At 52.7% G+C, this 113,115-nt stretch overlaps 34 protein-coding genes across 34 annotated transcripts; 15 read left to right on the top strand and 19 right to left on the bottom strand.

Moving 5' to 3' along the window:
- Positions 1 to 647: 647 nt before the first annotated feature.
- On the top strand, positions 648 to 1,787 carry CORC01_11943 (oxidoreductase family protein; the record flags this gene model as incomplete). The annotated part of the gene is made up of 1 exon (XM_022623565.1): positions 648 to 1,787. The coding sequence occupies one exon, from the start codon at positions 648 to 650 to the stop codon at positions 1,785 to 1,787; it is 1,140 nt and encodes a 379-aa protein (XP_022469893.1).
- A 480-nt stretch (positions 1,788 to 2,267) lies between these two features.
- CORC01_11944 (RTA1 like protein) lies at positions 2,268 to 3,391 on the bottom strand (the record flags this gene model as incomplete). The annotated part of the gene is made up of 3 exons (XM_022623566.1): positions 2,268 to 2,578; positions 2,642 to 2,816; positions 2,897 to 3,391. 3 exons carry the CDS (start codon positions 3,389 to 3,391, stop codon positions 2,268 to 2,270), a joined length of 981 nt encoding a protein of 326 aa, XP_022469894.1.
- A 1,214-nt stretch (positions 3,392 to 4,605) lies between these two features.
- On the top strand, positions 4,606 to 14,309 carry CORC01_11945 (beta-ketoacyl synthase domain-containing protein; the record flags this gene model as incomplete). The annotated part of the gene is made up of 9 exons (XM_022623567.1): positions 4,606 to 5,003; positions 5,107 to 5,373; positions 5,439 to 5,734; positions 5,827 to 6,056; positions 6,118 to 11,400; positions 11,459 to 13,063; positions 13,131 to 13,361; positions 13,422 to 14,140; positions 14,207 to 14,309. The coding sequence occupies 9 exons, from the start codon at positions 4,606 to 4,608 to the stop codon at positions 14,307 to 14,309; spliced, it is 9,132 nt and encodes a 3,043-aa protein (XP_022469895.1).
- Positions 14,310 to 14,562: 253 nt separating this feature from the next.
- Positions 14,563 to 16,667, bottom strand: CORC01_11946 (major facilitator superfamily transporter; the record flags this gene model as incomplete). The annotated part of the gene is made up of 6 exons (XM_022623568.1): positions 14,563 to 15,382; positions 15,452 to 15,719; positions 15,778 to 15,788; positions 15,838 to 16,084; positions 16,162 to 16,323; positions 16,379 to 16,667. The coding sequence occupies 6 exons, from the start codon at positions 16,665 to 16,667 to the stop codon at positions 14,563 to 14,565; spliced, it is 1,797 nt and encodes a 598-aa protein (XP_022469896.1).
- Positions 16,668 to 17,390: 723 nt separating this feature from the next.
- Positions 17,391 to 19,210, top strand: CORC01_11947 (FAD binding domain-containing protein; the record flags this gene model as incomplete). Its single annotated transcript, XM_022623569.1, has 4 exons — positions 17,391 to 17,750; positions 17,834 to 18,277; positions 18,351 to 18,987; positions 19,080 to 19,210. 4 exons carry the CDS (start codon positions 17,391 to 17,393, stop codon positions 19,208 to 19,210), a joined length of 1,572 nt encoding a protein of 523 aa, XP_022469897.1.
- Positions 19,211 to 20,094: 884 nt separating this feature from the next.
- On the bottom strand, positions 20,095 to 21,543 carry CORC01_11948 (uncharacterized protein; the record flags this gene model as incomplete). Its single annotated transcript, XM_022623570.1, has 4 exons — positions 20,095 to 20,451; positions 20,501 to 20,591; positions 20,645 to 21,453; positions 21,508 to 21,543. 4 exons carry the CDS (start codon positions 21,541 to 21,543, stop codon positions 20,095 to 20,097), a joined length of 1,293 nt encoding a protein of 430 aa, XP_022469898.1.
- Positions 21,544 to 23,987: 2,444 nt separating this feature from the next.
- CORC01_11949 (aldehyde dehydrogenase) lies at positions 23,988 to 26,053 on the bottom strand (the record flags this gene model as incomplete). The annotated part of the gene is made up of 9 exons (XM_022623571.1): positions 23,988 to 24,274; positions 24,420 to 24,729; positions 24,808 to 24,840; positions 24,894 to 24,954; positions 25,042 to 25,257; positions 25,329 to 25,386; positions 25,446 to 25,460; positions 25,520 to 25,679; positions 25,748 to 26,053. 9 exons carry the CDS (start codon positions 26,051 to 26,053, stop codon positions 23,988 to 23,990), a joined length of 1,446 nt encoding a protein of 481 aa, XP_022469899.1.
- A 1,676-nt stretch (positions 26,054 to 27,729) lies between these two features.
- CORC01_11950 (alcohol dehydrogenase) lies at positions 27,730 to 29,264 on the top strand (the record flags this gene model as incomplete). Its single annotated transcript, XM_022623572.1, has 7 exons — positions 27,730 to 27,860; positions 27,928 to 28,007; positions 28,072 to 28,092; positions 28,183 to 28,281; positions 28,334 to 28,915; positions 29,018 to 29,124; positions 29,205 to 29,264. The coding sequence occupies 7 exons, from the start codon at positions 27,730 to 27,732 to the stop codon at positions 29,262 to 29,264; spliced, it is 1,080 nt and encodes a 359-aa protein (XP_022469900.1).
- A 1,344-nt stretch (positions 29,265 to 30,608) lies between these two features.
- On the top strand, positions 30,609 to 32,713 carry CORC01_11951 (cytochrome P450; the record flags this gene model as incomplete). The annotated part of the gene is made up of 6 exons (XM_022623573.1): positions 30,609 to 31,023; positions 31,088 to 31,270; positions 31,336 to 31,670; positions 31,727 to 31,851; positions 31,929 to 32,431; positions 32,508 to 32,713. 6 exons carry the CDS (start codon positions 30,609 to 30,611, stop codon positions 32,711 to 32,713), a joined length of 1,767 nt encoding a protein of 588 aa, XP_022469901.1.
- A 1,280-nt stretch (positions 32,714 to 33,993) lies between these two features.
- CORC01_11952 (uncharacterized protein) lies at positions 33,994 to 35,847 on the top strand (the record flags this gene model as incomplete). The annotated part of the gene is made up of 3 exons (XM_022623574.1): positions 33,994 to 35,090; positions 35,154 to 35,201; positions 35,265 to 35,847. The coding sequence occupies 3 exons, from the start codon at positions 33,994 to 33,996 to the stop codon at positions 35,845 to 35,847; spliced, it is 1,728 nt and encodes a 575-aa protein (XP_022469902.1).
- A 914-nt stretch (positions 35,848 to 36,761) lies between these two features.
- CORC01_11953 (uncharacterized protein) lies at positions 36,762 to 37,831 on the bottom strand (the record flags this gene model as incomplete). Its single annotated transcript, XM_022623575.1, has 3 exons — positions 36,762 to 37,186; positions 37,267 to 37,640; positions 37,803 to 37,831. The coding sequence occupies 3 exons, from the start codon at positions 37,829 to 37,831 to the stop codon at positions 36,762 to 36,764; spliced, it is 828 nt and encodes a 275-aa protein (XP_022469903.1).
- Positions 37,832 to 41,408: 3,577 nt separating this feature from the next.
- CORC01_11954 (cutinase) lies at positions 41,409 to 42,427 on the top strand (the record flags this gene model as incomplete). Its single annotated transcript, XM_022623576.1, has 3 exons — positions 41,409 to 41,950; positions 42,047 to 42,360; positions 42,423 to 42,427. 3 exons carry the CDS (start codon positions 41,409 to 41,411, stop codon positions 42,425 to 42,427), a joined length of 861 nt encoding a protein of 286 aa, XP_022469904.1.
- Positions 42,428 to 43,356: 929 nt separating this feature from the next.
- CORC01_11955 (amino acid permease) lies at positions 43,357 to 45,143 on the top strand (the record flags this gene model as incomplete). Its single annotated transcript, XM_022623577.1, has 3 exons — positions 43,357 to 43,872; positions 43,941 to 44,053; positions 44,129 to 45,143. The coding sequence occupies 3 exons, from the start codon at positions 43,357 to 43,359 to the stop codon at positions 45,141 to 45,143; spliced, it is 1,644 nt and encodes a 547-aa protein (XP_022469905.1).
- A 770-nt stretch (positions 45,144 to 45,913) lies between these two features.
- Positions 45,914 to 47,386, top strand: CORC01_11956 (uncharacterized protein; the record flags this gene model as incomplete). Its single annotated transcript, XM_022623578.1, has 4 exons — positions 45,914 to 46,933; positions 47,006 to 47,158; positions 47,211 to 47,231; positions 47,300 to 47,386. The coding sequence occupies 4 exons, from the start codon at positions 45,914 to 45,916 to the stop codon at positions 47,384 to 47,386; spliced, it is 1,281 nt and encodes a 426-aa protein (XP_022469906.1).
- Positions 47,387 to 48,195: 809 nt separating this feature from the next.
- CORC01_11957 (CFEM domain-containing protein) lies at positions 48,196 to 49,856 on the bottom strand (the record flags this gene model as incomplete). Its single annotated transcript, XM_022623579.1, has 4 exons — positions 48,196 to 48,631; positions 48,760 to 49,435; positions 49,501 to 49,636; positions 49,746 to 49,856. The coding sequence occupies 4 exons, from the start codon at positions 49,854 to 49,856 to the stop codon at positions 48,196 to 48,198; spliced, it is 1,359 nt and encodes a 452-aa protein (XP_022469907.1).
- A 1,409-nt stretch (positions 49,857 to 51,265) lies between these two features.
- On the top strand, positions 51,266 to 53,116 carry CORC01_11958 (FAD binding domain-containing protein; the record flags this gene model as incomplete). Its single annotated transcript, XM_022623580.1, has 3 exons — positions 51,266 to 51,519; positions 51,599 to 51,799; positions 51,868 to 53,116. The coding sequence occupies 3 exons, from the start codon at positions 51,266 to 51,268 to the stop codon at positions 53,114 to 53,116; spliced, it is 1,704 nt and encodes a 567-aa protein (XP_022469908.1).
- A 538-nt stretch (positions 53,117 to 53,654) lies between these two features.
- Positions 53,655 to 55,037, top strand: CORC01_11959 (uncharacterized protein; the record flags this gene model as incomplete). The annotated part of the gene is made up of 1 exon (XM_022623581.1): positions 53,655 to 55,037. The coding sequence occupies one exon, from the start codon at positions 53,655 to 53,657 to the stop codon at positions 55,035 to 55,037; it is 1,383 nt and encodes a 460-aa protein (XP_022469909.1).
- Positions 55,038 to 57,695: 2,658 nt separating this feature from the next.
- CORC01_11960 (ATP synthase F1) lies at positions 57,696 to 60,302 on the top strand (the record flags this gene model as incomplete). The annotated part of the gene is made up of 3 exons (XM_022623582.1): positions 57,696 to 57,885; positions 57,970 to 58,494; positions 58,558 to 60,302. 3 exons carry the CDS (start codon positions 57,696 to 57,698, stop codon positions 60,300 to 60,302), a joined length of 2,460 nt encoding a protein of 819 aa, XP_022469910.1.
- A 479-nt stretch (positions 60,303 to 60,781) lies between these two features.
- Positions 60,782 to 62,453, bottom strand: CORC01_11961 (phosphatase DCR2; the record flags this gene model as incomplete). The annotated part of the gene is made up of 2 exons (XM_022623583.1): positions 60,782 to 61,554; positions 61,637 to 62,453. 2 exons carry the CDS (start codon positions 62,451 to 62,453, stop codon positions 60,782 to 60,784), a joined length of 1,590 nt encoding a protein of 529 aa, XP_022469911.1.
- A 1,089-nt stretch (positions 62,454 to 63,542) lies between these two features.
- On the bottom strand, positions 63,543 to 64,637 carry CORC01_11962 (pectinesterase; the record flags this gene model as incomplete). Its single annotated transcript, XM_022623584.1, has 2 exons — positions 63,543 to 64,415; positions 64,515 to 64,637. The coding sequence occupies 2 exons, from the start codon at positions 64,635 to 64,637 to the stop codon at positions 63,543 to 63,545; spliced, it is 996 nt and encodes a 331-aa protein (XP_022469912.1).
- A 1,201-nt stretch (positions 64,638 to 65,838) lies between these two features.
- Positions 65,839 to 66,857, bottom strand: CORC01_11963 (pectate lyase Pel-34K; the record flags this gene model as incomplete). Its single annotated transcript, XM_022623585.1, has 2 exons — positions 65,839 to 66,482; positions 66,542 to 66,857. 2 exons carry the CDS (start codon positions 66,855 to 66,857, stop codon positions 65,839 to 65,841), a joined length of 960 nt encoding a protein of 319 aa, XP_022469913.1.
- A 936-nt stretch (positions 66,858 to 67,793) lies between these two features.
- On the bottom strand, positions 67,794 to 69,295 carry CORC01_11964 (major facilitator superfamily transporter; the record flags this gene model as incomplete). Its single annotated transcript, XM_022623586.1, has 4 exons — positions 67,794 to 67,940; positions 67,995 to 68,436; positions 68,488 to 68,735; positions 68,810 to 69,295. The coding sequence occupies 4 exons, from the start codon at positions 69,293 to 69,295 to the stop codon at positions 67,794 to 67,796; spliced, it is 1,323 nt and encodes a 440-aa protein (XP_022469914.1).
- Positions 69,296 to 69,806: 511 nt separating this feature from the next.
- Positions 69,807 to 71,222, top strand: CORC01_11965 (aminotransferase class-III; the record flags this gene model as incomplete). The annotated part of the gene is made up of 1 exon (XM_022623587.1): positions 69,807 to 71,222. The coding sequence occupies one exon, from the start codon at positions 69,807 to 69,809 to the stop codon at positions 71,220 to 71,222; it is 1,416 nt and encodes a 471-aa protein (XP_022469915.1).
- A 135-nt stretch (positions 71,223 to 71,357) lies between these two features.
- CORC01_11966 (fungal specific transcription factor domain-containing protein) lies at positions 71,358 to 75,090 on the bottom strand (the record flags this gene model as incomplete). Its single annotated transcript, XM_022623588.1, has 6 exons — positions 71,358 to 71,711; positions 71,769 to 72,135; positions 72,196 to 72,796; positions 72,848 to 73,482; positions 74,922 to 74,982; positions 75,042 to 75,090. 6 exons carry the CDS (start codon positions 75,088 to 75,090, stop codon positions 71,358 to 71,360), a joined length of 2,067 nt encoding a protein of 688 aa, XP_022469916.1.
- Positions 75,091 to 76,148: 1,058 nt separating this feature from the next.
- Positions 76,149 to 77,469, bottom strand: CORC01_11967 (pectate lyase; the record flags this gene model as incomplete). The annotated part of the gene is made up of 6 exons (XM_022623589.1): positions 76,149 to 76,244; positions 76,310 to 76,451; positions 76,546 to 76,668; positions 76,724 to 76,762; positions 76,877 to 77,006; positions 77,064 to 77,469. The coding sequence occupies 6 exons, from the start codon at positions 77,467 to 77,469 to the stop codon at positions 76,149 to 76,151; spliced, it is 936 nt and encodes a 311-aa protein (XP_022469917.1).
- Positions 77,470 to 79,626: 2,157 nt separating this feature from the next.
- On the bottom strand, positions 79,627 to 80,817 carry CORC01_11968 (uncharacterized protein; the record flags this gene model as incomplete). The annotated part of the gene is made up of 4 exons (XM_022623590.1): positions 79,627 to 80,132; positions 80,201 to 80,371; positions 80,424 to 80,696; positions 80,751 to 80,817. The coding sequence occupies 4 exons, from the start codon at positions 80,815 to 80,817 to the stop codon at positions 79,627 to 79,629; spliced, it is 1,017 nt and encodes a 338-aa protein (XP_022469918.1).
- Positions 80,818 to 85,514: 4,697 nt separating this feature from the next.
- CORC01_11969 (uncharacterized protein) lies at positions 85,515 to 86,729 on the bottom strand (the record flags this gene model as incomplete). The annotated part of the gene is made up of 1 exon (XM_022623591.1): positions 85,515 to 86,729. The coding sequence occupies one exon, from the start codon at positions 86,727 to 86,729 to the stop codon at positions 85,515 to 85,517; it is 1,215 nt and encodes a 404-aa protein (XP_022469919.1).
- Positions 86,730 to 89,065: 2,336 nt separating this feature from the next.
- CORC01_11970 (uncharacterized protein) lies at positions 89,066 to 90,595 on the bottom strand (the record flags this gene model as incomplete). The annotated part of the gene is made up of 1 exon (XM_022623592.1): positions 89,066 to 90,595. One exon carries the CDS (start codon positions 90,593 to 90,595, stop codon positions 89,066 to 89,068), a length of 1,530 nt encoding a protein of 509 aa, XP_022469920.1.
- Positions 90,596 to 91,950: 1,355 nt separating this feature from the next.
- CORC01_11971 (aspartyl-tRNA synthetase) lies at positions 91,951 to 93,770 on the bottom strand (the record flags this gene model as incomplete). Its single annotated transcript, XM_022623593.1, has 3 exons — positions 91,951 to 92,546; positions 92,629 to 92,995; positions 93,051 to 93,770. 3 exons carry the CDS (start codon positions 93,768 to 93,770, stop codon positions 91,951 to 91,953), a joined length of 1,683 nt encoding a protein of 560 aa, XP_022469921.1.
- A 1,069-nt stretch (positions 93,771 to 94,839) lies between these two features.
- Positions 94,840 to 95,507, bottom strand: CORC01_11972 (PUA domain-containing protein; the record flags this gene model as incomplete). Its single annotated transcript, XM_022623594.1, has 2 exons — positions 94,840 to 95,410; positions 95,494 to 95,507. The coding sequence occupies 2 exons, from the start codon at positions 95,505 to 95,507 to the stop codon at positions 94,840 to 94,842; spliced, it is 585 nt and encodes a 194-aa protein (XP_022469922.1).
- A 430-nt stretch (positions 95,508 to 95,937) lies between these two features.
- Positions 95,938 to 96,249, bottom strand: CORC01_11973 (uncharacterized protein; the record flags this gene model as incomplete). Its single annotated transcript, XM_022623595.1, has 2 exons — positions 95,938 to 96,075; positions 96,139 to 96,249. The coding sequence occupies 2 exons, from the start codon at positions 96,247 to 96,249 to the stop codon at positions 95,938 to 95,940; spliced, it is 249 nt and encodes an 82-aa protein (XP_022469923.1).
- Positions 96,250 to 99,442: 3,193 nt separating this feature from the next.
- On the top strand, positions 99,443 to 100,312 carry CORC01_11974 (uncharacterized protein; the record flags this gene model as incomplete). Its single annotated transcript, XM_022623596.1, has 1 exon — positions 99,443 to 100,312. One exon carries the CDS (start codon positions 99,443 to 99,445, stop codon positions 100,310 to 100,312), a length of 870 nt encoding a protein of 289 aa, XP_022469924.1.
- Positions 100,313 to 101,974: 1,662 nt separating this feature from the next.
- On the top strand, positions 101,975 to 104,346 carry CORC01_11975 (acetolactate synthase; the record flags this gene model as incomplete). Its single annotated transcript, XM_022623597.1, has 5 exons — positions 101,975 to 102,138; positions 102,230 to 102,334; positions 102,411 to 102,478; positions 102,542 to 104,233; positions 104,288 to 104,346. The coding sequence occupies 5 exons, from the start codon at positions 101,975 to 101,977 to the stop codon at positions 104,344 to 104,346; spliced, it is 2,088 nt and encodes a 695-aa protein (XP_022469925.1).
- Positions 104,347 to 107,111: 2,765 nt separating this feature from the next.
- CORC01_11976 (uncharacterized protein) lies at positions 107,112 to 109,031 on the bottom strand (the record flags this gene model as incomplete). Its single annotated transcript, XM_022623598.1, has 1 exon — positions 107,112 to 109,031. One exon carries the CDS (start codon positions 109,029 to 109,031, stop codon positions 107,112 to 107,114), a length of 1,920 nt encoding a protein of 639 aa, XP_022469926.1.
- Between the last annotated feature and the right edge of the window lie 4,084 nt (positions 109,032 to 113,115).

The raw sequence follows: 113,115 nt of genomic DNA on the forward strand, positions 1-113,115 counted from the left end.
GGGGGGGGGGAACCTGGAGCCTCGCCCTAAGTTCCCGAAGGATTGCGCGGCACAGCTACCATTATCCGAAGGATCAGGGTAAGATAGATCTACCTCAGGCCCCGGCCAAACGGACCGTCTTATGCAATCACATACATATCCTCAAAATATGCTCAATGCAGCGTGATAGACCAAAGATCTTTTCATTGTCTGCGCGCTGGAAGCTCTAAAGCTGCGTTATTGTGGCGCAGACAGCTTGATGGTAACTTACATGGAGTCTTTTGCACTCTTACAGAGCGGAAGTGTGGAACTTGACATCAGCTACAAACCTTAGAATATGCAGGAAGTCCATATCCGGGCAAATCTTACGAATAAGAGGCGCGCCACCATCTCGAACCAGGCGGGCCGTCGTCTCCGGCCCCTGAGCCCCGAGCGGTGGCGCTCGGAAACCGGGAAGGATTGCGAAGGGTAAATTCGAAGTCATCATCCTTCATGGACCCTGAAGAATACAGCCGGAAGGATCGGCGGGGCTTGAATTATACCTCGACTTTCCTTTTCCGCTGCCGACTGCGGCTCTCATGCTAGATGCTGGGTGGAGAGTGTCTCCTCTCCAAACACATCAATGTTGACAACCTATCCCCTCTCCGTCACCCATACTAATCTTTCAAATGTCTGAAACCAAAGACATGACTCAATCCTGGCGCATTTACCTGTACGGCGCTGGCTCTATTGCATGGCGACATGGTGTTGCAGCGGAGAGTCTAGGTCACGATGTCCAGCTCTTTGCGGCGGACCCTTCAAAAGAGGCTCGACAAGCATTGCTCGCCAAATTCCCCAAAGCTACCATCTATGAACATACCGAAGCCATGCTCGCCAGTTCTCCGGGGCAAGAGCGCGACATAGTCGTGATAGCTGTGCCCCCATTCTTGCACCATGCAGCAACACTCCGTGCGTTTCGATCCGGCCGTCACGTCCTCTGCGAAAAGCCCCTAGCAACATCCGAGACGGAGATGGACGAGATGCTAGCTGCAAGTGCTGCATCCGGTCGTATGTTTGGAGAGTGCAGCTTTCGGTATCTCGGAAACGAAGCGTTGGACCGCGCCCGCCATTTGATCGAGACGGGAGGGATAGGCTCTGTATATCACGCCCGCTTCATCAACCGGCAACCCAGGGCCCGCGCGGGGATCGAGTACCAACCGTCAAGCAGATGGTTTCTGGAAAAGGAGAAATCTGGTGGGGGCATTATCTTCGATTGGGGCGTCTACGACATCACCATGTTCTTCGACGTCCTCCGTCCTGTTGCTGCCACGGTCAATTATGCCTGGTCAGCCACGCCAAAGACCGGCGCGGACCCATCTGAGACGTCCATCTCTATCGAGACGCACGCTGGTGCGTCTCTGACATTGACGCTTGAAAATGGTGCCGTCATCCCCTTGTACTGGGAGCGAGCGAGCGGGTTTCACGGAGACGCCCAGGTTGCTCTGAACATAGACGGCACGGAAGGAGGTCTGACGTGGGAATGGGTCCCGACGTTTGACTACAAAGACCAAGTCGACGCGTTGGAGGAAGGCTTCAAGCTCGTGCACTATGTCGATGATAATGGCAAAGTCGATGCTAGGGAGGAGACGTTCCCTGCTTTCGGGTGGGAGGACGCAAACCAACGTCCCTTGCTCTCCTTTGTTGATTTGATCGAGGGAAGGGATAGTGAAGCTCTTTCTAGGAGCCGGCTGGAGTTCAATTTTAGTGTTATGTTGGCTATTTACAAGTGCGCCTCTGAAGGCAAGCCCGTTCATATTCAGCTGAAGTAGAATCATGTAATGAGAAACATGAACTTGATAATATTTCTACGATATTGAATATTTCAAGCGTATTTGGTTGATAGGCATCTGCAGGCAATATCGTCCTGTCTGAATCCGAAGCAGCAGGGCGAAAGATCTTGCAAAGCCTAGAATGTTTAGAAGACGCAAGTCGACGCCGCTGTCGGTTGACTCAATCAAAGCGATTTGGGGACATCAACTGGGACACCGAGTGGACGGTCGGGCTCGAATCGTGATGCGCAGCCGCGACGCAGAGAAGATATTATGCGCAAGAATCGTTTAGACTTTGTATAGAGGTACAGCTAGATCAATGGCCATAAGCCAGCAGAGGTATGGCTAGTGCTCGCACGCATCCCTTCCTCTGTATATTCCAAGTATCTGTCTCTTCCCAAATGGACTGATCAAAGCTCTTGACTAGTCTCTTTGCCCTTCCGCAATTTGAAAATGGTTATGATATTCCCAGTCCACAGCTCATAGCCTCTCCGCAGACATCTCCAGTGCCACCTTCTCACTACTACCGGGAGTAATGGTGTGAGAAGCTTCCTCCTGATTGACCTTTGCCTTGGAGGTACGGAATCGGAATTCAGCCTCATTCCACCTTTTACCAAAGCCATATTCTGGGTGCCAGATAGTCAGGCACAGGCATGCTAGTATAATCATGGTTCCGTCAAGAATCATGAACTCGACCTCTTGGTTGGCCAGCTTCCCCCCAAAACCCTCGCTGAGCTCGACAGAACGGAACACGGTCCGCACAAAGAGGAATGCGGTTGCGCCGAAGATTGCTGTGAGTCTTGTTAGCACAGCTTTTCAGGTCGGGTGATGTTGATCCAAGACAGAAAACATACCAAACAAGAACATTTTGAATCTTTTGCTGCTGACAAGGTCTGTGAATTCCGGGTTGCGCAGATCTGGGTTCTTTCTCACGCGCCAGAGGAATTCAAGACTGCAGGCCGAGAATGCAAACAGACAAGCAACCTGGATCGAGAGACCTGCGACGAGGATGTTTGTTCCCACCTTGATCTAAAGGCAACCGATTGTAAGCACCAAACTATAGAAGCAAGTAAGATCGCTATAACAAGGCTAATGGGTGGATGTAGTACCATGTGTGGATTATCCAATGGCGAAGATGCAGCAATGCCCCCGCCAACAGCCTGAACAACAAGACTGACGATATCGCATCCCAGGAACGCTGTCGTATACGACCGAGGCTTGATCCGGCTAATGGCCTCCCCGTGGACCACGACGATGCGTCCGAGAGTCAGGTAGATCGCGGCCGCGATGAAGACAGGACCAATCGTCAGCGTGATGAGGTACCACAAAAAATAGTCTCTGCTGAAGGGGTTCCCATTCAAGAGAACCCTGGCGATGTATCCGACGGTCTCCGTCAACAAGCCAAGGCAAATGGCTATCATGAAGCCCTTTGTTTTGTGCACTATGCCCAGATAGATCTGACCGCATGCGAGAACGGCCATAATAACTAGGAAGATAACATTTCCGGGAACACTCGGTCGATAGCGTACGAAGCCCCATTGTTCGACGGAGCAGGTGTCTAGAGTGCAGACGAATCCTGGAATGTAGCCTTCAGGGGCCGACATTGTGAACCGAGTTTTGTGGAGATGTCGGATCTTTGGGAACCTTGAAGAAGATCGGTTGCTTGAAAAGAAAGTGGAGGAACCCTTGATTTGGCGTATTTAAAGCTAGGGATGAGTTGAGGGCTTCAAGAACCTGCGGAAAGGATGATACCGGTGGACTGGTAAACGTTTCTTGGCCCAACCCCTTTGTTGGTTGATAATACTAAGTATGTTGCTGGCTACATGATTGGATAGAAGCCGAGACAGATGCAGCTGAGGCAAATGCGACGGCTGAACTTCCCTTAGTTCCGACCTCTCAAACGAGACTGTAGTAGGTGCATGTAAGTCGGCCCGAGACGCCCGGGGGATTTTGGCTAAATCAAAGCATCCCCATGGGGGCCCAGCCAAGGAGCCCACGGATCGTCGTGCCGAAAAGCTTGCCACCTTTATATATGCGCTGTGCTGTGCCGCCCGGCTGCGGCGTCGAGCCAGCCGAGCCGCACACAACTTGGCGGAGGCTTCACAGACGCCACATCGAGACTGATGTGTATATCCGTAGACGCAAGTCATACATCCGTCACCCCCATTGGGATCAGTATTCCTGCCGCTGTGGCCCAACACCGCGAGAAAGGCATGGAATGACTGACGTCGGAATTTTCGGGACCAAGAAGCCACGGCGGGAGGACTCGCTATCACATCGAAGGATCCCCTGAATCCTTCATAATATGCATCTTCTGCCAGGCAGCACTTCGGTATTCCTAACTTGGACTCATTCACTTTGCTTCAACGCTTGCCTCGAGAGGCACGGCGAGCCGTCCAAAGCTGCAATCCTAATTCGACCATAGGCTGTCAGCTACAACTCTCCCGGAAATCGATTTCTGTGATACTTGGGCCTTATCTTCAGGGCTATAGGATTCGTCATCGGATAGGAACTGTCGAATGTTGTTCCGACCAGCGCTCACGTCCCTATTGTCTTGCTTGTGAGATTTCAGCGTGGGAGGAGATGCCAAGGGCTCAGGTCTTCAGTTGCTGATAACACTTATAGGATCAAAAGATGAGCTAGTATCAGCTTAGTATTAAACAACAGGCTCCCGTTGAAAAAATGATTTGTACAATTCCCTGGAGCCCAAATTAATTGATTTCACGAACAATTCTTTTCGTGGCTCGCTGACGTCTTTACTGGTCGAAGTTCTTCCAAATAAAAATTTCTTGAGGCTGTCTTCGTTTTCGTTACAAACATGACTGAACCAAGCCCAAGTCCCATAGCCATCATTGGCATGGCATGCCGTCTGCCCGGTGGCTCAGACAACCCAGACAAGCTTTGGAACATGCTTTCCGAGGGACGAAGTGGCTGGCGTGAGATCCCCGAAGACCGCTGGAACAGGGATTCCTTCTACCATCCAGATCCCGAGGCAAAAGAGGCCGTCAACTTCAAGGGCCTTTACTTCTTGGACCAAGACATTACTGCTTTTGATGCACGCTTTTTCAACGTTCATCCGCACGAAGCCCACTGCCTCGATCCACAGCAACGCATCTTATTGGAGACAACATATGAGGCTCTGGAGAATGCTGGGCAAACTATTGCCGGTATCAAAGGCTCTGATACCTCGGTACATGTCGGAGCCTATGCTACTGAGTAAGTACTCTTTGATTCCTGCCACGAGCATATTGTCCGCTCAAAAAGCCATGGTACCCGCCCAAGGCTGTGATGCTCAATCGGTCTAACTCATGTCCTTAAGCTTCGAACGCATGGGTTACAAGGACACGGCAAGGACGCCAAAGGCCCACATGATTGGCACTGGAATCGCAATTCTCTCCAACAGGATCTCCTACGTCTTTGATCTCAATGGCCCATCCAGCACAGTCGACACTGGGTGTTCGGGAAGCATGGTGGCCTTGCATCAGGCATGCCATGGACTTCGAGCGAGGGAGTCAAAGATGGCCATCGTTGCCGGTACTCAACTAGTCCTCACCCCTGATCAGATCATTCCTATGAGCAGTGTCGGGTATGTACTAATTCCTCTCTATGTGTGGCCTGGTGAACATGCCCGTACTGAGGAAACGAATGTAGCATGACAAATCCAGATGGCAAATGCTACGTTTTTGATAGCCGCGGCACTGGCTACGCAAGAGGCGAAGGCGTCGTCACTCTGATTCTCAAGCGTCTTGATGATGCTGTCAAAGACGGCGACAAGGTCCATGCCCTTGTCAGGAACTCTGGCCTGAACCAGGACGGCAAGACAGTAGGCCTCACGCTCCCCAATCCCATCGCTCAGGCGAATCTTATGCGCCTCGTATACAAAAATGCTGGTCTGGATCCAGCAGATACTGTATATGTTGAAGCCCATGGAACTGGGACTCAGGCTGGTATGAAGCTTTTCACTCCGTTTGCCCTGTCCTTCTTATATGTCCTTTCCTTCCGCTTTATCCGCCAAGCGTAGACTCTAACAATGAAGCAGGTGACAGCGCAGAGATATCATCAATCGCGGAAGTCTTCTGCCCAGAAGGCCAACGCGAGGACGGCCTCTATGTTGGCTCAATCAAGTCAAACATTGGCCATCTAGAGGCTTCAAGTGGTGTTGCAGGATTGCTCAAGGCCATTTTAATCTTGAAGCACGGAGCGATTCCGCCCAACATTGACTTCGTCGAGCCCAAGCCTACACTCCATCTTGAGGAGCGCAGGGTCAAGGTATGAAACCCCTGAGAAAGATGTATCCTTAATTTGTACTGCTGCTGACTATTCCACCCAGGTTGCCACTGAAATGATTCCACTTCCTGACTCTACTGGTCACCGGCGCGTGTCTGTCAACTCTTTTGGCTACGGCGGAACAAATGCCCATGTCATCCTGGAATCTCTAGCCAGCTATGAGAAATTGAACGAAGTCTCAGCTCTGGCGAAACAAAATGGCACCAATGGCCATACTAATGGGCATACCACCAAAGCAAATGGCACCAACGGATATGCTGGAGTCAAGAGAACCGCTTCTGATGACCAAAAAGCCAACGGGCTGAATGAGAAAGACCATGGCGAGCACGCAGACACTGGCACGGTCAACGGGAAAACAGACGATATACACGGCCCTCAGCTCTTCGTCTTGTCAGCTCGGTCCGAAACCTCCTTGCAGACCATGGTGTCCAATGTGCAAGGATGGGTCTCTTCTCACAAGGATACTTCCTCACTCTCTAACCTAGCTTATACTCTGTCGAGACGCCGATCAGAGTTGCAGTTCCGATTCAGTGTCGCAGCGGCTACCCATGATGAGCTCATCACACTCCTCGGACAGAAGCCGCGCATCACCAAGGCAGTGTCCAATTTCCGCTCCGTGTTCCTCTTCACCGGACAGGGAGCCCAGTGGCACGCCATGGGCCGAGAGCTCACCAGGGACCAGCCGGTCTTCAAGGGATCGATGCTCCAGTCGGAGAAAATCCTTAGACAACTGGGGGCAGATTGGAGCCTGATTGAAGAGCTCTCTAGAGATGAGGAGAGCTCACGTGTTGCCCAGGCTGAGATCTCTCAGCCCTCTACCACGGCGATCCAAATCGCTTTGGTAGACCTACTCAAGAGCTTTAACATCTTTCCCAATCTCGTTCTCGGCCACAGCAGTGGTGAGATAGCCGCCGGCTATGCTGCCGAGGCTCTGGACCACGAAACAGCGCTAGAGATATCGTACAGGCGCGGGTTCATGTCACAAGCATGCGCACGCCTCATATCGAGTAAAGGCGCGATGATGGCTGTCGGCCTGGGCGAAGAAGATGTCGGAAAATACGTCGAACAGACCCGGACGGGGCTCGTCTGCGTTGCCTGTGTCAACTCACCCGTCAGCACAACCATCTCTGGAGACGACACTGCCATCGATGAGCTGAAGCAGATCCTGGATGAAGAGTCCATTTTCAACCGCAAGTTGAAGGTGGATACAGCCTATCACTCTCATCACATGAAGAAGGTCGCAGCCGAGTATTTCGAGTCTATCGCCCACATCCGGGTGCACGCTCCAAACCCCGCCATCAAATTCTACTCTTCTGTGGCCGTTGCACATAAGACATCTGGTTTCGATGCTCAGTATTGGGTCGATAATCTGGTGTCTCCAGTCCGCTTTGCCAACGCATTGGAGCTGCTCTGCCGCACAGAGCTCGTGGGTATAGAGCCGGCACCGCTCGCTTTGTTCACCGAGGTTGGCCCACACGGTGCCTTGGCGGGTCCTGTCAGACAGACTATCAAGGGGCTCGACTTGGCTGGCTTCAAGTCAAGCTACCTTTCCACCCTGTCTCGAGGCCGTGATGCTGCAATCACCCTCCTGGAGACAGCAGGCAAGCTATTCGAGTTTGGGTATCCGGTTTCGCTGCAAGAGACGCTAGGTGGAAACCAGTCTGCAACACTGGTGGATGATCTTGCACCGTATCCTTGGGATCATTCCACAAGCTTCCTCTACGAATCGAAACTCAGCAAGGAGCATCGCTTCCGTGCGCACCCACCTCATGATCTTCTCGGTCTACGGGTCCCGGGAACCACCAACCAAGAACCCACTTGGCGCAACCTGCTCGGCGTGGGAAGCCTTCCGTGGCTCAGTGATCATGTGGTTGATGGCTTTGCCATCTATCCAGCCTCTGGTTATCTTTCAATGGCCATAGAGGCAGTGCGCCAGATCAGCATCGACAGAAAAATTCAAGGTGTTATATCTCAGGTTCATCTGAAGAACATCTCCTTCTCGAAGTCAATCATGATCCCGGAACGACGCACAGACGGACTGACATCCGATGTCGAAGTCCTTCTCACGTTGAGGCCCACTAAGCATTTGACCGACCGGACATGGGAGACGTTCCGCATCATGGCCCTTTCCCCCGAAGATGTATGGCACGAGCACTGCTCTGGACACATCATGCTTGAGTGGGTGGCTAAGGAGGACGAAGTCGAGGGATTCCGTGAAGAGAGCATGACGACCTCGAGCCGCCTCAAGCACCTGCAGGACATCATAGCCGCGTGCGACACTCAGCTCAGCGGGGAAGATCTTTACAAGAACTTTACCGAGAACGGCAACGTCTATGGCCCTACGTTTGCCGGCATACAGTCAGCGCAGATCGGTTCTCATGGAGCCATCGCAGAGATCAAGATCCCGGATGTGGAGAGCATGATGCCCAGAAAGCACCAGCAGGAGCATGTCATCCACCCGGCTTCGCTTGATACTGTGTTCCAACTAGGCATTCCTCTGTACCGGAGAAACGTTGGCAACGGCCCAGTGATGCCTACAAGCATTGACGACCTGACCATAAACAGCGGACTCAGCAGTACCCCGGGGACTAGATGGGTCGTGTGCTCCACCGTGAGCGAGAAGGGCTTCCGGTTTGCTAGTATTAGGATCATGGTCTTCGAAGAGACGACCAGAGGTGCACCACTGGTACCCGTCGTGGACATCCGTGGCGGCGCGCTTCGTTGTATTGGTGAAGCTCCAGTTGATGAGAAGACACTTCCGTTCTGTCGGAAGATGAGCTATGCTCTCGAGTGGCAACCCGATGTCGACTTGGCTCCGCTACAGCATCAGCCGAATCAGCTGGTTGAGTATCTTCAGCTTCTGGCCTTCAAGCAACCACGTATGAAGATACTGGAACTGTGTGCCGGATCTGAAGCCGACGTAGCACTACCATTCCTCCAAGCAATCGATCGTCCAGAAGGTTTACTGCTCGACCGATATGCACACTGCTACGCCGACACCCAAATAAAGTCCTTGGATCAAGCCAAGGCATCTCTTCGTAAATGGATTGATCGTGTCGATTTCAAGACGCTAGATATTTCAAACGATCCTGCTCAACAAGGCTTTCAAGAAGGATCTTACGACCTTATCATTGCTTCGCAGACACATCAAGAACCTAGCTCCATTGATGAGTCTTTGAGCAACTGGCGAAAGCTTTTGAAGCCTCGCGGTAGGCTGGTTCTTGCTGCGTTACCGGTCCAAGATGGACAGAAAGATGCTGTTGTCCTGCCAGGGGTCGATTGGCACGCCCGCTTAGAGCATCACAGCTTCCAGAAAGTAGTGTCAGATCACGATGACCCTGCCACAGGATCTCGCATGATCGTCGCTATAGCCAATGAGGAGCATTCTTTGCCGAGAGGGGACTTGTCTTCGATTTGCATCATCTCACAGTCCCAGTCGGACGAACAGTTTGCATCTCTTACTGATTCTATCATGGCCCAAATGACAAAACAGGGGTTCCCCTGCTATTTGGGCGACTGGTCATCTGAGCCAGTCAACATTGATGCCATCCACATTGTCCTTGATAATGCAGCCGACCCTATCCTTGGTTCACCGAGTGCAGACAAATTCGCCCAAATTGTTTCCCTCGTCACGAGAGCGAAGAACGTACTGTGGCTCAGCTGTCAAGAGAGCGGCGCGGATACCCACAATCCAGCCAAGGGAATGATCAGCGGCCTCGCCAGAGTTGTGCGGCGAGAGAATTCGGCTATGCGATTCGTTACGCTCGATGTCCAAGACGACGTACTATCGAGCTCGGAAGTCTTGGTGTCTCGGATCTCAGATATCGTCAAAAGGTCCTTTGCCACTCCCATTAGCATGTCACGATCGGATGAGGATGAGTACACCTTCAGGAACGGCCAGCTTCTCATTCCCAGAGTCCATGCAGATGCCAAGTTCGACGACTGGGTCAAGAGAGCAATCTACGCGCAAGGTATAGAAGTTGGGCCTTTCCAAAGAGCGGAAAGGCCCCTCAAGCTCGAGGTTGAGACGCCGGGCCTTCTAAGCAGTCTTCGCTTCATCGACGATGAAACACCATCAAAGTCCCTACAGCCATTCGAGTTGGAGCTTGAGGCCAGGGCATACGGCGTCAACTTCAAGGATGTCTTTATCGCCATGGGCCAGATGATACCGGGTGTGACCATGGCTGGCGAGTGTGCCGGCGTTGTTCGCAAGGTGGGCTCTGCGATCGAGGACAAGTTTAGCGTCGGAGATCGCGTATGCGGTATCTTCGCAGAGCCCTTCTCTAGTCATCCACGGATCGACGGAAATTTCAGTTGTCACCTTCCAGAGAGCATGCCCTACTCCGTCGGCGCATCCATCCCTGTCATCTTTTGCACCGCATACCACTGCATCGTCGAGGTCGCTCGCCTTGAGCGTGGAGATACTATCCTCATCCACGCCGCTTCCGGTGGTGTTGGTCAAGCAGCTATCCAGCTTGCTCAAAAAATCGGAGCCGAGATCTTCTGTACGGTGGGCAGCAGCGCGAAGCGTCAACTGCTCATTGAAACATTCAATATCCCGCCGGACCACATCTTCTCGTCTAGGCTTCGGACGTTCAAGCAGGGCATCCTGCGGCTTACTGAGAACAAGGGTGTCAATTGCGTCCTGAATTCGTTGTCCGGCGAATCACTCCATGACTCATTTGCTGTCCTTGCACCGCTGGGAACCTTTGTAGAGATTGGAAAATCTGACATTTATCGGAAAAACGAAATCAGCATGGTTCCCTTCGACAATAGTGTCACCTTTGCTGCTGTGGATCTGACGGTCATAGCCCGGCTGAAGCCGACCAAGATGCGAGAAACACTCGAAAAAGTACTCTCCCTGTTCGCGGAGGGCATTTTAAAGCCTGTGGCTCCCATAACGGCCATGCCCATGACAGACATCGAGGACGCATTCCGTCTGATCCAGTCAAGGAAGCACACCGGCAAGGTCGTTCTCGTTTGCGATGATCAGACGCAGGTAAAGTCAACCGTTGCACGTCCTAAGCCTCTTAAGCTGGATAAGAATGGCACATATGTCATCTCTGGAGGCCTCGGAGACCTCGGGCGGAGGATTGCCAAGTTCCTCGCAGCTCACGGTGCGGGACATGTGGTAACACTATCTCGTCGCAAGCTCCTGGAGGAAGACCAGCTTGAGTTGGAGGAAGAATTGCAAGCCCTAGGAGCGGAGCTGCACATCATCCGCTGCGATATCACAGATCGAGAGTCAGTGCAATCGGCCGCTGCCGAATGTGCAGAGAAACTGCCCCGAGTGAGAGGAGTCGTCCATGCAGGAATGGTCCTGAGGGTAAGTCTCAACTTTGACTTCTAGTCTTCACGTACAGCACAGCTAACCTCGCCTCTAGGATCACCCTTTCGAGATCATGTCCCACGATGACTACATGACTTCGATCAAGCCCAAGGTCCAGGGAACTCAAAATCTCGACGATGCCTTCTGTGCTTTTGACTCCCTTGACTTCTTCATCATGCTATCGTCCATTACTGCAATCCTTGGAAAGTCAGGGCAGTCCAACTATGCCGTAGGCAACGCCTACCAGGATGCCTTTTCTCATAGCAAAAAGGGATCAAGCTGCAGATACATCGCCCTGAACCTAGGTGCAGTCGATGGATCGTTGGCAATCACGTCGCTCCCTCCTGCACAGCAAGACGCCATGCAACGGGGATCAGTCCTCATGTCGTTCGATGAGGTTTTTACAGTCTTGACCTACGCTATGAGCGCGCAGGCCAACGAGTATGATCTCCACCAGTTGATTCTTGGCTTTGACCGAAAGTCGATGGAGGCGGTGCATGATGAGATGGCCCTTGCGAATCCCATCTTTAGCCAGATTCCTTACCTGGAGAAGGAAGGAGAACCGGCCAAGGAAGCCGCTACGGATATTGGAAAGTTGCTCCAACAAGCGACCACGCCCGATGAGGTCAAGAACATTGTTGTTGGCGGTATTTGCCAACGATTCGCCATGTTCACTGCCACTCCCGTTGAAGACATCAGTCCGGACGACTCAATGGAGAGTTTCGGTCTCGACTCCCTCGTTGCCATAGAGTTGAAAAACTTCCTCTCTCGCACTTTTCAGGCGACACTGCAGACATCCGAGGTTCTTGATGCTGTCAACATTTTGAGTTTGGCCAAGATCATCATACTCAGGTCCAAGCTCGTCCCCAAAGACACAGAGGCGGCGGTGGTGGAGAAGGAAGACGTCGCCACGGCCGAGAAAGTCTCGGACCTTGTTATCGAAAGTGCAGCTCCCGGCGCGAACCACAACTTCCATTGCTGTCGAGCTTCCAATACCCTCCACAAGATGCCTCTCGTTGACTTTGATGTCATGTTCGAAGACTACCTGGAGAAGTCAAGGATGTTCTTTTCCGTCGAGGACTTCAAGACTCTCGAGAATGATGTGGCCGAATTCAGAAAGCCAGGCAGCATTGGTCGGAAGTTCTATAGTCGTCTGTATGAGCAGGCACACGACCCTGAAATTGAGAACTGGCAGGAAAAGTACTTCCTACAGAGTATGTACCTTCAGAGACGCATGCCGCTAGCACCTTTCAACAACTTCATGGCCTTTCACCCTCTCGGAGAGATGGGCCATACTCAAGCGGAACGGGCAGCCATGATTGCAAGCATCGCCTTCCAATGCAAGCAGGATCTCGAAGCAGATCGATGGGAGCCCATGGCATACATGTTCACGGCCAATTGCACCGATCTTTGGCAGTACATCTTCAATACGGCTCGGTTACCTGGTGTTCCGTTCGATCGAATGGCGAAATTTCCTAGCAACGACCACATGGCGGTGCTCTATCGTGGACACATCTACAAGGTTGAGCTCAGGGATCGAGACCAAAATGTTTCTGTTGAAACATTGACCAAGACTTTCAATTCTCTCTTGAATCAGCAAGATCTTGATGACAACTGGACAAGTATCCTTGGGACCGACGACCGCACTTCGTGGACGGAGGTAAGTTCAGTCCAGTCTATTGACGCATGCCGATAGGTTGCTCTAATGGCTAATCGATACTAAACAGAGCCGAAAAGCCCTGATTGAGCTTGATGAAACCAACAAAGAGACAGTAGACATGGTAGAGGCTGCTGCTTTTCTCGTCTGTCTCGACGACACAGAACCTGCACATGCAGAGGCAAGAATTAACAACATGATGATGCTCAATGGTTTCAACCGATGGGTTGACAAGTCCATCGCGTTCGTGGTGTGCAAGAACGCGACTTCTGGCACATATGTCGAGCACACGATGATTGATGTAAGTTTGATTGCTCTGTTCCATGACCCTTTTTGAAGCGAATAGCCTGACCTCTTGTAGGCAATGACTCTTTTCGCGATGCAAACTGCCATTGTCGAAGGTATTATGACCTACAAGCCCCAAAGAGAGGCCAATGGGCATATCAATAGCGTTGCCGCCACACCGAGAGAGTTCACACTCAGGACAACACCGGCATTGGACGCACGCATCCAACACGTGCGGCAGCGTTTTGAGGATGACATTTCGAAGTTTGGATACAGAGACATCGTGCTCTCCGACTTTGGGAAAGACATCCTGCTCAACCGCCACCTTCCCATCAAAGGCGTCTTCGACCTCATGGGCCTGCTCGCCAACTACTACTACTACGGCTACAACGCCCAGTCCTGGGAGGCCGTCTCCATGTCGCACTACCACAAGGGCCGGCCTGACATCGTGCAAGTCAACACGCCTATCACTGCGCAATTTTGCATCATTGCCGATGACCAGAGTGTACCGGCGGGCAAGCGGTTCGAGCTGATGGTTGAGGCCGCGAATGCCCGGAACCAAATCATCAAGGAAGCATTCACGGCGGGCCGTTGCTATCAGCGTACGCTCAGGGCCCTCGAGCTTTGCGCGGAAGAGGGCGAAGAATTGCCTAGTCTCTTCAAGAATCCGCTTTACGAGCAGACTGTTGAGCCCAACCAGATGTTTTCCAATACGGATGGGCTTTCTCCCGAGTCTTGTTTTATCATGCAGAACCCCAACAGGTTCTGGATGACGTACTACGTCACTGATGCAGGGTGAGTGGGATTACTGCTCAACTACCTACATTTCGCAGAGGAAGCTAATAGTTTGTTTCTCTTCAGAGCTCATTTCTCCGTGGTTACCGGGAAGGAAGAGGTCATTGCGTGGGCAGACTGTTTGCAACGTGCCTCCTCGGTGTTGAAGACGTTGATTGACTTGGTATGAAATGCGTAACGTTTTTTTTTGTTTTCTTACTACCTATGTTGGTCATAGTCCTGCTTGAATCTGGTAGTGAATTTGGCTTTCTGCGCATGTCGAATTTTCATGTATGTTGAGCCTTGAATGATAAACTCCTAGTAGATTTTTGAATAGGAAAAACTTTACGAAAACTTCTCAAGTCATAATTCAAAAAACATGATCTATCAACTCAGTAAACAAGATATCTTTCGCTGAAACGACAGATGACTAATGTATCCATCTACACAGATTTCTCATTTCTTCCCTGATCTGAGGATGCATTCGCAGCCGTGTCGCCAGTCACGGTTCCTTGGACCTCTGGAAATGGCTGCACCCGATCATCTGGAATCCATCGCCTCTGCATCCCAAAGCTCAATACCAAGGAGGTGCCAGCCACAACGATGGGTAGTATGAAGGCCCTGGAGATCGCAAAGCTGAAAGCCTTCTGCACGAACGGCAAAACAGCCTCCGGTATCGCCTTTGCCAGATCCGATGCACCCGCATCTTGTATCGCTTTGACGTCGACCCCTCCCGGCGCTCCCGCGAGCCGACGGTAGAGCTCCTGGGAGAAGAGGTTGGAGGCGATGCTGAGTCCAACCGCGCCGCCAAGTAAACGGAGGGAAACGACCATGGCACACGCGGCCGGCATGTCGCTGTCGGGGAGGACCACCTGCACCGCGATGAAGGGGACTTGCTCCGCGAGCCCGATGCCCACTCCGCTAATGATTTGAAAGCCGATCAACTGCCCCATCGACGAATCCCTATTCAGTCTCTGGAGCAGCACGCAGCCGGCGATGAAGATGCTGGACCCCAGCCACATAAAAGGGACGTAGTGGCCTTTTGAGCTAACGCACGCCCCCGTGATGATGATGGCGATGCTGCATGGGATTCCGTACGCGAGACAGCGCACGCCCGACGTGACAGCGTTGGTGCCCAGGACTGCTTGAAAGTAAAACGCCAGATAATACATGTGCGTGTTATGTGCCATGGACATCAGCATGTTGAAGGTGCAGCTGATGGCCACCGTCCGCTGCGAAAGGATCCGCATGGGGATCGTCGCCCTGTTTTTAAGATTTTATCCGGTCAGCTCCTCAAGAACGCATCTTCGAGATAATTCAAGGTTTGCTCACTCTTCTTTCTTGCTTGCCTGCAACAGCCCGAATGCTGTGATGAAGATTCCAAATATCACGAGGCATGCGTAAACCTTAGGGTCAGACCACGGATATTTGGTCCCACCCCATTGAAGGGCAAAAAACAGAGTGATTAAGCCGACGATAAGCAGAAAGCCTCCAAGTAAATCAAGCTTCTTCAACTTCTGGCGCAGAGAGAGCTTCCCATGTATTGGTGTCCTTGCTCTCAAGATTTTGTACGCGATTGCGAATGTCACTGCCCCAAACGCTACATGTAGAGAGGCGGTTAGAGGAATTATGTCGGAAGCTGATACTGCAATACTCACGCAAGTTAATCCTGTTAGGCGTTAGAAACTTGTCAAAGAAAACCACCAGGGATAACGTACCAGAAGCAGAAGCGCCAGGTGAGTCGAGGTGTATCTGTGATGAGTCCTCCAAGAGTCGGTCCTAACACTCCTGCCACGCCGTACATGCTCGTGACAAGAGCCATTCCGAATGGTCTAGCTCGCAGAGGAACTGACCTTCCGTACACCGATAGACTTCCGCAAAGAAGACCAGCAGCTCCAATACCGGAGATGACTCTTCCAGTGATCAATGCTGCAGAATTTGGCGATGCAGCGCATAGAATTGAGCCTGCCTCAACTTCATAGAAAGAAGGCAAGATATCAGTCAGTCAATTACAGCTCAATCGGTAGATTGATACAACTCACAAATGACGATGGACATCAAGTAGAGAATTCTGGCATTGAATAAAGTGTACAGGCGACCAAAAGTAGGCTGGAAAGCCATTTCTGTGAAGAGGTATGCGCTTCCGTACCACGGAACGTCATTGAGTCGATGGAAATCACTGGTTATCTTGGGGATGGCCGTTGCTGGAGATGATGAGCTTTGAGATCTCTCAAACACGGGTGGATTGCGAGAACTCACCAAGGATACTTCCATCTATGGCTATCATAAAGGTTGCAATAGTGAATACTGTCGACAGAAGAGCCAGTTCTCGTGGCGTCGCGTACTGATGAGTCTGCGACTCGTCAGAATCATCGCCAGTCGTGGTCTGAGTTACACCGGTGTCATGGCTTTCATGCACTAGAGACGTCACAGTCTTTTCCTTAGGATCGTGATGAACGGAATCATGGTGGTTGTCGCTCGTGTTTCTGTCCACACTGAGCTCAGGCCGTTCAGAAATCTCAAAGGTTTCTCTTCTATTGGGCTGCATATTGTTTGATGACCTCTCTCGAAACACCTAACTGGCTTAAAACCAAGAAAACTATGGTTTGAATCGAAATGCAGAAGTTTATGAATGGTCTTGGAGACCCTTCTGATTGACCGAAGTCCCTCGGCTCTGATGAATAGTGGTCGCTGCAACATGACTGATGCTCGATCTGGTCTGGTACCAGATGAGCCTCTTCATTTCAAAAAGGTATTTTTTTGCTACAGCCAGGCTCTTTTGCGGCTGACTATATTCAGCAATAAGATATACGTCACAACTAGCGCATGCAATCCTGCGGGACCCCAGATAAGGCTGCGGTGAGAATCCTGCAGGAGTAATCCTGCGGAAGCTACGGGAACGGCACCGTCGGTCCAGAAGGGATCACTGCTGCGCATAGCCTGAAATTTGCGCTTCGGCTCGCCTTCCCGTGGCGCCCAAAACGATCTTGATTAAGGGAAAGCATCGCTTATGAGTTGCACATTACGGATGTTAGTGATTGGATGATCAGCCAACAGGTCGTTCCGTGTGGCGTAGGTTCCCGCTTGGCAGACCGAAGGATCAAATGTGAACGACGCACGATCTCTGTCTTGGCGAGCTCGTCACAACTGACATTAGACTGAGTGGTATAAACGCGACTGACATAGATAAAACACGTAGAGAGAGAGGGCTTTTCATGTTAATTACCATGCTCCCAATGAATTGTGGTTGGCGGACTTCTTAGCACGCAGCATGATTTGCTCCAAGTTTCTCTTTGCGCTTTGCGCGTCTGCTCTGGTACGGGGAACACCCGTCGCACAAGACTGCAAGGCGTTCCCAGGCAGTGCATCATGGCCTTCAAGCAATGATTGGTCTCGTCTGAACAAGACGGTCGACGGACGCCTCTTCACGCCACTTCTTCCCGGCGGCGTCTGTCACCCAGGGCAGCCAAACTACAATGCAGACCAGTGTCCCAATCTTCTGGGGGCTTGGAGAACCTTTGAGTATCATGCCGAAGATCCAATTTCTGTCATGTGGGACAACTGGACCAACTACAGCTGTGTCCCTCTGGACGGATTCCCCTGCAGCGGAACAGGTTATCCGTCATACGTGGTAAATGTCACTACGGCAAAGCATGTCAAAGCCGCCGTCGACTTTGGCGAGTACATTACACAGAACGATAAATCGAACCTCAGCTAACAGATATATTCACAGCGCGGAAGAACCAAGTTCGTCTCATCGTCAAAAGCAGCGGACACGATTATCTCGGTCGCTCAATTGCACCAGGTTCTCTCTCCATCTGGACGCACCACCTAAACAAGATCAAATACCACGAGGGCCAGTTCAAGCTTGCTGGTTCAGGAAAGATCATACCCGGCGATGCCATCACCGCCGAAGCCGGAACGAAAATGGTCGATGTGTATACTACCGCAAGCCAACATAACCGCGCTGTCGTAGGCGGCGGAGGCAAGACTGTTTCGCAAGGCGGCTTTGTGACGGGAGGGGGCCACTCGATCCTGGCGCCGCACTATGGCCTTGCGGCAGACGGTGTACTAGAGATGGAAGTCGTCACACCTGATGGGAATATCATTACGGTCAATGAAGATCAACATTCAGACTTGTTCTGGGCGATGCGTGGTGTGAGTGTTATATCCCTTGACTACATGTAGTGGGAACCCGTGCTGCGCATCTGCTAACGCTGAGTAATTTCAGGGAGGAGGATCAACTTTCGGCGTTCTCACTTCTGTCACGGTCAAAACGCATCCCGAAAAGAAGCTCACCATGGTTCTTTTCATGGCGTTCACGGCTCCTGAAGCACCCTTTACCCTGGATCTCGCTACGTGGGGCGCTTCCCAGCTTCCTTACCTCTCGGATTCTGGCTTGTCAGGTTATCTAATGGCCACCGTGAACTCGACACCGCCGATTCCGATACCGGGTCTTCCTGAACGAGTCGCCGGGCTGATGGGAAAGACCATCATACTGGATACCCAGGATACGGTCAAGATTAACAAAATTTTTCAACCTCTCAACAAGACCATCCAGGAAAGATGGCCGGGGCAGGTCAACTTGTTCGTTCAGACTCAACCGTACGACTCATTCATGGACTGGTATGCCGAGAATTTTGATGATGGTCAAGCCGGCGGCTCCGTCTATCTCATTTCGCGACTCCTGGACAAGAAAACACTCACAAATGACTTGGACGCCCTGTCCGATGCACTGAAACCGATTCTCCTCAATGATGGCTGGTTGGGGACCTACCTGGTCGCTGGAAAGGGGGTCATCCAAGCGCAGCCCCGCGGCGGAGGGAATGCCGTTCATCCGGCCTGGCGAAAGGCGTACGTCCATGCACGTGAGTTCACCAGCAGCATACATTTAGTCTCGAGGTTGGGTCGTAGGTCAGGAATGAGAAAAGACACTGACGATTTGTAGTAACCTGGCAAGGGTGGGGTTACGATCCGTGGGACGCAGCAGCTGGAGAGAAAGCCAGGGAGATTTTGGATGCTAGATTCGAGCCCCTCCGCAAGCTCACACCCGATGGAGGATCTTATATGAATGAGGCAATTTTCCCTTAGCAACATTTAACTAAAGCTGGCAGATCAGAGCTTCTGCTAATCATTTTATCTAGGGATTCCCGTTTGAGAAGAACTGGCAGCAAGCGTTCTGGGGCGCGAACTACCCGCGACTCTTCAAAATCAAGCGCAACGTCGATCCGAAGGATGTTTTGTGGTGCAAACCTTGTGTAGGAAATGAAGGTTGGGAAGAGAAGAGCGACGGTCGCCTTTGCAGGATTCGGTAAACCGGCGAATCTACTTAAGCATCACTACGTCACCTTCTCTACACTTCATTATGTTGGCGAAGTTAGATCCCCAGAAACGTCATGACACCAGCCAGTCAATCATTCTGAAGGATCACCACAACTGCTTAGTATAGCCCGCAGGTTACTTTGATCCAAACCTTACCCGCAGATTGTGTACCGAGTCACAACCTGTGTTTCGTGATTGTAGATGTAGGTTGTTAGTCTGTGACTAGCTCGTCGACAGCGGTTCGCAAGTATCCGTTAAGATGTGTAAGCAAGGTGAGAGAATTCTTGAAAAAGTAACTCCGGCATCAGCGGATCCAAAAGCTTGTGTGCCAAGCTAGGGTGGCTAAAATATGAAATCGTAACTACATGTAGTTTTCACTTTGTATAAAGTTCAATGTTCGGGAGAGCTTGCATGCTACATGTACACAACACCGTCAGAAGTCACATCATCCCAATCAAGCTTTGAAGCGTTGTGAAATAGGCGGGGCCATTCAAACAAGAAACTGATAAGAGAATTCTAAAGTCTATGAAATCGCAAATGCCAAAAGGCTCGGAAAGTGTAGTAATAAGCGTCGAACAAATACAACACCCCCTCCTCCACTTCTTCCATCCTTCTCTCTTCCCGAAAAGGCATGCAAGAGAATCATGGATTCCCTACTGGTTTTTCCCCTTGGAATCGTCCATACCGAGCCGACCGAGCACGGCGCGAACACTCTCCCCATGGTACGAGTACATCCACTTGCAGCCCATGTGGGGACCGACTACCTTGATGTAGGCCCAGATGGTCATCTCCTTGATCCATTGGTGGATGAAAGAGGTGGAGGTCTTGCGCAGGTCGCCGTTCTGGGTGGTGAAGTCCACAATCTTGGATACGCGGTCCTTGCGGTGGTCCTCCCAGGCCTGGATGACTTGCGGCCGCGCGCTGTCATTGAAGAGCGGTGCCTTGAGGTGGGCGAGGGTGTACGCGAGCGTCTCCGCGTCCTCAAAGGATGTCGCGCCGCCTTGTCCTCCCTGGAACACGTCAGCATCTCTCTTCCTTGTCTCGAGGTGGTGAACTTACAGTCGGGGGCATGCCGTGGGTGGCATCTCCAATGAGAAGCACGCGGCGGCTGGGAGAAGACCACGACTCCCGGGCGGAGAGCAGGTAGAAACTGCAAAGTCTGTCAGTATCCGTACTATTCCCGCCGCAGACTTCGTCACTCACGGCCAGAGGGTCAACGACTCAGTCGGGGTCCGGTGGCACAGCGCGCGGACGACCTCGGGCCAGCTCGAGTCGATGGGGAACCTCTCCTTGATCATCTTGGCCAGCGTCTCCTTGTCGGCGTCCAGCGCCGCCCAGTCCTCACGGGGGCGCTCCTCGACCTCAAACGTCGCAAAGTAGCTGACCTCGTCGCCGTCCGCCGACGCCGGCATAACGGCGAAGGAACCATTGCCGCCGAACAGCATGCACGGGTAGTGCATATCCGTGTCGACGTCGGGCAGGTCGCTGAGCTTGAAGGTGCCTGAGATACCGGCGAGGCCCTGGAACACGGGCTTGCTGCCGTGCGGGCGCACAAACGAGCGCACGCGGGAGTGGATGCCATCAGCGCCGATGACGAACTCGGCGGTCACGGATTCGCCGTCCTCGAACTCTACGGTCGCCGAGGTGGCCGTCTCCTCGCGGACGGCGGCGCACTTCTTTTCGTAGTGGATGGGCACGCCCAGGAGCTCGAGCTGGCGGATCAGCTCGCCGCGGAGGACGGTCCGCTTGATACGCAGGGCCGGGTAGTTGTACTCTTCGTAGCTACCGTTCAGGACCTTGGCCAGAAGACCGCCGCGGCCATTGAGGAAGGCTACGGACTCGAAGGCGAAGCCTTGGGGGCGGAGGGTGTCGTAGACGCCGATGTGGTCGAGGACGCGGAGGGCGTTGGGTGAGAGGGCAATGTTGCCGCCTGAGACAAAGTCTTTGGGCCTGGCTTCGTAGACTGCGGAGGAGATGCCGCTCTTGTGCAGGTAGAGGGCGAGAGTGAGTCCCTGGTGTAATGGTTAGTTAGTTGTTCTTTGCCAGTGGGAGGGACAGATCGGTACAGAGAGGCCACCGCCGATAATAGCGACTTGAGCCATTGCAAGAGGTGAGTTTGAAATGAAATATTAAGTCAGGTAGATGGGTGTTGTAGTCGGCGATCCTGGTGAGTAGTCTGGCTCAAGTGTTTTCCGTGATGGATCTGAGCTCTATCTAGTATCATCTCACCCTCCAAGTCGCTTAATCTTATACAAGACTCGCGGCTTCAATGAAATCGAACCTATCCGCTGCGATGCGGAATCAAATCAAGCAACGTACGATCGCTTGTCCGATACGGCTGCAGCCACCTCCGTCCTTCACGGCGATTTGGTCGTGGCGGGGGCCAGCAAAGCCGTCAGCCGGATCGGTCTCCGGTGAGAACGGAGGAGGTTGGGCGGACAGGGTGTGGCGCCTCAATGAGACGAGCACAAAGTCTTGCTGTCCAACTGCTGCTACTGCTGCCTGGAACAAGCACGAGAATCGACTCTCACTGTATAGAAACTCAAATTCGACAGTTTCTTTTCCTAGCTTTGTCTCGGGAATATCACCTCCAATGGAATGGCCGAAGAAATCACTTGGAGCGAACGAGAATCAGTTGATGGGTTGTGGCTGAGCACCGCGTAGATCATTTTTCACTCGAGCTGGCTCCGATCCCTCCATGCCTGCTATTACAGGGCAAACCTAAGCGCACCCACGTACACGATATATCCAAATGTCGCCGGCAGACCGAAGAATTTTAACGAAAAACCCTTTTATCATCCCTCAGCTCACGATGAGAACCGCGCGATTCTGGTGCCACCCCCAGCATCCTACTAGTACACGAGGGCCGCGCTCCGCACCCGCGCGCGTTGATGTAAGCGCCGTCAAAAAGCGGACGCTGTACAGCACAGCCGCACTCCGCGCCTCAAGATGATTTCGTCTTGGGAAGCCGTTCCCAGAGTGAAAGGTTCTATTCCGTTAAATGAGACTGATCACTGTCAAAATGAATCAACTTGTATTCTTGGCCGTTTTTCTTGCTTGAGGTGATGCCTTTCGGCTGACCACACATCTTGTGCGTGCAGTGAAATTGTTTCTCCCTCTTTTTCTTCTCCCGTCGGTATCTTGAACGCAATAGCTAGGCAAGTTGAGCAGCGATGAAAGAGCGCTTGCCGATCATTTACGTTGATTCACTTCCATTTTGAAGACCTGATTTCTCCACGTACCCCGGCTTGTAGTTCTACTAAGTCTTCTGACAACCCACCAAAAAACGTCCTTTTGCAGCTGAATACTTATGCCTGGAATTTGATGCCAGTGATACACATACTATTGCAAATACTAGGTACATGTGAATTTATCTTGTGAAATGGGTAGATGAACGTGTTGGAAGGTTTAGTTCGCAAAATCTCAATCGCTCCCACATAGTCGCACATATTCTATATGCAGCACTACAAAAACCACGGCAGCGGTGTCGCGGATTATGATGAGACTGTTCTTTTCCCCCCTCTTTCAAAGATAATTTGGATAACTCGGATCTACTGAGGTGCGCAGATACATGATATCGATGGACTTCCCTGGAGAACCACGTGTCCCACTTGGGCTCCAGTAAGCAACCTGGGAAACCCCCCGACAATGGCTCCACAACGCACGAATTTTGAGAAACCCATGAGTGGATCGTCTGGAGATTGATTTCATGAAGTATCTGGGGTTTAAGAAAGCAATTTTTATGCTTATGTACTTTTCACGGAAACCCTTCGTTAAGGTAATGAAACAGGAATTCTCTCAGCCTTCAGATTCATATGAGTTACTACAGATGAGGAACAAAACATGTACCTCACGCAAGTACCACTGTGGAACCAGGGTAAATCTTAGCAAAGAAAGCAATTGCCGATTGCCCAGCCTTCACGGGATTCTGAAGTCTTTGCAACTCATCTAACATTCAACAGTCAGTTCTTCATCTACTTCTCTGTGGAGAGAAAGCTGTCAAAAATTGCGCTTTGCCAATTGCGGAGCTATCACCGCATTGAGGATGGCGAGGTTGCGGTTGTTCAAGGGGAGGGTCTCCGTCCTCGCGCGTTAGCTTACGTGCATTGCAGCAAATAACTCCCAGGGTCCTTGGAATACGAGAACACTCGCAGGCAGCAGTCGCAACTCGTACAACCAGCGGACTAACAGCTCCATAATGGCTCCATTACTTATCCGATAATGATTTGCGTAGATATCTTGCCCTCGGACCGAAGGATTCGCACTCGACGAGGCACTGCCATCGGCGTAAAGACAAAGCTCCGAGACAATAACGCCGATCTCTCCCAAGTTGCAACAGTAAGCGCGGCGATGGAACCCAAAGACGCATGTGGTAACGGTAACAGTCGACACATCACTAGTTTACTCAAGGAGGTAACTGATAACGTACAAGTTCCACAAAAGAGGAAAAGCCGCACCCTTAGAGTTTAGACATCTTTGTTTCTTGTTACATCGTTTGAACGCACATATATGCAGGGGGGGTGGGGGGGAGGTGATATCATAAAAATCATGCCTTTGCAATAAACATGGACTGCACGTTGCAGTACGCCTTCAGGCCGCCGGCGCCGTACTCGTATCCAATACCGCTCTGCTTGTGACCGCCAAACGGCGCGTCGTACTGCAGCTCCAGGTGCGTGTTGATCCAGACGTTGCCCGCCTTGAGCTTCTCGGCGATCCTCTGCGCTTTTTCGAGGTCCTTTGACCAGACTGACGCGCCGAGACCCATGAGAGTGTCGTTGGCGCGGTGAATAACCTCCTTCTCCTCGCTCCACTTGAGGACGGGGAAGACGGGACCTGGGATACCCCCATGTTAGCCTCGGTGGGGACAGTGGATTTTTTTTTTCTCTTTCATTTACAGAGGGCAGAGAGGGCGGGCACTTTTGAGGGGAAAGGCGGACGATTGAGTTCCGCCCATGCATAGTTCACTCTAGGTACTTACCGAAAGGCTCCTCGACGACAATCCTCGAGTTTTCGGGCGGGTTGTCGACCATTGTGGGCGTGATGAAGTAGCCCTTGCCGTGGGACGCCGGTGCTGTAGATCCCGCGGCAATCTTGAGCTGCGTCTCCTCAATGTCCTTGAGGAGTTCCTTGACGCGCTCGAATTGCATCTGGTTTTGGACCGGGCCGAGCATCGTGCCCTCTTGTTGTCCGTCGCCCACAGGCAGGTTCTTGATGACGGTGGCCATCTCTGCGACGAGCTCGTCGTAGATGGACTCGTGGATGTAGATGCGCTTGATGGCGATGCAGACCTAAGGTTAACTGGTGTTAGGTTACCGCTTGGGCTTGGCTCATCTCATAGGAACTTTTGTCAATCAACTCCTACGTACCTGTCCGGAGTTGTACAGGGCCAGCATAGCAATCTGTAATACGTCAGCTTTGGTTTACCAAGAGTTCGACGCAGCCTGTAACCAACCTTGGGCGCGACGGCCTTGACGTCGACATCGGGAAGAACAATAGCAGCGTCGTTTCCACCACTGCGATTTCACGACTTAGCAGCCAATTCCACGTTGCCGAATTCGGGTGAGGTAGGACGTAAAACTCGACTCAAGTCGTCCACTTACAGCTCTAGAGTGACGCGCTTCAGAGTCTTACTGCAGCTCTCCATCACGCGCTTGCCGGTCGCCGTCGAGCCAGTGAAGCTGACCTTGTCGACACCCGGGTGAGAGGTCAACCAGGGGCCGAGGTGGTCGTCGCCGCTGAGGACCTGGAAGACGCCCGGCGGGAAGAACTGCTGCGCCAGCTCGACGAGCTTGAGACCGCAGTACGGTGTGAATGGGCTGTTTTGACTCGGGGATTAGTCCATGGCATGCATGGGGGGAAAATTGACGCAAAGGAGTTCAGAGCTTACGAAGGCTTCAGGATGAAGGCGTTTCCGGTGACTAGGGCGGGAGCGATCTTGCCGCAAGCTATTAATTCGTGTTAATTGAGTACATTCGCCAGACGTAAAAGGTTGGAAGTGCAATACCGAGGAGGAGGGGGACTGTGGATTGTTAGTTATCAGATCTATCGAGTAAAGTCCAGAGGCGTGTTGCAACTTACAGTTCCAGGGAACGATGCCGACAGCAACGCCCAAGGGGACATATCTCGTGAGAACGCGGCGGTCAGGGTTGTTATCGACGACCTCCTGAGGGTATGGCAAGTTGATCATTCCCTTGAAGTGCTTGATGGCCTCGCTAATCTCATAGAGTGCGAAAGGAAGCTGCGCAGCGCATCAGATGTTAGCATGACTCGTTAGAGAGTACCCACAGTCCCACGATAACGACTTACAGGCTTGCCCTGCTCCTTGGTGAGCATCAGAGCAAACTCCTCGGCATGCGCCTCGAAAGCTTCACCGAGCCTGAAGAGGGCCTTTTGGCGCTCCTCGTAGGGTGTCTCTGCCCAGCCATCCTGAGCCTTCTTCGCGGCCTGCACGGCTCTGTCGACGTCTTCGGGCGTTGAATATGGGACCTCGGGATTGGCTTCGAGGGTGGAGGGGTTCAGGCTGTTCCTCGTCTTTGTCGTCGACTCGAGCTTCCCGTCGATGATATTGTAGTATTTTGTCCAGTCCAACTTGGACGTGCCGTTCGTGGCCATGATGGGTGGAATCAGGGAGACTGTGAAGAAAACTAGATGAGACTGGGCCCTGGTCTGGCGCGGGAAGTTACGCTGCGGCCTGGTCCGTACAATGTGATGGGAGCAGAGAAAGAAAAAAGTACCAGGTCTGATTCTGGAAACTTGACTGGCACAGATGATCGGGTGAAAAGGAAACGCAGGGCGGGAAGAAGTAGAAGAGGCGGGCGCTGGATGTGGAACGTGCGAATGTGACTACTTTTGCCCTCTTGGCCTTTCTTTGCCTCCTTTCTCCTGAGCTTTCTGGGGGCAAGGAGGGGCCGGTTGGGTTGCTTACAATCGCATTGTGAGAAACAACGAACCAGTGGAGGGGCATGAGGGGAATGTGGAGAGTGACCGGGGGTGGGTTACCAGGATGCCATGTCCTAGACCCAGGGTTGTCGTCCGGAACTCCATTTTCGATGTCATGATAGTCGTTGACATGGACTGCTCGCAGAAATGGAGTGTGGCCCCGCGGCAGGCTGAGGGGTGCGGGTACACGAGGATAACCCATAGCTATGTGGGGTAGTTCGCCGGCCAAGGCCCTACCATGGTAGTTTGGCATGGCTCTTGTGGTTCAAGTCCTCAATTTCCTCTGTCCGCATTGGAGTCGGATGTCGTTGGACGGGAATGGTTCTGTTCCATTGTGTGTCTCGGTCAGGTTCTCAACTGCCACCCAACCCGCAACCCGCCCGGCAGTACCATCGGAATCGACAACTCAGCCAAGCCAAGCTGCGACGGAGGCAAGTGTTGAAACGCGGATGAGTTGATCGGCTTAAAGGAGACGGGTACGTACCTTTAAATAAGCCGGCCTTAGTGTACACATATATTCTTAGTAAAGTTGTGTTGGCGCTTGTTTACCGTTGCTGTCAAAGCTGACGCAGACTCTGCTTCTTGCTGCGGGTTGCCCGCACTATGGATGACGAAAGGAAGGGTGCACGAAAGTTGGAGACACAGACAACAGACGATTGAAGTCGGCAACGTGCCGCCTTCTCTCCACCCCTCCTTGCGCGTTTGACACCTGTACTACACCTTTTTTTTCGTTGCAGAAGTCTGACCTTGAGTCGATCAAGTTTTCCAGCTGGGGGGGGGAGACGAGGGTCTGACTCGACCACGAGCTGCGCCGTGCTGCCGTCCCCCCCTTAGCTTGCCTCGCGCTGCGTTTGAAGATTCGCTGCAAGGTTGGTCATGCAGACAAGACTCAAGGTCGAGTCAACGTTTTCCGCAGCTAATGGTTGGCTAGCTTGCTCCAAGAACTGTCCCCGCCGGCTCGGCGCCGGCATGAGATGCATGGAACAGGACAAGACTCTATTGCCTCGTGCCCATGGCTTCGGCAATTGTTGCGGACTGTGGCAGGTTAACCAACCAGAGCCGGTTCCCGATGGTCTGGATCGCATTCACAAAGCTAAGGCAAGCCGGCCGGCCGGCCGACCAGCTACGAAGGGGTGAGGAGAGAGAGAGAGATAGGGTGGGGAGGGAGAGGGAGAGGGGAAGGGTTCGGTCCACTTGATCCAGCAAGCTCGGGTTCGTTTCTGTTCGCTCCGAGGGCGCGCGCGCGCGCGCGCACCCGGCCCCGTTGAAGAATATAACGACATGCATTCCCTCTCAAAGCCTAGCAATTCCGTGGGCACAGAAAACATCGATGACTGAATAGCGATTTTATGGCGACTACCAAGGGCGGCGAAAGCACTCCCAACCGTGCGGTTGTGTACACGGAGCCCGGCACCACCCAGACGGAGGTCGTGGAATTACCGATCCCGGAGCCTGGTCCCGGAGAGGTTTTGGTTCGGCTGTGAGCTGGCACCTTTTTTCCCATCTCATAAGCCTACATTGCTGATCAGTGTACATTACTCATACAGACAATACTCTGGCGTTTGTCACACTGATTACGGCTTTTGCATGAATGCCTTCTCATCGGTCCCATTTCCCACACCGAAAGGTAAGTCTCTTCAGATCCAAACTATCCCTTTATGGAGCCAGGATCTAATCATACAATACTGCAGGTCAAGTTGGGGGCCATGAGGGTACGTCAAATTTCCATTTCGACTTACGAGTTCGACATCACGGAGGGGCAAACACACTTCTCATTGACACATTACTAACACGCTTCCTAGGAGTTGGTGAAGTTGTTGCTGTTGGCACAGGTGTCATATCACCAGCAATCGGCGACAGGGTTGGCATCAAATATGCAGCGGACGCTTGTCTAAACTGCGGTGAGGTCACAATCATTGGACATGGACTCACCCCACTAACGCCACATGTCAGATCGATGTCTCCAAGGCGGCGAATCATCATGTGCGCAGGTAAAACTCTCTGGCTACTTCACCCCTGGCACATTTCAGCAATACTGTATATCAACGGCACGATATGTCACCCCGGTCCCCGCAGGCCTCGGTTCCGCCGAAGCTGCGCCCCTCATGTGCGGCGGTCTCAGCGTCTACACGGCCCTCAAGCGCGCCGACGCCCGCCACGGCGACTGGGTGGTCATCGTGGGAGGCGGCGGGGGTCTCGGTCACCTCGCCATCCAGTACGCCCGCGCGATTGGGTGCCGTATCTTGGCTATGGACCTCGGCGCCAAGGAGAAATTCTGTCGCGACCTCGGGGCGACGGAGTTTGTCGATTTCACGGCCTACCCGAACGATCAAGACCTGACAGCGGCGATCAAGACCATCACGGGTGGAGGTGCGAAAATCGTGCTCGTGTGCTCTTCTAACAAGAAGGCCTATGTCCAATCTCAAAGTTGGCTGGGTTTCCGGGGCAAGATGGCCTGCCTGGGTGTTCCCGAGCACAGCAGCCCGGCCGTTGGGGATGTCGAGCCCATGCTCGCTAACGAGTTGACTATTTTTGGTAGGTTGAGTTGACTCTGTGATGGCATTCTGCTGCTTTATGTGGTGATTTTTTTTTTTTTTTTAAGGCTTGGATGCGGAAGCTTATCCGAATACATTGCAGGTGTCAAGACTGGAAATAGACTCGAAGCCAAGGAGTGTCTGGAGCTCGCAGCGCGAGGCAACATCAAAACTCAGGTCCAAATTCGGCGGATGAGAAGCTTGACAAAGGTATTTCCACCCGTCTCATAGTGGTTTACTTGGTCATTACCATTAAGTGTCATGGCGGCATCTAACAGAGCAACTCATAGATATTCACCGACATGGAGTCGGGGGCAATTCAGGGGCGTGTAGTGCTTGATTTGAACTAGAATCACAGTATATACATGACAAAATTTCATCATATTCACTCTACTTCTCATGTTCACAGGATGTTCACAACATACTCTTAGTCTACTCTTGTCCTTGAAACCGCTGGGATGAAACAGCATGCGTTGTGGATTCATCATGCTCAATTCAAGATTCGCAAATTGGAACTGAAGATTTGGAAACCTGAGACGACCCTTGATGCCTGTTAGGAGATGATGAGAGTGAGACTGAGAGGTCGCCGAACATTTCTTAGCCTAGCCCGATGATCGCCACGCGAGAGTGACACGAGTGCCGATTCAGCCCGCTACAAGCCGGGGTAATTGTTGAAGTGCCCGAATTGCTGGACAACTAGACGAGCTAGACGATAGAGTTCAAATAAACTGTTGGGCTGTGCTGGCAGTTCGGCTCATGGTGTCTGCAACCCGCGTGCCCGAGTCGAAGGTCACGCGGCCCCAGACCACCTCTCGCGCTACCCCATTTTGATCCGCCGGGTTAATTAGACCCGTTGCGGGGTTAAATGGGAGAAAACTTAAAAGAGAACGCCATCGAGATCTTTCCCCAGACTTTAGACTTCGAGATCTAGAACGGGGAGGCAACTGGTGGTTGTCTCGCTGGGAAAACCGGGGGAGGGGAGGGGGGGCTTCCTTTTTTCTGACAGCTCTTCCCCAGACTCCACCGACACGCGGCACGGCCCCGCGCTGGAGAAAACGGGAAAAACAACCCCCCGTGATTCTATTCTGGATCTGTCGAGTCAGAAACCGTTGAATATTCTGAGTCGGCTTCTTGCAAGACAGCAGACGGGTAGTCGCATTCTGCAACAAGCCAGTGAGACCTCAAAGGGCCCTGTTCCAGATCCCCACAGCCTCGTCATAGCGCGTCGGATTCGGCCGCGGGTTGGGCGTAATCAGATCAGCTGAGTTATCAGGTCGTTGTGAATGGTCAACGCTGGTAGTATATGCAGCAAGCGTCCCGAAAGGGTACAGTAGATTTTCTGACTCGAAGGTACGTTGAGCTGTTGGTTCAAAGTTGCGTTAGGCTGTTGGTTTCTTCATCAGGGTTGTTTGTTATTGGGTTTTCTGACACGTCGTGTTGTCTTCCGCGTAACGCCAAGTCGGTTGGTTTGGTGGAGAGCAGCGGTTCGGTTCTGCCGCAGTGATTTCTCCACGCGCCTCGCTCGATTCGCCGAGGAGTTGCGTTCGAATTCGTTCTGATAGTAGCTGCCCAGCATACTAAGGCAGCCCCATTCTCGCCAAAAAAAAGAAAAAGTCCCTCTTCTTTCTCATTTCTGCTGTGGTGTACGAGCGGGGCCAGCACGAAATTGGCATGACGAACACAGAGAAATAACAATGACCGACCTTCAGATCCTTGAGGCGCACTGTCTGTTCTTCGTGCTGGGTATCCAACTCCACGTCTTTGTTTTCCGTAAAGGTGAATGGGACACTGCTACCACCAGACTATTCAGGAACTTCACATTGGGCATTGGACTGCTTACCGCAGCCCTCGTTCGGCTGGCTCCAGAGACCTTCCCAACCAACGCTGCTGCGCTCAAGACAGCCGGCTCCCTTACGGTCGCACTCATTGTTGGAATCTACAGCAGCTTGCTCGTGTACCGTGTGGCATTCCACAGGCTCAACTCATTCAAGGGGCCGTTCCTGGCGAGGCTGTCAAACTTGTGGATCACGTCGCGAGCGGTCAGGGAGCTGCACATGTACACTGAAGTTCAGCAACTTCATAAACAGTATGGCGACATTGTGAGAATCGGTAAAGAACTCTGATTAATCTTATCATCGGAACCGGGAATGCTGACATCAATGACTCGTTTTAGGTCCCACTGAGTTGTCTATCAACAACGCAAAGGCTGTTCCTCTAGTCCACTCCAATCGCTCACCGTGCACCAAAGGCCCGTGGTATGGAGTACTGCATCCCATGTACTCGTTGCAGCTCGTCCGCGATAAGCAAGAGCACGCTCAGAGGCGCAAGAGTTGGGATCGAGGCTTCAGCTCGAAAGGTAGTCAACTACTAACTCACTTCTCAGAGACAATTTGGGGTTATGGAACTAACAAGACATACTAGCGCTGAGAGACTACGAGTTCCGGGTTGCCGATTACACCAATCAGCTTCTTGCAAACATTGACAAGAACAAAGGAAAGCGGTTCAACATTTCAGATTGGTTCAACTTTTACAGCTTCGACGTTATGGGAGACCTGGCCTTTGGCAAGTCCTTTGGAATGCTCAAGGAGGGCATCAAGCACTACTTTATGACTTCCTTGCATCAGGATATGCAAGCTATTGGCATGTTCAGCCATATGCTCTGGCTCTTTCCAATTTTCAAGAACACGCCAATCTTGAATGAGAACAATAAGCGGTTCTGGAAATTTGTCACGTCTCAGGTGGACGAGAGAATCAAGGTGCGTTGTGCCATCAAGTCGGGTCCAGGGATATGCGTGCTAATCATCATGTCAAGAACCCCCCTGACCGCCCAGACGTGTTCTCGTGGATATTGGAAGAGTACCAGTCCATCAAGAAGCCGACTTGGCAAGATACCCTAAACCTATACGGAGATGCCTACCTTATCATCGTCGCAGGAAGGTAAATGTCTCGCCTCCACTTTGATATTCAGTTTGCTGGGGCTCAACTCAGCTGACATTGTGTGCGAACTCGTCAAGTGATACGACCGCTGCATCCCTTACTTGTCTCTTCTTCGAGCTAGCCCAGAAACCGGATGTCTACCGGCGTCTAAGGGAGGAGATCGACGACTATTTTTCACAAAATGCGGAGCCTGAACACTCCGCATTGTCAAAGCTCCCGTACCTGCAGGCGTGCATCGACGAGACGTTGAGGCTTCACCCTCCCGTTCCGTCGGGTGTGCAGCGCATGACGCCGCCCCAGGGCATGGACATTGACGGGACGTTTATTCCGGGAGACACGATTATCCAGGTGCCTACGCACACCATGTTCAGAGGCAAGTCCCAGCGTGATCCTTCTTTTCTTCCCTTCTTTTTGTCTCGGCTGATGGAGTGCGTCTGGTACAACATGTCGCATGCTGACCGTGGCGAAAAAAAAATAGACGAGCGCCTGTTTCCGCAACCCAATGACTTCATTCCCGAGCGATGGACCACCCGGTCCGATCTGGCCAAAGATCCGGCGGCATTTGTTCCCTTTGGTACCGGTAAGCACTTAAAAACGCATTCTCTTTTGGCCGATTGGTGCGACGTGAGAGCTGACGACAAGGATGAATCATCAAGGCAAGTACTCGTGTGTCGGAAAGCAGCTGGGCTTGATGGAGGTCCGTTACTGCGCCAGCCGCATCATTAGCCGATATGATGTCGCATTCGCCCCAGGGCAAGAGGCAAAAGCGTTTATCGAAGGCAAAAAGGATGGGTTTACATTGTCATTGCCAGAGTTGGAAGTGATTTTCAAATCGAGGGAGGAGGGAAAAGTCACAGCCTAGGAAGAAAAAAAGAGGCGGAGAGAGATGACGATTGGAAGTGACACGAGACTGCTGAGGCTGGAATGTCTTATCAGCTATGTTTAATATGTGGGCGAGGGATCCGAGGTATCCAGTGACATATCGCAATTTGACCATCAGCGTTGCAAAGCCAACATAACCCACTTTACGCATTGACAACTCGGAGAATTGAGAATCAATACTGGATAGGGCACACGGCCTGGTGTGGCTAGACGAGCTGAAGGGTTTGCAGGGGACGGTAAGGCTTTAGCAGATTTCTGGTCAACGTTGAGGCGACTAGATGGACCATCTGAACGCGGATCCCGCGGAATGTCAAAGCAGTACTAATTAGCCCCCGTTGGAACTTGGAAAGCTTCCAGTCTCTAGCACAGTTGTCGAGTCTGCAACTGAGACACTCTAGGACCAATGCGACAGCGTGGAGAGCACTGGCTCGAATTCTGCAGCCGCTGATTTGTCGCTTCTATGGCTAGTTGCGTGCGGAGCCCTGGCGTCCGAACTCTATCAGATCCACGCGAAGCCACCGATGGCAGAGGTTAAGCCCAATGTCACATAGGTAGACACGTAGGATTCCCAGCTCAGCTAGACAAGTCTACACACTACCTGCCATCGCGGAACCCCTGTTCCCCCGGGAGTACTCCAGCTAGACCAGGGCAAGCGAAGGCAAGGAGACAGCTCCTGTCAGGCAGGTCAAGCAATTGTTCATGGCCAGTCCAGCACGGCAAGGGTGGCTGCAATTTACCCCACATTATTTCGATCTTTCTTCTCGATTTCTCTTTCACCCCCCTCTTCCCTCCTTGCCACACCAGTGCACTCTCTACATGTACACATACTGCGAAACTCCCCATCTGCATGTTTTGTGCGACTCATGGTGGCCCGGGATGCCTGGCTAACCCAGTCTCTGCTTGCTTGTCTATCTGGATACAGGATTGGTTGATGAACCCTCAAGGCGTAAGGTTCCGTTTGTCTTTTTCAACCCCCGGTGCCCTTTTCTCCCCCCATTAGTTTTGATGCCCACCCGATCCACTTCTGCGCATCTGCCGTCAACTTTCTTCGACACTACCCGTGCTCGGGCTAATCCATATCTCTCTTTTCTGTGACAAAACCAAACTTTCCCATCATCCGCTTGCGAAAGATAGTCCCAGACCAAGGGACCAAGCGAGGAGAAGGCACAAACACTTGTGCTCCGCCCCCTCAAGTGCGGACGCGCTGTTATAAAACTCTTTTCTGCCCACAATCTCCTTGCAGACTGGGAAGAAAGAGCTATGGCGTCCCATGGGCTAGACGATGATGCCCCCACACCAGCAGCATCTGGGGGAGGAGGAGGAGGAGGTCCATCAGCCAAGGTCCCCTCCGAGAAGGAGCTCGCCCGCAAAATCCGGAAGCGCGAGCTCGACCGACGAGCCCAGAGGCAGGCTCGCGAGCGCACCCGCAACCGCATCGCCGAGCTCGAGGCCCAAGTCAAGGAGCTCCGAAAGGATGACTCGACGAGGCTGTCGGCCGCCATGGAGCAGCTAGCCGCCGTCACCCGCGAGCGGGACGGCCTGTTCGATACCTTCAAGTCCATCGAGCAGACGATGCGTGACCGTGTGCTGCCAAGCCGCCCGGCCCCGGCAGCGACGCGGCAACGCTCTCCTACTCCTCCTACCCTCTTGACAACATCAACATCCCTGCCGCCAGCAGCAGCAGCAGCAGCTTCTCGGAATGTGACGATGCTGACGGAGCTCTCGGCGCCATCGTACACAGCACCCATGGGCCTGTTGTCCGACACCCCGGCCGCCCTGGAGGTCCACGGTTTCCACGGTAGAGTCGATGGTGCCGCTGGGGGTGTCGTCGTCGGCAGGGTGCCGAGCGGGTTTCCGGCGTCGAGCGTACACGCGCCCAGCATCCACGCATCCAGCTCCACGTCGGACAGCCAGGACTTTATCGAAGACGAGGTCAACGACGGGGACGATGTACCAGACGATCCCAATCTCATCGTGCCGCCGCCCGAAGCGCCCTGCGACTGCGTCACCGCCAGGACGCCGGCGGGACCAGCGCCTCCGAGGGTGAATGTGTGGCGGGCTGTCAACCAGATCTTGGCGAAGCGGTGTCACATATCAAAGGAAGCTCACATAGCCGAGGACGCCAACGACGAGGACATACCCGTGCGGGTATTGCTGGAGGGGTGGGACGCCGTCGCGACGTCGCGACCGCTGTCCAAGTTGTGGAGGAAGCTCCGGAGGGTCGACGAGTTGTGCTTTCAGACCTGTCCTCCGACTGAACGACTGGCGATCCTCCGGACGATGCACCTGCTGCTGCAGTATCACTCCGATCCCACTCCAGAACGCTACGTCAAGCTGCCCACTTGGTACCTCAAGAGGTTTGTCAACCAACCGGGTTGGACGTATTTTGGTGGTGGATGTTTTACTAACTTGGGTTGCAGACCCTCGCAGGCGATGCCTCACTCTTATGCCATTGACTTCTTTGTCTGGTAAATCATCACATGTCTTCATCCCCTTGCTGTCTACAGCCCAGACGCTAACAGGCATTCTAGGCCCGGCGTTCGAGAACGTTTTGTGTTTGGACAACATCACTACTGCAACAACCAGTTCTGGGAGCTCTTCAGCACCAACTTTCACCTCCTCTGGCCCTTTGAGTTCCGCGACGCGTACAAGAAGAGCGTGATCACGGGCCAGTACCAAATGTCGCCCATGTTTGAGCAGAGGATATCGGACATCAACGCCTGGACCATGGGCATGGACTTCTTCAACCAATTTCCTGAGCTCATCGCCGACATGCCGGCCTTCAACTCCGTCGCCCAGACCCTCACGCCGGCCGTCACGTCCCCTCCCCCGACCCACCACCAAGCGCTGCCTCGGCAGGCTTCCCTGTCCCAGCTGAAGGAACGCGACGAGCGTCTGCTGCTCGAGCACCAGGCTTCGGCGGCGGCGGAGGGGCACCAGCCACACCAGCAGCAGGCCAACCAGGACGGCATGGATTGTTCGCAGGCTATGCAGGTCTACCAGCCGAGCATCTACAGCATGGCGCCTCCGGGGTTCATGGACGAGTTCATCCCGCAAGGCTACGATGCGCACGGCCCTGCCGGAACGTACGGCTCGATGCCTGGCTACTTTTGATCGCCAGATCAGCAGCAGAAGGGGTTCCTCAACTGGATGATATGCCGATTCTTTGTCGACATGGTCTATCGACAGCTCACGCGTGACGACATGGGCATGACCCCTGAGCAAATTGACTAATGTTAAAAATACATGCGGCTGAAGGATGCACAGCATCGATGAGCTAGCTGCACATCATGGTCATTGCTTTGCTGCCGTGACATACATTTCAGGAACGCGTCCCGCCGTCGCATTCCACGTGAGGTTCGGCGATCCTGGCCTGTCGGCAAGCAAAGTTTCTGGCTGCAGCAAGCAAGCATCCAAGACCACGACTAATCAGCGCCCAAAATGGGGCCCGAGGCCGAAGCCCTGCACCACAGACCCCCCCAAAGGGACGCGCCGAGATGGCCGTTCGCAGGGGCCGGCCCGAACGAGGGATAATTAGATACGACGGAGTAATACGCGATGGAGTACGGAGCGTGTGTCGTTGACGTGGCATATAAATGAGTAAATCGATGGAGACCATATCCCGCTCAGAACACAGGTTGAAAAGACTCCCGCAACTGGAGAAATCGAGGCTGTGTGCTATAAAGGGAACAAAATTTATGAATCATGAATTTGGAACTAGGCGCTTTCGAGCACTCATCCAGAGCGAGTTGGCAGCTTGCCAGTGTTGTCACGTTTGCAACGTGTTCGTCGAGGCAAATTGCCTCGTGTATTAAGATGAACTAGTATATTAACATTGTAAAATTGATGACCTCGTACACTGATGATGGAAACTTGATTTTCTCATTCATGCTGCGAACACATTCACGCTTGAAATCATTTCCATACGTACTTCTCATGGCTATGCATTGAGAGGACCGCTGGAGTACGTAACAATCTGCTTTCAACAAAAGATTGGTGCAAAGTCCCAACAACATTCCACCAACTACTCAAGCAAATAATGTCTTTGGCCGCTCCAAAAGCTCGCCATCCAAGAAAATGTCCACCTTTTCATTGTAGAAGCACAGCAGACCCGCTATCCCCGCGCTCTCATGCGTCGGAAGCCTGTAATACCAGACCAAGTTGCTGTGCTCTTTGCCGTCCACTACGACGTTGTAATACTCGGCATCACCCTTGTACGGGCATTTTGTGGTCAGATTGCTTTTTCGCAGCGCTGCCTGATCAACAGACGCCAAGGGGAGGTAATATCGTGTAGGCAGACCTGTTTCCAGCAAATGAACAGCAAATTCAGTCTTGGCGACGGTCTTCCCAGCGACCTTGACCTCGATTGGTCGCAGGGAAGGGAGGATCTCGATGCGCTTGAAGGGATCCTTGGGGTGGACATAGATGGGCGTCTCCTCCTCCATCCATTGATCTGGCGTATTTTGTGGCTTTGTGTCAGTTGCAAAAGTACATGACGGAAATTCCAAAACTGCCGACGTGGCTGAGACATACCCATACTACCAAACTCGAGCCTTATCAGACCGTTTAGGACACCGCTGATCTTTTCATTATCCGAAAATCGCAAGGCCCGATCTGTGATGAGGTCGCCTTCTCCATTCTGGCCCGGTACCGTGACTTCAACGACAGCCGCCGCGGCGTGGGATGCATCGCCCGTGAACTGGATGTCTTCCTTGTCCCTCCAGCGGCAGTTCCGCAGCTCTGAGATGGGGACATAGTACTGCGGATAGGCAACGTGTTCCCACACATGGACTGCTTTAGTGGTATCAACGACGCATGTGCTGTTTAGGATGACTCGGACTCGACGGGTGGTCAATTGGGTCCTGTGAGGACCGCTCGCGAGAAGATGTCTCGCAAGCTCAGGGAGACTAAGGAGGTGGGCGTTGGTTTAGCTTGCAATGACTACATTGGTGATTCGCCTGCCCTTGACCTATGGTGTCGAGACCTCCGTCATGGTGTTCAAGGGGGGCAACATTTGTGATGGAATGGGCTGCATTACCGCCGCGGCGCCGCCATCAAGAGTGACTTACTCGGCTCGGAATTGACCAGGTTTGGACATTTTATCCGCGCAGTTTCGGGACTTTCTACCAGTGCACTGATTGAACTGGGCTGAGAGAAAATATAATCGAGCAAATAAATGCTTAACTTTGGCAGGACGAGCTATGAGAGAGACGTTTTGTCTTCCCCTGTGTACACGAACCCCGCGCCTTCCGCCCCCTCCATTGTGACGTATGCTATTTTACCTAAGCATTTCTCGGCTCACGCACCCGGACAAAGAGGCCGGTGCGCTCCGTCAACTGAGGCCCCACACCTCCGGGAGTTGACCTTGCGTGCCTGTCACTCCCACAAGTTACTGGTAGTGTGTTTCTCGATCCATGGACTTTCTAGAGTCTTTCAGATTGGCCTGTTCTGATTCCCGATTCCCTGCATCATGCAACTGTCTCGGTCAGCCCGACTGCGACGTTTGAATTGCCGCTAATAACCATTCCCTCAGCAAATTGGCACGGCGTATGGAGAGGCAGTAGCCAGGCGTAATAATGAACCGTCTAGATAATCTACCCGGGCATTGCCGACTTTCCGGAAGTCTAGACCGTTCCTTGAGCCTTGGTGGCTGAGACATACAGACGACATGGTTGCAACGGTTGAGAATGCATGTGTGTTTGCGGGCAGATCCCAAGGGGGGGGGGGTTGCGATACGGGTTCCATTGAGCTGGTGCCACAAGCCATTTTCAGCCTTATTTTTGTGGTTTCGTACACCGCAATTACCGCCTCCCCTTGTCACTCAATTTTTGGCAAACACGGCCGATTTGAACGCAGCATCGTGGCACCCCTTTCTCGGCCGGGGTTATCGACCCGACCAGCCCCGCCGAGTGGGGCACCGACAATTCGGCCGTGAACACACAACCTTGCCCCGCTGCCCCGATTTCCGAATGGTGCGAATTTGGTGACGGTCAAGATCTATCATCCAGGTCGATTCATGATCTTGTTACGCTAGAATGCTCGCAACATGTGTTTGCAGGGGCGTAAAAAAGTATGGATCATTCATCATGAAGGCATTGCATTGCCTACGACTTCGACTCCAGCGCGACCCATCATACCAGCCAATCCGACAAGACAGGGACCGATTCTCACAAACTACTCGGTATGGATCATCTGATAAAGGTGCAATTTGAACTTGCGCAGCGAGAAGAACAGAGAAAAGGTCCATCCCTCCATTGATTAGTCCCTGTTCGCAATCCCCGGGTCTGAATGGATTACCTCTCGAATTCTAGGCGTGCAAAGCTTGTCAACGAAAAGTTTGTAAATCGAATGTCGGACAGGTCTGATGCGCCAGGGGACTTAACTTCGGCAAGCATGTTGACTTCGTTCGCAACGGCCTCGACGATGGCTTCGTTTTTGAGTCAGAACCTCCAATTATTCTTTGCCACAAAGCCTAGACACGTTTCATTCAAGAAATGTATGATATTATGCTTGTGGGTAGCCTTATCGATGATGATGTGCGTTTTGTGGTCGTTCCAAAGATCGTCCAAATTGACTTTTTTTTTGCCAGCTTCATCGCATTCCTAGATCCGGATCCGTCGTGCGAGAAGATGATGATACCAGAAGCGCCTGCGCCGATCTTGGTGACCATGTTCTTTGCTGGAGTTTTGGATTGTCTAGGAGCATCAGGCGCTTGAAATGAACCGAGGTATGATCCTTGCCGACTTCTATTTCACTTTTGTTCTATTCGATCGAATTTGATGGTTCGATTGAAAATTGAATGGCGATGAAAGATTGAGTGAAAGAGGCTTCCAAAGTCTACCTGTGCCCAGTTCTTGACTATCTAGATGGTTGAGATTTAGTCTTCTCATTTCCTCAGTTCCATTATTGTCTTCATCGCTGTCCGCCACCAAGAACCTTACTGGTACGAATATGCAGGAAAATACAGATACCAGGGCTGGCAGAAAGATTGGGGTTAGATAAGTAGCGAGAGCTAGCAACCTGTTTTGATTACCTAGGTCAGGTCTTGAGAAACCTTCCCTTCCCAGCACGGGAGTGGTCAACCCTCAAGAAGCAACTGACGATGCCGTGGATACAACCGGGTTTCTGACGACCAGGTTTATAATCGTATTGCTTCAAGTATTGAAGATTTTCAAGTATTCGAGGCCCTTGAAGAAGCCTTCTAGATTGGAAGGAGCCATAGGCGGATTCATTACGGCATTCCCCAACGACTCTGGTGGCCATTGCGAGCTTCGATTCGAGGGAAGCCACTGAGCAATCTCAAATCGGCAACGCCGACGTCCAGCACGGTATTCTCACCACTTTCAAAAAAAAGAGGAGCCACGGGCCACAACAGCAGTGCGCATCGGCAGACCATAAAACCAAATGATAACAGTACTGGTACAACTACACCCTCGCCCACAATTAGTGGCCTAATCTTCTCGGTAAGTCCACAAAGAGTTTAGAGCCGGGAAAGGGCTTTTTACATCATGGCTCCATCATCCAGTTGCACTATAATGACCTTGCTTCTGCGAAACTCAAAATAGAGTAGAATGGGGCAGTCCTAGTATGAGGCCGTGCTGGGCCGCAAAGGCCGCATCCCTGGCAACTTCATTGTCAGTCCGTGTAACTCCCCGACGAACGACTGTTCGAAGTCCCAGTTTTCTTTGGCCTTTGTTTGGGGGCCTTCCGGATTCGCTCCAGCTTCATTTGAGCGGCCCCTGTGAGATGCCTATCTTGGGTTTTTCTTTTATCTCATTGCTTCTGTGAAGAGCTATGAAGGATTTACTGCCTCTTATCTCTTCTCAAGATCGCTCATTATAGACTCAGACTCGTTCCGAACGGAGTGTCGTTTCGCGGCACACAAATAGCTGCCAGTATGGAGTAGTCCGGATTGTTGCAATGAGGCGCCCGCAAAATTTGTGGCTAGCCTAACTAGTGCAAGCCTCAATGCTACCTCGCCCCTCTAACTGCCAGACTGGTGGCCATGCCTAATTTCGGCAATTACCTTGAATGGAGCCCAAATCCTGCGAACCTCGGCTGAAAGCGTTCTCAGTAGTAGTTGTATGTGTTTTGAGAGACCGACGTTGGGCTTTCTTGTCAAGACCTTTGGCCGACATCATCTGACCACATACGTCCGAGCCCGCTAACGGTTCATCTAGTCTCTCGTATAAGCTCGGATGACAATAGTGAAATGCGACATGACGGACGTTTAAGGCTAGCAACGGTCTTCCATTTCTCTCCGAATACCTACGTTAATTCAACACTACCCCTGTACTGATGCGGCAGTCGATGCGGGATGATCCTACTACATGGCCCTGTGTAGACGTGAATTGTGGGTATGTTCTCCAGTCCCAGGTGGAAAAAGCTTCCTAATCTGTGAAAGTAGACGTCCTTGCAGATGCCAAATGCCAAGTTTCAGCTCTCAAGAGATTAATCAAAATCGACGTCCTTAGTTGAAGATCCGAGGCATGCCCTCGACAAGCCCGCCCCATCTCTCTGTGTGTATATATATATATATATATATATATATGTGTGTGTGAATACACATACTCCGAACTGCAGTCCTTTCTCACCGTGAAATAAGTGTTTACATCTATCCCATCACGAAGTCATTCGTTCAAACTTCATCCCAACGCAGGGAAACTTTCTTCAATATGTTCTGGTCACTCGCTACCCATCGGAAGGCACTTCTCCTCGCCTTGGTCGCTGTGCAGCCCGTATCCTTTGTCCAAGGGCTCCCTGCATCAGCCGCCGACGCTTTCACGACTGGCTTGAAGCGAACAGCTCTAGACCACCTCGAGCTCGAAGAAAGACAAGACATCCCCGAGGCCCTGGCCAAGTTCCCTTCAGGGCCGTTGAATCTGTTTCTCAGACTCATCAGTACCCTGCCAGCGGGTGCGGCAGCACTTGATGCAGCCGGAACGGTCCTGACCCCCCTTCAACAGGGCTTAGCGGATGCCGTTGACATTGACACGACGGAGGACGATCTGTCGCAAAACGTTGCGTGCACCGACATCACCGTCATATTTGCTCGTGGCACGACGGAGCCCGGAAACGTCGGACTGGTGACAGGTCCGCCCTTTTTCGACGCCCTCAACCAGCAACGGGGGTCCAAGTCCGTGGCGGTTCAGGGTGTCGAGTACCCCGCGACATTTGCTGGGTTCAACAAGAACGGCACAGACGGTGTGCCGAGCATGTGAGTATTTTCCAGATAGAGGGCTGGACCCTTCTCACGTCCCCAACAGGCCGAGGGGTATAGCCAAGGAGCCAACGCTTACACCGGGCCTCTCAGGACAAAATTCATCAACGAAGCGGCCACCAATTGCCCCAACACCAAAATCGTAGTGTCTGGGTACTCTCAGGGTGCTCTGGTAGTCCGTAACACCGTCAAGTCTCTTCCGGCGGCTACCTTGGCCAAGGTGAACTCTGTTCTGACCTTTGGAGACCCTGGGAACCCGGGCGCCATCACCGGGGCTGAAGGCAAGGCCAAAATTATTTGTCACGATAATGATGCTGTTTGTAGCGGGGGCTTCATCACCGTCGATCATTTGACGTATGCTGAGGATGCGGACGCTGCTGCTCAGTTTGTCTTGCAGAAAGCGAACGGTACGTTATAGACCAACGTGTTGAATTTTTCAAAGTATGCTAATTATGCTATTTGCTTCCAGCCTAACTTTGCAGTCACTAATGTTCAATATGGCTGTTTGATGGACCAGACACGCTCAAAAAAGAGAGAATGGCGCGCTACATGTACTCATGGCGGTTGCTATTCTCGATGCCGTCTGGGGTGAATCCATGTAAGACGAAGGCGCGGCTATGACAGACAGTACATGTCTTTTACGTGCTAGTTATTTCGACCCGTGCTACTTACAATTCGATGAGTTCGAGCCAAGACCATGCTACTAAAGATGATTATGGGATTGACTCAAATGCCATTGTGACACCGAATCGTTGTAATAATCCTCATAAGAACAAGCCTAAATTGGGCCTCGCCAACCAAAAGCCTGTCATGACATCTATTAGCCTTCCGTACGAGTCAACCTTGAACCCACTGAGGACGGGATGGGATACCGACGTCTAATAGAATCTCCTAAACGGGACGCGATCGTGAAAAAGGACGGGATGCCCCCCGCACTAAACGGCTTGTCAGCGGGTCTCGAACCATCGGGGGCCCCGCGATGGTCCAATTGGAGACCATTTGCGACAAGGACAGGCGATGACGCGATCGCGCGGCGCAAATCCGCCATCACAACCCGTCACTCTGCACGCGTTTTGATATGGCGAGATTTTCTCAACTACTATGGCCCGGCGATTAGTTCGCGGTAATGCATCCTTCAATGGTCCCGATCCAACGGACTGGGTCCAGTTCCTTCGTTGCTCAAAACGTTTTTCATTTCTTCATGCCTCAAACATTGGTCATTCAACCAACCTGCGATCTGAATCTCGAATCCCAAACGAGAGAGGGGTGACTGATAAGAGACTGAGACTGGACTGGACCAGCCGACAGCTGATCGGATCTTGGCAGCGTTCATCAACTTGATCATTCCTTTCGCCCCTCGCATTCCGATTCCACCATCCTGCAAACAAAACACCTCCTTCACAATGTCACGGTATCGAGCCTACGACAAGGATGGAGATGACGTCCCCGTCATCCAAGACGCGCGTGTCGGCGGCGCAGGCTACGCCGACGACTCTCCCCCAGCCGACGCCGACTTCGCAGCCATTGATCCGCAAAGCGGCGTCAAGCGAGGTCTCAAGACACGGCATCTGAGCATGATGGCCCTGGCGGGCATCATCGGGCCGGGCCTCCTGATCGGCGCCGGCGGTGCCCTCTCCAACGGCGGACCGGCCGCCCTACTCATCGGGTTCGGCGTCATCGGCATCATCGCCTTTAGCATCATGCAAAGCCTGGGCGAGCTGACCACGTTGTACCCGAGCGGTGGAGCCTTCACCGGGCTGGCGGATCGTTTTGTCGACAAGGCTTTTGGCGTCGCTCTGGGCTGGAATTATTACATTATCTGGATGTGTGTTTTGGCAAACGAGTATAATGTGCTGTCGAGCATTTTCGTCTTTTGGAGCGACAAAGTGCCCTTGTGGGGTTACTTTTTGATCTTTTGGGTATGTGCCACATTTGAACATACTTACTTCTTACTCAGGTACTAAATATTTGGGTGATGCCCTTCTAGACGCTGTTCCTCGGGTTCCAATTACTGGGAGTTGAGGCATTTGGAGAAGCCGAGTTCTGGTTGGCTTTATTGAAGCTGATTGGCTTGGTCGCCTATTTTCTCTTCTCGATCATGTAAGTCGTCACTATCAACATCATCTACTCCCAACTCCAAAAAACTCGAAGAAAAAAACTAACTCAACGACACAGATACGCCGCCGGCGGAATCCCAGGCCAAGAAGCCCTCGGCTTCCGCTACTGGCGCGACCCCGGCGCCTTCACCGACGGCTTCCGCGGCACCGCAAAGGTCTTTGTCTTTTGCTCCACCTTTTACGCCGGCGTCGAGTCCGTCGCCGTCGCCGCCACCGAGACCAAGAACCCGCGCGTCGCCGTCCCGCTCGCGATCCGCCAGGTCTTTTGGCGCATCCTCTTCGTCTACATGGGCTCCGCCTTCTTCTTCGGCCTCACCTGCCCGGCCAACGCCGACGAGCTCGTCAACGGGGGCTCCCGCGCCGTCAAGAGTCCCATGACGGTCGCCATCCAGAATGCCGGCTGGGAAGGGGGCGTGCACTTGATCAACGCCTTCATCTTTGTCACGTGTCTGTCTGCGTGCAACTCGTCCATCTACATCGGATCCCGCACCCTCCTGTACATGGGCCAGGACAAGAAGGCGCCCGAGATCCTGGGCAGGACGGATAGCCGCGGCGTGCCCATTCCGGCCATTGTGTTTACCAATTTGTGCGGTGCGCTATCCATGATGAACATTAGCACCGGCGCCAGCAAGGCGTATTCTTACATTGTCAATCTCAGCGGCGTGTCGACGTTCCTCGTCTGGGGCTCCATCTCCTTTATCCACATTCGGTTCCGGCAAGCGTGGAAGGCTCAGGGCCACACAGAGAGCTCGCTGCCGTTCGTTTCGTTGTGGTATCCCTGGAATGCCTACTTTGGCCTGGCGGCCAACATTTTCTTGGCGGTTGTGCAGGGCTGGACCACCCTCGCACCATTCGATGCCGGATCCTTTGTGGACGCTTACATCTTGTTACCCCTGTTCCCAATCATCTGGTTCGGATACAAATTCTGGTTCAAGACACACTTCTGGAGGGTGGGCGAGATGGATCTGATGTCTGGCCGTCGACGCGATCTGGACGAGTCGCGGGAGATTGAGACTGGAGAACACGACCTGGAAAGACTACCTTGGTGGAGGCGGTTGCTCAAGAGTTTTTAAAATCATCAGATGGATCATGGACTTCGGCCTCAACACAAACGATATGGGCGTTCGGAAAAATGACTGCATTTAGTTAGGCCATCAACAGAAGGGGAATGAAAGTGCGCTTTTCTGTGATTCACACGATCCGGGTGGAATGGGTGCCGTCACACCTACCTTATGACATAAAATCAATATCAACACCCTCTCGCAAAGCGAAAAGTTGTTCCTGGACACTCAATTGGCGTGCGCCGTTGGGAGGCGGATTCGGCTGTCGCCCTCGCTTGGGGCCAAAGTTCGAGTTGGGAGTTGAGTGACCCGGACCCCCTTTTCTCGTCGCATTCGCACCCGCCTGCGCACTCGCCGCGCTTGACCTCCGGACTCGGTTATGCACGTAAGCTTCCCTTCTGAGAACACCGCCGGAAAGTTCAAACTAGTGCGTGTCTCACAGTATTATTCTCTTACGACGTTTCGCCTACAATTCCAGGATCGGGGTCTGTTGCAGACGTGGACAGACAGATACCCGCTGGCCTGTCCGGAGGATGCCGGACATCATTCGATGCTGGGTTTCTCCAGCTTTCTTTTCAACTATTCACTCACAATTTCCCGTCAATGTCGACCCGAATGAATAACAGCTGATCGATGGTGTTGAGCCCAGATTACGCCAGGAATTACTTTCGAAGATGGTGGCACATCTACCGGGTTTGGAGTCATTTCCAGTCCCTTACCAGCATGTTGGTTTATTTAAGGACCTAAAATCGCAAGGCAGTCAAGGAACCGGTCATACAATCATGGAACTCAGCAAAAATGAGGGCAAACCAAACACCGAAGAAGAAGAAAAGAGATGGCAAAGCCACGCTCTGTTCAAGAGAGTCTCCGAGAACTGCCTCATCAACCAACAACAATCACGAGATCCATCAAGAGATAGCGAACTGCGGCGCTATCTTGATGTTTTGCAGGAAGCTATGCCAAAGCTCCCAGACGACGGTCTCCTTCCTAGTTCCGAGGAGCGTCGACTGCCGATGGGTAGTTGGCTTCGTCCTCGACTATCACGCCCGGTCATCATTCCTCAAGGGCAATTCAGAACATCGACAAGAGAGTTTTGCCAAACATATGCCCCAGTCTTGAGAGATTGTGGCATTGAAAAGAAGGAATTCCTTGGATTCATAGACGATCTGAACCGAGTAACCGAGCCCTCCACTAGGGACCATGCCATCAACATTGGCGGCTTCGCCAGCGCGGCGGCCCTCACCACGCAGGATCCCATGCTAATCTCGATGGCATATAGCCCGGGCTTCCATTCTACCGGGCTTTCATCGAGACACAGTACAACCAACGACCTATTGGAAAAGGCAAACATTGAGCTTTTCCGTCCACGAGGGCTCGTTTGTTTTCTTGTTATTTGCCACCGGAAAGCGCCAGAGGAGAGCAAAAGATTATTTCAGAAAGTACCCAGGTCATCAAAAACCAGCTTGGATCAAAGCCAGGAGGAGAAACGAAGAATGCAACCGAAGATGGTGGAGAGGGTGGGGGATGTGGACGGGACCGACTTTTCACAACTCGGATTCTACACCGGCAACGACTCATACCTGGAGTTGAGCAACAATCCGCGTCCTCGAAAGAGATCATATCGAACAAGAAAAAACGGCACCCAAATCGATGAACATCGGGGAAACCGGCCAATTTTCCCAGCGGCGAGAGCGTACTACAAAGGAGACAAAGGCTTCGAAGAGGCCCGAAAGCGACGGTCCACGTCGAGATACGCAAAATCAAGGCATCTAGCAGGCACAAAATACAACACAATACTTTTCGTAAGCGAAAAAATCACTAACGGGAAATTGGGACGCCGACAGTGTTCGAATCTTGACTTAACACCAGTCAAGGTTGGAGTTGGAAGGCTGCCCGCGGCGAACTCTGCGGACGAGACCGACGAAAAGATATTTCCGTCGCGAGGACCACCTGCGGACCCAGAGACAGAGTCCATCAGTAAAACTTTACACCGTCGAGTCCCCGGTAACGGAAAGACTGTGGATCCGGTAAGGAAACCGCTAGAAAAGCATCATGACACTCTCTGACAATTCATTGTAGGATGCAATGTTTCTCATGATTGTAAATGTTCCAGATGAAGTTGGGAACTTGGGATAGCTAATCAGGATGTCAAAATGCATCTCACGTAGCCAGATATCAATATTTACTCGAGGAATTTCTACACGATGGTCACAGCTTCCAATCTTGTTGAAGAGATCCGAGGTCATACCTCATAGTTGACCCAGCCACCTATCACTCTCTTGCTCAAGTGAAAAAAATCGCTGCCAGAAAGAGGCTGGTAGTTTCCCACATCTGAAGATATGATATCTGAAGATGGGGGTCAATCGAGTGTCTAAAGCGTCAAGCTAGGTGCTGCAAGAATGTCAAAGGGCCGAGCAGTACTTCAGAGATAGCTTCTGAAGAGAGTCGTAGAAAGCGATGGTGCCAATACTCTGTTGTCAGCACAGACGGTTCTTTGGATAGAGGATAAAGCAATAATACAATATTACGGAGCGCGATCGCGAAATCGGGAATAACCCATGACGTAAATTCCTAACCTAATCGCTGATTGGCCTTGAACAGACTACAATAGCACGGGAAGTAATAAGATTGGGCATTGCGTATGACAAGAGTGAGCCACAAGTCAAAATCAGCTGCTGCTTTTCCCAAACACTAGTTCAATCCTGGCGAGCTTCCTACTCGACGTTGAGCAAACTGGACCATTTGATTATATATCTTTATGAGGAACGAGCCAAAGGCTACATCTCTATGTGAAAACCATGAGACTTGGTGGCTGTCCAATGCTTTGGAAGTAGATAATGGGCCATCAAGTGATGTTATGGTGAGGTTGTTCGTCCATTGCATACCTACTTTTCCCTCACGGATTCCGAATTATCAGCGCCATTGAAGTCAAAATGATAATTTCAAGTCTAAACACTCTAGTTTGACTCTAAAGAGTAAATTAAAAAAATTGTGGATAAAATCAACCTTCTCTTGAACACCACCTCATGAACACCTAGCCTGCTCAGCTAGGTATTTAAGACCGCTAACCATTAGCCCGCCCCGGCTTCTGAATATTGTTCATCGGCACCAGATCCGCCTCATCGCTATCACTGTAGGAGACGGCAAATGTCTTTTGGAACTTGATCTGCCGATCCTGCGCGTCGTGAACAGAGCTGGACCGGTCCACGGTGACAACACCGACAGTACGAGCCTGGCTGCGCTCAGCGGCGTTCTTGGATCTGACGTCGCTGCCGTACTGCTTATAGTACTGCCGTCCTTTACTCCGCATCGTCGAGCCGGACATGGCGGGAAAGATCTTGACCAATATCATGCGCATGGAGGGCAGACACGCGCACATGATGCCTACGCAGATCTCGACCGTGCTCCACAAGCTCACGTCGAGAAAGTCCATGGTAGCGTTGGATCCCTTGGCGAAATTGACAAGAGATTGCAGGCGGATGATGCTCACGACGGTGACACTGATGCTACGTTAGTTTTGCCTGGGGAAAAAAAAAGAAAGAAAAAAAAAACACCGTGCAGTTTCACAAAGTTTGAGCCCCCGGTAACCAGGGGCCATAAGAGCACTGCGCGCGAGTCAAGGACTTACAATGTGCCCACGATGAACATCAACGCGACTCCAATCTTTTTCTTCCAATGCAGCTTCAAAGACCTCAATTGCCACAGCGGGATCGCGAGCATCCAAAGATCCAGCGCGATGCTGATGGCGGCGTTGGACCAGCTGATGGCGTTGGCGTCCGCGCAGCTCCCCTCGTGCATGCGATCCCACTTGACCCAAAAGTAGTGGATGGGCTTGCACTGGAAGACGGCCGTGATGACAAACGCGAATCCCCAGACGATGATGAAGAACGTCGTCGCCCACAACATGCGTTGGACCTCCCGGGCGGGGAAGATGCGCATGTAGAAGAAGATGATGGCCAGCTTGACGAGGGTCACCTGGAAGAAGTACAGCCAGGCCATGATGTAAAAGTAGAAGAGGACGTTTGTGATTTGCTGGGGCGTCAGCGTCCAAATGTCCCTCCCCAGGCCGTTGGCAGTGGTTCCGTGGACGGTGATGACGGCGCTCGGCATCGCTGCGATCAACGTCGCCATCACGAACCAGTCGTCCCAGCCAACGTCGAGTCCTGCGAAAAAGATTTTGTATCCGAACCGGCTCAGGACGCAGAACGCTGCCAGGATGGCCATGACATTGGAGAGGACGATATATTCTCCAGAGCGGTTGTGTACGGGAGCGCCGCAGTTTGTCAAGCTCGCATTTTTCGTGGCTGGGAGGGTTTTTTTTGGGTCAGCTTTTGACGATGATGATCAACAGAAGTAGATGAAGACATACCGAGGGCTTCTGGGATCGTGCAACTTGCCGAGACACACAGCGTGACGTTGAGTTGAAACTGCTCGCTCGTGCAGATGCAAGTCTGGTTTGTGGGGGCACAGTAGCCGCCATAGAAAGCGCTAGCTATGCATTTTGTCTGTGTGAAAAGCCCAGCCGTTAGCCACGTTTCTTCAACGGTCTTTCAATGGAGGTCCAAGATGTCAAGATTATTCAAGGGAGAGCCAAGCAGGGAGGAGTCGACTCACGGCGCATGCCGGGTAGCTGGGCTTGTTGGAGGGGGCCGTCGTGTCCTGCGCCTGTACGGCGACGAGAATGCCAAGGACCAACGCCAACGCGAGGCGGAGAAAGGATGCCATGTTGTTCCACGGGTAAGGGAACAGCAGCGGTTCCGCCTTGGGAGTTTCCCAGAGATCCGGAAAATCTCCTCTTCATAAATAAAATCGACGGGTTTCTGCATAGATTCCATTCCTGGTCCTCCATGTGGCAGTCGGCCACCTCCCACAGGTTGCCCTGGTTCATCGCCAAGTCGCCAAAATTGGCAGGGAATTCTTAAAGGCGTGATACAACACTAGTCGTCTCTCCCTTCGCTTCGAGTGGGACGATGATACGCTGTTCCTTTGGCCGAACACTTTTCTGCGACATAAGCGATGTGGCTACGTCGCAGGTTCTTGTCTATGAAGTCCTCCTTCGAGACTAGGGTACGTTGAGGAAGCGATGCCCCCTCCTTAGCTGGAACTTGTCCGAACGAGCCTTTTGGTTTCTCTGGTTGGACGGTTCTTGGCTCCCCCCAAATGGGAACCGACCCCGTCTTTCGCGCCACAGCCAAGCAGCCCCTGCAGGGGAGGGGGGGGGAAAAGTGTGCATCAATGCATCGAAACCACCGGCGGCACAGCAATGGCTGAGGTCTGGGCCTCGGAAATTAGTCCCCTACGAGATCTCGGTTGGGAATCGTTGGAGAAATATCCTTCAGTGGCGCATTTGGCTCGGCATTGGGACTGGGTAGGGGGTTGGTGGTCGACCTGATGTGAGAGACTCTGCTGAGTGTGGTGAGACCGTTTGAAGCCGCCGTTTTTAAGCTAGAATGGAGAAGTTCGGGTTGTCGTTTTAGTCTCTGCTAGTTCAACCTTAATCATTGGGACTCATTTAGATCCGTGGGCTGAGGCTCGGGGAATAAGAACCAGTCCGCCCCCACGACCAGAGTGATGCTGGGCTTGTCGGGGCCGTCTGGTGTCTCATCCGTTCATGTTCTCTCCCCCCCGTTTGTCTCCGGCCCCACCGTTACCCAGAAAGAATGCGGGTGCTCGTCGGATTCCACAAGCCTCAATAGGAAGTTTTGCGAAGAGGACCCTGAAAAAGCCTTGTCTCGGCCGACATGGATTCCTCCCGTCCGAGTACTCCAGACCCTCAGTCAGACCGGTTTGGGGCATTGCAGCCGTGATTCTATCGATATTGGACATGACCAACAACTTATATCGCAGTTGCCATATATCTCTTTGGATAACATTGTCGCATGTTACCAATATTGTCAAGTCAAAAGGAGGCGGAGCTCGGAACCATCTCGAAAAGCCGAGGCCCTCGTGCTTCCAGGGGTAAGTGGTTGGCATCACTTGGCATCACGCATGATGGATGCGAGGGATATATGAGTTCCAGATGTGATCACGCTTTTTGTGACTTGTTCCTAACTTGTCACCCACACCTCACTCTCTCTCTCCTCCTCTCCCATCTCTAGTCCTCTTTGGCTACTTGTCCAACTCAAGTCTTCAATATGAGGCTCTCTAATCTGGCCGTAGCCACCGCCTTGGCTACCATCACAACCGCTGCAGCAACCCCCAAGCAGCAATGTCATTGCCTGCCCGGAGACTCTTGTTGGCCCTCGGTCTCCACATGGAACCAACTCAACGCAACCGTAGGTGGCCGTCTGGTCGCCACCACGCCCATCGGATCACCCTGCCATGATCCTACGTACGATGCCGCGGCCTGCGCTGCTCTGCAGTCGTCCTGGACCAATCCCTTGACACAGTTCGTCCCGTCTCTTCCTCGCTTTGACCCCCATCAACAACCTGCCATCAAAATGGAATGTGCTGACTGGATGTTGTAGCATTCCCTCCTCGTCTTCTGTTATGCAATCTTTCTTCGCCAACCAGTCCTGCGACCCATTCACTGACAGAGCTGTTCCTTGCACGCTCGGCAACTATGTGAGCTACGCCGTCGACGTCCAATCCACCGCAGACGTGGGTTACGCTCTCAAGTTCGCCAAGGCCAACAACCTCCGAGTCGTTGTCCGTAACACGGGTCATGAGTGAGTGGCTTATCTTACTATGAGCTATAAGTTGAAATACACAGTAACTGACTACCTTGTTTCCGTAGCTTCCTGGGACGTTCTACTGGTGCCGGTGCTCTTGCAATCTGGACGAACCACTTGAAGACCATTGATTTCACAACCTGGTCTGACAATTACTACTCCGGCCCGGCCGTCAATGTCGGCGCTGGTGTTCTTGGTTACGAGATCCTTGAGGCCGCTCACGCCAAGGGTCTGACTGTCGTCTCCGGCGAATGCGCTACAGTCGGCCTTGCCGGAGGCTTCACGCAGGGAGGCGGCCACTCCGCGCTGTCAACACAGTTCGGTCTCGGAGCCGATCAGACCCTAGCCTTCCAAGTAGTCACTGCCGACGGCAACACTGTCGTCGCCTCGCCGTCCGAGAACGCCGACTTATACTGGGCCCTCAGCGGCGGCGGCGGCGGCACCTTTGGCGTCGTCACCGGCCTCACCGTCCGCGCCTACCAAGCCCAGACCGTCGGCGGCGCCGCCTTCCAGCTCCTCGCCGCGACGACGACGCCCGAAAAGTACAACGCCGCTGTTTCCAAGTTCCATGAGCTGCTCCCCGCCATGACCGACCAGGGCGCCTTTGCCGTCTTCCTCCACAACGCCCAGTACCTCGTCCTCCGCCCGCTGACGGTCTGGAACTCGACCGCAGCCCACGTCCGCGACGTCATCCTCGCGCCCTTTACAAAGGCCCTCGAGGAGGAGATTGGCATCACCCTGGCCGTCGCCTACAGCGAGCTGTCGTACCGCGACCACTACGACCGCTACATGGGACCGCTTCCCCAGGGCAACCTCGAGGTGACGCGGTACCAGTTCGGCGGACGTCTCATCCCCCGTGAGGCAATTGAGAACAACAACGACGAGTACCAAAAGGTCGTCCAGAACCTGACGGCCAACGGCGTCCTCCTCGCCGGCAGCGTCGGGCACTACGGCAAGCCCGCCGGCGCGCCCGAGAACTCGGTCCACCCGGCGTGGCGCAAGGCCGTCATGCAGCTGCAGCTCATCACCAACTGGGACAACGCGGCGCCGTGGGCTGACATGGAGGTTTCGCAGAAGCGCATGACGGAGGAGTTTATGCCATGGATCACGGCCGTCACGCCGGGTAGCGCTTCGTACATGAACGAGGCCGACTTTAGGCAGCCTGACTGGCAGGATGCCTTCTTTGGCGACAACTATGCCAAGTTGCTGGCGATCAAGAACAAGTGGGATCCCGAGTCGCTCTTCTACGTCCTCAAGGGCGTCGGCAGCGAGGCGTGGAATGTTGCGCCCAACGGACAGATGTGCCGGGCTTAAGTAGTATTACCATAAGTGACATAATCATATCAACACCTGCTTTTGCTGCACATGAGTCTTTAACGTGATATGGTTGAGTGGTAGCCCGCAGATGCTTGTGGACTTCATCATTCTTACTAATTAAAGATTTAGTACTTTAAAGGCGATGATAGTGTATGAAGAGAATGGAAGTAATCTATTTGTAGGCAGGACGCTCGCAGTTAACGACAACATCCCACATGTGACTGCGGCACATCTGACAAGAATCCCCTCCCGTTGCGTCACAGCCCTAGGAGATCAAATGAGCGTTAGCCCAAGGTGGTGGCTTAAGTTACCCGCTCACGTGCGTCGCGCTACAGAACTATTTCCTACTTACTAATGGCGCCTAGTCCACCGATCAACTTCTCTCGTGACCAAATCCGCAAGATTTCCGCTCGCCAGTTCAGGGTCGAGAACGGGAATATCAACGACTCTGTACTTGCCTCGAGGAGCGTACACACAGCTAACAAAACACCTCTGCGCTCTGAGACCATCGCGGGTTCCGCCGGTCGCATGAATCATGTCTCTCACAGATGCTATCTATCACCCACTGAGTCGCGAAACCAAATCGACCAGGCTTCTGCAATTTCAACACCAGCAAGAAAACGAATCCTTGCAATGTACCCTAACAACCCACTCACTCAACGACGCACCCCCATTCGTTGCTCTCTCCTATGTCTGGGGAGCACCTGAACCCGCATACGACATAAACATCAACGGGGCCGTGTTCCAGGTTCGAGAGAACCTATGGCACGCCCTTCACCAAATGGCACACATCGCCAATCACAAAGACAATTGCATCTCCCAACAGAAGAAGTCAGGCACGGTATTACCCAAATACTTCTGGGTCGACGCCATCTGCATCAACCAAGACGACAACTTGGAGCGCGGCCATCAAGTCGGCCTGATGAAGAACATCTTTTCCGCGGCCCACTTTGTCATATCGTGGGTCGGGCAGGAAGAGGGCGAGATCGCCGTCATGTTTGAATACCTACAGGGCCTCAAACACACCGCCCGACGCGAGAGAAACCACTACCTGCGCTCGCAGAAGCGCAAGTTCTCCTTCAAAGATGCAAAGTGGTTCGTCTCCCGGCCGTACTGGTCGCGGATATGGATCGTGCAGGAGTTCACCTTGGCCAGGGAGCTATGGGTGCTGTGCGGATCCGTCGCCATCTCGTGGACGTCATTACAGCAGTTTCGGCCGTTTGGCATATCCGACCAGACCAATCTCGGGTTTAAACACCTGTCAAAGTCGGAGAGTCACTACAGCATCGAGAGTCGCGTCGAAAGCTGCAGAGAATTGTCCAAGCTCCGGCGGTCGTGGCAGACGGACCCGAAACGACCCTCCTTCACGGACAAGGAACCCGGTTTCGGGGCGCGGCCGCGACTGACTCGCCTCTTGGCCTTTTCTAAAGACTACCACTGTACGGACCCTCGGGACCGGGTGTACGGCCTGTTGGGCTTGACGGAGGAGGAGGGTGTCCAAGACCGATTGCCGGCCGATTACGATATCACGCCTTTCCAACTTTATCATCGAGTGATTCATCATCTCAAAAGTCAGAAGCAGCCTTTCCTCCCGCCTCTGTTTCGTGATCGGCTGGCTCAGGGACTTCAGATATGCGACCATGATAGCCTTCCGGCGTCAACGTTTTTGTACGAAACTGTAGCCAGTCGGTGTGTGAAGAGGCTTATCACGACAGGAGCCGATATGTGGAGAGAACAATTCCTAAAGGAAGTAACAACCTTTTTGGATATTACAGAAGAATATTCTGATCCTCACGACTTGTGTTCTAGAATTCTTTTGGAATTTGAAAGTTTCCCTTCGAACGAAGATCCAACCACTTGGAAACAGTTTGAGGGAGCTCTCAAGAAGGCTTTGGGCATCGCTGACAAGAGAAAATGAGCCCTCTGCGATACTAAGCTTCGTTGCTGCCGACCAGCTGAACGATACATCTTTCATGAGCTTTATGTGTCTTTTCATCTAAGTTTGAACCAGATATTTAAGACGTGATGAATTAATGAAGTTAAGAGCGTGAGCCTGCAGTCGACAAATGTGCTTGGAGGATATATCCGAGGAATTCATTTGCCCGAATTGTGTTCACTTAGACTGAACTAATCACCTCGGCTCCTTGTCGATCCGTGTGATGAGCCTCTCTGACGTATGTGAGCCGATCAAACACATTCATGGAGATAGGCACATGCGTGTCATATTCCTACTTCAAGCTCATGTTTATGTTACTGGACCAGAAAGGAACATTCTTCATAAAATTGGCAGATTTGTTCTTTCGTCACGAAGTAAGTGATCATGCCCGAATCGGCTCATTCACTTTTTCAGTTCAGAGGTATTATTGTACCTTCGGTACTCCACGAGTCCTTTTGGTATACATCCTTGATCCTTCTTTGTCATATTATGCCACCCCTATTTTTGATGTTGCGGAGATGTAATCACACCCGGGGGGCACAACCAGCTAGACGCCGCCCTGACCCGTGGCTTGTCCAGTTTCTATTTTATTGCCACAGTTTTTGGCGTCTGGCATAGCCACCGCCAATTCCCTAGTCTCAGTCTACCACTCTGTGATGAAGTTGTAGATTCTTCGCGGGACTATGTTGTTAACTCTTCGCATTTTCAGACATGAGGTGAACCAAATACCAGTCGCAAGTTTTACAAGCAGTTTGGTCACTTTGCAGCGGTGGCGTGTCAATGTCGTGTATACTTTTGAGGAACAAAGGTCTTAAGATATTTTGATCGAGTACATTTGCACTCCGAATGACGTATTTACAACGAGTGGTTGGAGATGAGACTCAATGATGCGGAGCTGAGTACCAAAGGACAACCGATCGGACCAATTCATGCCCATCTACTCTCTTTCTTTTGGACTAGATCACGGAGACGACCTGTCCCGGCGACCTAGTATCATGCTCACACCCTCAATTCAATATCGACCGTCCGACAACACGATCGTCGTCGTGTCTTTGACTCTTGTGAGTTGCCCATGACTAGCCCCTTCATACCAGCGCTTTTTGAATCACACGCCGCGCGACATCACATTTATTGACTGATTGGTCCCCGCAATTGAGGACTCTTGTATGTTGTTAGAGGATTGGCGTGTCCTAAAGAGTAACGCGAGTTCCATCCGTTTCAGCTCATTCGTCGGCGGCTGGCTGAGCTCAGCTGAGTTTCCAGGTATGTGAGTGGGGACGGGAGGGCGAGAGGGCCGCGGGCGGGCCGAGAAGCCTTTGAGCCACACCCTCAAATGGTCATGACCGCAGCTTTCCCCTGCAGCCTGAATACACAACACCAAATGATAGGCGCAAAGGGCTCTGAATGATGTTGGTCGCAATTTCAAACCAGGCAGCCACATTGGTTCCCTCGAGACCTGTTTCCAAAGCCTCAGCGAATGAGACTTGGCCTTAGATGGGAAAAAGCTAAAGTCAAAGGTTCTGGGCAATATTGAGTGTGATCAATAAACACGATAATCGAAAGTGGCCGTCATCCTTGATCACCAACTAAGTCCCGAGTTGATTTTCCCAGCGTCAGCCTCCTGAGGAGATGAGCAACATGCCTCGCATACCGGATTGAACCTAGCTCCCGGGGCGTGGCCACGGACCAAATACTATAAACTGACATCGAGCTCGGCCAGATGGCCACAACCAAACCACAAATCCAACACCCAGTTGAGACGTAGTAAGTACATGTAGGTAGGTCTGGTTGGAGTTCAAGAGTTACACGGGCATTCTTGGCCCTTGTGAATAATTCAGGGGCTGTGATGATTCTCAGCCAGCCTCTTGAACGTCCCTCCCAAGGTGTGAACTTGAGCGCGGATAGCTGCAGTGTGGCGTTAGACGGATCATGTACTCAGGCATATGTGTATATCTGTGATATGTAATTGTCGTGTCCTTTTTATGGCTTTTGAATAGTGGCAAGTCTCATCTTCCCTGCGAATTCCTGTAAATGCTCAAATGATGTGCTTGGCATCTATCAGATGATCTTCGTTGATTTCATCTGGTAGAGATCATGACGACTCTCTAAGCCATCCGAGAAAAGCCTTGGCCGGAACGGGAACAAAAGCAACCTCAGTCAAGTTCCATCGACGTCGCCTCAACTGCAGTTGGCATGTAATTCGTGATGTGGAGACGAGTCAAGGGTGGAAGGGCTCACGATCACCTCAAATCCCTCCAGGATCGGAAGGAGTTACCTCCTGTATCACGAAGAGGCTGGCTGAAATTCTCTTCTCCCTTCTTGATCACACAGCTAGTCCAGACACGGGTGTGATACTACGACGACTGGGTGATATGGCAGGCTGATCATGGAAGTTCAAGTCTGTTGAGACCCGACACGGTCATGGAAGCATGTTCTCAAACTATATAAGGTCGATCCCATCCTCTCAACTCTTCCTCTCCATCATCAGCTTTCAATCAGTATCACTCCGCATACCTTCTTGCAAGCATCCCCATCTTACACCTCTCAATTCCATTGACCATTCGGTTTCTTGAAATTCTTCTCGCTTTTAGCAACCTTTGCCCTGCAAAACCCAAAAAAATACCCATTCACGCCGAAGCAATGTCCCACAACGCCCCTGCCTCAGTTCCTCGCGCCGCCGTCTGGAGCTTGAAGTCCTCCAACCCCGACCTCCCTGCGGAATCGGCCATCTTGCCCGATGACGGCAGCAACGGCACTGAGTCCGTCTTTGACGATGACAAGCGCCGTCGCGTCGAACCTCAGAACTTTGCCGACGGTGGCAAATTCCGATGTAAGGTCTACCCCTTTGTCTACACTTTAGCCCCTGAATCCATCAAACCCCCTTGACTTTTGAACTCAACTGACAAACCATTAGCTGTTGTCAAGATCCAGGCTTGCTTCAACAAGGGCAGTGGAGGCATCGTCTGGATGATGGGGTCCGGTTGGCTCATTAGCCCGGACACCGTTGTCACCGCCGGGCATGTGGTCTACGACTGGGGTCACCGCCTCCAGAGCGCCATCGAGATCAAGTGCTACATTGGCTACTCCGGTCGGGCTTCTGTCGGTACTCCAAACGTCCAGGCTCGCTTTGGTGAGCGCATCATCACCACTGCTGAGTGGATCGAGGCGGCTGGCAACCGCACTCACGATGTTGCCTTCATCAAGCTCAACCGTCCGTTCACCGGCAACCTGAGAAACATTCCCTTCAAGGACACTCCTCTCTTCGCCAAGGGAGCCAACATTGGTGTTGTCGGATACCCCGGAGACAAGTATCTCGAGGGCCAGAACGGACAGAACGGAGAGAAGGGTGCCCAGATGTACGAGGAATTCGCGCCCACTGACTACAACATTGAGAAGAGTGAGCGCCACATGATTGAGTACCAGGTCTCTACCTTTGCCGGTAAGTTGACGAAGATTTTCATCTGCTTTTCGCAACATTTTGCTAATGACGACATGGAAACAGGCCAATCTGGAGCCCCTATCTTCCAGCTTGAGAACAGCGGGTTGGTATCCATCGGCACTCACTGCTACGGTGGCGGTGGCGACGAGAGCAACTCTGGCAACTCCATTGGCGGTCCCTATGGTAACAATTACCATGCCTTCCTCGCCCTCTTTGAAAGCAACCAGTTCCCCCAGGCCCAGCGTCAAGGCATCAAGGTTCTCAATGCCGATACCAATGCTCGTCCTCGCAGCGACGTCAACGGCTCCAACGGCATCTCTAAGAGCAACGTCACCTCCCTTGCCAATGGATACGGTAACGGCACCGCCAACGGCAACAGCAACGATTACAACGGCAACAACGGCTTTCGCGCGGAGAAGGTGGCTTCGTCCGCGGGACAGACCCAGTACAACACGGGCACGGGTCTTTCGGAAAGTTCAGATGAGGAGGGCTTCTTCGACATCATCAGATCGATCGCCAAAGTCGCAGGGCCTGCCGTCAAGACTGTCTCTCCTTTCCTTGGGCCCATCGGCGGGCCCATCGGCGCCATCGCGGGCGGCATCCTCTCGACGGTCGGAGGGGCGGAGAGCGCCATCGTCGATGGCAACGCGTCCGGCGCGGTCGAGAACGCGATCAAATCGGGCGCGACCGAGCGCGCCGTGCTCGCCGAGGCGTCGCTTCAGGCTCTCCTGAAGCTCGAAGACACCCCTGAGACCGCCGAGCTCCTCCACACCATCAACTCCAAGTACAGCGCCTTCCGACCCAAGCTGGACGCCATCGCCAAGGTCGCCCAGCCCCAGCTCACCGAGTGCGGACTTCACCTGGCTCACCGCCAGATGGCAAAGATTCAAGAGCAAGGGGCGGCCGGGCTGCAGGAGTCGGAGATTGAGCTCCCTCGTGAGCAGCTCAGGGGCGTCCAGCTGCCTTCCTACACCCAGCAGGGTTCTCAGGGGGCCTTTGTCCAAGGCCTCCTTGCCCCCACGCGTCCGGTCTCGGGCGAGGAGGGCTTCTTTGACTTCCTCGGCCCCGTTCTCACCAAGGGCATCGGCTTCGCCAAGCCCTTCATCACGAGTGCCGCCCAGGGAGCACTCAACGGCGTCATTGGTCGCCTCGGCGGTGGTGCAGAGTCCTCCCTCGACACCCCCGCCGTTGGCACCCACGAGCACGCCACATGCCTCGCGTTCAAGCGTGCCGCTGCCGCCGAGGCCGCCCTGCAGACTCTCATGGCGCTCCCCAAGGAGAAGCTCGACCGTCTTCGCATCAGCGAGCCTCAGAACGGCGAGGAGGGCTTCTTCGACGTGATCAAGGCCGGCGTGCAAAAGATTGCGCCCGCCGTGCTGGACATTGCCAAGACGGCCATGCGCAAGGTCGTCCCCGTCATCGTCGACGCCGCGTCCCAGAAGATCAAGAACGCCGTCGGGCCGGAGAGCGCTCCCGCGGCGCCCCGGAACAACGTCCCCAGCGAGGCCAACTACGGCAGTGCGACGTCGACGACCACCCGCACTACGAGCGTCATTCGGTCCAAGCCGTCCGTCGCAGACATGCTCGCCGCGTCGGCTCAGGCCTACAAGGGCGCGAAGGTGAGCAACAACCCCGATGATTCCGACGCCGTGAACGTGGACGAGGACAACGCAGGCCGTGCCGCCAACGCGACCCTCGAGGACCTCCTCAAGTCTCGTGAGAGTACATGGGTGCCTTCGCTCCATAGGCACAGGTCCTGGGACTCAAACGACGACGGTCTCTGCATGATGGACGAGCAAGACTTTTGATTGATGCGGCCCAAGATTCATGTTGGATATAATGTGCTAATTCGCTTTTTACTTCCTGGCAGGTCATTTCCACGTATTGATGAGGAGGAGATGCGGCATTCTGTACCGCCCGTGCCAGAGTGCCCAGCTGATGAAGCAGCCCAAGAAGGAGGCTGGGAATCTTGCCATCGGTGGCTTTTCGATTCGACTTCGCGAGTTTGGAACATTTACAGTCACGCCAGACTGTAATGTGCAGCTCGATTTGATTGATTTTACTTTTTTGTATGCTTACTTTTGTATTTCCTCTTCGGGGCTCGTCGCTCGTTTGCAGAATTGGGAGCTTTGCACTCGGGCTTTGCGTGCGCTTGTCGCGCTCAAGGTCTTTGGTTCAACCTCGATTCAGCCTAATATAATCATTTGCCCCTAATATTACACCTTTCCGGTACCCACTTTGAATGAGATTGCTTCTCAGCCTTTGTCAAAGACGATGGCCTCGGTCTCTACAGACTTATACATGTATGTCCGACGTCAGGTTTGGTCGAAGGAGCAATGATGCGGCCGCCCTCTACGAGGATGAGTTCCTCAAATCGATCATTGGAGTACTCGATACGCTTCCAGGTCTTCAAGTCGTTTTTTTTCGTGTCGATTTCCCAAACGCGTGTCCGTCTGTAGTATCGATTCTCGTCGTAGGAACAATAACCCCCGAATCCGCTCCCACCATTGTAACATAGCCAAGGGCCAAGCTTTCCGGATTGGTCGCCGTTTTCAGCCGACAGGCCTTGTTGGGTATCTGGCAACAATGCGCAAAAGTCGTTGACATGGTCGTGTCCACAGCCCACCGCGGCCACCTCTTCCTGTACCAAGGCATCGTAGAAATGGGTGTTGGAGCTTGGGCCCTCGGTTGGTTCTCTCCGCTTGCCGCCACTGATCAAGAGCTCATTTCTTGCGTATTCAGGAAAAGGGATATGCATGAAAGCCAGAGAAAGATGAGGAAAGTCTCCTCCATCCTCTGCGATACGGCTCTTTCTCAGATCTTGCGAAATGGAGGTGAACCAATTAATTTGGCTCTGCTGGATTGGGTCGTAGTCGGGATTCTTGATTTTGCTGGAGATTTGTCCATGTGAGTCGAGAAAGAACAATGTTGCTACTGGAACTTCACTTTTGTCATGGGAGAAAACCTGGAGATGGTAATTCCCGACGCCATCAATAGACTCGGGACCTGGTTGTGCGAGACAGAATGGAAGATCTTGCAATATCGACATTTGTTTTTTCCCTGGATCAATACTTGTAAGCAGGCATTAAGAACTGCCAACTCCAGACAGATGAAGCTCGACAAACGAGATTTCAAGACTTACGTGATAATGCGTGGGTGCCCTCGTCATCATGGTTGCCAAAAACAGCCGCAAAAGGAATCGAGCGACTGATCAAAGGTGACACGACCTTGAAGAGGGGGGACTGGGTGTCGGGAACATCGTGGTGGACTTGATCTCCACTGAGAATGACAAGGTTAGGCTTCTCAAGGTCCAAAATTGCGCCGAGGAACTCGACCGTGTGCGGATCAGCCTCCATGCTAGGCAAAGGTTGACCGTCTGCATCAATAGCATCGTTGCAAACACCGGGGCCGGTGACCATATGCGTATCAGAAATCTGGACAATCTTGAAGGTTCCGTCCCCGTTGACACTCAACGGCGTGCTTGCGTCATCTGGCCGGGATTTTGGCCGACCAAATCGCACAGAGAGCCTTGGTGCAGGAACATCTGGCTGATCCTCAAGCTGGAGAGATGTGGGCAGAAGCATCCAGCCTGGTCGTGGTTCGACCGCATCCGTGCCGAAAAGCACGTCAATGGCTGTCAGAATCCGAAAACCATCATCGGAATAAGAAGTTCTGAGGACCCAAATGCCGCACGTTCGATGCTCCCAATTGTCTTCGAGGCCACCATCGGGCTTTGCTTGGCCAACATGGATATCCGTGATGACCAGACTGTCATTGGTGATGTCAGCCTCATTTGTTTCTTCTAGGTATATCCAGGCGTTCTGTTCGCTAGCGTGAAGGTAAAGATCCTTGTCGATGCGATTCCATGTTTGTTGCTTCAGGGAACATTTGGCAAGGGCGCCAGGTGAAGAGCAGAAAGTGACTGAAAGATCGGTAATTACCGTGTTGATGTGCTTCATTCCGAGATGGTTGGATGATGCCAAGGCTCGACCGAACGCCTCGCCGTTCCATTGAGCTTCGAACTAAACGTGCAGAGGGAACAAAAGAGTGCGGGGCTGACAAGTGTCATCAAGGTGATTGCCTGGTTCCGATATCATGTGACATGCGCAACTCACTCAAAATGTTGAATTCCAAGACGTGAGAGTTGTTGTCACGGGAGAGCAACATAATGCGCGTGAGGAACCCGTGGGGGCCAGTCTTTCATGCACGTAAGAACATCCGTACCCCGAACCCATATTCGATTGATGGACCAGGCTAATCGCTATTGAAATCTGTATTTCCGCCAGAATCCACCAACCCACCAAGTCTGCCGATTGTGAGTCTTTCCAGATCGCGCTATTAATCAATCAGTGGCTGTTGCGGTGGATGGGCCGCGACCAAAGGCGGGCGCTTTGACTGTTTGCGGGCGATGAGCTGGTGGGCAAAAGACACCTCAGGTAGGACAGTTGAACATATTGATTTCAATCGCGAATCTGGAGTCATCAATGGCAGGCTTTTCTCCACGGGTTCGGTGAGTCGAATTTCTGTTCCTTCAAGTCTTCTTTTGATGCTAACAACCTCATTGACTTATGGAGTGTCATTGACTTGCAACTCGGTCCTATTATTGTCTGTTTACCGCCTCTACGGCCATGCCTTTCCTACAGTTGGGGGATCTGCTCTTTCCCATCAGCAAAACAAGCCCCCAAATAATCTAGCAATCGTGCTGAGCTTTCTGAGCTTTCTCGAAAAATAAGCAGCCAATGTCACAGGTTGAAGAACGCAACGTAATAGGCTGGGCTTGATCCATACTGTTAAAACTGTTGCAGCCAAGGGTAGAACAGTATGACCATGTTATCATCCGCGGCAAGTCCAGTGTCGGTGCTTTTAGGTAACCATCAACCAAGTTTTTAATCTGAAATGAGATGGACGTCCCAAATGAATAAACTCCGCTTCACTACATGTACATAAAAGATTTGATGAATTCCAGGTTGACTGTCGTTTTTGGAGCTCGATTCCACATGTACCAAGGAACTTTCCATTTCATGAACGGGATGGATCATTTTGAGAAGTTAGGACGAGTTCCAGTAAGTCATATCAACCCAAGAAGTCCAGCCAGGAATAATATTGTCAATGGATACTGCACTCGACAACTGCTTCGCGAAGGCCACACGCTTGCCGCTGGCACCAGGTCCAGTGTTGCCGTACTCAGCAAAATAGGCATTGCTGGGCGGTTTGGAGTTCCAAGCAGACCACCCGTCGGGCTTGATAACATCGCCCAGATCCGAGTTTTGGACAACGACGCGTGCGAAGTCCCTCCACGGCCTACCCAGCGTCGTCGACGCCTTGAGGTCGCCGGCACCTGGCTGGGCCGCAATCTTGGCCTTGTTGATGACATACCAGTTAGCGTCGGCGCTGCTGCGACCGCTCGCGGTGACGAATCCTGGGCCAACAATGTCGATGATGCACTGCTGGAACCAAGAGTTGCCGTTATGGCCGAAGATGATGTCCGTCGCACCCACAATGTGGCAGTTCTTGAAGACTTGGTTGGGCTTGTTGGTGTAAACGGTGTCTTGGTATCCGACGAAGCTGCAGGCGTAGAATGCCTGGAATTCGCCGTTTGCAGAGATGGCCAACGCCTGAGAGCCCTCTTGAGTGCCCTTTCCGTACCCATTGATCACGTTGACGTTGTAAAGGCTGAAGTGGTTCGTGGCAACGCGCAAGGTTGCGGATTTATCGTTGTTTCCAGCAGAACTAGCCGCGAGGGTATTGGTCAAGATGACTTCGTTCTTGGTGTAGTCCTGGTCATTGGTGGTGTAGCCGTAGATGACGAGTTTTCCCTTCAGGACAGGAATAGAAACTTGTCCAGAGTATGTGCCTGACTGGATAAAAATTGTCGTGCTTGCAGTGGAGTCTGCCGAAATGGAGTCGATAGCCGCTTGCAGCTGGTGGTCTTTGTATCAGCAACAGGAAATGGCACTTAATTGATGCATAGCACTACCTTGAAGCCCAGGCTTCAAAGTCATCGATTTTGGAATACTCACATTGGTGTATTTGCCGCCAGACTTGCCAACAACGATGGCGCCGGAAGGCGGCGATGTTCGCGAGGCAGCAATAGCACTACCTGCGAGAATCGCCAAGGACGAGAGCACATCGATGAACTTCATTTTTTCTTCAAGCCTATCAGTGATTTACGTGAATTCTGAGACATGAGTTGAGGTCTAGAAGGATGGCGTCCTGGATTTCAGAGCCTCCCTTAAATACAATGCCTGGTCAAAAGTGTGGCAACAGCATTCAACCCCTCACCTACCACCCCCTACTATTATCTAACCCTTTTTTGGCATGGCGGAAACATGGGCAGTATTATTATTAAACCATAGCAGAAACCTTATAGATTTAATCACTGATCGCATTGCAGCCTGTATCTCTACGGAGGCTGAGGCCAAAGTAAATTCGCATCTAGAACCCTGGACACCGTGTGAGGATTGTCACACGGCGCGCGGGATCCCTGTGTGCGAACTTTCTTTTGGCTTCAGCCTCCGTAGCTGAGGTTAATATATTGACTAGTAAAATGCTGCTTTTATTAATGACTTTAGTATAAAAATTATTTTATTTAAGCGATAAATGCAATTATTATAGGTGGTTGGTGGTACACTGTCAATCTCCCGATAGTGAGATGCTTGGCTGCATGGAACAATACCCGAGCCGCCTCCCGCCCGACCTCGCCACGGATGATGGCTTCTGTAGGATGGCACCGTGATCTACACGACGTGGGACACGGAGGTGAGGAAATAAGTGGACTGAAATTCTCCGCTCACCTACCACCATTGCCTGGATGTTTGCCTCCCCCGCGCTGCTAGTTCCTCCGAAAATGATACTGGCCGTCACGTAGAATTCCCGTCCACAAGATCAAACATTAAGCTCCCCGTATTCTCATGAACCTTAATTGAACGTTGTGATTACGGGGTCCGTGGCGTCCATGATAATAACTCACACCGGTCAACCCGGAAATATGCCTGAGCAGCAAATCGCTTTCTGATCCTGGCTGTAGGTCAGTTCTCACCTCAACAACTTTGACAAGCTTTGGCCAGGCCAAGAATCGGTTCTGCCCAAGACGTGTGCGCCATTTCCCACAAACACGACTGACCGGTATTTGAAAATTTGCACCTGATAAGAGCAATCGGCGGTCAAGTTTGATGTTCATCGATGACACGGGGTTGGTCTTTCCAAAAGCCTGGACCAACATGCATTGTGATAAAGAACGTCACACGTATCAAAGTCTTTCAATTAAATCGTGTAGACACATGACTTGTAGTCTTCCCAACATTGTCCTTAGATCTCAATATTTCGGTTTTCAAACTTGCTGATTTAAGAGCAAACGGAAGCCCTCGGGCCAGCATTGGCTCTCACGTATGCAGGGACGTCCGCTGTTGCTGTGAGAGTGTATGAATATAGACTTTTTGGGTCAAAGGAGACTCCCGAATTTGTAGCCGTGGTGCCGGTGCAGCTCTTGTAAGTGTTGTTAGAAGCATTGAGCACGGCGCCCGAGTCTTTGGTCAATGGGTTCTTGGTGTTTTCGAAAAAGACATTCTCGACACGTCCATTCGTGCTACCACGGATAAAGTGGCCGTATGAGGTGACACCATACAGGTAATTATTGAAGAGATGCGCTTGTGCTAAGTTGTCGGCGCTCGGGTTTCTTTGGTTCGTTCCATCGAACCAGTTGTGGTTGATGGTTCCACGGGCCGTGACGTTCTCGGTCCAGCCAATGCCAAAGGTCTTGTCGTGGTTCCGGAATATGTTGTTGGAGACGGTGAAGTAAGTGGTGTCCTTTCGAAGATCAAGCAGACCGTCGCCGCCATCTTCAAAAAGACAGTGATCGATCCAGATGTTGCTCACGGTATCGGCTTGGATGCCGTCGCGGTCGTTCTCCACGCCATCGTTCAGACTAGTGTGGCCGATCTTGAGGTTGCGAATGATGACATTCTTGGCTCCGTTCAAGCCCAGGCCACCTTTTGACGTTAAGCAAGCATTCCATGTAGGAAAAACAGACGCGAAATGGAATTTTTACCTTGATAAAGCTCGCCTGAAGTGCTCAGCCCGATGACAGTCTTGTCACTAGCTACCTTGATTTCCTTGCCGAGAGGGCTGATGGTGATGCGACCACTGACTTTGATCACGTACTTGTCTGAGGCGCTGGCATACTCCTCAAGGTCGGCTTGAGTGGTCACCGTCACCTCTGTTCCCCCTGAGCCGCCTGTCGTTCCACCGTTTAAAGAGGCGAACCCAGGGGCAGCGGCGAGACATCCGTCAGACTGTCTTTCGGTTACAACGCCCTGGGCAGTGAAAATGCCTTGTAGAAAAACGATAATAGAAACGGGCTTCATGGTTGACAAACTTTTCTTAACGAAAGAAGAGTTCGCTGTCTCAAGTAAGTAAGCATGTGCTGCCGAGATTGAGGTGATTCTCTGTGTTGAAACCAGATCATTGGTGACATGAGAGGGCAACTTATAGCTGTCATATTCCGTGGTAGCCTTGGGTACATTCTCCTCTGAGCGCGTAATACCAATTGCAAGCTCGACTCGTCCGGCTCGTCTTTCTACATTCAACTTCACAAAGATCTGCGTCCTGAGTTCGGGACTTGAACAATGCGAGCCATTCCTATCGCCGGGGAACACGACTGTCCGGGCAGGTTACACTGGCTTCCTAGTTCAAAGAGAATAGACCCGTAGATAGCACCGATTGTAAGAAAATTTGTAAGTATCTCATTAAGGTAGGCAGTGATGGGCGCTTCGAGGCTTGCCAAGGAATTATAATCCAGGAGGGGTCGAATGTCGCATTGTGCCAAGCAATTCAAAGTCAGCGATTAAACCCACCAGTAGTATGAAGCTGGTTCCCCGCATGATGGGGTGTCATTGAGTATCCAAAGTCCCGCCAATAAGTGCTTTCTTGTCGAAGACCCTTATCCTTTTGGGGGATACCGATTGTCATTTCTCAAGTCTTCCTGGTGTATCTGTTCCTAGTTGATTGGACTGGATATACCAGCGTGAGTACCGGATATCACATTGTGATACAGGTTGCAGCTTCAGAAGCACGATAATGTACGTCATGGTGGATGCAGTCCTTCAAGGTTGGATGTTCATTACTCATTATCTCGGCGCTGTCTATCTTCTACTCCTTCTATATCATCTATCTCGTATCAAGTAATTAACCGAATGTCAATATTTTAGTAGGCGATCGGCCATTACTTCGCACAATTCCGACAGAACACTGCTATGTTTTCAGTTGTCCAAAGATTCCTATCTTCGAGTCATCGCCGTAGTCTACTTCCTGCCCGCAAATCGAATACCCAAAACACATGCGAAGCCTGCTAACGCCATTGCTCCGGCATAGTACGCGGCAGGTCGAAATTTCTCCAGACCATCATGGACACCGGAAATGGAGTAAAGGCCAGAAGCAATGGGGGTACCCTACACTTTCGTAAGCGAGATTCAAAAAGAAATGATCAAGTCGGGGCGACTTACAAAGAAGAACCCGAAAAACCACGTTGTCCAGACGACAGGGATGATGCTGAGGGTATTCTCTCCACCAAAGGTGGCGCTGACGGCGATGGGCGTGAGGCTGAAGAATGCGCCGCATCCAATGCCGTTGAAGATGAGATAGACAGAGAAGATCCCGATTGATGATGAGAGGGGCCAAACGATGAGAGAGCTCAAGCTCATGAAGAGCATGCATATTGCCAGGCTCTCAACAGGGCCTAGAAGAGTGTCTGCGACCCATCCAGCAACAATGCGGCCCAAGGTAGACGCCAAGTTCCAGCAGGCGAGGATGACGATGCCGATCTCCTTGGAGTACCCCATCGACCTTGAAAAGATGGGAATAAAGTAGGGTGGGATGAAGAGCGGGAAACAAGAGAGGACCGTGCCGCCAACGAGCAAGAGGAAGCGAGGTTCCTTGAAGCGGTACCTATAACTTGTCAGTATTGTGTTCTCGGTGTAAAATTATCTAGAAACTTACCATTGCAGTTGACGGGAGGCCTTCTTTCCCGACGTCGTTTTCCTTGGCAAGAAATATGACGCAGGGATGGAGACGCCCCAGAGAATGAAGCCGAGAATGCGGAACGTCCAGGAGACACCCAAGTCCTTGACAAGGTAGTTGGTCACAACACTCATGATGGCAGAGCCCAAGCTACCACCACCAAAAACGAACCCCATAGCCAAGGCCTTACGCTTCTTGAAAAGTCCCATCGGAGCGGTCGAGGCAGACTTGTAGGTGTTAGCTGAAGTGTTCTGTGCCAATAGTAGCCTAAGAGACCCAGTCAAAAGTTTGCTGCACTCACAAAAACACACAAGCCACCACCAAGTCCAAAGACGAGGCCATGTAGGAAGAACAAGGCGACAACATGGTGAGTAGTAAAGCTCGCGAGGACTTCACCCAGCCCCATGAAGAATCCCCCAATCAGTGCGGCCAGGCGGTATCCAATCCTGCAGATGATCTTGTCGGAGGCAATACTGAAACAAATCATGAATGAGGTCGCCAACGAGCCAACAAAGGTCAAGGTCGTTAGGCTCGAGCCAGTCGTCTCGACCAGCTTGACTTGCATGATGCCCCAGGAGTATATGACGCCGAGATAGACGAACATGGTCAAAGACGAGGCAGCAACCGTGATCCAGGCCTTTCGGTCATCGTATGTCTGTTCCTCTGCTTTCGGAACTGGGCTTGTTACGATGCCTTCGCTCGAATGGTCGGTGTCGTGACCATCTTGGCTTGGGATGAATTGTTGGACGGGGTAGGCGACATCCGCGGCGGCTTTTTCGGCATCCATCTTGGCAAAGTCTAATGAGTTCAGCAAAAATCTCAGGACATGCTTTCCAAACTGAATCTTTCAACCTCTGCTGGGAGCAGCTTCGAGCTTATCATATTCTCTGGAGAGGGGGGAATCTATTGTAAGTCGGTTTTCGGATCTCGGCTTTGCTTCATAACCGATATCAGATTTTCTCGCGCAATTCCCTGCTTATCCTCACCTGCGTCTTTTATGGAGACGTCTCTGGTGGAGCTCTTTTTTTTTCTTTTGCAATTCCTCCGATCATTTTGACGCAGGCCCACCGTTGAAGGCCCGGTCGAGCTCCGTTTACACGGAGCTGCTGGCCTATCGATCCCGATTCTTCTCGGATTTCATCACTAGCGCCGAATAAGAGGCTCTATAGTAGAATAAAAAGACTTGTTTTCTCTTTTCTCTGACTCCTTTCCCGTCATCAATACAACTTACAGACACATTTTACAGAAATTTCATCTCCATCTCATTCATCTCAAGTCTATAATCTTCATCCTTTGCTATGGCTCCCGCAAGAGACGATGAGCTGTTTACAGCAGCCAACGCTACACTCCCGACTGTTGAGAGCAAAACCCTGGGTGGAGAGGGTCGTCTCATGCACCGCTCTTTGGTCCAACACCCGTTCATGGTCGAATCAGCCAGCGGCATCCACCTGAATCTCGCCAACGGCAAAAGTGTCATTGACGCATGCGGCGGCGCTGCGGTAGCCCTGATTGGCCATGCCAACGAGGAAGTCATCCGAGCCATCTCGGACCAAGCCCGAAAGGTGAGCTACGTCCACACGCAAGCCTACACCACGCAGCCGGCCGAAGAGCTCGCCGACCTCATACTCGATGGCAACCCGCATGGTCTTGAAAAGGCCTTCTTCGTCTGCAGTGGAAGCGAGGCAGTCGAGTCGGCGCTGAAGCTGGCGCGTCAGTATCACTTCGAGAACGGTCAGCCGCAGAGGAAGCATTTCATTGGCAGGCGACAGGCTTACCACGGCAACACCATGGCGACCATGTCGATTTCTTCAGTTGCGTCGCGAAAGGTTCCCTATGAAGGCTTCTGTTACCCCCACGTCTCTTATGTTTCACCGGCATATCCGTACCAATATCAAAAGGGAGGAGAAACCGAGGATGAATTCACTGCCAGACTACTCGCCGAGATTGAAGATGAGTTTCAACGGGTCGGCACGGAAAACGTCATTGCGTTTGTTGCCGAGACAGTAGTAGGCGCTACGGCGGGATGTGTAGCACCTCCTGTCGGCTACCTCGCCGGCGTCCGTCAAATCTGCAATACGCATGGCGCACTTCTCATCCTTGACGAAGTCATGTGCGGCACTGGACGCACTGGAACCTACTTTGCCTTTGAGCAAGAAGGCGTGATTCCCGACATTGTCACAGTAGCCAAGGGCCTCGGTGGAGGCTACGGTCCCATTGCTGGCGTCCTCATGCACGAAAAGGTCGTGTCTATGCTGAGACAGGGATCCAACGCCTTCAACCACGGGCATACCTACCAAGCCCACCCCATCGCCTGCGCAGCTGCGCTGGCTGTTCAAAAGATTGTCAAGAGAGACGATCTCGTGTCTCGCTGCGCTCAGCTTGGGAAGCAGCTAGAGGTGCTGCTGCGCATTGATCTCATTAATTGCAAGTCGGTTGGCGAAATCAGGGGAAGGGGTTTGTTCTGGGCTGTCGAGTTTGTCAAGGATCGACAGACAAAGGAGACGTTCGATCCCAAGCTGCGATTCGGACTCCGAGTTCAAGAGCGGGCCTTTGAGAAGGGCGTCGCTCTCTACCCCGGCGCTGGTACCGTGGATGGCTCGCGTGGAGATCACGTCCTGCTTGCTCCTCCGTTTACCACAACAGAAGAGGAGCTACGAAGGATTTGTAGCGTTTTCAGGGAAGCACTCGAAGAGATCGAAGCGGAAATCTTGTGAGGGACACTCACGAAAGAAGTCATCAGATTCGCGTCTGCACCTGTGCTGCCTGTTTTTGTTTACTTTTTGCACATAGTGAATTCAACTATACCCATTCTTGGACGTCAACCAATCAATCAATCAATTTCAAACTTGCTAGCTCATTGTGAATATCTCTGAAGCATCCACGTCTTCTAGCATGGACCACCAATTTGGCCAAAGACCTTGATCATCCATGCTGCCAGCAGCATCTATCAGTGCGTGCGGATTCAACCCAGTGATACTTTGAATTGGCTTGTCGCCTGAGCCGTTAGTACATTCCGTTGCAGTGACAGTGCTTCGTTCAGCATTGTTGATTTCCTCTAGATGTTGGGCAGACCTATCAACGATCCGAAACTCGTGCACAGACTGATGTAATACACTGAAGTCGAAGCGAGATCGACCGCGATATCTCTGAGCATCGGATGTCGCTCTTTGATACATCAGCGACCCGTTTTGGATCGTCTTGAGCTATTGTGTGTCAGCGATCTGAAGGGGCTACGTCTGGCTACAGCGTCAGCGACTTACCCATCCGTCGCCGAGGTCCCAGACCTCGCGGAACTTATTGAGATATTCTATACTCGAGTTCATCAACTCTTCCGTCTTCGTGCCATACCCAGCAGTTATTCGCGGGAACATGAAACCATAAAGGTTAATGTAGCAAGACGAGAAGGCGCAGAAACCGGCGAATGGCGTCATGACTGCCACACCGCATTCTGAAGCTTCTTGGAGAACGCTTGATAGGTGAGCCGCCGCCTCAAACAGCTCTTTTGCACTCTGCTCCCACCATCCTGGGGGAGCCTCAGCCTCAAGTGTTGGCGGGTCAATAGGTCCGCAAGGAGTCATGTCTGTAGTTGGCAAGAATGGAAAGTACTCTCTCTGTAGCATGACGATGCTGCAATCAGTTCGACTTAGCCTCAACTCCTTCTTTCACTTGGGGCAAGACTTGACCAACCTTTGGTAATATAGTAAATTCAAGTAAACGAAGGATTCCCCATAGCCCAGGGTGGCGTATGCCGCGACACTATTATTGGGATAGTGTAGCCTATGGTGTTGTTTCGATCTCCATTCTTCGAGCCTTCGACGCCAACACGCCACAGGAGAGGTAGAAATCCACGGGCAATTCTCAGGCAAGCACATGCCCGGGGCTTTGCGTCCGTCGTTGAATACGAAGGCCATGATGTCGGAGTAGATGTCGAATCCATCAGCCATGACCCCGAAACTCTGGTCCAGATCAAGATATACCGAAGTCGCAGTTCCGCTTGATGTGAAATCCTCCCCCGCGCCTTCTGGTTGCGCTGATGACCCTGGTCCGAGAGCAAACTCCGAAGAGGTAGGCGGGCGCGGCACGTTGAGCTTAGCCATCTCCTGCTTGGGAAGAACCCGTGGATTGTAGGTTCCCGAGCTCACCATACAATCCATGATGAAACAGGCCCAGAATGTCCTGGTTTCGATGGCGGGAGTCAGGCTATTCGGCTCGCTGCGGCGTGGGATCTCGAGTGGGAAGGGCGCTACTCGCGAGCTGTGAAGTAGCTGCATCATTCGAATCGCGATTCCTGCTTTGTGTCAGACATAGTGGCGGGTCAGTCTCCGGAAAATCGGCTCACCACAATGCATCCAGGCCTTGTGAAAATCTCGCGTGCCCCATTCATACAATGTTAGGATGAGCAGGGCCTGGATAACCTTGACGTCTGGCGGCTGTAGTATGCATGCTGCCAACACATCGCTCGCATAGGACGCATATCTTTCGCTCGGATAGAGGATCTGCGATCGCAGACGATCCGAATCCGGCTTCTGGGTCTTGGTCATGGCAAGAACTGTTGCCAACAAAGCCTTGCTCTCTCTCGGGCGATTGGACCCAAACGAGCTCATGAACGACGACGGGTGTATGACGCGAAGCTCGGGGAACTTGCGCCAGAAGGCCTCAAGAGCGATATACACAACGTCTTTGGGCACTTGCTCGAGATGGTGGTCCGTTTCCTGCCTGCCATCTCGATACTCAAGGCCCGATGAGGGCGTCGCTGGGCCCCTCGAATGGGGTGCGGAGAGAAGTTGCCGCTGCGACTCGGCATCGTGATCATGCGATGCAGACGAAGCCTCTTCCGTCGCCTTCCGAGCCCTCTTCGCCGCCCGTCCGTTCGGTGCGACGTGGGGTCTGGTCAGTACGCAGTCCGATCTGCCCGACTTCTCACATTTGGAGCAGGGCGGGCTTCCGCTGTTGACGCACTTGATCTTGGACCGCCTGCGGGGTCAAAAAACGGGGTCAGCGGCCGTTACATCGGATCCGATCCATCGCCGGTGCAAGAGCCGAGACCGATAGGGAGGAGGGGTTTTGCTCACCGGCAGAATTCGCAAGAGAGACTTGAGCGCATGCTTTCCCGGTATCGCGTTTCGCTCTGTCGGTTTTGGTTCGAGAACCGAAGAGACGGGAATGAAGATTCGGATTACGGTTTTTTGAACGGGCGCGCCGGGGCCGGCTTTGTCATTGTGGATCTGGAACCGGTGGATCCCAGATTCCTGGCATTCTATTAAGGTTGGTTCTACTATAGTAGTGTCCGATTCCCTCCGATGAATCGACACCTTTGCGCACAGGAATCACAAAGACGTTGATTACAACCGATAACAACGGACCCAGTTCCGAACTCGAGGTTTCCCATCACCATCATCGCACCCTTTCATCAAGGTAAAAGCAAGATGGAAGTATAGAAAACGGCCTGTATGTAACGTGGAAGACTCCCTGAGCGGCCAGGATACTGCTCCCCGTCATGGACATGGCCGACGCTTGTTGCGAAACCAACCTATTGCACCTATTGGAAGACAGAGCAACAGCTCAATTTAGCGTGATGCCGGCTAAGCCATCGAGACTTGACTCTAATATCTGCTATCAAGCATTACCGGTACCAGGTGTATCCAATCTTCTCATCTCTAGTGGGGCGTCTCCGCAGGGTTCGACGGGTCTCTCAAGTCGAAGAAAATCAAGCCGCCGAAGCAACCACCGTCGCGCGGAGCTGCGCCGACAGCAACATCATCGCTGGCTTCCTCATTGATCACGACATTGCGCGCGCGGTCGAGGGAGAGACCAGAAAAATGACCTGTCAGGTTCTTTTCCTTGTCGGGAACGACGGGGGATCTGCCTCCTCAATGTCAAGATGCTGCCCCTAATCAATCTCACTTCAAGTAGCACGGATTAAGAAAGTGAGCGGCACCTTCTTCATGTAGAAGATCTGAAGTCCTTCTGGCAGGATTTCGATGAACAAAGTTTCGACGTGCAATCCGGAGGCTTGGAGTCTCAGCGAATGGTACAGCTCATGATAGAACAAAGGTGTCAAACATACCAACGAAGTCCTGCCAAGGTCCGTATCAGTCCATCCCAAGACAGTACTCTTGGTTCTTTCAGAAGCATTCTATTGCGGAGCACCGAGCCTAATGTAGTTTGATGAAATTGTGAAAATTAATCTTGCACCGTCTTAGCGAGCTACGTCTCACATGGCGGATCGTCACCTAAACTTACGCAACGGGTCACCGGGAATGATCTCAGCAAAGCCGTCGACACACTTGGAGTAGTTCAAACTTGGCCATGAGGAAGAGTCCATAGGACAGGCTTCAAGCTCTGTCTCCCATTGGGTCATTGGAATGCCAAGCAACGCTGTCTTTTACGTCGCACGTCGTGTGTTGGACTACATTGGGGAAGTGACAATGCTGGCCGATATCAACTTCTCGTGTATGATGTTGGACTTGTAGACTGCTGTCTTATATCAACGTTGAGCTTGTGTAAGCATGAAACAAAACCACCAGACTCACCTGGTGCGACTTCTTCATTTTTGGGGCGCTCTTTGGAGAGAATAGCCATCGCGCAGACCACTGCGTTTGAGAGAATTGACAAGTGCATTTTGAAAGGACCACAGAGGCTGCATGTGAGTAATGTTTGGGACGGAATCATTCTGGAAAACACTGCTACCCATACCGGAGCATTGTTCAAACAAAGCCCGGTAGATGTCCAGTATATATACCGCCCAACAATTGGGTGTGCGTTCTCACCCGCCAGTCCCGCTCCTACTGGCTTGATGCATCATCCTGGGACTTTTGTGCTGTGGTCTGGTGCAAACAAAGTGCATCCTCGCGATCAACTGAGTAAGATAAAACCTTGGCAAAAACCCTTTGAAAGGGAAGATCCAGCGGCACAGCGAGTTGGGTGCCTCGGTCCCTGCAGGAGACGTCACCCGAGATTGACTTCATGTGCCAAAAGTTCAATTGGGAACCAATGTGTGGAGTGAATAAGCACTGAGGCGACCGCTGCCAAGAAGCTTAGATGCAGAGGAGCAAGGTCCTGCTGAGAGCTCGCCAAGAGGCTATATATGCCATGTAACCTCGCCTTGGACTGCATGTCTCTGTGTTGACTGCCAATTGGGTACAAACAGTGGTCTGGACGTGGCACTGATAGCACTGATACCAAAGTTCTTTTTTGTGATATATGTTTACCTCATGATTGCATTGTCAAATGTAGTCAACGTACATAGCATTTTCTGATCAATCCGAATCTTGAGAAGTACGACTCTTGTTTGACGGCTGACGCAAAGGGACTTGAATACTTGTCGGAATAGGTTTGTCATAGGTCTAGGTAGATCAAGCTTTGGGCTGTGGCATGCGATGAAGTTCAGATTGTAGTCAGCGACTGGAGGGCAACTCAGATTCAAATGCGCTTCAAAGGGCCTGGATCCTCAACTCTGTAGCCAAAGACTTGCGCAACGTTCCTCATGTGCGATCGGCTTACATACAGAACAATCTCAAACACATCAATCAACGAACGAGAACCTCCGTACCCCTCATACGTCCGACATCCAAAGTCACCATGAAACATCTCAACTCGAGCCACCTCAGAAAGGCAGCCCGGTTGCATTCGTGATATAATTAACAAGCAGAAGTGACGCTGGTTGCAACGCAGTAAGTGCCGTCAGGGCCACTGCCAATCTTGGGGGGCTCATCGCCGTTGTTATTTCCCTTGTACTGCACATCATGGTCAGCTTCTCTGCTTATTCATTTAGTAGAATTCTGCGCTGATTTCAACGTACCCGATCGCAAATCTTGTTGTCATCTTGGCATGAGCTGGTGACCTTGCAGGTGTCGCCGTAATTAGTGTTGATTCCGCAGAGGACTCCCCCGTCCTTGGCAATCACATTCTTCAGAATGATGTTGCGTGCGCCTCCGTTGCCACTGCAGTTGCCACAGCTTCGGGCGAGCTTTCCGTAGCTATTCATTCTTAACAACTTGCGACATGATCAAAGTATACATGTATAGGTTAGCTTACTCATTGGCATAGAAGTTCTCCACCGACACCGTTCCGAAGCCGTTGAATTGGATAATCTTATCCGCGGCCTTGAAGGCACCGCCGCCGATGACGTAAGAAGTTCCGCTAGGTTGCTCTAGTGTGCTATAGACTCGAGTTTAGTGACAAGCAATTACATCAGTGGAACGAATCGACTCACAGAGCATCCTCGCAGACATCTGCCCACCAGACGTTGTTACTGGCGAATGTTAGTCAGCTGTGCCTTGAGGGTTTTTCTGCAGGACGCTTCCTACAGTGTGCTGCGGTCAATTAGCATTGAATAAACTTGTCGGATTTAAGGGATAATGCTCACCAGGTACCCTTGCAATGAACACCTTCTGCCTGATCAGGGCCAATGATGACGTTGGAGAGAGTGGCACCAGCTTCAAGAACGAACATGGCATCAGCTTCACCAGTCTCTTTCTGCTCGGCGCAAACTCTGGCTACTCTAGTGTTAGCACCCAATCATCTGTCATTCGTCTGGTTTTTTGACAACTCACGGCTTCGGTCAAACTTCTTCATGCCACCATCGTAAGACTGTCCAGCTGAGACAGTGATTGCCGCGCTGGTAGAAGTAGCCCCAGCCGACTGTGGAAGAGTGGTGGTAACTCCGGTGGGCGCTGGGCCTCCTGCGACTGTAGTAGTCTTCAATGTGGTAGTCGGGGCGCTACCACCAGCACTGCTATAGGCGCAAGAACATTCAGAAGAGATGAGACTTGGCTTCTTTGAGCAGTTGGTAGCCCAGGTGGGAAGAGCAGTGGTGGCAGTGATGGTGCTCTTGGTGAAGGTGGCGCAGAAGGTCGAGGCGGCGGCGTTGGACTTGATGTAGCTGGCACACGCGTTCGTGTCGGCGTTCAGGCAACCCAGGGCAGCTGGAAGGAGAGCAAGGAGGTAGTATTGGTGCATCTTGGCGCGGTACGGGAGCAGGGTGTTGTAAATCTTGGCTCTGTCTTGGCTCTGAAGATCAGGGGTGGCGCTTGATGATTTTGGTTGAGCCAAGGTTACAACGTTGTACTTATAGATGTTCGGTCGTTGACCGTTTTGATACTCAATCTGGTTTGCGTTCTTTTACCATGCTGAGGACACTAGCTGTCATCCCTCAGATCATCCGCTATCTCCCGCCTCATACATGATTAATGAAGGATTCAAGGAATAGAATTTCCCGCTCAAAATTCCACCAGTAGTGAGTGATCGATGGTTAATCAGATCAACCAGTCTGGATTGACTCCATGGCTTACATACAAACATATCGCCTTCCCCTTTCCGAACATCCTTATATCGTATAAGCTTAGCTTGAGGCAGGGGTTCGTCACCGGGACGCATCCGAGTCTACCCCACAAACCCGGATGTACCGCGCGGACTAGGAATGCTGCGTAGGATTTCGCATGTACCTTTTAATCTGTGTGTTTGGTTTCCACGTGGACATAATCAAAGAAGAGTTTCCCATTTGTGGAGAAAAAAGCACAATAATCAAAGGCAACCCAAACAGGAAAAACACCTTCCGCATACATGTGCGCAAGGTGTAGCATCCCGTCTGACCTGATTCTTGTCTTAACAACACATAGAGATAGAAAGCATTGTCAATTTCAATTACCAAGCTCATCACCCCATAAAAGGAGTTCTAAACAACTAAATTTTATATACCTCTGGGCTTCAGGCGTTCATTGTTGCGATGAACAGTCTGCGATGTCGCCTTGTTGTGGCCAAAGGTGTCTGAGAGTCGTCTCTTTGCCTCATACTTATGTTGTAGCTTCACCATGGCCGTTCTCGGGCTGCTGGATAATGTGACATTTGATGATTCGGAGGATGGGATTTATCTGTCGATGGTACGGTACATAAGCATAAAAAAAGCCACCAGTGATGATGGCGGGCTCAGCCGGGGATCCAAGCCACATTCATGGAATGCCCGCCATAACAAGCACTTTAGACGCGGTGTGCAGACTTCCGAACCAGGTAAGACAGATAGTAGGGTTACATTTGAAGACATTTTGTTTCATTGCGCGTTGCCTGACCTGTTTTTTAGTGGTCGCCTAACTAGCTGAACGCAACCAGTATGCGGTGATGCTTTCAATGGTGCGTTGCCAACTTGTCATCTTGAAATCCCGTTTTATTTAAATTTTCCGGGCCTTTGATAGCTCAAATGAACCCTCGAAGCACATGTATTTTGATTTGCATGATCTTTATTCAGGAGATACTGCGGGAATTGTGTTATCGTTCTCGCTTTGTAATCATGCAAATTACAAGCTGCAAACGTCCTGCAATTACCGCGAATTTGGGAATATTCCAGTTGGTTCGTTCCACGGAGTCGCGCTTTCGAGCACAGAAAAGCGGAAAATTTTATAGTATTATGAGCTTATGGGCTTATCAGCTAGACTTATGTGTTCTGCCGAAAGCGCATGATACAGCCCAGGGTTTCGAGGCGATAGAAATCATATTCGCTATTCTCGATTCTCTCCATGTCCAGGTCCGCGTTGTCCTATACTAGCAGTCATTACATGCCTAGTGTCGGATTGGAAGCCCAATTCGACCTCGAGTCAGCGCCAGCGCAGGGGCCATCTGAGGGTCTCTATATCAGCGTTTGACCGGCGATCCAACCAACGGTTAGAACCTCTCTTTTCCACTTCACGCAGAGATCAATACAAGAGTAATTGACCCTTCGTCACCACGGTTCGATCGAACAAATCACCCTGTGATTACGTAAACCAACACCTAGTGACGTCTCGCTATACAAATGTGTAGTTCAGCGTCCTCTTAACTCTTCTGAAACTAATGGAGCTATGGAACGCAGCTGTGGGTGAGGATTCAGTATTCCGGGATGAACTCAGGGACATCCTGCGAGAATTGATTGGGTCACGCCCTTGAATCTAGGCTGGGATCTGAAGTACAGTCGGTCTTGAACTATGAGCAATTTCCTCCCATTCCTGAGAATGAGATATCAAATTGTGGGCCCTACCTCAGCGTGCGGTATCTTTTCATTATCAAAAACTTCAAAGCCTTAACTACTTTTCGAAAGGACATATCGCTCAACAGCCATAGACTCCCAATCACCTTGACACTCTTCAATCAGACCCCAAGGATACTGTCCTCACTGCCTGATTTACTTGACGTGTCCTGTGACACCGTCGTTGGGTTTCCTTGGCCACCCGCTCTGTCTAAGCTGCAGGGGGTTTGTGTTCGGCCTTTCGACCTGTAATCATTCAAATGAGTCCCTGATCGTTTCTGTCCATGATGCTGATATCCCCCTGGTTTGTTTCGGCCTGCTGCTTCTCGCAGGGCACGAGGAGTAAAAAGGGGCTTCAGCGCGGGAACGCTAGCGCATATTATGCCAATGTTGATCTCTAGCATGGACCAGATGTTGATCAGGATGCTCTGCTGGAAAGGATCCTTTGCGAGGGTATAGGTGTAGATGGTATATAGTCGTACGATGGATGTTATAGTTGCGAACACGCCGACGCCGAATATGATGCCCAGGGCAATCTTTTCCCTTCTAGGCCGTAGGATGCCCATGAGAGTCTTAATCGGAAGGATGAGAATCCAGATATCGGTCACGATGTTGAATCCGGATGAGACTGCTTAAGAAATTAGCGGGAACTTGTACATGCATGTACCACAGGGAAGGTATGGGTAAATCGCTTACAGTAGAAAAAGGCGGTGGTATTGATACACACTCCATCGACGGTCCCAGTCAGGTCCCACATGTCATAAAGTGGTTGACATTGAGATAGAGTGACTCCAACACATATGACAAAGAATAATAGGTGAAACGCAATGGTGCATATGCAGAGAATGTTGAGAGATCTGACGCCAGCTACCCCAGAGTTAGCGCGAGATATTTCCACCATTATGATACCAAAACATACCAAATCTGAGATACATGCACAAGATAGATATCTTGATTGCAGATATGCAAACGTAGTACGTGACTTGAATTGCGAGGGTGTCCTTGAGAAGATTTGTCATATTGTCAAGGCTCAGATCTTTGGAGGGAAAGCCAATATGATTCGCCTTGCCGACGAAGATCTCTGCGAGATAGGCGAGAGTGAATACCATTCCAATGATCATGCAATAGTCATCGAGGCCGGCTTTGCGAATAAGAACAGCCCGAATAAACATACGCGCAATCACAACCATGGCTACACCAGACCAGTCAGTTTTTGGTTCATTCGAGACCCAACGGAATGACTTACTAGAAATTGCTGTGAAGAAACATGATGTGATGATAAGGCTGTTCTGCCTCACTTGGTCGGACGCCATACTGCTGTGGACCAGCGGGATACCTCCCTACAAGATCCTGGTTATCATCAAAGACAACCCTTCGTCTAAATATCAAACGTCGTCGTCCTCTGTTATACGTAGATGCTCGATGGCGCTCTGGTGTGGCATAAAATAGGGGGGGGGCTAGCGGTATTTCCTTCATACAATAGGGCTGAATATGGAGAGCATAGCCGAGCGGCATACAGTGGAAGAAAGATGGCGAACTCTCTTTCCAGACACCATCGAGAAGCATGGAGACCAGATGAGAAGAGAAGTGGAACCTCAAAGGGCCCCGCCGCCCCAGGCGGCTTGCGACGCTGGAGGGATGGACGGGGCCACGATGCATGTCGCACAGACAACAAGCCACATCCAGGGCGGAAACGAGGATCGGATCGGTTATTGAATGACGGCATCTCAATCTCCTCACAATTTACGTAGGCCTCGACGGTCTCCCTCGCGAGCATATTGCGTGGGTAGGTACTACGTCCTTGTCAGGCTTGTCAAGGGGTGCAAGCGTTTCGATCCCGCCTAGGTGCTGCATGCTTCAGCCGCAATGATGGGCTCCGAAAGGCTTGCAGATCTAGCGTGCACGTCGAGATTTTGCGAGCTTTGCAACACAGGTGAAGGACCGCTGCTAAAGCTTTTCCGGGATGGAGGACTCTGCACCGAGGCTAGTGCCCAGGGACCTGTAGCAGTTCAAGGAGGTTTAACCAAGGCCGGACATGGTCTGACAGGAAACGGCCTAATGGCGCTGAGAAAATGAAACTAGTCGGTACCCGTTGGTTCGCAGTTCTGCACAGGTGTTGGCTGATTCTTGAACCCCCTTCTTCGCCTGTTCCATTTCGTGTTCCAAACGGACGCCGAGATAGTATGGCTTGTTGGAGAGGGATAAAGGAATGGGACCAGGCAACGGCGTGCTCAACACGGCAGAGCGGGTTGAGATGGTGTGGTGAGTGTTCATCTTGCCTTTGGTACGGCCCGAGCTTCGGGTTGTTTGTTATGGTGGCCGGGTCGAACTCTATCGGCCTTGGCTTGACGGTAGACAAACTTTCTGACGGCCTGGTTATACCGAATAGAGATAGGCTCGAGAGAATTGGGGCGGTTTTGGATTATAAGTGAAAAGGCGGCAAATGAAGATCAAGCCACATCACCACTCCAAATGTCCAGCACTCTCCCCACCTTCAATCACCACATTGCGGCTATCCAAATCCTTGGGTGTATTCCGCTGTGGCTGGAGCGGAAGGTAGCCTTGGCTTTGACTAAGGTAGGTAGGTTCTTGCCCCGAGAGATCTGGTATGTTCCGTCTTCAGGTTCAGCGGCAACAGGGGTTTCCAAGGACAAGTATTCCGGTTTCTTCGGGTTATCAGTTCCTGCTGCCGAGCAGCTTTAGGTTTTCCCCCGGCCACGACAACAGAGTTTTGTTCGTCGCCGAGAGGCAGCCGATCGCAACGTCACTAAAATGATATCCACCATTGCACGAAAGAGAAGTGGCTTGTCCTCTAAACTAGTGCGGCTGGACACCTCAATCTTGCAGGTGGACATCTCAATCTTGCGGGATAGTGAACCCCGATCACGATCCGATGTGAAGTGGATAAAGCGGACCAAACAGGTCTTCTCAAACGGTGCAGAGTGATGATGGGCGATGAACGGTCGCAATGCTAAGCGGCGAGCAATCAGGCTGAACAAAATTCAAGGCCTCGATGACAACTCGGTTGTCAAGGTGTTGGTGAGCCAGCAATCTTGGTTCCACATGGCGCAAGGACAGGCACTCTTCGCCTGCCTCCCCCCTTTCCGAAGCTCTCCCTGTAATTGCATGATGTGCGGCAAGTCCTCAATCACCCTCCATTTCCTGGTAGAATTTCTCCCTTCCCTCCCGTGCCTCCCAACATTAAACTTGAATGATCAAAGGGCCTAGTTATTGCCTGGGACTCCAAGTGCAACAAAAGGGCGCGCAGCCTGTGAGCCCTCTCGTCACCGGATGTCCACGCTTCTCGGTTTGTGATAGCGCGGCAGTGTGTGGAAGAACTCAGACCCTGATCAACAGTGGCAGATTGGTAGCAACAGAACACGCTCGGTGACGCTCGCGATCATCAGTCCGACCAGCCTCTCTTGAATGATGCAAACCGATTGACGCAGGGCTTTCGGCCAGTTGAGACATGACCACACAACTGAAGCTGTGGCTACTTGTGGCTACTTCCGCCGGTCGGGCGTTTGATGTAGGTAGCGTGGCCCAGCGCAGTCTCTCGACTATCTGTACCTTACTGGGGCCTACGAGGAAACGATTGTGAACGCGAGTCATAACCAACACCTGTCACAGCCCTACGGAGCCGCATTGAGTTAAACACCAAGACATTAATCACATCTGCAGGTCCATTCGGGTGCAGTCAAAGCACCCAAAACATCAGCCGTGCTCCCTCGTCACAACGGCGAAGCCAAACCTGCTGGTCGTTAGAGGGTAAAACTCTAAGCTTTTGCTGCGTTGCAATGGTGCGCGCACACTCTCTTTCAACAACCATCGTCACAGCCTCATCCCACTTGATGGTTGACGCATTCGGATTCTCCGCTACTTCCGGTGATGGTTTCCCATTGATACTTATCTTTCTATCTGGCGGAGAAAGACACAGGTCCAGCCAGAAAGTCCTCTCACATGCAAGCCTCACAGCCGCACTTTCAACAACTCTCATCTTGACCCCGAAGCCCCTCGTGTGGCTGTTCTTTTATCTTGTTTGCGCCCCGACTTGCCACCAGGTCGTTGTCTCAAGTTTCAATTATTTGCGACAGGAACTGATCGCCATCCCCCTCCGCTACAGCAGCTGCAGCCCATTGACGCCGATCCACCCTCGCCCACATGCCGGTCCACTTCCCGCTCGTCGCTGGTATCTCAGGTGGCCCAGCAGAGATCATTCGCCGGTAGCCAGACAGCTCTGGGTAAGGTACACCATGTCTCAATATCGAGCCATACCAGAGAACCAAGTCGACATTTTTGTAGATGATCCGATGCAATTCTTGGTAGACCACCTCAGGTTATCGTCTTCCTGCTTCGCTGCTCTCGTTTGCCACGTGGCTTGGGTGGCATTCCTTTGGCAGGATGCCAAGGTTGAATATGAGTCAGCTCTGAAAACGCAAACCAATTCAGACATCCCCTGTTGAAGAATTTTCAATAAACAAGGAATCTTCACCATACCTATAGATGCATGTGCGCAAAGATGGCTTGGTTCGGGGCCTGGCTCATCGTACGCGGACCGAGAACGTCCTGGGACCTTCCTCATCCTTTCTTCTGAGTCTACCACCTTCTTAACATACAGCCTCATCTAATAGAGACAGAGAATTCGACCTGCTTCAATAATAGTGGCATTTAATTGGGATGACTCAGGAGCTCGGCTGGTTTTACTAGTCTTGTAATGAAGACAGTTTTACGGAGTTGAAGAAGACGTGATCTGCTCCTCTGATATGATTCCGATCATCCAAATGTTAATGACGTCTTCTCATGCCTTTGTTTTTGTCATCACTTCCCAAAAGTCTCCAACCAAATCAAAACGCTGATTCGCGGAGGCATTGGGAATCCACTCTATACTCGGGTCTCAGGCTCGCCCTTCAGCCTCCGAATTTCGACAGTGAAACGCATTCGCCAGTTATTGGCATATCTCTCTGAGCTGAGAATACCTTTTCTTTCTTTCTCAACCATCCCCACGATAGTCAGAGAAATGAGACATCTCGGCAGTGATGTCAGTCAAGCTAAGTCCCTGGGAAATTGAATCAAACACCCAGACCGCTGATCACAAAAGAAGTATGAAACACAGGATGACCATGTACTGATCTCTACAGGAGCTGTTTCTATTTCAAAACGAATCTCTGATAGAAATTATTGTTCCCGAAAATGACGGAAATTTGCCGTCATCGCCAGATCTCAATCGCGTTTGGACCGGTTCAAGCCCTTTAACCCCTCCCGTGCCGGAAACAATGCATTTCTTATTTTGATATCAGACATCATTTACTCAGGCTTTAACCAGTCCAATCTATACCCGGTAAAACCCCTGAAGGGTCTCAAAGATCAGCGTTTCAGGCAGTATTCTGTATATCGAGACATGCTTGATTAAAAATATATTTGCAGCTTGTGTCTCGTATTTTCGGAGGTTCATCGAACACGAATCAGCAAACTGGTAAATACTTAGGACGCTGTGGCTACAAACGCTCTTGCATCCTTCAGGGGCAACTATTATCTAATGCAATCAAAGGGTTTATGTGGTCAAGAGAATACAACGAGCTACTAGTGACAGCGGTGAGCATGAACACGATATGAACGCTCAGCTTAAGCAATAAACGCGATTTATATTGCACGTTGGAGTGGACATTGAGTTCTTGATGATAGTAATATTGCATCATTTGCAATATTGCCAGAAATACTACAAGTGCACAGTTGCCAATCTTCGCAGGCCTGGATTAACAAAATGAGGTACTCCAACATTGCCTCTCAAACATGGGTCTCCTATCATAGATTTGACTGTGTAGAACATGTCTTCAAGCTTTTCTGTAAGTTATTGTTGAAAGGATATATTCAAACGCCTCAGAAGCAACAATAAATCACCTCAAGATGTTTTCCCAGTCTCTTTCCCTCACTCATACTAAATCGATGTTGTGAGAGCGTTCTCAGAACATCTTTGCAGTTCCTTGCATTGGGTATCTATTCAGGCAGTGGTTCAATCACTCCAATCCGTCTCCAATTCCTCAGTCAATTTCCGAGACTGAACATTGACACCTTGGACAGCCTGGCATTCGCCGACAGGAACTCCCAAAACCCTAGTCAACCCAAAAAGCCTGCCCATATTCTCCTTGGCACCGACTCTCAGCTCCTTTTTTACTGCACTTCTCAACGATCCCTTCCAACCAAACATGACCTCAGCGGCTGTCGGCGCCCAACCGCGAGACAATTCGGCCTGCGCGGGTTGCATCGTCATCCACGGCGTCTTCTCACCGACCAGTTGGGGCGGGTACACAGCCGAGAGCTGCCAGATCTGCGCCGCTGAGGCCGGCGTCGGCGCCCGGGCGACCACCCAATAGAATCTGCTCAGGGTGTCGACGCCCCCGAGCAAAGCCTCGTCAAAGTCGTCGGAATCCCCGCTCGAGACGCGGAGGAATTGGAAATACACCTTTGTCAGGCGCAGCGCATCGTTGGCGCGGCAGTCGCGCAGCTGAGACGTGTCCGCGGTCCACAGAGGCGTATAGTGATACGGGTGATCGGGCTCGCGGGCGTTGCCGAGGTCGCCGAGTTTCCACATTCTGGGGTCGTGGTCGGACGCGACAAAGATGTTGTCTAGCTTGACGTCGTCGTGGCAGAGGTCGTGAGCCATGTGTAAGTTGTCGAGCGCCGCGAGGAGAGACTCGAAGGATGGTCTGAACATCTGGTCGAGCTCGCGATACGAGGGCGCGCTGTCGGAGGCGTGCAGCTTCCTGGCCAGGTGCTTCAAAGTGCCTGACTTGAGGGACGGGGAGACGAGATGCCATCTCGGGGGTTCCAATGGTTCCGTGGCGGCCAAGAAGTAGTCTTTGACGGGGACGAAGAGCTCCTTGTCTCGGTCGTCGTTGAGCAGTGTCTGGCCGTCGTCTTGTCCGCCCATGATAAGACTGGCAGGGATCTCTGTGGGCCATCTTCTCACGGATCCATCTTTTCCTTGGATACAATTACGAAACGGGCTCGTCTCCTCGTTGTAGACCTTGATGACTGTATTATTGAACGTGAATGTCTCACCCTCCCGTCCTTTTCCAAGCTTCTTCCACTGGTGTTTGTTGTCAATGAGGATCCTGCGTTCATCGTTTGCCGTGTCGGAAGCAACTTCCCAGCCAGTGCTGGAGAGAACTGCCTCTTCGTAATCCGAGAGAGAGTCGAACTGAGTCGGTAGATACTTGGCTCTCATGGCCTCCCGATATCGAAAATGCAGATCCAACAAGTGGTACATGACGACAAGCGAAGCAATCGCAAGGGCCCGAAGTGTCATCCGCGCGGTGAACGACTTCAGCCCCCTCCGACGAGCCCCAACGGGACTCCAACTGCGACCTTTCATCGACGAGTGTCACACCAGTATGCTGTTATGGATGAATCTGGTGATTTTTGTGGGAAAATCCATCAATGGTAAGTTAGCAGCAGCCCCTCCCATATAATAAAGAAGGCCGTCAAGCGGCCGAGCGCCGTCAGAGGCAAACAGCTCATCCATGGCGTTTGCGTGAACGAACTTACAAGAATAACAGGGAGGGGGGCAGAATCCGAATTAAGCTACGCGGCCACGACTGTTGTCATACCGCCAAGTGGTTGCCACATCGTCTCGCTATCCCCGTCAAGGAACGCCGCCACCCAACGCCCAGGTTTATGACAGCCCAGGTCTTTCTCAACTCAAACGCTGAAACGGTCCTTCATGGTGGCTGCATCGAAAACCTTTCTCTGTTCTTGCGAACCTCACAAACAAGGTGGAACCCGGGCCAGTTCAAGTCATGGCAAACATGCGCCCCAAGCTTAGCGATGCCTGTTATGCCTCTTTGCCGACCGCCAGAGTAGGGCACCTCCGCCAAGGAATGAACCTCTGAAATGAGTACCGTCCTCTCATTCAATGCTATATCAATCCCGCCGGGGGGGGGGGAGGTGTTTTCGGCGAAGAATGCGTTGGAAGCCAATCAGATCATCAAGAGCGGATGCTACTTCGGAAGGGGGTAGATTGCAAGCGAAGACGGCACTTGAAGCACACAACTTGCCTATAACCTGGTCTCAGAACCTGGTCCTAGCCGGAGATTCGAAATACGGGAGACCATGGGATGACCCCGTTCTCTTATCGAAGGTGGAAGACCACCTTGGATGCCATGGCATTGGTGGGAGGGCGAAGTCAGAATAAGGTCAATTTGAGGTTTGAGACGGGGCGGGACAACCTTCCCACAACCCTCCCACATCCCTCTCACTCCAACATGAACCACAAATCAACCTTCTCAGATGGGTTGTGGGGGCTGATGTCATGGATTCCCCAGCCAGCGCCCAGCCCATCACTTCATCCGTGGATATGCCATTCTGCGCTACTAACTAGCCTTCCCCGGCCTGCCCTGGCGCCACGCCGTTGTTCTCAACGGCCTCTTTTGGGTGTCTGCCGAACTTTCGACGGAAATTGGCGCCCGACCCGGAAACAAGTCCCGGGCTTCTTCAGCTGCTGTTAGGTGCTTCGAGTTCCATCGGAATCTCTGTCCACTCGGTTTCTTTTCCTCTCCCTCTCAAGCTAAGTTTTCTCAGGCTGGCACCGGAGTCCGCAATTTAATGGACCGCATGAAATCCAGAAATATGCCGTCGTCCGATGAGTGGTTGAGTCGACGGATCGCCGTGCCGTCAAGCATTCAGCGGAATGTAGCGCTTTGACCGGTGTAATCAGGCGTGACTAGCAACACCTACCTCACCAATGTCGGCATTTATGCATAATTAGTTTAGTCATTTTCTCAACTGGTACTCTCCCTAGAAATTGCCTGAACAACATCATCATTAGACTCCCTCCAAAGAGGGGCAACACTGCGATCCATAAGGTTGGGGTGTGTCAGCTGAAAAGGCAAATTCCGCCTCGTCCGTTAAAACCCACAGACAGCCGCACAGCGCATGCCAAGAAACTCAATGGGGACTTGTGCAGCGGAACAGAATTGCTAGGGTGTTTGACCTGCTCTATGCAAAGAGTCCCAAGCTCGACATTTTGGTTATCGTCATCCAGAAGCGGGAAAGGGAAGCCACATATGCATAGAGTATACAACCAAGCTTTCCCCCGAAAAGCTAAAGCCGTTTCTGAATCCCAGCTTTTAGCTGACTCATCTTGATGCTCAGACTACGGCACTTTTATGATCTGTCCGACAGCTAATCACTCAATATCGTTAGTGACGGTCAAAAGTTTCATTAGTCGGGAAACCATGCGCAGGTTCTCGATAGCATTTAAAGAAACTTCAAACTTCGCAGAGTCCCTTACCGATGTAGGATTTCGTAATATCTATGATTCATGTATCAATTGAAATTACTGGCTGTCAAAAGGGGACTTGGTTCTCATCTAGAAAAGTAATAACCGAAATGTGTCTTGAAGCTGTACGGTGTACGATTCGCAGAGTTCTCGATGGTAGTACAGGGATTGGCAACTTCCACTGCGATCTTCCGTCCAGTTGCATAGCCATCGTGCCAAATACACTCACCATTCCTTGTATGCCTGCTCTGGTACTTTTCATATCATTGAAAATGCCGAGAGCGTCACAGACTTGGCCCATGCTGCACCCACCACTTCTTAATCCTATTGCCCTCTCTCCTCCAAATACACGATCCTTGACAGGACTCATCATCTCTACAAACACCTGCACGCCAGTGCCTCTCCTCAAATTCTTCCCTTTTGGACAAAGTAGAATTTAAATGTACACTATCACCATCCGCCCGACAAAGCTCCTGCTTCGTCAGATTAGCCCACTCTGTCTGCAGTACACTCAACCCCGCCGCGGTCCTCCGGCGTTCCTCGTAGAGATATTCAACCATGCTTCGCGGTAGCACGTGAACGATCCTTGTCTCCGGGATCCTCCAACACCCCGTAGTGTCATCGTTCGCCGCCTGTGCCTCCCCGTCGCCTTCGCCACGCGTAACAAGTACGGCCCTCTGCCGCTCGAGCAAGTCCCGCCGGAGCCGGCACAGGTACTCGGCATACAAGGACGCCGCCGCGGCACCAGCACCGATTCCGACTCCGCCGCGATTCTCCATGAAGTCCACAAACTGCGACGCCCCGAACCCGGATCGGAGACCATGGAACCCAAAAGCATCTTCATACCCGCCACCCAACCCGGCCACATCAACAAGCTCAACATCCACAGCCAACAAATCACCACTCCCCCTCGCCGCATCAACAACGCTGGCCCCCACGACCGCCGGCATAACCCGTCTACCGCTACGCCACCGCGGTGGCGGAAAGCAAGGCGGAAAGCCGGGCCAATCCTCCACATCACCCAGCGTCCACTCCACAAACCAAAGCTCCTCAACAGCCCCCAGCAACCTCAGCAATAAAGAGACAATCAACGGCACGGCCGCCGGCCTGTTCTGCCCGGGAGGTACCGCACCCGCGTCGTACAGCACACACGCCGAACGCTCCAGCGCAAGCCTCCGCACCCGTCGCAGATCCGCCGCCGCGAACTGGCCCACATCCCACGGGCCCCCGCTCAACAGCCTGGGCCGTTGTTCTTTTTCGTAGTCGTCATGAGAGAGGAAGAGAGTGTCCCGGTCGAAATGAAACCACGTCCGCGGCTCGGCCGTCCGCGTCGCAAAGGCGAGGTTGTATCCGCCGCGCACTAGCTCCCTGCGCGACTCGACGCACGTGTGCAAGAGCGTCGGTATCGGGGCCTTGCTATATAAGTAGCCCTCCCTGACGAGCTCCCACGCGACCTCTGGGTTGTCGGATAGCCATGCCAGGGGTGTTTCTGGACACTGGGCGGACGGAGTCCAGGGCTGTGGGATGGGCTTGCCGCCTGTGATGCCGTGCTCCTCGAGCGTCGTTTGGCGGGAGTTTCTCCCGTTCCGCATGCGCTTCCTAATCTCGCTGGCGCAGTTGACACTGAAGAATTCAATGTCAGGGTGGATTTGAAGCTGGGCCGGATGTGTGCGAAGGGTCTCCATGAAATCCTCGCACTCGACAGCCGTCTTTTCCTTGACCCTTACGATGCGTGGCGGGGTGGCCAGCCAGTAGATTTCTCGTCGAATCTCATACGGAAGGGTCAAGAAGCAATGAAAAGTCTTTGGAGCCATGGTGTCCTGTACCGTACTCATCAATACATGAGTAGACGTGAACAGACCATCTAAGCACAAGTTGTGTTCTGCGTACCATCAGTCGTGTATAGCGGGGTTAGGCTCATCTAGGCAGCAAGCATCGGGATAAAAACTCACCGTGCCGTCTGTGGCAGGGATAACACCTGAGGCAAGACTGCACGTGCGGGTAAGTAAGCTGTTCGTAGATCGATTAGTACTCTATCAACAATAGACTTCTACTTAGGGTTGATTGACAAATAGAGAAAGATAAGCGCTAACTAGTATAATAGTAGCTACCAGAGCCAATACCAATGTATGTAGGTTTGACGGCAGGCTCACATGGTTCAACTACCATATTTAACATCAAACTCACTAAGCTTCTTCCCCCAGAAACCTATCCCCGAAACCACGGGGTTCCAAGAACCAATGAAGTCCCATCCTAAATAGAATCTGTAGGAACTTGAGACGAACCAAGGGTACCTATTTTTGTAAATCTCTGCCAGAGAAACTTGCCCGTGGGGCCAGTGTTTCGGAGAAATCGAAGGATAAAACTACATCTAGATTGAGCTGACAATTGATTAATTCACCTGCTGTGATAGGTCAAGTCTTCTTGATGGGTGATGCTACAAAAGAGGTTGTAGCTCGTCATGCTTCATTGGGTGTTACTATTTGCTCTATACCTGCCGTGGGGGAGGACGAATATAATATTAGGTCGTGTTTGATCCTGCGTGTCATCATGAATAAATTGCTGATGGTCTGTTTCGATATATTTGCATCCAGGTGTAACTGAACAAGCTTCGAGCCTTGATCTCACTGTCGATAGCTCGCCTCGGTAGTCAGTCTCGCGGGCAGCACGAAATTTGCCCAAGCTGGCTTCATCCTAGACATCCAATTCGTGTACAGGTGCTTGACGATAAGCAAAAATCCACCTCAACGTTTCGAGGACCTCTTTTGTTTAACATTTTGGAAGCACAGGTGTATTTGGGACACCTGTAGGAAACCCCGAGACGTCTATCTCGTTCATCGAAGCCTTTTCACGACTAGCTCACATTGGCTACAATGTGACCTCATGGCCAACTCATCACTGTCCGGCCAGCAGTACTACCTGTGCGTCTTCGTTGATTTCAATTAAGTAGATTCGCTGCGGCACAAGTATGCAAGGCCCCTTGGAATTCAAAGTGATTCTTGAGAATTGTTGATTCTTCTACACAAGGCAGAAACGCTAAAATTTGGACCATCTTGACCTTTCAACCCCCAGCACCCAGAACATGGTTGAAAATGATTTATTTCATTATCCATATTGAAGAACGCCACTCCTTTTGGTCCACTGCAACTCAACGGCCTGATGAAACGCTTTACGGCAGCAGTCTCTTGGGCGTGCGAGGGTAGTACGCCGCGAGGTGGACGCTAGGCAGTGCCAGGAACCACGCAACTACGCGATCGAGACCAATGCCACCTCCACCGTGAGGCGGCACACCGACCTGTCGGAATACCGTGAGGTACTCCTTGATTCCAGCACTTTCGGGGTCAATGCCCTTGGCGCGGATACGCTCCTCGAGCTCAGCCGGGTCATTGATACGTTGACCACCAGAGAGCACCTCCTGTCCACGGATGAAGAAGTCAAAAGCGTTTGTGACGCGAGTGCCTTCGCCAGTAGTGGTACCAGCATCGTCAAGCTTGGCATAGAATGGGCGCGCCGTCTCGGGGAACTTGTCGATGACATAAAAGTCGGTGTTGTACTTCTTGCGCACGACCTCACCAAGGGCCTTCTCTTGAGGGGTGCTCATATCCTCATCGTCACGTACGTTGGCAAACTCGGCGGGGCCTTCCTCGCGGAGAAGCTTTTGTGCCTCAGCAAAGGTCAAGCGGACCTCCTTGCCTGGCTCGGGAAGGAGCAGCGGCTCCGAGTGGTAAACGGATCGGACTGTCTCAATTTCGTCGGCGCATCTCTCTGTATCGACGGAAACTCGGGTTAGCAATTATGAACGCAGGAACCAAATAAGTCAAGGACCTCAGGGTGGTTGATAACTGACCTTGGATGCCACGGAAGATGGACAGCAAGACGCCCTCCAGGACGGTGAGGACTTCGGTGTAGGACTGCTTGATCTCCATCTCCACATCAAGGCCGGTGAATTCGGTCATGTGTCTCGGGGTGTTGGAGTTCTCGGCTCTGAAGACGGGGCCAATGCTAAACACACGCTCTCTGCCTCCTGCAATTTCGAATTGCTTGTAGAATTGGGGCGATTGGGCGAGGAAAGCCTCCTCACCGAAGTATGCGAATCGGAAGACGTTTCCACCGCCCTCGGAGGCAGCACCGATGAGGCAAGGCGGTTCGAATTCCTTGAATTGCAGGTTTTCGAGGTATGAGCGGAAGATCTTCTTTACTTCGATACGGATATCCTGTGCCGAGGCCATCAGTAATAGAATCGGAAGCCCATATCTAACACCAACATACCGCAATAGCCTGCTGAACGGGGGCGCGCTTGTGCATGGCAATGTTATCGAGATGAGTGAGCATGGTTGCGGATGGCACCGTGGTTTCGGCAGCAGGCTTGGCGGCCTTCTCCTTCTCGGCATCAGCATCTCCGACCGGGGCCTTCTCGTCGCTGAAGTTGACAATGGGCTGGCTTGCAGCTCCCAAGGTCATGCCAAGCATGGCGGGAGCCGGTGCGAGGACGAAGCACTTGGTGATGTGGAGCTCGAGGCCCGAAACTCGGCAGCTCTTGACGGGCTCGAGAGGCTGCTTCACCTTGGCCTCAACCACCACGTAACTCTCGGGGTTGATGCTGGTAATCCACTTGACCATACGGCGACTGACAATGGGCTCCTCGTCAGAGGCCATGACGACGCCCTGGATGTTCCAGTTGCCTCCCTTGCGAAGCTCGACAAAGCCCATCTTGGCACTCTGGACACGAGAGTTCTGAAGCCATGCGCGGACGATGACGGTCTTTCCGTTGTGGGACTCGTCGAGGGAACGGATTTCGACTTCTTCGGCATCTTTGCTGAAGACAGGCTTGGTGCCATAGTTGTCCTGTGCAGGGTCGTCCTCGAGGGTCACATTGGCGGCGGCTTGGGCGAGTTCTGCGGCACGCGCAGCCTTCAGGGCCTCCTTCTTCGCCTTGGCCTCGGCCTTCTTCGCGCCCTTCTTGGACGTCGGAGCGGCTTCGTCTGCCATGATGCTGAGTATTGTCGGAATCGGTGTGGTGATTGAGCTCGACACACGATCAGGCGTAAAATTGAGGGTAAGGTACAGAGTTATGGAGGGGCAATGAGGGGCAGGTGGGAAAAATTTGGATGTCATTCCACCACGTGACTCTTATACCAGTAATGCACAGACCACTTGAGCTCGGCGTGACGTGGTGGGATGCATTCGGAGACTTGTTTCTAACCAGGAGGCCAGCTACACATACGCACCGGTGGACTGACCGAATTGAATCAAACTGCTCATACAGCTCAGCTCTCAGAGCCTCAAAGATATGTATGACTCACTGGCCGCATCTAAGCGCGCGAGAAGCACTCGTGAAGGGGGCTTTAAGCGACAACATCAGCGGGCCGGAGCTAGGCAAGTTTATCAACATCGGCGATAATTGTTGGCTTGCGTGAAGGCCAGCATTTCTTCAGGTCTGGTAATTGGCATTGGATGTAGATTTGATTGATCAATACTGCCCCAACATTGTTTCTCCGTTGGATTGTATGGTTCCAGGGTGTGATACCACATGTCCAAAGTTGGTGACTTCATCTCCCTTTTAACCAACGAAGTTGAAAGTCAATAGATCCTCCTTGCCCGTCCCGGAGAGGGTGTTGCCTTTCTCCTTCAGGTGCTCAGATTCATCTACAACCAGGGTGGCGCGATGTCCTTGAGTATGGGCTGGTGCTTCCTGGATCATATGACGAGGAGCCCAAAGACAATAAGACCTCGGGCTCGACAGAGCTTTGTCGCAATTTCCATGAACTCCCAGGATTTCTTCCACAAATGTGCCAGCCCCCGAGGTCAAATCTCAGCTAACCGTCGGGGCCGCTCAGCTAGGGCCAGGAAATGAGTCTCTCGTCCCCTTCAAGAGCATCAGGCAAGGTACTAGACAGAGCGTTGTTTTTGTGTTCAAATGGCCAGAAAAAGGATGTTGTTGGGCCAGGCCTTGTTCATGCTTCCACCCGGATTGCATTTTATCCATCCTCGCAACTTGATATCATATGTGCAAATTCGTTTCTTCGTCCATACACCAATTTCTACAACCACTTTCTTTTCAGTCCGTACCAAGTCTCCACAGCCCATCGCCGAGGAAATGCGCCTCCTCCACCACGGGACCCTTGCCCTTATCCTTGACCTCCTTCGTACCAGCAACCAAAAATCCAACAGCACACGCCTCTGTCTTGCCCTCCGCCATGATAACAACCGGCTCGCCCTTTTCCAGCTCGCGGCTCCAGCGCCCTTCTTCGTTGACGCCCTCAGCGCCTTCCCGTGGTTCAGGCAACCTACCACCCGCGCTCGTCAACCCGGGAGCCATGAGCGTGGCGCCCGAGAGCACAAAGCGGATGGCGCCGCGGTCGATTCGGATTGTGGGAAAGGCCTGGGGAAAGCGGTGGACGAGCTTGAGATGGGGGACGAGGGTGGCGTTATCCTGCTGGTAGAAGAGGGGCTGTTGCTCGGAGACAAAGAGGGAGCAGCGGTCGGGGAGCTTCATCTGCTCGAGGGAGGCCTTTTTGGGCATCACCTCGTCAATGTAGGGGTTTAGGAGGGGGTAGCTCGAGAGGAGCGAGTCGCGGAGGGAGCGCTGGACGGAAGACTTGAGCTTCTGCTTCGGCTTGGAGGTGATGCTGGGCGGGGTAATTTTTGTTAGCTTCCTTCTGTTTTCTCCTTTGCTCATGTTTCGTAACGCATTGGACCGACGGGAGCATACTCTTTCTTGAACATTTTGGCGGTACCGAATCGAAGTCTGCTAGGGGAGAAAAGGGGTATCACTGGTGTATTGGGACGCCGACGAGATCTGTCGCGCTTTGGGTAGTCCGGTGGTGGTGGTTGATGGTGGGGTTGTTGGGAGCGAACATCGCAGAGGAAAATTGCCCCGCAGTCGGGCGGGCGGGGCGGACCAATCATGCAGTAACGGAGGGGCAGACACGATCGAGAGCATTTGCAGTCGCATCACGTCACTTGGATTGACAGATAGAAAGGGACCCAAGACGTGAGTTTAGGGATTGGGGAGTTAAAGATTATAATTCTTCAAAAGTTTGTAACTATACTGTCATGCAAAAGCTCTATCGTAACCCATCATCGCAATGTGCCACTGCGGCCTAACTCCGGATCTCTCCAGGCGCAAGCGCAGAGACACCATTATCGCAATAGCTCAACCGTGGTTGACGTGAGAGACGGTCCCGTCCTCCTTGACATGTACGTTGAGTCTGGAGGGTCTGAAATCCTTGGTGACCATCATACCAGGCTCAATGACGCGCGTCTCCTCGGGGAGATCCCTTTTGCAGAAGGTCTAGAAACGCACGGTAATTAGCATGGTCCACACAAATGCATCAAGAGGGAGTTGGGAGCTCACAGTCTCGTTGGACTCCTCCTCGTGGAGCTTCTTGCCGACAAGCTTGTTGGTCCACTCCTCGGTCTTGTCATCGGAGGAGTTGTTGTTGATACCAGGTACGACGAGAGGCATGATGGCGATTTTAGCTGTGAAGCTTGCTGGTGTTGTATGTTTTGTGCTGGCTGATCTGAGCGATGATGAGTGGAGTGTTTATAACTTGTATTCAGTGAGGAAAGAGTAAGGGTGGTGGAGTTGCTTCAGATTTAATAGCAGCAAAGGTTCGAGGATGTCCAAAACAGGAAGGTTGGAGGTCTAGACGCTGCATCGACCGATGACGTCGTAAGTGTGTGGGGGCGGGGGTTTGTTTCTAGGTAGCAAACTAAGGGACTGCTCGTCCGACGCAAAGCGCCGCCGGGACGATCTTGGAATCGAAGCACGCCAGCCTCCCGTCTGAAAGCCTGCAGCGGACCCTCACACCTATCTATCCCTGTTTCTTATTTTGCTCGGTATTGGGGCCCTCACTAGATAATGTTTAAACAAAATGGGCTAAGATCGAAGCCCCGTCAAGGAATCTACATGTGATATTTTTTCACTGTCATGGTCAAGCTGTCATGCAGCAGTATACTGACCGGTTGGTTTGGTCCATCTGTTCTATTTGGATCGGAAGCGATGGGTGCTGGGAATACCGGACGGGCGAATGAGATGGGAGCAATCCCTTGAGTTCGAATAAGGAAGGTAGGAGCCACTGCGCCATGTTAGGGAGGTCCACGATCAGATTGAAGAAACTCGAATGAATCTCCACTAACGCTGATCTCAGCCGGCCACAGTACCTGCGGTACTTCCCATACCTGGGTGCATGATATGAATGCATCGCCCCAGACGTGGAGTTGAATGTTGCAAAATTATGAATGCCTTTGGGAGTACAAATTCACCGATCAAAGCATCCCGGGCCTTGCCGCCGTGCCGCCTTCCTGGGCCCGGTGGCATGGGTCCACTTGCCCGACATGGAGCTGACTGCAGTATCCGTAGACTACAGAATTAGGTAACCACAGAATTAAGGTAAGCAACCACGTACAGGGTTGGGTCTCTTGAGTCTGTGCACTTCCCGATGAGAAAGTTCGGCGCCTTCCTCCCAGGCAGAACCATTCGATCAGGTTGTTGCCGTTTATTCTTTGCAAGGTGCATGGACGATGAGAAGGCACCAGCAATCTTTATACCCAAGGTTCCTACCCGTTGCCTTGTTATTTCCAGGGCCTGACGACAGTCGGTCCGAGGAAAGATGCAACGTAAAAAGGAGAACATTCCATCTGCACCTGTGGAATTTTCTCGGGTTCCTGATATCGCCGAAGTCCTCCGCCGAGTTTCTCAGTCAGCGGAAATGCAACACCGCCCCGCCCCGATCTTACAGTCCCCTCCTTATTCAACTGGGGTTACGAAAATGTCTCCTTGCTAACAGTCCTTTTATTGGCGTTTTGCTTGCGTATTGCTACCAGGATAGCGACCTTGTCTCAGGTGGGTGCTTGTCTGGGATTATTCATGACGTCTGACCGCATCGGCGCGCCGTTTCCCGTCGAGGTTCTCGCAGGAAGGGGACTGGCGCGAATACAGTAAACCCAGCACTTCACTTGGTGAACCAAATACTTGGGAAGGCCATATTGCCTCTCTCACTATCTCCAAAGCAAACAACATATTGACTTGTCGCAAAGGTCAAACCAACTACGGGGGAACTCCAGCCAGAGATGAGCAGAAGAGTTCAGCTGCAACATGCAGTCGTCCGAATAGGGACGGAGACAAGTGGCTGGCTCAGCTTACAGGGTGGCAGGTCTCAGCCACAGCCAAACGACCAACAGCCAATTAGAGCCGCGCCGGGGATCACCACAGCCCCTTAGCACTAATATCAAGCGAGCGACTTTTTCTTTTCCTCAGCCATCAGGGAAGGGAAGCTGTTCTCTAACCCACCCGCCCCCCAGATGGCCAGAGGAGAAATGCTGGAGCCTGCTACACGCTACATGACGGAACTGGAGCACGGCAAGCCAGAAAGCAACCGACGCGGTGGCTCGGTATCGGCCTAACTCCCGAAATTCAGTGCAAGCCCCCTGTGCTCTGTGCCCTTCCCCCTTGCACACTTCGGGCCAAGCCGTGTGCCGGGAACAGCAGATGCTATTTTAGGTCAAGATTGTGGGTTTTGGGCGCTGTGCGAATAGCTCTTGTCGACAATCGTGAGCCTCAGAGAGAGTCCGGCGCATGTCGGAGGGAATAAATCATGACGGCTTCCAGAGCCCCGGGCAGTGGTCATCGAGCGACGAAGTTGGGAGTCTCTCGAATATCCAGAGACAAACACGGCTCATAACTCGAGATGAGATCAGACGATGATTCCACGTGAAGGCATCATGAACCGCCCGTGCAGCAGCAGATGCGACCAACAGAACTAATTATGGAGGCCGGCGCCATCAGCCACCACGACTCCAGCTCCCATTCGCCAGGTGGGCTAGCAAAGGGCGAGCTACAAGGGCTGTGCTGCAGGAGCAGTAGCACCACCAAACCAGACTGAAGCCTCCAGAACCGAACACCCTCCTCTCCGGGAAGAGCTGCTGCGGAATGAAGGCCCCAGCCCTACAAGCCCACAAGCCTGGCAAGCCTGGTCCTGCTAAGCTGCAGGTAAGCAAGGAAAAGAGTGAGCCTAAGCGGAGATCCAAGACATGACCAATCCCGACCCCAACGCTGGGGCATTGGGGCACACCCGTGCTGAGGTGCAGTTTGCTCGTGGCATTGGCGTTGGCGTCCCTCAGCTCATAGCCAGAGAGAGACAAGACAAGGACGGTGAGGTGACAACAGCAACAAGCCAAAATGGGTACCAACCAGGCCCAGCCCAGCCCAGAGGAGCCGAGAGGCGTCCTGCTCCTTCCCTTCTTTTAATTGAAGCTCATTCCCAGCTCATCCGGCGTGAGCCATTGTGCTTTCTTCCCTCGCCCTGCTCCTCATCTCCTCCGAGCACACAGATTTCGGACCTCTCCATCACCCCCAAGGTAAACACCAATCACCCGATTCCGACTACCCGACCTCCAACCTCACTTCCAAGTTCCACGGTCGAAATTGTCTTCAGCTTGTTCACGGTACTGAGAACCGAGGCTGCCGGTAACCAAACAGTCTTCCCAATCAGGAAGCTGCCAAACCCCGACATCAATTCGTCGCACAGCACCACGTCGTCTCCCCAAAGTCTGGGCCGGCACTTAATAAGCGCCCACTCCGAACCGCTGTCAAGCCCACCTCCAGCAGACCCCCGTCCCGGCAAATCATTTGCGGCACCCCACAAAACCCGGGCAATATGCTTTCATCCCAGTCCGCCCCGGCGCTTGTTGCGCTTCTCTTTGCCGCCGCTGCATCGGCCCTGTCGCCGGCGAGACTGCACTGCCTTCGTTCACGAAATGTCGAACTGGCTAGACTAGCAGCATGCGGCGACTCTGGATCCGTGGCCCACTGCATGGAGATGCTCACCGACGACTTTACACAGATCGATCTGGAGAGATGCTACATCAACGCGGGGTGCGACTTTACCGAAGCCGTCATCGAGTCGCAGTGGACTCTAGATAGGTGCGACGACAGAGGCAGCATCCCTGCCGAACTGCGCAAACGCCATGTCGCCGTCTTCGCGCGTCAGACGACCGAGGCGACCGCGGCTGCTGCTGAGACGGCCACCGCTACATCCACAGGCACGGCCACCTATTCCAAGCTTATATGCTCCACGACAACAACAAAGTCCACCACGCAATGCCCCGTCGTCTCTACGGGCGTGCTGAAGGGCAAGACTCTCAAGGAGGGCTGCTTTCCGACGCAGATCGCATACGGGACATGCGCGGCGGGCCTGCTTTGCAAGAACGATAATTCGGGCAACCCTTCGTGCAAGGTGCTGGATAATACTGTCTACCCCAGCGGCATCGCCGTAGCCATCTTCTTCGCCGTCGCCATCACGGGCTCCATTGCCTACATCACGTTCTCCTGCTGCCGCGAGAGGAGGCAGAAGAAGCGTAACGCGGAGAGAGCCGAGGCCCTGCTGAACGCGAAGCTGGCCGCTAAGCAGCGACAACAGCCGGTTGTGCAGGTCCACGATGCTGACAACCAGCCGCTCATGTCGCACGGCCAACCGGCTGCTGCGTATGAAGCAAATGGTCCATTCGGCGACCACCACCGGATGTAAGGCGGATATGATGGATTGGGGTTGTGGGTGTGTGGGTGGATGATTGGTCCAGCCCCGACAGAGTGCGTTCGTCGGCGATGGGGGCCTTGAGAGCAGTCATAATTACAAAATACCTATTGTTTATAATTCTGATCCCGGTATTCAAAGTTTGCATCAAGGTTCATGGGCGATTGACCTGCGAGGAAACAAAAATCCAAGCCACTATTCTCTTGAGTCTCTGGTATCCGATATGTCTCGTCAACCGCTGACCTTGCTGTCAAGCTGACCCTGCATAAAATGAATTAGGTGCTCAAGCATGCGACCGGGCCAAACCGGATGAGAGGGGGTCCCGACGACCTCGATCGACGGGCCGCGGTTCACGTGTATACGTGGATGAATGCTGACTGGAGAGGAAAATCAATCTAGTGCTAGGCGAATCCGGCCAAACGAAGGTATCGTTTTTTTTTAAGGGCGGCAGCTCCCATGTCTCTCGATTCCTGGGGTTGCGCCGTTTTCTGACAGCTGCTGCGACCCCGGATCGGTGACTGGACCGCATGCGACATGCAGCAGCTCTTGGCCAAAGGTTTGAGAATATTTCGCCCCCAATATGAGACGCACTGCAAGCATGACAAGAAGTAAAAAGACCAGCAAGACGGGATGGCAAGATGGAAGAGAGGCAGGTGGTGGTGAGTAGAGACGCCGTGACGCGCGGGTCGATAGGAAAAGATAGGGGACCTTGGGAGACTTTTGTGGAGGATTTGTGGGAGTGTGTGACTCCTTGCGGTTCAAGACTGGAGATGGCACGCCTCGAGATCGGGGAGGAAAGCCGTGTGGGGATCTCGGACGGGGAGTGAGATGGCCAATCAGGATGAGTCATAATCGAATTGAGTCAGCAGAGATGGCTGCCGTTCTCTCACGGGTGCTGCAATCGTTCTTTATAGCTGCCGGTACCGTGGGAAGGAGGTAATTAGGCGCTAAAGGTGCAGCAGCAGCGGCACAGCACTAAGTAAGGTACGATTGGAGCAGGTAGGAGCAGGTCAGGCCGATATCGCCACCCCAGATTGGACGAAAGGTCCGTGCCCGTCCCCCGATGGGCAACGCTTGTTCGTTCTCGCCCCCGTCGTGACCCGTCGTGCGCCCTTCCAGCCAGTCACCGGCCGGCTACCCCACACCTCGACAGCCGATAATTTTTTTTTGGTTTTTGCCCTTGCTCCGAAACAGCAGTCGCGCCTGTCCATCTTGCTGCTTTGTGCTGCCAAACTGTGAGCGATAGAATAGAGACACACAGCAGCGGTCACCTTGGAATCCCCAGCCCGACTCTTTTTCTGACTCTACAGAGTTAGAAAACCCCAATGTGCCTATCTGTGTCTGTGCCCGCCCCCAATTCCCAATCTCGAATTTGACATCTGCTACTGTAATTTGCCAAAACCTTGTGACTAGGCTTTCATTCCCTTCCCTCACTTTCCCTCTTCCCTCCTCCTCCTCCTCCTCCCATTGACTCCGTGATCTCTGCAACCTCCATCCCTCTGCGATCGTCCAATTCGACGAGCCGCTCCTCTCTCTCTCCTCTATCCTTAGGGGCTCGAAGAAGCATCACACCCAGTGACTCTTTCTCTCTTTATTTCTACTTCTCTTCCTCTTTTACTACTCTTCTCCAGGTCCCTCTCCACTCCACCGCCCATCATGATGCTCCGAACCCGCCACGCCGCCCGCGCCCTCAAGGCCGTCTCAAGAGCGAGCGCTCCCCGTACCCTCACCACCTCGTCTGCCGTCGCCGCCATCCAGGCCTCCAAGAAGGTCACCTCCGGCGTGAGGACACAGGCTACCTCTGCCACCTCCCCCGCTCCGTGAGTCTCTCCCCCATGCTCCCGTCGAGTGCTGCTCGGGAAGACGAATCCGGTGACTCACGAACATTTTGACTGACGAGTATATTTTCAGTTGCAGTGAGGTTAGAGATACGCCCGCACCCGCCTTCAATGCCGACAAGGACCGCAGCCATGTGCAACCTCTTGAGCGCTCTCGCGGCCCGGAGATGGACGAGTCGTACGTAGCCCTCGTTGGCAACACCCACTGCCGTTGTCGGCTTGTTCTAAGCGCGAAAACTTATGGTATAATACAGATTCATTGGAAAGACGGGAGGAGAAATCTTCCACGAGATGATGTTGAGACAGGGCGTGAAGCACATCTGTACGTGGCACAATTGGTAGTTCCAGGAACTACTACAGAGGCATGGCTGACCGTGACTCACAGTTGGCTACCCCGGAGGCGCCATTCTCCCCGTGTTCGACGCCATCTACAACTCAAAACACTTCGACTTCATTCTCCCCAAGCACGAGCAGGGCGCCGGTCACATGGCCGAAGGTTACGCCCGCGCCTCGGGCAAGTGCGGTGTCGTCCTCGTCACTTCCGGCCCCGGCGCGACCAACGTCATCACCCCGATGCAGGATGCCCTCTCCGACGGTACCCCCATGGTTGTCTTCTGCGGTCAGGTTGTTACCTCCGCCATTGGCAGTGACGCTTTCCAGGAGGCCGATATCACCGGTATCTCCCGCGCCTGCACCAAGTGGAATGTCATGGTCAAGAACATTGCCGAGCTCCCCCGCCGCATCAACGAAGCTTTCGAGATCGCCACCAGTGGCCGCCCCGGTCCCGTCCTGGTCGATCTTCCCAAGGACGTCACCGCCGGTGTCCTGAGGAGAGCTATCCCCACTGAAACCTCTCTGCCTTCTCTCCCAAGTGCCGCCTCAAGAGCCGCCATGGCCCTGCTCCAGAAGCAGCTCGACCAGTCCATCAAGCGTGTTGCCGACCTCGTCAACATCGCTAAGAAGCCCATCATCTACGCCGGTCAGGGCATCGCCCAGTCAGAGGGTGGCCCCGAGATCCTCAAGGAGCTTGCGGACAAGTTTTCCATCCCCGTCACCACCACCCTTCACGGCCTCGGCTCCTTCGATGAGCTTGACGAGAAGTCCCTTCACATGCTCGGTATGCACGGTTCCGCCTACGCGAACATGGCCATTCAGCAGGCCGATCTCATCATCGCCCTCGGTGCCCGCTTCGACGACCGCGTGACGCTCAACGTCGCCAAGTTCGCGCCTGGCGCCAAGGCTGCCGCTGCCGAGGGCCGTGGTGGTATCGTTCACTTCGAGATCATGCCCAAGAACATCAACAAGGTCGTCCAGGCCACCGAGGCCGTCGAGGGCGATGTCGCCACCAACCTCCGCACTCTTATCCCCCACCTGAAGCCCAAGACGATGGAGGACCGCAAGGAATGGTTCGACAAGATTAGGGAGTGGAAGGCCAAGTGGCCCATGTCCGACTACGAGAAGGCGGAGCGCTCCGGCCTTATCAAGCCTCAGACCCTCATTGAGGAGCTCAGCAACCTGACCGCCGACCGCAAGGAGACGACCATCATCGCCACTGGTGTCGGTCAGCACCAGATGTGGACCGCCCAGCACTTCCGCTGGAGACACCCCAGGACCATGGTCACCTCTGGTGGCTTGGGTACCATGGGATACGGTCTGCCTGCCGCCATCGGCGCCAAGGTTGCCAAACCCGACGCACTCGTTATCGACATTGACGGTGACGCCTCCTTCAACATGACTCTGACCGAGCTTTCCACCGCTGCGCAGTTCAACATTGGCGTCAAAGTCATTGTTCTGAACAATGAGGAGCAGGGCATGGTGACGCAATGGCAGAACCTCTTCTACGAGGACCGCTACGCCCACACCCATCAGCAGAACCCCGACTTCATGAAGCTGGCCGATGCCATGGGTGTTCAGCACCGCAGAGTGAGCAAGCCCGATGAGGTTGTCGACGCTCTCAAGTGGCTCATCAACTCCGACGGCCCCGCCTTCCTCGAGGTCCTCACCGACAAGAAGGTGCCTGTTCTGCCCATGGTGCCCTCTGGATCAGCTCTCCACGAGTTCCTGACATGGGACGGAGGTCAGTACTTTCCGCTCTTGATTTGTGATAAGCTAAACGCTAACCCCCATATAGAAAAGGACAAGAAGCGCCGCGAGCTGATGCGCGAGAGAACGAGCGGTCTCCATGGCTAAATCGCCGACGCGCAGCTTTTTCTTGTTATCTAATCTTTCCACATTGGAGGCGTCCATGCATATTACTCTCTCATCTTATACCACCAGCTTTGTTGGGTTCTCTTTGGCCATAAACGAGATCCCAGCTATGGCAGAAAAATCTTTCCATTGGGACCAGGGTTTTTTATTACGGGCGACGACGAATTGAACCTGTGTCGCAGGTCCGTCCGGAGGAAACAAGTTAAAACGAAACAGAACAAAAATTCCAAAAGTGCTTTATCGCAGCATTTTCCGTAGTTGGGGGCTTCATTCAGGCATTCACACAAAATCAACCGTCGCGGAGTAGGGTTAGTTTACCTTGACCTTGTCAAAAGAATGTACATATATCAAACTTTACGAGTGCATGTTCAACATTTTTTTTGGCAAATCTACATTACGAGAACTCCAGTTGTCTGTTGGCTCTCAGCTTAACTTTCGGGCTTTGCTGACTGATTAGCGGGTCTACTTTGAAGGGATAAAGAGTTAAACCGAAGGACAGAGCAGGACAGGAACCTTCTTCGAGTTCGTTTACTAAAGTTAGGAGACAAAGTCCTTAATCGATTCTGAGTTGAGAACATGAAGTCTTTAACTTAGGATTCAAGACTCACCAACTAGTACCTCGGAATAAAGGTCCCCGGGCATCGAAATTTGCCTCGGCGCTGACACGATGTGGAGGATTTGAGGTTTTCACGAAGGAGATCCTTTCCTCGTAAGCGGATGGTAGGAGCAACTATTCAAGGAACGTGTAATGCCATGTTTCCCATTATACTTGGTACAGAAACTGGCTTTCAAACGAAAACCTCTCCCTCTATTTACAGTACCCGTTTCTGCCTGCGGCACCGATCCAGGTATCAGAGCAGACGGAGCCGGTGGCGCAATGACATCCCGCAGATCGGTATTGACGCTTTTCGATATTGTGTACAAATCAGTAATTGATTAGCATGGTTGAAGCTCCTGAACTGGGGGCCTTTTGTGTTTGGGATCCTTGCTGGCATAAATCCAAACCCAAGAATGTGTCGATAATCCGTGAAGCAAAGATGGATTCTACTGTTGTCCGAACTAGTGGAGGGTCGACGGAGGACAAGTCTAAGAGAGTTGGTATGGGAAGTATCTTGGGTACCTTAGGAAAAGGGGTTTTCGACGAAGATGGCTTATAGTGAAATCCTATACCTCAACGTCACGACAACAACATCTAAAGAGGGGTTGGGCGATTTTCGAAGGGTTAAAAAACGAAATGTTCTCATCTACTCGTCTGATCGTGGTACATGCATTCCTGAGATATGGCTTTTGGTTTTCTTCTCTTTCATGCTTCACTGTCACCGCCACCCTCGACTACGTTTATATTGCTCTCTTGGTCGGGCTACACTGTCACTCCTTTTCTTCAAACAGGTCATCTGAGCATTGCCCGAGACATTGTCTGGGATCCGTGTGAGAGCGTTATGCATGTCATTCTCCCCGTTGATAATTCGTTCATCAGCGACTCTCTAGGCAAAAGGCTTTCCCTTCTCCACAGCTTGACACGTTGAGAGTATTCCTTGGATGATACCCCTAGGACTTGCACCTGGTGACTGCGGAGGGTGGCTGGCTTGTTGTTGAAGATAGCCCAGGCCGAGTCGTTGTGGATTTCACGGGAAAAGTTGCCAAGGCGGAGCGCTTGCCCGTGTCTCTCGGCGGTAGACTGGCGTTCTGCGTCGCCGGCGTACCAACACCCATCAACCACCATGTCGTCGTCGTCTGGATCAAAGGTGATCCGGGGGTCTTCCTGGTGCACTTTGAGGACACGGTGTTACTGGTGCGAAGCATACTTGAAGGTAAAATAGAGATGGCTGACAGCCTTGCCGTTGGAGCCCAAGAATACGACATACACAAAGTGGCTAGCAAAGGAGGGAAGGAAGCCAGTTGCGGCAAGCCTCACCCCTCTTCAGTCCATTTTCAACAGCCGATTTATAGTGTCAGGGATGACTCGAGACCAATGACGAAGAAGGAAGGTTAATGGTTCTCTGAGACGACCGACATAAGGGAAGAAGATAGCGACGAGGTGCACTTTTTTGTCTGGCACACTTACCTTCCTCGTGCGGACACACATATGTACTTAACCCATCTTCATAGCATTGATACCTTGAGAAAGAAGCATTCAATGTCGCAATACGGGCCCTATTCAAAAGGAAGGGCCTTGCGAGAACCCAGGAAAAAAAGGCTCTCTCGATTGTAAGCTGGGCTCACCAAACACACTCTGTTGCAATGCAGTACGGCAGAGTCTTGATAGCACGGATAAAACATGGAAAGTTGTAAGTGAGAAAACTCTGGTGTGATTATTGATGTAGTATTTCTGCCCGAAGCCACCCTCTATAGGCGTCGTCATAATCATCATGCTGTCTTAGCCGCCGCCGCGGGCTGAGAACAAAGCCAATAAATTCCCCAGCCACCTTGCTCGCCTATCACCGGCGTCCCCGATATGTACAACGGTAAAAGAGAAACTGGCCCATTGGGGGGTATCTTGTAGTCTATAGTTTTAATTCCGACGCAAAGCCAAAGAACAAAGAAGTGCAAAGGGGGTGGGGAGGTGGGGAGGGGGCCAAAAAAAAGTCTATGAAGCTGCGCCACCATCCATAGTCATGTCATGTAAAGCGTTAGGTAATGTACATCTAAAAAACAAAAACAAAAATAGTGTATGTATGGACAAAGAAAAAAAAAAGCCAGGCCCAAAGAATGCGGGCAAAGGTTGGAAGAAAAGGAGACGCGTTGTCTCAGATCCAACCGGGCAAGGGCGCCTTCTCCTCGACGGGTGACGTGCCGGGCGACGAGCGCCCGCGACGCTTGAGGCGCAGGTTCTCGAGGCTCCTCATGCCCCACGAGCGAGGACGTTTCGAGGCGGCGGCGGCGGCGGCGGTGGGCCTGGGTACCCGGAGCAACGGGCCAAGGCTGCTTTCCTGGTCTTCGGTAGGTTGCGGCGAGGGCGTGAGATGACGCGCAAAGTCGCCAAACGAGCGTCGCTGCTGCTGTTGCTGCTCATGCTGTTGTGTGGCGTCGATCCAGGGGTAAATTGGGTTCTGCATCATGTTCGTCGTGGCACCGCCACCGCCGCCACCACCACCGCCCGGCATGAACACGGGGTCATAGAGCTGCTCGTCCTCGGGGGGTCCCAGGACGACATCCGTTGACCAGGCGTCGCGCTCGGGGATGACGAGCGGGGTGCCCGGGTGCGGGTACGCGAGGGAATCCGGCTCTTCGGGGATCGAGCGCGGCGGCGGGTGCGAGACGGTGGCGAGCTTGTTGACGGGGAAGAGGCCGCGGCGGAGGGCGAACATGGTCATGCTGCTCGTCGTTGTCGTCGTCGTCGTCGACGCGGATCCGTCATTTTGCTGCTGGTGGCGCCCCGAGACGACGTCGCGGAGCTCACCGTGGTTCCTCCCTTGGCCCGCGAGCGGGCAGCGGGCCCGGACGGGCCGGGTGGCTTCGCCTGGGAACTCGGGGGCCGGGTGCTCGGGGGAGGAGAAGCAGGTCTGTCCCAGCGTCCAGGCGGCGTGGAGGATGCGGGGCACGTCGGCGAGGTGGCGGCACTCGAGGAGCTTCTTGAGGTCGCCCGAGGAGCGGGGCTGCCAGCGGAGCTGGTTGCGGGCGGCCTTGTCCCAGAGGGTGTGCTTCCACTCGTCCTTGAGGGAGCGCTGGCGCAGGAGGTTTTGCATCTGGTGGTAGTAGGTCCACTCGGACGCGACCCTGCTGTTGTTCTTGTTGCTGTTGCTGTTGCTGTTGCTGTTGCTTCCGCTGCCGCTGCGCTTGTCAAAGTGGCTGGCGAGGTGATCAAAGTAGGCGTCTGCCGTCTTGGGGGCCTCGCTGTCGTCCGAGGCCTCGAGGACCTCCTTGCAGCCGATGAAGCCGCAGGCGAAGACGACTTGGGCGCAGAGGCTCACCCTCACCTGTTCTGCTGCTGCCGCCGCCGCTGCAGGGGGGCACGCCTCGCCGTGGTTGTGGTCCAGCTTGACGTGGGCGACGTAGGCCTTTTCAAAGTCAAAGATCATGCGGCAGTTCTCTTGCGGGCAGACCCAAATGCAGTCGGTGTTGTGGAAGTTTTGCAGATGCTTCTTGAAGTCGCTCTTCCTGCCGAAGCCGACGTAGACGTCGTGGACGGCGCACATGGGGCACTCGATGGGCTTGCGGCCTACGACGGCGCCGGAGGACGGGGACTTTAAGCTGGCCGCCGCGGCCTTTTTCTCATGTGACGGGGTCGAGGAGAGGTGGTGTTCGCCAATGTGGTGATCCTGCCACTCGGAGCCGGAGAGGGACGGTGTCACCGAGGGCGACATCAGGAACGGAGCGTCCACGGCGTCGGCCCAGGAGGCGTCGGCGCCGGGCTGCTGGTTGAAGTAGCTTCCCGACAGGGAGGCGGCGTCGGAACCGCAAAAGGACGCGTCGGAGCTGCTCCAGGGACCGGCGCTGGTTGTGAGGGAGGGCGCGCTGTTATTGCTGCCAAAAGTGGACGTGGAGAGGGCCGAGTTCCTCGCCGGGGCGTCCATGTGATGAGGATTTCGGTGGTGTTGCTGAGGCGGGGGCGGAGGTCGAAGGGATGTGTAGTTGCTGCCGCTGATGTTCCGGAGGGTGGTTTCCAAGCTTCCGGAGCCGTACCGGCCGGCGAGATCGCAGAGGGTTCGGACGTCTTCAGGTGACATGTTTGACGGGCCCCTGTTGGGATACATGGTGTGCTCACGTTCAGTCGCTGCGAGACTGACGCTGGTGTCTATCGTTGCATAAAGCGTTGTGGTTGGTGAAAGGCGTCGAAAAATGATGTATTATGCTTGACAGAGTTCGACTCGATGAGAAAATGAACGAGAAGACAGAGTGACGCTGATGTCGAGTTTGAAGCGAGAGGTGGAATGGCTGTTATGTAGTGAACGTCAACGCGATGTGAGTAAGTGGACTTGATGTATGACGAGATTTCGAATGACAGGAAAAAGAAAAGCGCCAAGGCTAGGCACGAAAGAGCAGCGGTTCGGCATTTGTATGTACCCTTTCTTTGCCAAGGAACGACAACCGTCAAAGGAGAGCAACCGGGCCGCGAAGGGGGGGAAACCCAAGTCGAGGGAGGGAAAGACGGGTTGCCAGTCCAAGAAAAGCCAATGAAAGACATGGAGCGGCGACGAGGACGGTGGTGTCTGACGAGTGGCGACCTAGTTTGTTCGCTGAAGATTCTAGTCGATTTCTCTGTCAGGCGTGCGAGTGAGTGCGTGTGTGTAAGTGGTTGTGCCTTGCGCCTCTTTTTGCATTAGCGCGGGCGCAGGGCTCAGGACTGAGGCCGTTTTTGAGCAACGGTGAAGCACGCCTGCCTGGGGGGGGGGCGGGGCTTATTTGGTAATGGCCATGGCGGGTTACATTCCTCGACGATGGTCTAATAAGCCTTATTCTGGGAATCTCCCTTGGAATTGGGCAATGAGATCTCTAGATTCCCGTCGCCTGCCGCACTCGCCGCAAAAGTTACGCCGGGAGAGGTGGACAGGAAAGCTCATTTGTTAACAACATCCCTGGTCATCGTGGTTCCCGACTTTGCCAGACTTCACGAAGCTTTCTAGGACAAGTCGGATCTTTAGTAGCCTGAAATCGTGGAGACGAAGCAGAAGCAGAAGAAGAAGAAGGACGGCTCGGCTTCAAGCGCCGTGATCCCAGGACCAACTTGGGTAGGCGAGAGCCCGAAAAACGAGACAAGAAACGCTGATCTCGACCCATTCCGATGCCCGCCGGCTCTCCCCTCTTTTCTTTTTCCCAACCATGATTTGGTTAAACCATTCGGAACGCAACCTCTCTCAACGAACCAAATGACACAACAGAGAGCCTCGCGGAGCCCAAAGCCCCTGCTCGTCATGCCCGGATGACAGGTGCAGGTGGGGGAGGGAGAGCGACAGGACGGGGCCTGGCGCGGTTGTGTAGCGGCGTGGTGCCCAGCTGGCGCGAAGGAAAGTGGAAAGCCAAGACCGTTAGCGGGCTTCTAGAATGACGCTAGAACAAAGGATCTGCCTGACTGTATTTTTGGTTGGGGGGGAATGATGGTGAGATGAGTGGCGGGTTGGCGAGGGTGGATTGGATGAACAAGGACGTGAGAGGGCTCTTTCTGAAAGGTGTGAAATCATCAATGAGGAACCAACCGTTGTCGTCGCCGCCGCCGCCGTCGTCGTCGTATCGGTGTCACGTCGCTTTCGTTGCCATGGTGCGGCTCCTGGTCCGTGGTGAAATTGCGGTCTCGCGTCTTCCAGAGCCGAAGCCCGAGAGGACGACCCTACTTTTGTCCTTCCTTTGTTCCCCTCGGCGACACCAAAGAATCCCCCCTCTCTCTCCAAAGAGTTCCTTTGTTGAGTCCGCGTGGTGTCCTCTGAGCATTGCAAGTGACTCGGAACTCGGGGGTCCAGAGAGAGGGACGATCTGCTATCCGAAAACTTCATCGGCTGATGTCGCGTGTGCTGGGTCTGGCTCGAGGCTGAACTGGTCCCCCACCCGAGAGGTAAAGCATGGCACTTGCGATGAAGACGTGCGTTTTTTTTTTCGAAAAGAGGGGAAAGATGAACAGCGAGCCAGCCACATCTCACATGCCCACATGATGTACGGCCGTTGAAGAACAGGAGTTTGCTTGATTGGCGATGCCACTTGCGTCAGCGCAGGGCCCGACTGCTCGTGGGTGATTCAGCCGCATTCGCCATTTGATTAGAGTCGAGCTGCTGGGGGATGAGGAGGGCGAGAAGGCTCTCGTTGGGCCGGGTGTCTGACACAACGTGGGCCCCCCCCCCCCCAGGTCAGATTGATCACGCAAATGACTGAAAGGGGGACTGGCTACGCGAATGATCCCCCCTCCCGTCGGTGAACCCCGTCCAATCCCTTGTCGTGGCCCACGGTACACTGAGATGAGGTGAAGAAAGTGAAATTGAAAAACACCGTTCCTGAGGCGAACATGTGGTATTGCAGCGTCTCATTGGATATCAAACGACATGTACCTTGGCTAAGCAGAAACCCCATCTGCACTCTTCCTTTCCATCCTGCTCCTCTTCCATCGCCTTCATGTTTCATTTAGCACATCAAGAAACTATCGAAACCAAAGACAACAATCCGCTGTTGTCAAGACTACCTCTCCAGGGGAAGGGGGAAAAAAAAACCAAAAAACCAATCTCCTCCGTCAACTCGTTACCTCTAGTCAAAAGACAGATGCCTCGAGTTACCTATACAAGTAATAGACACCACCTTGCCCCCCTTCAACACCGAACCCTCCGTCCAAATATCACCTAGCCTCGCCTCACCATCTCCGGAGATGAACTCAACCCAGACTCACCCGCCGCATCGGTTCCATCTCGAACAAACGCCGCGTGTCCTCCGCCTTCCCCTCTTCTCTCCCTCTCACTCTCCCTCTCTCCCAAAGACCCGTAAGAGATCCGTGTTCCCCTTTTCCCGTCAAGCAACATCTCAGGGTCCCCCCGTTGCCGTAACCGTGTAAGTCCAAGTCCTCAACCATAAACCTGGAAATCCCAGCAGCAAGGAACCGCCAAAGCTAAATAAAACCCGCCCATCTCCACCAAAGAAGCGTCTATTCGCCAGGGTACGGAGACTCCGCTTGACCATTATCCTCCTCTCAGAGTCCCCATCCCCCATCGCCGCACTGACATTGAATGGAACTGTTCAAAGACCCCGTTCAAAACCCCCCTTCCCCCGGTTAGGTTTCCCGATCGTCTCCACCGACCCGCGGCCCAGGAGGAAATCTCCCGTCCGGCCGGCCGTCAAAGCCCGTTACCCTACGAATCCCTAGCTCCACCATCCCCAACAACAACAACCACATCCCAGATCTACACACTACATGTACGTTTTCCCTTCTCATCGCATACCCGGAATGCCTCACGATGCTCAATCAAGGCAGGGGCCGTTTAGGATCTCCCCCCCCCCCCCTCCCCCCCGGCCCCCACAGGCTGCAAAAGCTTTTTTCCCACCACACCAAAGAAAACCGCCTTTTCCCCACCCCCCCCCCCCCCCCCCCCCCCCGCCCCCCCCCCCCCCCCCCCCACTGCCCAGTGCTACAAAGGATGAAAAAGCTTATTTACCAACACAACAAAGAAAAGCGGCTTTTCCACACGCCCGTCCAGGCCCAATCCATCCCTTCCTCTCGTCTCATGATCACACTTCGCTATTGCCCCAAGAAAACGGGTGTAGCCGACGGAGCTATGCGTAAATCAGCCCACCAGACCCCGTCCCCCGGGCCCCCAGAGTCATGCACCCCAACTGAAATGCCATGTGTCTGTCTATCCCTAGCCGTCTTCCTCTCATCAACTATTGATCATCGTAGACCAGACCTAGACGCAAGCCAATCTGTGCCGAGACTACCCAGCTGACCCAAGAAAGATCAACGGCTTCATTAGGCCGTTGGCTGGTGAAACAAGCTCATGAGATAAAGAAGAAGCCTCGTCTATGGCAAATACCCACACTCCGTAAGTCCATACCCAGACTCTCTCCACAAAGCACACGAGCACCGGGATCAGCCTTGAGGGCGCCGACAGTCGGAAAATGACTCCGTTTCTCATGATCCCTATGGATGAGCGGCAGAACTCCCGCTCGCATATATTCCTTTCGTGCCCTTGCAGATCCAAGGGGCCTATGGGTGCCACGTGTCGTGAGCGATGTGCACGTCGCAGAATATCGGTCCACCGCGAAAGGGCTACCAGGGAGGCCTGCTCGTCATGTCAGTCTGCTCGCCTCGCATGACTCGGCCCTTACTCGATATGTCCCCCT

Source organism: Colletotrichum orchidophilum (assembly GCF_001831195.1).
Source record: "Colletotrichum orchidophilum strain IMI 309357 chromosome Unknown Scaffold_138.1, whole genome shotgun sequence".
Taxonomy (NCBI): domain Eukaryota; kingdom Fungi; phylum Ascomycota; class Sordariomycetes; order Glomerellales; family Glomerellaceae; genus Colletotrichum; species Colletotrichum orchidophilum.